This window comes from Talpa occidentalis, unplaced genomic scaffold (genome assembly GCF_014898055.3).
Source record: "Talpa occidentalis isolate TD23 unplaced genomic scaffold, MPIMG_talOcc4v2.1 talOcc4.3, whole genome shotgun sequence".
In the NCBI taxonomy this organism is placed as follows: domain Eukaryota; kingdom Metazoa; phylum Chordata; class Mammalia; order Eulipotyphla; family Talpidae; genus Talpa; species Talpa occidentalis.
In genome coordinates, this window is record NW_023603184.1 from 56,994,597 (window position 1) to 57,138,353 (window position 143,757).

At 44.7% G+C, this 143,757-nt stretch overlaps 3 protein-coding genes and 1 non-coding gene across 10 annotated transcripts; 2 read left to right on the plus strand and 2 right to left on the minus strand.

The window, feature by feature from the left end:
- The first annotated feature begins 4,619 nt into the window (after window positions 1-4,619).
- Window positions 4,620-37,872, plus strand: FAM168B (family with sequence similarity 168 member B). 3 transcript variants are annotated; one of them, XM_037523167.2, is made up of 7 exons: window positions 4,620-4,658; window positions 11,434-11,514; window positions 19,113-19,196; window positions 30,845-30,987; window positions 31,092-31,269; window positions 32,935-33,060; window positions 33,449-37,872. In XM_037523167.2, the coding sequence occupies exons 2-6, from the start codon at window positions 11,445-11,447 to the stop codon at window positions 33,045-33,047; spliced, it is 588 nt and encodes a 195-aa protein (XP_037379064.1). In that variant the 5' UTR covers window positions 4,620-4,658; window positions 11,434-11,444; the 3' UTR covers window positions 33,048-33,060; window positions 33,449-37,872. The 3 variants fall into 3 exon arrangements, with proteins under 3 accessions (XP_037379064.1, XP_037379063.1, XP_054555589.1); XM_037523166.2 differs by lacking the exon at window positions 4,620-4,658 and adding an exon at window positions 4,767-4,811; XM_054699614.1 differs by lacking the exon at window positions 4,620-4,658 and adding an exon at window positions 4,943-4,955.
- A 1,360-nt stretch (window positions 37,873-39,232) lies between these two features.
- ARHGEF4 (Rho guanine nucleotide exchange factor 4) lies at window positions 39,233-114,039 on the minus strand. Of its 3 annotated transcripts, XM_037523165.2 has the most exons (12): window positions 113,767-114,039; window positions 105,680-105,806; window positions 57,206-57,336; window positions 46,443-46,622; window positions 45,465-45,638; window positions 45,216-45,395; window positions 43,474-43,706; window positions 43,041-43,170; window positions 41,450-41,581; window positions 40,548-40,791; window positions 39,917-39,994; window positions 39,233-39,434 (listed from the first exon to the last, which is right to left on the minus strand). In XM_037523165.2, exons 1-12 carry the CDS (start codon window positions 114,031-114,033, stop codon window positions 39,283-39,285), a joined length of 2,028 nt encoding a protein of 675 aa, XP_037379062.1. In that variant the 5' UTR covers window positions 114,034-114,039; the 3' UTR covers window positions 39,233-39,282. The 3 variants fall into 3 exon arrangements, with proteins under 3 accessions (XP_037379062.1, XP_037379058.1, XP_037379059.1); XM_037523161.2 differs by lacking the exons at window positions 105,680-105,806; window positions 113,767-114,039 and adding an exon at window positions 93,659-94,067; XM_037523162.2 differs by lacking the exons at window positions 57,206-57,336; window positions 105,680-105,806; window positions 113,767-114,039 and adding an exon at window positions 49,204-49,349.
- SMIM39 (small integral membrane protein 39) lies at window positions 46,585-50,631 on the minus strand. 3 transcript variants are annotated; one of them, XM_054699617.1, is made up of 2 exons: window positions 50,458-50,631; window positions 46,585-46,622 (listed from the first exon to the last, which is right to left on the minus strand). In XM_054699617.1, exon 1 carries the CDS (start codon window positions 50,629-50,631, stop codon window positions 50,464-50,466), a length of 168 nt encoding a protein of 55 aa, XP_054555592.1. In that variant the 3' UTR covers window positions 46,585-46,622; window positions 50,458-50,463. The 3 variants fall into 3 exon arrangements, with proteins under 3 accessions (XP_054555592.1, XP_054555590.1, XP_054555591.1); XM_054699615.1 differs by lacking the exon at window positions 46,585-46,622 and adding an exon at window positions 49,300-49,338; XM_054699616.1 differs by lacking the exon at window positions 46,585-46,622 and adding an exon at window positions 49,451-49,550.
- On the plus strand, window positions 82,578-82,681 carry LOC119256382 (U6 spliceosomal RNA). Its single transcript, XR_005127723.1, has one exon. It is a non-coding gene; the product is annotated as a U6 spliceosomal RNA (small nuclear RNA).
- Window positions 114,040-143,757: the final 29,718 nt, after the last annotated feature.

Sequence of the window (143,757 nt, forward strand, 5' to 3'; positions counted from 1 at the left end):
TTCTTTTTCTTCTTTCCATAGGTAACCAAGGTCATTTTTGATAGAGGCTTAGAGTAGAAAGTTTGAGATGTAGGCGTCAGAAACTGGAGGAGGTGTGGAAATGATTAACAGTCATTAAACCATCTATAGAAATCAATCTTTATGCACTGGAAACCATTAGTCACAGACTGCTATAGAACAGATCGGTGGGCATGGACCAGAGGTGGGGATGTAGAGATTAAGGGCCATTACAGAGAATCACAGGCCCTTACAAATTAACCCAACAGTCCCTGGAAATGGTTACTTTAACAATAACAATTCCATAAAGGATGAACCCTTCCCCCCTAAAGAACAGTGTCAGAACAATTCCTACCCTGGAAAAAAATGCAGCTATTCTCACAAGACTGCTCACCTGCATCCACACAGGCGTCTCTTTGAACAAATACGTCCCTTTTAAATGTAGCTCTTTCTGCCCTCTCATGCCTGTGCAAGCATTTTCTTCTCTTTTCCTTTTTTTCTAATAAGCCTGCCCTTTTAGATATAACCTCCACCTGCCTGTGTTTGTGAAAATGTCTTTGTCTCCTAGGAAACTTGCTGTGTGCAGCTGAAAGGGGAACTGCTGAAACCTTTCTCAGAGGTAAAACAGGGACCACACTCAATGAACCACAACATCTCAGCAGAACCCCATCAATTTTCACTAAAAGTCAATTAACTGTAAGAAATATAATCTGTCAGTAGTCCTAGTTTTTGCAGTTCTATCCTTCTTCCTCCATCTTTTTTCGTTTAAGAACCCCCCCCTTCAGCAAGTCCAGTGGGACACAACTTGGACTGATATCTGAGTTTCTGTTGCCCAATTTTCAAATCAAAGACCCTTCCCCAAATAAAAATATTATTTTATCTAAACCTTGCTGAGTTTTTTTTTTTTTCCTCAGTGGACAAAAGTTATGTGAACGTGGTCTTTCTCAAAATATCGCAATGTAGGGCCTCCCTGGTGGCGCAAGAGGTTAAGATGCAACCGATGAAGCTATCCGCAGCCACTGCAGCACAAGTTCAATCCCTGGCCAGGGAGCTACCCACATGGCGCAGCAAACCTCTCCTGTCTTGCCTGCTGCTCCCCTCAGTAGTGTATTACAGTCAGTCTGCCTGTTCTGTTCCCCACTCTGTCTCTGGTGAATCCTCTCAACCCCCACACCTCTGGCCTGTACCCCAGTTCTTATATGCATAAATAAATGAATCTTTAAAAAAATCACACAAAAATATCGCAATGTACAATATTTTTGGACTGCAGTTGACTGCTAGTAACTAAAATTGCACAAACTTAAACAAAAAAAAAATAAAATTGCACAAAGCAAAACCATGAATAAAGATGGATTATTATATGAATGAACTAGAGTTTATTCAATTAGACCCCCAGTGATGGGCCTTAGGATTGTTCCCAATATTTTCTATTCTCAACAATGCTGCAATGAATGAGGTTGAACATGTTTCATTTTACACAGCTGCAAGTGTCTCTACTGGCAAACTCAGAATTGCTGGTCAAAGCTTTGTGTATATTTGTATTGATGTTAGCAGCAGAACGAGGGCCACTCCAAGACCCCAAAACCTGCCTGCTCTAAATGGGCTCTGCCACCTGCCACATGAAGATAAAACATACTCTGGTGTGTAAGACCTTCAATGGAAAATAACTTTAATACAATTAGTGTGCAATAGAATTAGTATGCAATAGAGACAAGAGAAAGAATATAGTTAAAATAGTTTCCCCATGAAATATCCAAAGTTACCCTTGTAGGCAAATGTTCAGTCAACCAGGGTTGGCCCAAACAGAGCCACTGATGCCCGAAAGCCTGCCACAAGTCTAAGGCACCTTCTGCTGGGGACCCATAGTAAAGGGGCAGAAGGGCCCAGGCAAGCCTGGAAGGAAAGGTGCAAAATCAAAATGCAAGTTACAGGCCTCTCAACCACATCCTGTCTCTTTCAAGCATCCCTTTCCGTGGCCCCCCGAGTCCCTGGTACAAGTCCAAGGCTGACATGCAGGCATGGCTTGCAGCTTCTTTACATCTCTGCTCCACGCGACTTCTCCAAGTCTCCTTCTATTCTCTTCTCCCAGGTGTTCTAGCTTCTCCTCACTGCTCAGCTCCACCTTTCCTGCACCAGGGAAGCTAGGATCTCCCTTTTCTCTGGATATCACACTGTTACACTGATACACAATACACATTAGCAAAAGAACCACTCTCTAATCCAGCAATAAATTAGCTTCCTCACAATCTCACCAATAGAGTGTACTGTCGATTTTTCTGATGCTTGCCAATCCTCCGTTAAAAAAAGCGTGGGTGAATTGGTGGAGGAAATTCTGTGGGGACTGCATCTGAGGGGGAAAAAAGCAAACATTGTTTGAAAATGAACAATGATGTAAAATGTATAAAATAAATAAATTTCAAAAGCAAAAATAAAAAAGTTAACTCAAAGTGTTTTCACTTGTATTTTATGGGATAAAATCACTAATTTTTCATGTGATTGTGAAACGTTGACAGTGGAGTCATTTTAAAATGGAGTGGAGGCAGCCATGTCAGAGGAACTGTCTTACACAGACAGGGCTAAACTGTTAAGATTACAAGAACATTCCAACATTCTAATGGAAGTGAAGTTTTACCTACTTTCAGTTTGTGAGCCCTCAACTTGATTGTTTGACCTTGTGACTCCTTTACCTGACCATTACCTCATCCTTCTTTCCATCTCCATAAAATTTCTGGTCTTGTGTTCCTTCTTGGAACACAATTTGCTTTTCTACTTGAATCTCTGCTCCCTGAATTGCAATTCTTTGGTTGCAAATAAATGCTTAGATGCATCTCATTTTTTAAAAAAAGACACAACGTTTACTTCCTTTTCTATAAATTCTCATTTTCTTTACTGTGTTGTGAACTTTTTCTAGTTGATCCTGGAAGCTCCTTGAATATTAATGAGACTAATTAGCCCTTGGCTGTGATATGGGCTGAGACTATGTCTTCCTTACTAATTACTTGTCTGTTGACTTTGCTCACAGTACCTTTTGCCAAACTAAAGTTTTTCATAGTCAAAGCATATGAAATTTGAGAGGTGTTGGAGACACATTTCCCCATGTCATCTTCTTGTCCCTTTATGATTCCATTGCACATCTACATATATTATGACTTGTATTTTATTCTGGTAAGATGATGAGGTATAGATACAATTATGTATTTTTTCTGATGGTTCTAACTCTGTCCCAATACCATTTATTAAACCGTCCATCTTTAACCTTAGTGACTTGAGATATTACCTTTATCAGATAACAATTTCCCAAAATTATTTGGGTATATTTTTGGATTTTCTCTTCTGTTTCATTAGTTGATTTATGCATCACTGACACTACTTTATTGATTGAGGCTTTTAAATGTTTCTTAACTGGTTGGTCTAGCAGCTCCCTTCCTATTACTCTTTTTCTGTTTTCCCAGCAGATGCTCTTGTATGTTTCTCCCCATATGCAAATTAGAAACACTTTATGTAGTTCAATATTTAATGGTATTTTATTGGCTTTGTTAAATTTGTAAATTATGGAGCACTAACATTTATGATGCAAAATTTATTTATCCAAGAAATGATATTTTCCCATGTGTTTTTTTTTGTGTCATATGGTATTTCTTTAAAATTTTATTCATGTTTCTACATCTTGCACAATTGTTACCCAAGTTTATTGTTAGGTATTATATGTTCTATTTTATACAAATGTTTCTTTTTTCTAGGAGCCCTATATAAAATGCCTCTTCTTCCATATCTTCTAAGAGTTGTCACTTAGGGAGGGGCCTATTTTTTTTTTTTTTTGATTATTTTTGGTTGCAGAATTCTCTTGTTTCTGTCGTTTGTTACACTCTCCCACCTGCTTTGGACCTGATGTTTGAGAAATAAACTGCGTGAAGGTTCCCTGATTCTGGATGGGCCGTCGCTGCAGCTTTTCCCAACAGCCGCCGCCGGGGTCAGAGGAAGGACGGCCGGGCCCGCGTCCTCGGGGGGGCAGTGGGGCGGCGAGCGGGGGTTCAAGGCGTCCAAGGAACAAGGAGTTTTCACCGCATAGAATTTATTATTTATTTTTCAAAGCAGAAAGTGGTTTAAATCAAATCCCCATGACGTCCACGTTCCCACGGCTGTTTCAGAGTGTGTGCAGCCCACGGCCGGCACCCCCAGAGGGCGGCACCCCGCGAGGGCCGCCCCCGCGCTCCTCACGCCGTCCCGGCCCGCGCTCGGGTCTTGGGGGGACTCCGCGGGCTGCCGGGGCTCCTCCCGCGGGCGCGGGGGGCACTGCGGCGGGGGGCGCTGCTTCGGGGTGCGCGGCGCCCCGGGTGCTCGAGGCCGCGGGGGGGCTGTCCCGGAGCCGCGCGCTCACAGCCTCTCGCGGCAGGGCCGAGCGCCAACGCCGGCGCCGCGCGCTCCCCACAGGGCCTCCGGGCGCCCGGGCGGGCGGGCACCGGGTCCCCGCGCCCTCGGGCCTCCCCGCGGGGATCCGGGCCGGGCCGGGCCGCGCCGCTGCATCCGGGTCCCCCCGCGGGAGCGCGCACGCCGCCGAGGGCGCCGTGGGTCACGTGCGGCGCGTCCCCGCGCGGCGGCCGGAAGTGAGGTCGGGCGCGGCGGCGGCGGGCAGCGCGGCGGCGAGAGGCGGGCAGGGGCCGGTGAGCGGGCGCGGGCCGAGGGCGCGGGCGGCGGAGACCAGGGCCTCGCGGCGCAGCCCCGCCGAGCGCTGACCCCGCGGCGCCCCCCCGGGACCCCCGCCGGGCCTGCCGGCCGGCGCGCCAACCCCGCGGCCCAGGCCGAGCCCGCGGCGGGTGAGTGCGGCGGGCGGGCTCCGCGGGGCGGGGGGCCGGCGCCCCCACCCGAGTCCCGGCGCGGGCCCGGCGGGCGGGGGCGCGGGGGCGGCGGGCCCGGCCGGAAGTGCGGCGCTTTGTGCGGCCGGCGGGGGCGGCGCCAAGGTCGGGCCCGCGGCTCGGGGTCGCCGGGCTCCGGGCCTGGGGCGGCGCGGGGGCCGGGCGGGGGGCGGGGGCTGCCCCCCGGCGTCCCCGCGCGTCTGGGGCCCGGGACGGGTCGGCGGCGGCGACGCGGCGGGGTGCTCGGGTGTGGGGTTCGTGGGGTGCGGGCCCGGGCGCCCACTTGGCCCCCCGAAAAATCAGCGCGCTTTCGGCGCTTGGCGGCGGCCTCCAGCGCGCGGGCGCGGGCGGCGGTTCTTAGTGTTTTCTTCGGAAAGGGCGTTCCGGGCCCGGGTTGGGGGGGCCGCAGAGGGGGGCGCGTCCGAGGAACGGGGTCTCCCCGGCGCGCCCGGAAGGGGGTGCCCGCCAGGGTCCCTGCGGCCGCGCAGCCGGCGCCCGCGGTGTCGGGCGTCCAGGAACGCACCGCAAATGAGGGGGTTGTGTCGGCGCCGCTCCAGCGCCCAGGGCGCCTGTCGGGGAGCCTCTTCCCCTCCGAGGCGGCAGACGCCAGGCTGGAAGTTTCTGCCCGCGGGGTGGCGGGGTCACGTCTGAGAGCGGGGCGAGGGAAGGCGGGGAGCCCTGCTGCTGCGGCGTGGCCGGGCGCGCTGCGCAGAGCCGGTCCCGGGGCCGCGCGCCCGGGCTGGCGTCGCCGCGGCGCGCGCTGCGGCCTCTGCGCTGCGGAGCCGGCCCGGCCAGCCCAGCCCGTGCGGAGCCTCGGGGCCTCCTCGGGCGCCGGCCCGGCCGCCGGGGCGCTCGCGCCTGCCCCGGCCCTTCGCGGGGGTGTGCGGGGCCCGGCTGCGGGTGCGCCAGTGAGGCGGGGGGACCCCGGGAAGGAGCCGCAGGCGCCATCTGCTTGCTCTGCGCTGCTGCTGCTTCTCACCTGACCTGCGTGTTTGCTTGGATTTTTAGTTCTGTTTCTTTGCCAAACTGCCTTTCAGCTCACTTCCACGTTAAGGTCGGACAGAGCTGGAATGTTAGTATTTGAATTTCCAGTCATCAGGGAGAGAGGAGAGTGATACTGCAGAGGGAGAGGATTAGACTGGAACTGAGAATAAAGATCTTTAAGTGCATTTAGAAAGTATTGTTTTGATTTTATAATGGGGGTTTTTGTCTAACAGGTTCGCCCTACATAGCCACCCTTGTCATGTATGACAGCTGCCTTGCCTGCCGCAGTTGAGAGCAATTTTGAAACAATATTAGATTAAGAGAGTAACAGTTTCTTTCCTCTCTGCTGTCTTACGCTGTATACTTTGAAGTGTCTTCAGTTCTGTGTAGAAATACATGTATTTTCCCTAATAGATGTTAAACCTTGGTATTAAAGGTGCAGTTTGGGGGAGTTGAGAACTTTCTGCTGATTCTTTTTTTTTTGGCTCTGTCAGACACTGCCAAAAATTATTGATGTTGATTGTAGTAAAGGGTATTGTCATGTATATTGGTGTCTCTGAGAGAAATAGAATTTAAGCCCCTTGAGCTTAGTTTTGTTGCTGTGAAATACTTATGTACATAGCCTTTAAAATTATATGACTACTGGGTCTCCCTGTTAGTGCAGGGGTTAAGGTCTCGCGCTATCCAGCTATCACAAGCCACTGCAGCGCAAGTTTGATCCCAGGCCAAGGAGCTAACCCACAGCAGACCTCTGCTGTCTCACTCACTGCTCCCCTTAGTAGTGTATTTCAGGGGATCCTCCTGTTCTACTCCCCACTCTGTGGTGAATCCTCTCATCCCCCCTGCACCTCCGGCCTGCATCCCAGTTCTTGCATAAATAAATAAATGCATAAATAAATAAAACCGAAACTTAAAAAAATCACATATTCATAAAACACATTTAAAAAATTTATGACTACTATTTTGTAGGGGAACTTTGTATAGGTCATGTTTTGAAATGAGAGAAAGTATATTGATGGGTATGGAACATCCTTTCATAGGATTTTCAAATTGAGGAGTTTTTGCTGTCATCCTATTTTTAGAGACAAATACGAGATGTATATTCTGATCAAATGTCATGCTACCCATGGGAATTCTGATACTTGAGTCTTTCCAAATAGGAAACTTTAAAAAAAAAATACTGATACTCTTGGTAATCAGTCCAGCCTTGGAACTGGGATCCATGGTCCATACGAAATAGATTGGGAAATTGGTGGTTTCTGGGTTGCCATGGCACTAGAATCCCAGGCAAAGTGGTGATGGGTTTTTTCTTTTACATTATGCAAATTTTAAAAGTATAGCAATACAATAAACAGCCATATACCCAGCATCTTGATGTAACAATTATTAGTATTTTCCCATTTTTGTGCAGGTGTCATGTCATTTTTATTCTTATGCGATTTAGTGTACATTTCTAAAAATTGAGAAGCTTTAAATAATTAAGATACTGTTGTCACACCTAATATAATTAATAGTATTTTAATGCCATCTTAGCGGACCCATATTCAGTTGTCTTCCAAAATCCACCTGTGCCCTTTATGTGTGAATCTATGGTATTCCTCCCCTCTCTGGCACCTTTCTTTTACTGAAGAAACTGGCTCATCTGTTCTCTGTAATACCCTATCTTTTGGCTTTGTCTCATTGCCTTATGGTGGTTAGCATATTCCTCCAATCCCCCTTTTTTTTGGCTGTCTGAAAGTACAGGCTTCGTTAAGTTCAGATGTTAGTATTTAGTAGCGCTGTACCTTAGGTGGTGCAGAGAAATTCATATTTCCATCGCATGAATATGCACATAATGTTAAGCAGTTTGACACTTATTGATGTTAACACTGATTTCATATCCATTGATCTATAAATGGGTGTTTCAGTAGTTATGAATTAGAGTTTCAATATTTCAAAGTTGTATTTATTGCTTTGAAAAGTCCTACATTTTCTGTTGGATAGTTCTTTCCTTGAAGAATATTCAGAAGCTATTTTTGATGTCCTGGTGCCAAGCCCCTAGTGATGCAGGGGGACAGGATTGGATAGGGTATTTTCCCTGCCCTTCAGGCTTGGGGAATTGCTCATCAGTTGAACAAATAACTTAAGGAGCTGTTTGACATTTGTTCACAGATTCGTCGTTTGTATTACCAGTGTAAGTCCTTTTCGCCTTCCTGGAGAGGGAACTGCGGCATTTTCTTCTATCCTGTTAGCATATTTCCTTACCTATAATTTAAATTAATTGAAACTTTTAATCGCTTTAGGAAGTATTATTAGCCTTCGGGGAAATAAAAGTGCTTTCAGGAAATGGAAGTTCTGAGAATTTTGGAACTTAGGCTATTTATTTTTTACGTAGAACTGGGGTGTAGGCCAGACGTGCAGTGGATGAGAAGATTCACCAGATACAGAGTGGGGAGCAGGACAGGTGGATTTACTGAAATACACTGCTAAGAGGAGCAGTGGGCAAGACAGGAAAGGTCTGCTGCACCTTGTAGATTAGCTCCCTGCCTGGAACTCAGGCCCTAGCAGTGATAGCGCTGACATTTAACCTGTAGGTCACCAGGGAGACCGCTTACGGTATTTAGAATTCAGTACAATTCTATACACTTTTTGTGGCGTATGTAAATAGACTGGTATTAACTGGTTTAGACTGTAAGGTCATTATGGATTGGGAGTCTTGCACCAAGCAAACCAATTTTCCAATATTCCTGAACTACACCTTATATTTTTCTCATTTCTATGGCTTTGGGGACCCTGCGTGTTATTTAAGGCTTACAGGAAATGCCACTTCTGTACTCAGGTTTTTCCTGACCCTTCCTCTCCTCTCCCATTGAATCTTTGCTCTCCTTGCTCAGCCTCAGAACCTTTTTCTACACTTTATGGCTGTTAACACTTTCATCACCGTTATTCATGTCTTTTGTCTTGTGGTCTCATTAATATTAAAGTTAAACTAAAATTCAGTTCCTTAGTTGTGCTCCCCAATTTTTTTTTTAGTTTTATTTATTTTTTGTATAGAAGAATTAGGTGCAGGCCAGAGGTACAGGGGGTGAGAGGATTCACCAGAGACAGAATGGAGAGCAGAAATGGCAGATCTGCTGCTAAGGGGAGCAGTGGGCAAAACAGGAGAGGTCTGCTGCGCCATGTAGGTTATAATGCTCCTTTGGCCAGAGATCAAACTCAGGCTGTCCAGGTGGACCTTCATGGTGGTAGCACTGAGATTTAACCCTTAGGTCACCAGGGAGGCTCCTGTGCTTTCCACATTTCACGTGTTCAGTAGCCATTAGCCGTTCCTGTATGTGGACCGAACCGACATACATTTCCATCTTCATAGAAAGTTTTAGTGGGCGGCACTTTTCTAGCTTGTAAACTCAGAGCAGGGACCGTGACTTTTTTATTTTCTCTGTGACCTTTCTGTAGTGTTTGGCCTATCTTGACTTCAATTAAGAAAATAAAATTAGATGGCACAGAATAGAGAAATAGAGGATTGGGCAGTGTTCCCTTCCCCAGGGATTGAGGAGCAATAGGTTCAGAGTGTAGGAGAATAGGAATTGGCAATGCCAACTTGTTTATACTTGAATGTGGGGTAAAATACACATTTGGTTATTCTCTTTGCATCTTAGCCTTGTTTTCTCTCTAGTCACTCCTGTAGACTGGCACTGAGATCTCCAGTGCAGTAATCCCTGGCTGCAGATGACTGTTTAAGTTGGAGTTAAATAAAACTAAAATACCAGGTCCTACACCCCAGCGCTTTTCAGGTGCTCAGTGGTTCCTTTTAGCTCATGACTGAGTATATTGGATGGCACAGAAAGAGAGTATCTTCATTGTGGAAATTCTGGCAGGACTAACCTAGACTTCTTTCTTGGCTGTAGTTGTGAACGTGTGGCACATTTGGTATCTGCCTTTTGGTTTAGAAGGTAAAAAAAAAATAGGTAATCAGTTAATGAATGTCCCAGTCACTGATGTCCCCAGTTTATTTCTAATTAAGACCAGAATGTGTTACAAAGGCCAAGGATGTGATTGAGTCTATTTTTAAGGTGGTTCTTTTTTGCGTGTGTTATCAAATCAGCAAGTAATTGCACCTGTTTTGTGCAGGCAGCGGTGCTGAAGGCACTGTAGTAAATAGGACCACATTCCTGGTCCTTGCCTGCATGAGCTATGTTCTAGTGCGGGCAGTGGTGGGGAAGACAGACGCTGAGTAAATACATGCACATCTTACGTATTTTTATTGTTATAACAGGCTTCATGCTTGAGAGCATTTTTGAACACAGTGGGGAAAATGCAGAGTTCTTCAGTCAGTCACTTACTAGATAAGAAATAATGAGTAGTCTTAATTAAACTCATACATTGGGTGATAAAATGGAAGCTTGCTGGAGATACTGGAAATCTCATTGCTATTGGGGAAGGGGTAAATTCATGGCTGTAGCTTTGCAAGTGCTTGAACATTGCAGGAAGAAAAGATTTATGATTGATAGAATTTTGGATGGGGTTAATGGAGTTGCTGGGCAGTAACTAATTTGCCTTTTTGCCAAAATATGTATATATATATAAGAAATAGAGAAAAGTGTAAAAACACACTAAATGCACCACATCTAAAGACAATCATTGTTTGTATTTTTAATTTCCTATTTTTTTAATATTTATGTATACAAGAACTGGGGTACAGCCCAGAGATGCGGGGGTGAGAGGATTCACCACAGACAGTGGGGAGCAGAACAGGCAGACTGACTGAAATACACTGCTGAGGGGAGCAGCGGGCGAGTCAGGAGAGGTCTGCTGCGCCATGTGGGTAGCTCTCTGGCTGGGGATCGAACTCCTGCTGCAGTGGGTGGGAATAGCTTTATAGATTGCCTCTTAACCCCTTGCGCCACCAGGGCGGCCCTGTATTTATTTATTTATTTTTTGCGGCCCTGTACTTTTAATTTCAGCCAGACCTTATTGTTGAGTGGCACATTCCTATATGTGGATGCATATTGAAGTTCACAGTATTATGCAATTCTGTGTTTTTAAACACTTTATAAAGCGACTGCAGGATATTTCTGCTATGTATAGAACAGATTTACTTAAATATCCTGTGTTATAAAGAAATTTAGACTATTTAGAAACTATTTTTTCTGTTTTAAAAAAGCAGGGACATAGAGAACACCTTTTCCCTTTAGCTTTTTTTTTTTTTTTTTTTAAGATTTATTTATTTATTTATACAAGTACTGGGTACAGTCAGAAGTGTGGGGGGTGAGAGAATGCACCAGAGCAGGGAACAGAACAGGTGGACTGACGAAATACACTGCTGAAGGGAGCAGTGGGCGGCAGGAGAGGTCTGCGCACTATGGGGGGCCCTCGCCGGCTGCTGCTCCCCCTTAGCTTTTGATGGACTGAAGAGAGTTGGAAAGTTTACAGACTCGTTGGCGCTTTTGGTATTCCTTGTCTACGCTGCATTGATTGGCAGCATGAAATGAAATACCTTGTTCTGTAGTAGACTACAGGAAGAACTCTTAATGTCTGTGTTTTTCAGATTAATGCTGAGAGGGAAAACTGAAAACAAAAACAAAAGGGCCTGACTAAATCACTTTTCCTCCCTTTTTAGTTTGTGAAATCATGAATCCTGTCTATAGCCCTGGTTCTTCTGGGGTTCCCTATGCAAATGCCAAAGGAATTGGTTATCCAGGTAAGCAGTTGCAATTTTTTTTTCATTATGGGAACTTTTGAACACTTGGTAAATTTTCATGTCACAGTGAATGATTTCGGTTGATGAAACCAACTCAAAATGGCTTAGACAAGGAAGAAAATATGTTGGCTTATGGAACTAAAAAATCAAAAACTAGGACTGATTTTGGCCAAAGCTTGATCTGGTGGCTTTAACAGTTGGGACAAGAATCTATTTCTCTGCAGCCTGGGCTCAGCCTTCCTTTATGGGCTCAGTTTTGGTCATAGGTCATTCATTCGTCTTCCCCATTCTGTGGTCCCTCTGGTGTTCAGCCCCTCCTGGCAGTCCCTGGCTTTATGCTCAGATCTACTCTGCAGGAAAGCCCCTTTCTCTGTTCAAACCATTCCTGGGGTTTTGTTCTGCTTGAACTCAGCTTCTGTCCCTGGGTGAGGGAGGAGATTCTGCTGATTAATTTAGTCCCCGCCCTTATTGGAGTTAGCTAGTCAAACTTAGCTTGTGTGGGAGGGGGTGGAGCCAAATGATTGTCCTAATTGGTGACTTCAAATAGGGAGTAAATTACTTGGGTGTTTTTTTCCCCACCATTTTCAACGAATGTTTGAGTGCCTGCTGTGTGCCAGGGACTATTACAGTTGTTAACAAAAAAGATAAAAATCTTACCATTCACGGGCGCTTGTCTTCTAGTTAAAAGATAGAAATGGGTGGACAGATGATAGTAAATATGGAAATAAAATGTCAAGTGTCATATAATAAGGGCAAAGAAGGAAAGACAAATGAAAGGGAATGGAGTATTGGGAGTTTAAATTTCCTCCACTAACATCCTGAAGAAACTGACAAAGAGGCCAATGCAAAAGGAGACAGATCAGTTATGCAGGAGAAAATGGACAATGAGAAATTTGAGTAGGGATAGAAGAGGGATCTGTAGATGTTACTGGCTCATATGAGTTTGAATTCGTTGCTATTGGCTGCCATGCTGTTTTGCCCTCCACATCTCTTAGGGTCTGGAACCTAGGTCTGGAGAGTGAGACACTTGCCTGGGGAAGAATGTTTAAGGAGGCATCAAACAAAATGCTCAGTAATGGTGATAAAAGCAGGGGTCAGGGACAGCTCCCTGCCTGGAATTCAAGGCAAAAGGAAGAATCAGTGATTTGATTATATCCCTTTATTATTTGTTTTTGTTTTTTTTTTTAAGATTTATTTTCTTTATGTATACAAGAGCTGGGGTGCAGGCCAGAGGTGGGGGGGGCGAGGGGAGATGTGTGTGAGACAGTTCACCAGAGAGTGGGGAGCAGAACAGGCAGATTGACTTAAACTGCTGAGGGGAGCAGCGGGCAAGACAGGAGAGGTCTGCTGCTCCATGTGGGTTAGCTCTCTGGCTAGGGATTGAACTCCCACTGCAGATAGCTTCAGAGTGCTGAGACTTAACCCCCTTGTGCCACCAGGGAGGCCCTGACTCTATTCTTTTAAATTCTGATGTTTTGTGTATTGTGTTTTTATTTATATATTATTTTTATTATATAATATTACATATAATATATTGAAATAATATTTAAGTATTATTTTCATTAAAATATTACTGAGTTTTTGGTTGCCTTCTCAGATTTTGTGCCTGTGGTGTAGGCCTAGCTTTGTCTTCTGTAAAGATTATACACACAGTAGCTTTCTGTTGGGACTGAAGGAGAATGGGTGGTGCCCCCAATGGAAGCACTGTACTAGGAGAGTGAAGGGGCCCTCCCATGCCCAATAGAAGGAAGCAGGACTTAATTCCTGGGGCAGGACCGTAAAGCAAGTTATTACCAAAAGAATCTAAACACCCCTCTCTTGGCTGGAGGTTTTCTGCAGCGTGAGCAGTCTCCAGTTGTCCTAGTGGGATAGTGAAGGGCAAGGTGACCCTTGTACTTTGGAAGGCTTGGGGACACGAGTGTGGTGCAGTTAGCCGACTGCTTCTCTCCCTACTCTGTTGCCCTTGATAATTAAGCTGGGAAGGTGTTAGAGGTCACTGGGCATTCTAGGAGTGAGACGCTTGGCAGCCCTTGGCCCAGTCAGGAGTACACTGCCTTGAATAGCGCCCTGGCCCTAGTTAGGGAGGGTGGAAGAGTAGGCAAAAAGGTGGTCATCAATTGCCTTCCCTCTGGGAAAGGAGAGGGTAGTGCCCTGTCACTGGTTCTGCTCAAGAGAGTGCAACCCTCAGGAAAAGGGAATAGAAAGGAACAATCACCTGTAATGTTACAATTTCAACCCAGGTTTTGATAATCTGGTGGAACAGTAACTTTAAAAACCTGTTACTGAAAAGAAAATTGAATGACGCATTTTATGAATGTATAATTGAACTTTCGAGAAAGTAATAGAAATACCTGCAGCTGAATATGAAAGTGGTGTAAAATCCAGTACATTTGGCCATTGAGCTGATGTTCAGTAGGACCTTTGTTTGTGCGTGTTAGCAACCCGTATGGGAACAGAAAATGAGACTGTAGGCCCCTGTGGCCGGGAGCTGGCGTGGGAGCTGGTCCTCAACCTGACACTGCCAGGCAGTGCATACAGTGGCCCTAGTAAGTAGTATGTTGCTGCTTGAGGTCTGGGGTGGGAAAATCTTCCCCAAGAATTTGTAACCAGTTAGCAGTGGTTGAACCTCTACATTGTTAGATGTGTTAGGGGGCCCAGAAATTGAGAAACTAACATATAAAATAACACCCAATGTACATCAACGTCGGAGCATCTGAGAGCAGCAGTGAAGCTGCTGTGGAGCCGCATGTTCTCCATCCGGGCTGTGTGGGCTCCCCAAGGACGAAGTTCTGCCAGTTAACAATGGAGAGTTATAAAACGTGGTGCTACTCATCATGGAGGAGCTACCAGTCATGACAGACTGCAGAAATGGAGCATCAGGTAGAGGCTACATCACACAGTTTTAGGATAATTGAAGATTCAAAAACTTAAGAGGGTAACAATACACAGGGTGGGGGGAGGGGGGACCAACTAGAACCTAAAGAAATGGAAAAAAAACAACAGCATTTGCACAAAATTCAGGTTAAGTTGTAGATAGCACACTGCCACAGAAGAGAACTAGACTGCAGCCTAGAGTGGGGAAAACAGACTGGTTAAGAAACAGACATATTACATGAGAGGGCCTGAGGAGAGTGACGAGCTCCAGAGAGGGGCTGAGTAGAAAGACTAGAAAGAAAGGAGTAAAAATATTCCAGAATTAAAAAGATAAATTAGTGGTGAGATCTACTGTCTTTGAAGTGTTAGGCATAGTTAAATAGCTGAAGAGTGCTGAACAGATGAAGAGGATCCTGAGACTGTGTGGAGCCTGGGAAGTAGGCGAAAACCTGTGGTATTAGCATTACCTCTGGTAGTCCGCAGAGCAGTGCAGTGACCTGTTGGACACCAGCTCTGTGGAAGGCTGTGAAGATACATAAATTTTGTTAAGCAGGTATTATGTAAGGTTCAGATTATGTGTGTTTTAGTGTTACTCTCTGTTGGAGCTACCTTTCTGGAATGAAAGCCATAGACTGCCAAGTGAGAGTGTGTTCCAAGAATACTGAAGACAAACAGTAGGCTAAATATGTCCTGTGGACTATAGTTTGTTGACCTCCAGTCAAGAGAACTGGAGTAAAATAAAATGCCTTTTAAGGTTCTTTTTGTTTTATCTTAAAATTACATTTAAAAGAAATTATCTGTGACTTTAAACTGTAAATTTTGTAGTTTCTCCTTATTTCATCTTTCTTTATACCTATCTTGCCAGTTTTCATACTTATGGTATTTTTAGTCTTCCTGACTTTCATAAAACTATCAGGAAGGGCTGTGTAACTTGTTTTTATTTTAAGGTTATACGGCATATTGTGTACACGTTGTGAAATGATTGCCAAGGTGGAGTATCTCCAAATATCATCATACTGGGAATGAGAATTTCAGCACAAGTTTTGGAGGGGAACACAGATAGCTAGTCCCTGTCATGCCTGCAAGCCAGCTACATGCCTATGTCCTGATTTCTCCTTTGTTACACTAAAGGTAATGGGCCCTGAGATGGAGTTAGGAATGCAGACGTTGTTGGGGAAGATAACACTTGTGAGCAGTCTAGTGGAGAGGAAGCAGATTGGACAGGGAAAACCTCAGGACTGGGGGACACTAACTCTGGGGAGCTCTGGGTCAAGCACTGGCAGTTAGAGGCGGCCCTCGTGAGGCAGAGGTGACTCTGTAAGGTGCTGCTGCTGGAGGCCTTCAGGTGGCATATATCTCACAGTAGAACAGCAGGTTCTTTCTGGGTTAGAGATGCAAGTGGTAGCTTTCATTTTGCTTTGCTAATGTTTTTTGGGAGTTATTCCATATCAGTTCACAGAGGTTTCGCTTGCTAGTTTTTCTTTTTTGCATAATACTGCTGCATAATCCTCTGTCTTACAGTGTTTCCATAGGTTTTTTCCAACCAATCTTTGGGTGGATATTTTTGTATTCCCTCTTATGTTGCTTGTGTTTGTGGCAGCTGTCACCTAGGTGGATCCCTAGAGGTGCTGGGTGAGAGTAAATGGGCATGTAACTTTTCTGATAGTGCCAAGTTCTTTCCATAGGATTTTTACTGTCTTGTACCAGGAGCTTATGTGAGAATGTTGTTTCCACACAACCTTGCCAGCAAAGAGTGTGGTTAGCATTTGGATTTTTGCCAGTCTGATGAGAAATATAGCTATAATGGGCAATTCTGTCTCATTGATTTTTGCCTTTATTTTTTTTTTAATTTTAAAAGATATATAAAATGTATTGGCACTTAATTATTATCAATCTCATAAAAGTGATCAGGATATGGGATCACTGCCAATCTTTTGCAAGAGGGGAGCATGAGCTGTGTAATTTCTAGCTTTCTAGCCTCCCCATGCCAGAGGGAGTAGATTGATGTTGGACACAATTCATAGCACTTGCTGTAGGAGACACTTTTAGGAATACTGTGCTGTGGCCAGGAAGACTGACAGGAATGGGCAGGAACAGTGGTTTTCAACCTTCCTGATTGGAACCCTGCAGGTTAGAACTGTCTGGAGGGATTAAGAAACAAAAAATGTTTGTGTGCACCCAAAACCAGTTAAAGCTAGTGTTTGTGGGGATCCTGGGCAGAAATCCATTCCGGAGTTCCATGTGGGGGGTTTGTGAGCCATGGTGGAGGGTAATGGACTAGAATTAGTGATTTGGGATGGTGTGGTGTGAGTAGGGTTTGACTGATTGGGCAGAGGAGGAGTAGAGGGTGGCCTGTATTTGGTATTTATGTGTTTGAAGTACTTGCTCAGTGTTTTGTTCCAGCTTAGAGCATGTTAGCTCATTGTCAGAAGGTGGTTAGGACAGGAAGGGCCAAGGAAACATAATAGTTGTGTTTTATTGACCCTTACATAAGTAAACCTGAGCACAGGATTCCCCCTGACAATGTATTGGTACAGTTAATGGGGAGAGATGAGGAGATTTATGTTTTTGAGAGAATTTTTGCGAGAAGCCTCAAGGATATGTTGTAAGTCAGTGATGTTTCAAAAATTTTTTTTTAAGCAATGAAACTTAAAAAACTCTAAATGGCTCATTGCTCTCTAAGATGTGTGGTAGCAGCTTCTGCGGGTAAATTTTGAGAGCAGGCTCCAGAGCTGACTTGCCTCCTCTGCTCATAGATGAGGCCTCTAAGGAATCTTTCAGTGTTCATAGAGCAGATTGAAAACCTCATCTTGGTCATTAAAAATGTGCACTGTACGTCTGTTTCAAGTTGAATCTGTCCTTGGTGTCCCAAATGAGTGAACCTGATAAACATTTGACCCCACACACTGTTCTCTGACTAATCAGGGCATATGGGAAAGTGATAATCCAGGAAGGAAACACAAAATAGCTTTTGCTGAGGTAGAGGAGGATCAATTTTGAGAGAGAAGAGAACAACTCTGAAGTAAGGGGTTTATTTGTGAGATGAGAACTGGGCACTTGCAAGTAGGGACTCCTGGCAGCAGTGGTACAGAGAACTATTGTTCTTGGTCTTTGAAGAGTCCCATAGAAACCCACAGCTTGAGCAAGGGCATCCAGGCTGCTGTGGAGATGGCAGGGACTTGTGCGAGACACTAAATTCAATTCATTACCCTTAAAAATAAAATCCATCCACTTAAGAAGGATACCCAGAAGGCTAATTGACACATGGAAAAAATTTTTAAAAGCATGAGACAGGCCATTACTTTTGATAAGAAGATGCAGATCAAAACCACACGGAGAATATCATCTCACGGGTGTGAAGACGGCACACCCTGAGAAGACCCTCAGCGGGTGCTGGAGAGGATGGGGGGAAAGACCAGTCCTGTTACACTGTTGGTGGGAACGTCAAGGGGTGCAGCCACTTTGGAAAATGATCTGGATTTATCTAAACTACAGATGGAAATACTGTCCCACTCTTAACATCTGTCCAAAGAATATGACACCATCAGCTCAAAAAATTACATGCTCCATAGTGTTGTTAGCAACATTATAATAGTTAGGACATGAAACTAGCTAGTGCCCACTGATAGAGGGTTGGGGCAAGATGTGGTATATCCACACAATAGAATACTATTCAGCTATAAGAAAAGATGAAATACTGCCCTTTTCAGCAAAACGGAGGGAGTTTGAGAGAATTACTGTGTTCAGTAAAGCAAACCAAAATGACAAAGATAACAAATACTGGATGTTTACCCAGCAGACAGTAGATGATTTGACAAGCAAAATACTTGTAAAACCAGCAGACACTAATAAAATTCGTTTTCCAAGCCTTAGAGGGAGGGGGGAGAAAGGGTCAAAGAACGGAGGGTGGTGGGGAAAAATAAAAAATAAAATCCAAACTCACAAGGGATTTACCTTTGGAATTTTATTACAACCCTCCTTTTAGTCTTACCTTACCTTACTATCCCTACCGCTTCTGTGCTTCGGTTATTGTTAACCATGATGCCTCCTAGGATGTGGTCCTAGGAGACACTATATTCTGAATTTCCTCAGCACTGTCTCTTTTGAAGACTGCTGTTCATTTTCAGCTTATTTACAGGGGAGAGTATAGACAGATAATGCTAGTTTTTCACAAGTAGTGTGTGGCTGTAGTAAGACTAGCAGACCTGGGCCTCATAGGGAGTCCTGAGCCAGGTGACTGAGGCCTCCTCAGCTGGTGGCCAGGGTTTCACTAACACTTTCTGATGTTTCTGTTGTGTCACATAAATTACGAGTTGTGGTTTAGACAAATTGAGGGCTCTTCTGTTAATAAAGGTGAGGTTGCTTGCTGAGTGGGTTATGAGATTAGAGTTTCTCAGTTCTGTGGGTCTGTGGTACTGTCTAGACCCCTTACTAAGTAATATATTCTATGGTTAGAATCTAAAATAAAATTGCCAGAAGTATTGGGAGTTTTGCATTCACTCAGAGGCTTAAAAAGAGATGATTAGGATTGCGACCATCACAATTCTGAGGAAAAGAGACAACTAAAGACAAACTGTCCAACACACATAGTGCTGTTGGGCTCCTTAATTCATTCTGGAGTTCTGATGAAGAAGGTAAGAACCCTGGATCTGTGGGACCCCTGGTTGTAAAATCAAGGAACCCCTTCAGGTGATGACATCAGCTTGTTCTGTGTTTTTCTCCAGCTGGTTTCCCCATGGGCTACGCAGCAGCTGCTCCTGCCTACTCCCCGAGCATGTACCCTGGAGCAAATCCTACCTTCCAAACAGGTATGCAGGCCATATGTGTTGGGGGCAACAATGTTCTGTTTGGGTAGCAGGGGTAGAATGAAAAGTGGGTGTATTATGAGAACAGTGCTATGGAATTAAAATTTGGGGTTGAATTGATTTCATGGTTTGTAAAATTAGCCTTGTTGGTGAATGCAATAAAATCTTAACTCTTAGCACATATAAAGCTTTAGCTAGCGCATTTCTGATGTCCTTCCACAACAAATCTTTAGCCTAACCATAGGTTGTTACAGGTTGTGCCAGAACTACTTATGAAATAGTGCTGATTAGTAGAAATTAAAGGTCATGTACCCATGGATCTGCTGGGGTGCTTTGCCCCTTGGAGATCCTGGCCTCACAGTTTTCATAGAAGAGACAACAATTGTGCTGCTCTTTAGAATTCTTTCTATTTTATTAATCATAAAATGCATCCATCTGTGACTTTTTTTCCATTCCCACTCTGACCACCTTTATTTAGCCTGTAGCCCACAGCCAGAGAAAGACATGGTTTGGTCTTCCTGAGTTCTTGTTCCTCCCCATTTACATCAGAGGATGTTAGCCAGGTGTTTCCTGTGACCGTAAGACAGTGAAGCCACATCTCACTGTACATCCCTACCTCTTTGCCTGCTTGGTCAGCTCTTGCCCAAATAGTTTTTGCTTAGCTTTTGTTACACATTCTTTCTCTCCCATCTGGACTTCAGTAATACCTGCTATTTTGTGCCTGTCTTTTGGAGTATGTTAAGGAACAGCCCTTCTGCAGCGTCAGCAGTATTATTACTCACTGCTGAATGGCACCACCCCTCTCCTTTTTTGTATAACGCCTTAGCATTTTAAAAGCAGCTCTTGAGATATAATGTCATAAGGTAAATTGTACCTAGTTGATGTGTACGCTTTGATAATACTTGATATCATTTATACCACTCACAATGCGGAGCAGAAGCGTTCTCCTTCCTCTGGGTAGTCTCGCCCAGGAGCCAGGAAATCACTGATCTCTTTACTCACTATAAATGGTTTGTATTTTCTAAAATACTGTATAAGTGATTCATAAGAGTGTACTTTTATTTACTAGCTACTTTCAGCACAATTATTTTGACATCCATGTTGTGGTTTGTGACAGCCTTTAAGGGGAGTTCATTCCTTTTTATTGTTGGTAGCATTTCATTGTATGGAAATAACCATAATTTGCTTATATATTCACTTGTTGGATTATCTGCAGTTTGGGTTATTACAAAGGAGATTTTGGGCTATTATAAAAAAGATCGTGTACTAATCTTTTTGTAGAACATGGGCTTTCATTCTCTTGAGTACGTATAAAGGATTGGAGTGGCTGGTTTTTAAGGCAGGTGTATGTTTGACTATGTAAGAAACTGCCAAACTGTCTTCCAAGGTGGTTGTTCCCGGTAGAGTTGCGGTTTCTCTACTTCCTTTTCAACACTTTGTTGACACAGTCATTCTTTTAAATTTTAGCCTTCCCAGTGTGTTGTGTGTAGTGCTGTTCTTAGTTATAATTTGAATTTATTTAATGTCTGAGTATGGTGAACATTTTTTCATGTGCTAATTTGCCATTTGTATATCTTTGGTTAAATGCACATATCTTACTGTGTCGTTTTTTCCCATTTTCTTACTGAGTTTTTTTTTTTTAATTGATCAGATACATATTATCTGGGTCTGTGTCTTTTCATTTGCTTATCAGTTTCTTTAAAAGTGAGAGTTTTTCGGGCCTCCCCTCGTGGCGCAGCGGTTGAGTGCTGGGCTGCGAGGCTGCCCGCCGCCTCTGCAGCGTCGGTTCGTTCCCCGGCCGCTGGTGAGGGTCCCACAAAAAAAAAAGTGAGAGTTTTTCAATTCAATGAAGTTTATACTTTTTTTCTTTTATGCTTATGCTTTTAGTGTCATTTCTAAGAAATATTTGCCTAATACAGTATCACAAAAATTTCCTACTTTTTTTTCCTCTAGATTTTATGGTTTTAAGCTTTACATTCAGGTCTATGACCATGGGTTAACTTTTTATCTAGTGGTAGGTATGCAGTGAAGTTCACTTTTGAATGAGCATTAATTGTTTGTTACAGTGTGTCATAATGCCAGAAACCACCATGTTCTAAGAAGTCACTTTTCTAGAGTGTTCTGGGTTAGCCGCTTGGACTCATTTTCTTCATGGCGTACAAGTTAATGTAAAGATGTACTAGGAATGTCCAACTTTTTAAAATTCTTTTACAAAAACTGCCTCATGTGTGTTTGAAGCTGGCAGAAGTGTTCTTGCCTTGAGTGTGCAGCACTCCCCAGAAGAGGAGAGTTGGTGTTTGGGGGAGGGGGTCTCTTGCTGCTGTCCAACAGCTTCCTCCCGTGGGCGCCTCTGGGCTGAATGGAGAACGGGTATCATCCCTTTTCTTCCACATATTTCCTTTTTCTTGGGAAGAGATGGTTTCTTTCTTGCCAGTTCTCTGAGACTGCTGTCTAGTTGCTCTCCTCACCCAGAAGTTGGGGCAGGCAGTGGGATGAAAGGAATTGGTAGGAATGGTGACAGTGAAGGTCTTTCCATAGTAAAGGGGCATCCACTGCTCATGCCAGAGAAACGGCAACTGTCGCACTGCCCCAGCAGTACTGGATCCTCTGACTTTTAGGAGAAGCTGGGAATAGAGATGTGAAATTTGTGAACAAAGACACTTTGTTGTTGGTTTTCTGTTTTATTTATTTATATGTTTTACATCCTTTTTTTTTTTTTTTTTAAAGTTTGCTTTCTTTTCTCAGGTGTAGTCCCATAGAATTTCCACCACCAGTGCACCCGTGCACCATCACCATAGTCCCTTGTGCTCTTCCCGCCCTCGTTTGATCCCTCTTCCTCTCCCCTGTAGAATGTCTCTGATGTATAGTTGTCCATTTATTATTGTTTTGTTGTGTTTTTTATTTTTTCCTTGATCCCTTGTATGGTTCCCCTATATTCCTCCTATAAGTGAAACCATCCAATATTTCTTTTTCCTTCTGACTTATTTCACTGAGCATAATCTCTTCTAGCTCCATCCATGTTGCTGTGAATGGCATGAGTTTTTCTTTTTTGATCGCTGAATAGTACTCCATCGTGTATGTATGCCACATGTTCTTGATCTAGACATCTATTTTTGGACATTTGGGTTGATTCCAAGTCTTACCTATTATGAATAGTGCTGCAGTAAGCATAGAGGTGCAGGTATCCTTTTGAATTAATGTTTTTGTGCCCAACAAAGGCGCTTGAAGGTCCCTTTCAGCTACCTGACCTGAGACTGGGAGTGTAGCTGTTGCGCCCATCTTTTTCGGGGATCCTTCCAGTGTTTTCATGTCTTCCAATTTTTAAATTCCCTTTTAAATGACTTTCTTCTTAACCTGATGAACAAGCCAGAGTCGTCGTCATAAAACAGGAAGCTTTTTTCCATTTTTGCTGCTTTCTCAGTCTGTCTTCTGTTTCTTCTTATTTCCAGATTTATGGACAGAGCTGATGTGTAGTATGGGTTCTGTGCTTGTGAAGTTTGGCTTTTAAAGTACTTTGCAATCGCTTTATTTCTTAGCTCTTCTTCCGTGTATAGCCTAGAGAGCATTGGAGAACCTTGTGATGAGATACTGTGTCTTTTGCTGAGACTCCTTTACTCAGAATCTGGAAATGAAGAAGGTGGCATTTCATCCTCATGGATAGTTGTAGCGGTTTGAGTACACATGTAGAAGCATGGGCTGTGGAGTTAATTAGCTAGCTCAAGTCCTGACTCTGTCCCTCCTGAGAAAGTGGTTTTATTTCATTTTTGGTCTGTGTCATGAACCAGGCTGTCCCCTTAGTTGTCACCATCAGGCTCCCATGGCACTGCAGTTGCATATTCAGACTTCATGCTCCACTTCTGCCCCCATTTACGGTCATGAATCTTGTAAGATTTGCAGTGATAATTTACAGTTATCAAGAAAATGTTCAGTTCTTTGTAGTAAGCTCTGTTTCAGAGGCCGGCTAGATACTACGTTAGAAAGATGAAAATGTTGCTGTGGTGATAAGAGAGTTTCCGTGACTGCTGCTGTGTATGACTGGATGGGAGATAAATTGAGGAAGACGTTTTGGGAGGACAAGTTGGTAATACATTAGAAAGAAATCTTAAAAATGACTGATGTCTAGGAATTCTTCCTGAAAAAATTAGATATGCAAACATTTATGTATAATTACAAATATATCTAATACCAAAGTAATGGTTTAATTAAACTGTTGGTTTAGTTTATAGTGTTTAACTGGTGTTACTGCTTGTTTATGAAGGATATTAAATAAGTGAAAATGCTTCATGGTGTACATTTTTTACTTTTTATTGAAACAAATGTACTGGCATGTAAGTTCCAGGTGTGCATCATTAAAAGGCAACGTATTTATCTAATACATTAAGTTCATTGCTAAAAGTCTAGTTCTACCCTTCACCATACATGTTTTACCTTTTCAAAATGAAGAATTATATCCATGAAGTAAGATCCCCAGCTCTGTTTGAAAATTAAACTTCATTTATGGCAGTGACACAGGAGACAGAAGTGTTGGGATGTTACCAGGTTATGGAATCATCCGGCCTATGTCTGTCTAATGTAATTTAAAGTTTACAGAATCCAGCAGCTCTGCAGGCACTTTTGTTTTTTTTTTTTTTTTTTTTTCAAAAAAAGAGCTGTAGTAGCAGTTTTTCTCTCAGTTTTTTGGACCCCTCTCTTCCCACTCCTGATAGGCAACTCTTTAAGCTGTTATTTTTGTTTCCACTTCTGTATTTCAACACAGCATCCTTCAGCTGTTACTTCTCCCTTCTTTTCTTGGAGTTATTACTTACTGATGTCCTATTCTGGTCACCAAAATGAATGTTAGCATTTTTATTTCCCTGCCCCTCTCCCATTTCCTCTGTCCCCACCCTGTCACTGTGACCATGGGAGCATTTTTCTTTGTTGTAAATATCCAGCTGTTTCTTCTGTACCTACCTTTTCCTCCCTGCAGCTCTCACTGGGGTGAGATACCTGTAACCACACATAGCATTAATAGAAACCCCCCTCTCTCTTCCAGGTGAGAGATTCCCATGAATCTCTTAAACATTCTATGCCTGGGCTTTATTTTCTTGGTGGCCTCTCTTTGAATCCCTCTCTTCTGCTCCTTGTTTGGGTTGCTTGTCCTCTCCTTGTTCTTACCCTGAGGTCATTCCTCCCGGTCACCCCAAGAAATTTTTTTTTGCCTTTTTCTTTTATCTGAATCTCTTACCTGTTTATTAGTGACATCCAGAGAGAGTAAGAGGAAATGACAGTTTTGAGAGGCGTAGTATCTAGAAACATTGTTTCTTCTTTTTCTTTTTTTTTTTTGACAGTTCTTTTTTATTTTTTTTTAAGATTTATTTATTTATTTATACAAGCAATGGGTACAGTCAGAAGCGCGGGAGGGTGAGAGAATTCACCAGAGCCAGAGCAGGGAGCAGAGCAGGCAGAAGGACCGAAGCACACTGCTGAGGGGAGCAGCGGGCGGCAGGAGAGGTCTGTGCGCCATGGGGGACCCTCCTCCGGTGGCGGGGGAGCAGCCGGGGATCGAACCAGCGTTGCAGAGGTGGTGGGCAGCTTGCAACCCAGCGCTCAACCTTCCCGAAACATTGTTTCTTAAATAGTTTTAATTGGAGGTAGCAGTCTAGACTAGCAGTTATTTCCCCCCCAGCACTTGGAGAACATAGCTTGTTTCCACTTCCCATTGTTGTTGCTGACAGCTATAACACCTTGCTGTTGCCTCGGTGTAACCTGGGTTTCTCTGGTACAGTATAGTATTTTCGCCTCCAGTGTTCTCACATTTCATGATACTGTGCTTTGGTGCATACATATATTTTCTGCATTTCCCAAACTTCCATAATGAAAGTCTTTTGCACTCAGAAAATTATTATATAAAAATCTGTGCAGTATGCAGCACTTTTGGAAAACGTGATCTATTCAAATCTTAAAAAGTTTGGCACCCTACAGTGACCCTGTATGTGACTTCTTCCCTGAGAGCACAAACCAGCAGTAACTAATGTGTTGGTTGAAATAAAAGGAGAAGGATTCTAATCATTTTGCTTATGTGGCATTGATATGAATGGTCATTTTGGGAAAGGTGAATCTAGAAAGCTTTTATTGTTTGTAAGATCTAGTATTGAATGTACTTAGTTTCTTATTGTGAGTGGTTGGCAAGTCTAAATACTATTTTAGAGAGGTAGTCCATTCAGATGCTCTGAGGTGTGTGCACTTATTTTAAGTTTGTAAGGTTCCTGTTGAGTGCTCTGACATGATGTTGCGCACCCAGTGCTCTATAAAGGAAAATGGAAAGTGCCCAGCACACACTCAATTCTTTAATTGACTAGGAGACATGTTTGCTTTTCCTTGAAACTGCTTATACAAAAAAAATACATTTTTCTCATAATAGAACACAGCTCAGTTGTAAGAATAAGCCAGATGATATATGTTCAAAACGATTGCTATAATTAATAGAAATAGTGGCTGTTTTTCAAACATTTTATTGTGAAATCTCAAATGTACAGAGAAACTGAAAAAGATTCAGTGAATATTTACATATGGAATGCTAAGATTCTACAATTAAACTTTTTAAAATAAATTTAAAATTAGCGTTTTGCTTGCATCACGTATATGTCCATTTCTCCTTCCAGTACATCTTCTTCGTTGTGTTTGAAAGTTGTGGACCCCAGCACATGTTGCCCTGTTTCTTTCAGTATGCGTGTGGTTACAGTTGTTACAGTCCCTTTTTTGGTTTTGTTGTTAGGTAAAATTTACATGTATGTTAAGATCCACCATATATAATAACAAGTGTGAAGTGTACCAGTGCGTTTTGAGAGATGACAGCTTCTTGAAGTCATCTCTTCATCTCCAGCAGAGCAGACGTAGGAGGAAGGTGTGGTGAAAGAGGTCTCAGGTGGTGACGACCCTGGGTCAGTGGGAGGGAGTTCTGCAGCAGTAGGCCTCAGGCCAGCCCTGGAGGAAAAGGAAGAGACAGTATATTGGCCTGCCACAGACAGGGCAAAAGAGTCACCTTTGTCTGGCGGATGTGATAGACCCAGAGAATGCTTCTGCGACATAGCCTTTGTCTTTGGGGGTGTCTGCCTAGGTCTTCCTCCCTTTGGTTGACATTCTATAGTCCTGGAAGCTTGTGGAGGTTGGCAACTTCATCTTCTCTTCAGCCCAGGCTCTTTGTGCAGTTTGAACAGTGACCACATGGTGGTGGGTTTTCTTCTTGGGAATACTGAGGGATCTTGTAGAGGCTCTGTTTTCTCTAGCTTTTTTTAGATCACAGATTCATTCCTTGCATGTCTTCACTTCTGTCCTCACACAGCATATTTCTTTTTGTTCTTTTTATGAGTTTATCCTATAGAGCCAAGCCTTTTTTTAGCATGTTGGCTGGGTGTAGTGATTGAACATTGGCATATTTTACCTTTGTTTGTTCTTGCGGCTAATACCTACCTGCAGGTCATCTTTCAGATCAGTTGCTGAAGATGACTTTGTAGTGATGACCATTTTTATTTTTAAAGATTTATTTATTTATTTCTACAAGCGCTGGGTATAGTCAGAAGCACGGGAGGGTGAGAGAATTCACCAGAGCGGGGAACAGAACAGGCAGACCGATGAAATACACTGCTGAGGGGAGCAGTGGGCGCGTCAGGAGTGGTCTGTCATACCATGTGGGACCCTCGCTGCAGGCCGAGGATCAAACCGGAGCTGCAGAGGCTGCGGGCAACTTCGCAGCCCAGCGCTCAACCGCTGCGCCACCAGGGGAGGACCGTGATGATCATTTTTAAGGCTCAGCAAGATTTTACATTCATCTTCTTGAAGCCATCCACGGGCCTCTGTCAGCTTTCATACTTCTCCATACAGCTCATGCCTAAATTGTTTCAAGGATTTTCTGGCCAAGTTAGATTCTCTCTCAGTTGTGTGTTACCATCTGACTCATGTAAATGTGCCCCTTTCCCCACATTATTTACTTTAAAAAAACTTGAAACAGATAAAGTCAGAGAACACTATAGTGCTTACTCTAGTACCTACCACCTAGTTACCATTTCACCTTATTTGCTTTACTTACTATGTGAAGATAAGCGTGTATGTTTGCGTTTCTTTTGAACCAATCCCAAATTGTAGCCTTTGTGTCTCTTTTTCTGTGGATTTTATCATTGCTCTTCTTAACAGGTAGGATGGTGTTGCACTTAGAGACAGTAATTACCCAATTGTATTTAATAGCTCATAATTAAATTTGCTCTGTTGACTTAAAATTGAAGAACAATTTTGGAACCAGGATTAATTCAACATTTATGTGATAAATTTGTTCTAAGTTTGCCTAATCTTTTAAAAAAATACAACTTTTTTTTTAAAATACTTTTTTCAAAAAAGATTTATTGATTTATGCATATAAGAGCTGGGATGTAGGCCAGAGTCGCGGGGTGGGGGGTAATGGGGGGATGTGAGAGGAGTCACTAGGGACAGTGGGGAGCAGAACAGGCGGATCTGCTGAAATACACTGCTGAGGGGAGCAGCAGGGAGACAGGAGAGGTTTGCTGTGCCATGTGGGTAGCTCCCTGGCTGGGGATCAAACTTGTGCCTCAGTAGCTAGTCTTAGCTTGATGTCCTTGATAGCGCAGAGACTTTAACCCCTGTGCCACGAGGGATGCCCCAGCACTTTCTTTTCTTTTAACCCCTCTTAAAGACTAAGGGATGAGAAGCTAGAGAGAGGGACTTTAAATTGTTCTTGTGTTTAAAGTTACTTCTCCAAATCCTAACTGAAAGCCTGTTATTCTGCCCTCCTTCAGCTGATCGCTAATGCAGTTGTTTCCTTTACCCGAGGTTTCACTGTGCTTGGTTTCAGTTACTTGTGTCAACTGCAGTCTGAAATATGCACAATAAAATGTTTTGAGAGGGACACACCCATGTAGCTTTTATTGTAGTATGTCAGTATAACTTCTAGTTTTTATTAGTCATTGTTGTTAGTCTCTTGCTGTGCCTAAGGTATAGATTAAAACTTAGTCACAGGTAGTATATGTAAGAAAAAACATTCTTGGCTTTGGTGCTCTTCCTGGTTATAGGCATCTAGGCCAGATCTTGGGACCCATTCCCTGTGGATAATGGGGCAGGGAGAGGGGAACTGTTGAAATTAGGTGTATTCAGATTTTGGCTTTGTTTTTATTTGAGTTAATATGGTGGTTAATGAATTGCAGAATAAATTAGGGAATCCTGGGAGGATCTTTTCTCTCTTCAGAATCTTGTCTCTCTTCAGAGATGGAGATCAGGAGCTAATTACCTGGTTTGCACACACAGACTACATGACAGACTACAGCTGTCAGCTCTGAAAAGGACCTCCAGGACCGACCCAGTCCCTTGGACTGAGCACTTTCTTTCCATTTTTTAAAAAAGGGCCATTTGACACTAATCCATATCCCGTGAGTTACACATTTTCTCTTAGCTTTACAGTAAGCAAAATATATGTGCACTGCTAACTACACTTCAATCGTGTAATTAAAATTTTAATGCTTATCAGTATTTTTGCTGTGCAGCTAATTTTTTAAACTGGAGATATAATTTATGCACAAACACATTAAATGTTCATTTGGATGAATTTTGACACTTTCCTGGAACAAAATACCAAACACGTTTATCATTCCTGAAGCTCTCCATCCCTCTATTAATCATACCCCTTTTCTGATTTCTGTCACCATAGGGAAATTTTCTTTTTAGGTATCAAAAATGAGATATAGCATGTGTCTGTTGTCTCAGAAGGTCAACATTTTTGGTTTGAGATACCTCCAGTTTTTTCCTTTCAAAACCGACCAGTAAGTTTATGTGCTTGTATTATCCTGGTGATGAACATTTGGATTACTTACCATTTTTTGGCTGTTAGGAACATAAGATTGGTGAATATTTTTTACAGGTCTTAGTGGAGGCATATGTTTGCAGTCTCCTGGGGTGAGTTGCTGGACCCTGTGAGAGATGTATGTGTGAATTACATGAGAGGTTGTTGCCTGATACTTACAGACCGTGTTTGGCACTTCACCATGTTGGCTGTCCTGGTGACAGTGAAATTGTATGTTGGACTGTTGAGAGCTTTTGTGGAGGTAACGTCTGTATATATTAAAGGTCATCCTTTTACACGTACAAGTGATACAGTTTACATGAGTGTATGCAGATGTACTGTTCCACCAGTCAAGTGATGATTACCTTGAAAGTTTCCCTTGTTGGTCTCTGGCCATCACTGATTGGTTTTCTGTCACTGACAGAATAGGTCTTTACTGGAGTTCTCTCTCAGTGGACTCATACAATGTGTATTCTTGTGTCTGGCTGCTGTGCCATGTTGGCATTTTTTTGAGATTTGTCCCATATTGTGTATATGAGTCGTCGCATCCTTTTGGTTGCTAAGTAGTAGTACATTGTGTGGACGCACCATAGTTTGCTGATGGACTTTAGGTCATTATGAATCGAACTGCTTTGAACACTGCAATCCAGAGGTGTGCTCTTACCCTCTCTAGAGAATAAACTTCTACTCTCAATTAGGATGGAGGGTCAGGAAGGCGGGCTGGCCCTATCACTGCTTACTAGATAGACTCTCAGCCACTCTTCCAGATTGTAGTCCACCAGCAACAAGCACTCACTGGTTTCTGAATTTTGGGGAGGTACTTTTTTGTGTTATGAGTTTGTTAACCTTCTTCACTGGCTGGGAGTTCAGTCTTTGAGTCTGCTAAATCATTATCCACTTCTGCTTTTCAGGTTTCAGAAAGCCTTCTATTCTTGATCTGTGTAGCTTTTTGTCTTTTCATTTATTAATCTGCTTTAAAGATTTTTATTTATTTTATACAAGCACTGGGTACAGTCAGAAGTGTGGGAGGGTGAGAGAATTCACCAGAGCCAGAGCAGGGAACAGAACAGGCAGACCGACGAAATACACTGCTGAGGGGAGCAGCGGGCGCGGCAGGAGAGGTCTGCGTGCCATGTGGGACCCTCGCCGGCGGCCAGGGATCGAACCAGCGCTGCAGAGGCTGCAGGCAACTTCGCAGCCCAGCGCTCAACCGCTGTGCCACCAGGGGAGGACCTATTAATCTGCTTTATTGTCATTTTCATGTCATTTTGGTGGGGACAAAGGTGGACTTACGTGTTCAAACCTACTATCTTAACCCAGAAGTCTTTATTGTAGGGTGTTTAGTCAAACCTTGGCCTTTGATAGATCTGCCTCACCTTTTGCAGCATTGCTGAACATGCCTTATGTTGTTTTCATTCAAAACCCTGCTTATTTCATTAAAACTATTTCCTATAAGTGGAATTGTGGCATTGAAATAAATCTTAATGTCTGATTGTGCCCCAGAAAGACTGTGCCCACTTATGTTCTGACTGACAGGTATTTGTTTTCCTGTTCCTGTTTGAGTATAAGTTCAGTGGAACTTTCTCTTGCTTCCCCCCTACTTCCCCCCCCACCCCACACACACACAATTCTTGCCCCCAAAGTATAGGAAATGAAGTCAAAGCATAGTGGAGGATAGACAGGGCCATAGGGCTGTGGGGTCTTGTTTACAGTCAGCACAGGAGACATGGCCCATTCCTCACCTCACACTGGACGCCTTCCCCTGTGCTTGGCCCAGGGTTGGGTGAATGTGGGTTTGAACTAAGGCCATTGGGCTTCTCTGTTTCAGGTTATACTCCTGGCACACCTTACAAAGTGTCCTGTTCCCCCACCAGTGGGACCGTGCCACCCTACTCCTCTTCTCCCAACCCCTACCAGACTGCCGTCTACCCCGTGCGAAGTGCCTACCCCCAGCAGAGCCCGTATGCGCAGGTAGGTGTGTGGGACCCTGACGGTGCCCGGAGGCCACGTGGATGTGGGTCTGTCTGGGCTCCGACTTGCCGGGGGGGTAGCAATTGTTTCTTTTTTCCCCACAGCAAGGCACGTACTACACACAGCCTCTGTATGCTGCGCCCCCCCACGTCATCCACCACACCACAGTGGTGCAGCCCAACGGCATGCCGGCGACGGTGTACCCTGCTCCCATTCCTCCGCCTAGAGGCAGCGGGGTCACCATGGGCATGGTGGCCGGGACCACGATGGCCATGTCTGCAGGTGAGTCTTTGGCCCCAGGGTGCCTGCTCTGTGCTGGCGTGCCAGCAGGGAACGGGGGGGGGTAGGAGGGGGGCGCTCGCTGGCCCTCACCCTGGGCTTTGATTGGTCACAGCAAGTTGTGTGGGAAGCACGTGGTTTCTCTTTCTCTCCACTCCTTTCCTGCCTCTTCTTTTTCCAGTTGAGACTGGAATGTGGAGTTCAGAGCCTCAAACCATGGCCCTGGGCCCTTCCCCTGAGAGCATGACTGGGTCCGAGAGCCAGATCACTTGGCAGCGGGCGTGAGGAGTGGCTGGACCCTGCGAGCGCCTGAAGTTTGAGTAGAAAGGGAGACTTGGTCCCCAGAGGAGCTGGTCCTTGTAACTCCCCTTGTGTGTGGGCTGCCTTTTTGGGCCAGTTTGTCTGAAACCTCCAGGACGTTTTCATACATGTAGGAAAGCTGGTATGTGCGTAGAGACACAAGGTACTTGGAGAACTCCTTTGACCTTCATTAACTTTAGTTCCTGACGCTCCCCTCATGAGAGTAAAGCAAGAGAGGGGAGGACCCTGATGGGGATGGGCGCGGCTCTGGGGACCCGCCCAGGGCTTGAGTGGGTCTCTAGGGATTAGGTTACCTCCTGCGGGCGTGAGTTGTCCTCAGCTGGGCATCAGGTGCATCGAATGCGCTTTGTTGTTCACGACTGGTATGAAAGCGTGTTACCTCTTTGTTTTCCTAGATTTCGCCGCAATGCCGTGGCAAAGAGATGTTTCAGGATTCGGTGTGCATTTGTGCTGAGTATCTGTTTCCTTTGGTTTTCCATACTTGTTGCGGAGGCACAGACAGAAACTGCACATTTGAGACACGTGGAGTGAGGGATGCTGAGTCTTGGGACGGACGGGCAGGGGCTGATGTGGCTAGGTCTGGCTGAGGAAGGAGTTGCTAGATGAGGTTATTATGTTCGAGGTTGTGCCTGTCCATGATTGGGCGCACATGGTCACTGAGTTTTCCACGCTTACGGGGAAAATACATTTCTCTCAAACTGCTTGGAATCTCATATAGTTTAGAATCTTCTCTGTTTTTGAAAAGTGTGTGGCTGAATGGTGTTAAGTACATCCCTGCTATTGTGAAACAGCTCTCCAGAACTTTCTCATCTTGTGAATGGGGATTAAACCAAAACTCCCCCTTTTGCCTCTTCCAGCCCCTGGTTGGTACCCATAATTTTACTTCCTTTCTGAATTTGGCAACTCTAGCTGCCTCAGCTAAGTAGAAGCATACAGTGTGTCTTTTTTGTACCTGGCTTATTTTACTCAGCATCATGTTCTCAAGGTTTATCCCTGTTGCATGTGTCAGAACTTCCTTTCTTTTTAAGGCTGCATAATCATTTCTTGTTCTGTTGTTTCTCTGATCTGCAAAAATCATGCATGTCTGAAGGAGAGGCACAGAGGCTTCCACAAAAAGTACCTGTATGAAGTTGCTGTGTTTCTGAGACATTGAGTTGTACATAATCGGAGTTCCGACAGGACTCTAGGTGAGGTCTGTCTACTACTCTGTCCCTTTCCTTTTGCAAGGAGGGCCAGGCCTGGACTCTTGTCAAAGGTGGCGTGACCCTGGAGCATATGATGATGTAAAGCCGACCTGGTGTGTAGGCCGCGCTGCGTGCCGCTAAGACTCGCTGCTCTTCCTTCCAGGTACCCTGCTGACTGCTCACTCGCCAACTCCTGTCGCCCCACATCCAGTCACTGTGCCCACGTATCGGGCCCCAGGAACACCCACGTACAGCTACGTGCCCCCTCAGTGGTGATCTCCCTGCATAGGTAAGTGCCCAGTCAAGCCTGAGGTGACTCTTTTTTCCAGTGGAAAATGACAGATCTTACCGTGTCCTGAGTGCTCATGAGAAAAGCGCCACCTGTTGACCAAGGGCAGTGCAGTGTCTACATTTTTGTTCTTACTGGGACTACAAAATAGGAGAAGGGTAGAAACCACTGAGTCCTGGGTGTGTGCACTCAACATTTGGTTCCTTCTGTGGACGGGGTTTCATCGCCCCACCTGCAGAAAGAGGTGACATCTGCGGAACCAGCACGGTGGCCCTTCCTCTCCTTCCTTCCTGGTTCTTGTGGTTGCCTCCTGGCTGGGAACACCTCCTCTAGGGATCGTGTAGCAGAGGAGCCCTGTGTAACTGCGTTCTGTCTGTCTTCTCCCTAGGTTTGAGGATGGAGCTGTGCGGTCACATCACGGAGGTTACACAGCTGGTGCTGCAGGCCTCGCGCCTCCAACCAGGACTTTCTTCTTAATGCTCTCAACACTTAGCTAAACACTACTACGCCCGGCCCAGCAGGTCCCAGCGCCATTAGTCTCCAACTAACTCTGTGGGTTGGTCTTAAAGCAAATCCTGTTTTGTGGGTTGCCTGGCAATTTTTTAGCTAACTATAATGATTAAAAAGGGAGTATTAATCTATTCTGAATCATATCTAGTTGAATGCATGTTTAAAAAAACAAACACAAAAAACAAAGCTTGCTCAATCTACCTGCAGTGACTGATGCAAAACCATCATATGCAAAACCCAAAGGAATGGAAAAGTATTTTACAATTTGTATCACTAATGCACTGTTGCAATGTATGCAAAGTCTTAAAGTTATAAGTGTTAACGTGAATTTCTTCATAGAGCATCTGAAATCTCTTAGATGATCCTTCAACCCTTTGGGGTTGATTTGGGTTGCCAGTTGGAGCCACGGACTTTTTGTTTTCTGCCATCTGTTCCTTCTGCACTGACTGGAGGGGGCTCCGGGGCTGGAGTGGAGGTAGGCTGCAGCTGCTGGCGTGCGGCCGGGCATCCCTTCCTTCCCACTTCGACTTGCGGGGTCGCTGTCATGTGGACATACTCACAGAGGATCACGAGAGATTGGAGTTGTGTGGCCAGTACATTTCGGGGTGAGAGGTGGTTTATGTATCAGCAAAGCAATTTTCTCTGTTACTTAAATTTTTGTTACAAATCTCTTACAGGTAGAGGTGATGTTTTCTGTATATGGAAGACGTCCTCTGTAGAGCTAAATTATTTTCCTGGGATGGAAGATACATGAAAGAGAAGCAACCATTCTTGGAGAAGTGTTGGCCTCTCTCTTATTTAGCTTAGAAAGTCATTCCTTTTCTTTTTTCCTGAGAAGTGTTTGAGTCAGCTGAAAACATGGAGGCGTTTCTGGTTTTTCCCCACAAACAAGGGCCAGTTTCAGCTGTGTGTTGTGAAGAAAGTTGTATATTTAAGGACTATTACAAGGGAACAAAATTTTATTTGAATTAGTCATTTCTCCGAGAGAGGCAGTGCAGTTGACTGGCCCTGTCCATGGGATGGGTTTGTCCTGTGAGCCTGTCTGAAGGTCTTGGAGATGGTGTGGGCAGCTGAGGGAAGGGCTGATGCCTGTTGTCGGTGGACCTCTTCTGCCGTCTCTTCTGGCAGCTGAGGGTACTCAGTACCAAGCAAGCATGGATGGCAAGGAGCTGGGCAGTAGAGAATGCATTTGCCTGCCAGAATTTATTATGAAAAGGATTTTGTGTTTAAAATCTGAATTTTGTACATAAGAAATTAAGAGGAATCTTTAGCTTAAATGTGCCCAACTTGTATCGATGGAATTGTGTTACCTGTTCTCAGAGGGGGTGGGGGAAGTGAGGGTTTTCTTCTCTTTCAGCATCTGTCAGGCAGGATGGGTGTGCCCCTGTTCCTCCCCATCTTTGTTTCAAGTGTGGGCTTTGGTTGGGGGGTGGGGGTGGGGGGAATCTGCTCTTCTGTCTCTGGCAGCTAGCTCAGGACTGTGGCGCTGGTTTGGCATTCAGCCCCGATTAGTGAGTGGGGCACCTGACCCCTGAGCCTTTGGTAACCTATTTTATACAGTAACTATTCTTCATAATTTTCATTTTCACATTTTCTTTTACAAGAAATTTAGGGATATTTTTTGCATGGATCATTGTAAACAGAAGATTTCCTTATTCCTAATGCCCATTAGCATAGTGTGTTTACTGGTAAGTACTTTAAATTGCTTCATGAGCACTTAATCCATGTGTGCGCGCGGCTGTGTCTGTGTGAGAGAGAGAGCGTGCATGTGTGAGCAGCCATTTGTCCCAGGTACACAGTTTGTGTCCACGTCTTCAGCTCTGTTGGCATTTCCTTCTGTGTTGTGGATGATCTGTAATACGAGTAGGTTCTAAGGATCCCAGGGGCTGAACTACAGAGAAGTTAGTTGCCCATTTTAGTGATAATAGAATAGGAGAAAATACAGGTTTAATATGTGCTTAAAATAAAAGCCCTGAACAACAGCATGGGAAAAGACACGTGTGCACACGTAGGAGACCGGGTGAAGCGGGTGGGGTCATTGGAATTCAGGAGGAAGGTATAGGAAGTTACATGGGATGGTTCTTCAGTTTCGCACACCCTGGGTGAGTGTCTCCACGGGCACTGACTTTAAAGGATGTTTTCAAGAGAAGGAAGGGTGGGTTGCACCCTCATCCCTCCCTCCCTCCCTCCCGCCCCCCCCCATTTACATCAACTTCATAAACACTTTTCTCCCTATAATTTTTTTCTGACTCTTTTTTACCTTTTGTGAATCTGAGTTGGGAGACTTATCAATACTTTCACATTACAGATGTGGGTATCTCTGCAGCTTTGAAACTTGGGGCATAAGCTATCAAATATGAAAGGTAAGATCTTGTCTGGCAGTTAGAATCTGGACATAAGAATAGTAACGAAACTATCATAGGTTGTAATTTGAGCAACATTTAGTTCCACTAAAATTAAGGAGTAGAACTTCTGTTACAAAGTTGCATAATTTACTATCCCAAGCACAATAGTGGAGCACTCAGAGAAACTTTTGTTCTGTGTGTCATTCCTAATTTCAGTCTTTCAGCTGAATTATGGTTCTTTCAAAAGTTGAGACAGGCAAGCAGGGACCTAATTCTTGTAAACATGGACGTCATCATGGAATCACAAAATTTTGTGCTGCAACCTCTTGTTTAGTTTGGAGGTCTAGTTTTCTCTCTGGGATTCTGCTTGGGTCTGGCAGTGACTGGGTGTCATCGAGGAGCAGTGTCCACGCCGTGAGCTTGCAGCCTCTGAGCAGTGAGGTCAGCATCGGGGCCATTTGTGTTAACAGGCACAGGGCACTTCCAGACATTTCTGTCTCTTGTGTGACCTGTTTCCGGTACATGCTTGTTGGTTTAGTTTTAGGTCCGCCACTTGCTTTTCTCTACTGTTCCTTGAGTGCTATGCAAATGTATTTATAGGAGTGAGAGTTCCTGGGTTGGGCCCCTGTTTGGTGCGTGCCCTGCCCTTCTTCAGCTGGGCAGATAGATGCTGCTTGTTCATCTGGTGGCTCCACTCTTCAGTGAGAGGAAATCTAAGGCACTTTGGTTGCATTAGTATTTGGCAGCATTGTCCCCACGTGGTATCTGTGAGCGCCTGCAGCGGTGGTGAAAGGATGGCATGTACCAGAGGAGCCAGTATTGTGGCCTAGACTCCACCTCTCCTCTGTACATACTTGGAAACAAGTGTTTCCAGTTGGGCCACATCGTCAGGCAGTTAACGGCTGGACATCCCAGTCACTGCCATTGCTTAGGACAGGATGCCTCGCTGACCTTCCAGTGGGCACAAATGCAGGTTTGAGGTTGTGTGGCCCGAAGTGGGAGGCAAGTTCTGGTTCCTCTCTTTAGTGCTTTTTTGGGGGTGGGTGTTCTCTAAAGAGGAGTGTGGTTGGCTGTGGGTGGGCAGGCTGCTTAGCTCACCTCTCTTGCACATCTCAGATGTTTGTGTGTTTGCCCTGAGCTGTTCATTATTCAACGGGCACTTCCTGAAGGAGTAGCGAATTTCTGGCTAGACTGCAGAAGACATGTGGAGGAGGGAGTTGTCTTGTTTGTGAGAACGTTGCAGCGTTGGTCTTACTGTTTTAGAGAATTGGGCTCTTTGGGCTCTTCATTTGAAAAACAAAACCTGTGGGGTCACCTTGAGGCCCCAGGACTAAAGCCAAGTCATGGGGGACAAGGACGCAGGAGAGGCAGGTGTCTGTGTAGGGAGCCCATGGTAAGCTTGAGGAGGGTTCCCCTTGACTGTGTGCTGGAGGACGCTGAACTCTGCTGGAACCCCTTCCTCCTGTGGGCTCAGCCACCGGTCTCCCTGGGCCCAGTGATCCGTAGATTAGTTGGGCTGGATCTGAGCTGGCAGCCCGGTAGGGTTGCTGTGGCAGCCCCAGGAGAAGCCCAGAGGCCCACATGGGTTGTGTGGCTGACCAGGAAATAAGGTTACTTTATTTTCTTTTAATGATTTTTTAAATATTGGTTTTTTTTAGACCTGTCTCTTGGTACTTTTTTTAAGCTTGAGTCAAAATTGTCTTCCAGTGTTACAGGCACCCCTCACCTTTGCATTGAACTTACCATGTCAATCAGTATAAAAGAATGGAACATCCATCCTGAGCCAGTTCCATTACGTGTAAATTCATACTGTTTTAATTTTTTATGCAATCTGATGAATAGATCAGCTCAGATTTAAAATTCTTAAAAGCACGTTTATTGTAACAAGAATTGTTATGTATTAATACTGCAGTTTTCAATAAAGATTGACTTGTGTTGCAGATTGTGGTTTTCATGATTTTTCCTGTAGGTTTTATCTACACGTGGTCTGGCCTGGCTGGAGATATGGTAGCTCTTCTCAAGTTAGGGAAATCCAGGGGGTTCAGGCAGAGCCCTTGTGCTCAGCCCCGGTGGCCTTGGCAGTGAGCTAGCCGGGCAGCGGGAAGCCCTTAGGGAAGGAGCTGGCTTCCAAGCCCGCGGGGGCGGCAGCTGTACCCACGCTTGGAAGGCAGGGGAACCAGGCCCTCCTTCCAGGCCTTGGAAGCCCCAAGCCCCTCCACCAGAGCGCTGAGGGCCTGGCCTGGGGAGGGGGTGCGGTGGGGCTGCTCCTATTTGAGGAGAGGCCTGGGTCTACTGCGCAGAAAAGATAAGCAAGCTGAGGAGAAAACGCTGAAGACGACGACAAAAAAAAAACAGGCTCAGCCAGATTCTTTTTTCACAAGTTTCTTTATGAAATTAAATGTGGTTTCCGGCTTGGAGGCTTGGTGCGAGAGTGACGGACTGTACATGCGCTGAATTCCCGAGGACCAGAGGGTTCGCGCGACACTGCACCCACAGCCGGGCCATCCTCACGGTACCTTTCCTAGCAGGATGTGGGCACCCCTTTAACCCAGGGTCTGCCAGCCTCTGGGTGGTGGGCAACCCTCGAGGCTGAGCCACAGAATTCAGTCCTTATGGCTTCTCACGCTCACTCAGGGTAAGGCAATCTTTCTGTGTCACTAATAACAATGCTCCAATGTTTAGGAAAACAACAAAATGCAAACAAAACCCATACCAGATTCAGGAGTCACCCACAGCTACAGGTGGACTGGTCACAAACCCTGACAAGTGTCGCTGACTAGTGTTTTTCTTTTCACTAGAAATACATGAGTAAAGAGGGTGCAGGGTGTCCGGTGGGTGGGGGGTCAGCTTGGGCAGGCTCCAGGCCCAGCATTGGTGCGATGAAGTGCTTTCCTAACCCTCCAGGGACGCATGCTGCTCTGTCACCGCCTGGCCGGGGCCCTGCAAGGAGCAGAGGGCCCCACAGCCCAGTGTTGGGAGTGGTGAAGGCAGGCAGGCTCTCGGGCCTTCCGCAGAGAACAGAAGGTGGGGTGACCAGATGTCCCAAGAAGAGGGTCCAGAGTGGCCGGTCTTCTCACACGCTAGCCGGCAGGAGGCCCCAAGAGTCTGTGATGTAGGAGCCTTCCATGCTGAAGGGCCCTTCCTCTCCAGCCAGGGTCATCAGTGCACTGGGAGTGGGGCGGAAACCAAGAGCAGGGGCACAGAACTGGCATGTGTTGGTGGCACTGAGCTTTGCCCTCACCCTGCTCACTCCCAGTTTGCGAAATAGCAAAGGAGGGCTGGCTGTGGGGGGCCTTGGGGAGAAAAAGCTGGAGGCCCTCCCAGTGGCAGGCGCAGGTCCACATGGTGCTGGCGGCTGCGGTACAGCTCACTTGCGGAAGGGCGCCAGCCGGCTGATGCTGTGCCAGAAGGTGGACGGCTTCCGCTTGGGCTCTGCCAGCACCAAGACCTGTTTCTGGGGCAGGCTGGTGGGCAGTGCCAGGTGCCTCTGGCGTGTCAGGTAGTAGGGCCGGCCGAGGGCTAGGAAGGAAAGAGTAAGGTCATGGCTGAGGGCCATGACCCTAAGGCTTGGCCTCAGCCCTCCATGGGAGGGCACTTGCGCCCCTGGGGCTGACCACACTGGGGGATGCAATGGGGATGACCAGGGGCCTGGAAGGGCAGGGGCCCTGGCGATCCTCTGTGGCACAGGCCCTGAAAGGCTTGAAGGTGTCTGGAATGAGGATGTTGGCTCCTTGCCAGGTGGCAAGGCTGTTGCCAGAGAGCAGTCTGGCCCCGGGGGACTGTCACTGGTGGCCCACTCTGGGGAGTCTGAGGGTTTGAGGCGAGAACGCCGACTGCATACTGATGGCTCCTTATCACCGACCTTTGAGGACAAACGCCTGCAAAGGGCAGGGGGCAGCTCTGAGGACCCAGATGCCAGCTAGGTGGCTTGGCTTTGGGGGTCAGAGGCAGCTCACACTAGGGCTGGCGCCGTGGTGTAGGTGGGCCTGCCATCCACTCACCTTTGGGCTTCCCAGTGGCCTGCTGCTTGTTGGCGTTCAGCATGGCCTGCTTCCTCTGCAGCTCCGTGATGGAGAAGCCTGAGGGTGGGGTGGGGTGGGGGGGGTGGGAGAGGCGTTTCCTCTGAGCATGTGGCTTGCCTGCTCCTTCCGGCCTCGCTTCCCACCCTGGGCTGTCTTGCGCACCCTGTGCCGACCCGGTGCTCGAGTCCCTCGACAGGGGAGCTGCTTTGGATACCTCGACAGGGGAGCTGCTTTGGATACCTCTGGCATCTTCCACATATCTACTGCCCCACCCCATCTCTCACCCCAACTCCATCCCCGTAGCTGACCCAGGCCTAATGTTCTTTCTCTGCATGGCGGTAGCAGCTCTTCCCCAGACACAGCTGGGCCGGTCACATCAACAGTGACGCCCAGGGATCCGTGGACAGGAGGGGCGCCGTGAGGAGACGCCCTGCTCACTAGGAGGTGCTCTGGAGGCCAGTGCCCACCTTCTCCGGTGTTGCCCACCAGCTGGCAGACCCATGCCCTGGGGCTGACACAGTGGGCAGGTGGGGAGTGCAACGGGCTGTGAGACCGCTCAAGGCTGTGCTGACCTTGCCTGTGGGGTGAGGAAGGCCGAGCAGGGTCTCACCTGTCTCCTTGTCCAGCCGCACCTGCTCCCGCTCCCTGGCCAAGGCCTTCAGCCAGCGCTGCTTCTGCTCAGGCTTCCTGGCACACAGCAGGTGGCTCTCCCCGCTGGGGCTGCAGAGCAGCCGGAAGGCGTTCTTGACGCTCACGTGCAGGTCTCTGTCCTTCCCATCCTCCAGGTCGACCACCTCCAGGCCGTCCATGTCCACCCGGCCCTTATAGTACAGCATGTCTCGGCGGAGAAGGTCCTGCAGGAGGCTTCCCGTGAGTCCCCGTCCTGTCCAAGCCCAGCCCCTCCCTCCCCCGTCGCCCATTGCTAAGGGCTGCACACCCGCCTCCCAGCAGCGGGCGCGCCCCCAGGGGCCGAGCCTTCCGGCGCAGCAGTGACTGCTGCAGCCCCTATGGAAGAGCCTTTTTCAGGGAGCAGGTGCTGGGGGCCGTGGATCGGGAGGCAGCCCTGGAAGCAGAGAGTGGGCGGGCCCACAGTGCAGAGAAGGCCCCTAAGTACCAGTCAAGAGGGTCACGTGGGCTGCAATGGAGAAGCTGGCAGCAAAGAGGAGGCCAGGAGGCAGCTGGGGCAGAGGCCCCCAGGGCTAGGGAGGGGGGCTGAGGTTTGCAGGGAGGGGCTGGCGTTAGAAGCAGCAGGAGCTGGGCCAGGGAATAGGGTGTTCTGAGCAGCAACCAACCTGGTCAGGCAGCAGCATGTGGCCCGAGGCTGCGAGGCTCATTGCAAACCTGACCAGGGAAGGGGCCTGGGAGAGAGTAGCCGCTTGTGGTGGGGAGGGGCGGGAGAGGGAGGGAGGCAGAGAGGGATGGGCGGTTCCAGGCCACCACCCCACCCCTGCTTTACACCTCTACCCTGCTCTGAGCTGCCTGAGGTGAGGCAGAGCAACTCCAACTGGGTACCTTCTTACAGAAGATGAGCTGGTGATCAAACAGGAAGAACATCCTCTGCTGGCTCTTGGCCTGCGGCTGCGTGACACGAGTTAGCTCCCCTGCGTAGATAAGCTCGGAGCTTCGGACCAGGAGGTCCTCCCCCTGGGGGACCCCAAACAGAAGCAAGAGCTGAGAGCACCGGACTATGGTCCAGAAGCCCACCCATCTCTGCTGAGCTCCATGTCTGCCTGGGGGAGGGGGGCAGGTGTCCCCACCGGCCCCGCCTGCTGCATCCCCACCGGCCACACCCCCGAGAGCATCGGGTCACAGGGAAGGGCTCTTCTGGGAGTGGAAGGAAGAACTGGGCGCCCTGGGAAGGGGTTATCAAAGGGTGGTGTGACCTGGGAGCTGTGGTCTCTGCATAATGGTCTGTAGCAGCCAAAGGCCAAGCACCATAAGTGTGGCCAGTCCCCGCTGAAGTGAGTCACACACTGATTTGGGAGACTTGCATGAAACTATGAAATATTTCACTTTGATAGTTTATGTTGAAATGGTATTTTGGAGACATTGTTAAAATGTTATTTTTGTTTCAACTGTTTCTTTTTCAAGATGGCTGCTGCCAGAACATTCCCTGCGTCCCTTCCGTGCTATTTCAATTGTATAGTGCTCCCCTGGACAGTAGACTAGACCTGAGGTCATGTCACCTCCACGGCCTGCCTTTTAGGGGGTCTTAGGAGGTTTTCTTCCCAGTTAAGTGTGTTTAGTGCCTGAAGTCTATCATTAGACTTCGGACCAAGTCCTGCCCCTTCCTGTTCCTGGAAAGCACAAGCCCCAGCCAGGCACTGCGGGCACTCCTTCTGTCTGGGGTGACTCTCGAGGGGTCCTGCGGGCACTCCTTCTGTCTGGGGTGACTCTCGAGGGGTCCTGTGGGCACTCCTTCTGTCTGGGGTGACTCTTGAGGGGTCCTGCTGGCACTCTTTCTGTCTGGGGTGACTCTCTAGGGGTCCTTAGCCCCAACGGCCAGAAAATGAAGGACAAAACCCATCCCAGGGATTCTAATTCCTTCTTCCTCAGGCGACGCCCAGGAAGCTGCATTTGTGTGACATTCGCTCCCTGTGGGGCGGGAATGCCTCAGAAGGGTGGGATGTCATCTTTACTTCAGGCCTCCGCGCTGCCTTAGAAGGCAAGACTGGCACATAGAGGGAGGGGAATGTGCAAGCCAGAAAAACGAACCAGGAGCCCTGGCCGGGAGCCAGCCATGTTTGGTCTGCTGTGGCAGGCTGGGCCTTCTATTGGGAGTAGTGACTAAAACTGGGCGACTTGGCCTGGCCCCAGGGCAGGGAAACAGCTCCTCCCACCAGCGTGGCTGGCTGCAATTTGCAAGGGGCAGTACCTCTCCTGGCCTTGCCCTCTGAGGAGCAGGGGGCCAGGCTGGTCACTCTGGAAGGCAGCTCTATGCCCAGAGCTGGGGCCGAGGAAGGCCTGACTTCCCTACCTCCAGCTCCCATTCTCCAGTTACCAGGAGCATGACTCAGCCCCCTCCTGGAACTTCCAGGGGGATGGATGGTTTTAAATCAAGTGGCCCAGCCCCACCATATTTTTGGGGACATCAGGCCCTCACCTCCCAGTCCTCTACGGAGCTTTGCCACTGAGCAATTTTGTCGATGTTTTCTAGTCTCCGTTTCCGTTCGTTGATGAGCTGGGCCACGTTTTTCATGGCATGTAAGGCAGCTTCCACATCCTTGAAATCCCTGGGGCAGAATAGAGATGAGAGCGGGTTGCCATAGAGAGTAGACGGCCGGCTGGGCCCCAGCGCACCCTGCGGAGCTGCTCCCATCTGGGGCCATTGCTCCACCTCTTGGCCAGCCTCCACCTTTTATCCATCCATGTGGGCACAAAGCGGAACTTCCTATCCTGCCCCTCCCCACTCCCTCCTGTTCTCTGCTCTTCCCTCAGTGCAGTGACAGCTCTGAGCGCTGTGCTGCATCACCCCGTGTCTGCAGTGGTGTCCAGTGCTCACACCCCGGGGGACGCCTCCCCTCCACACCCCTCACCTGTGCTGGGGGGGCGTGTACTTGAGCAGCTCAGCCAGCTGCAGCGGGTACTTGCAGATCTTCTGCACTGGTGTCAGCAGGAAGCCATGCAGGGAGATGTCGATCATCTTTTGCAGCAGCCGGCAGGCCTCGAAGAAGTACACGTAGTTGCTGAGCTTAGTGAGCCGAGAGAGCTCCAGGCAGGCATTGGGGTGGTTGTTGCAGTACTCCGAGTAGATCTGGAAGTCTGCTTGCTGGGGGCACAGCTGGAGGTTAGGACAGCTGTCTCTGGCTCCCCTGGCAACTGGGGTGCAGGTTGGGGAGGGACCCTCTACCCTCTATCACACCCAGGGACATGAAAGGCCCTGGAAAGGGCCCCACCCCGCCCCCTTTCCTCAGCAGGGCCCTCTGCGGCTAGCGTGTCAGCCTGGGGGATGAAGCCTATGCCGCTAGTAAGGAAGGGCTATCAAGGCACAGACAAGAAAGAGGAAGGGACAAGAGACAGACCAAAGATGCCAGGGTCTGTGGCTGCACATTTTGGGTCTTCATTCTCAGCCCAGAGCCTTATTTTTTCCTCACAAAGTTTACACCTGCAGGATGAAAGCCTCTCTCGCTTTAGTCAACACGACGTGACACAGATGTGTCCACACTGTGTATCGGCCTTGAGGCTCGTGGTGCCTCCTATTTTTATCCTCTGTCTCCTCGGACACGCTGAGAGAGCAGGCGGCCCCTCAGCAAGCTCAGGCTTCGTGGACTTGGGTGGTCAGGCGGGGAGAGCAGCTCGCTGCTGGGTTGCTGTGATGCTCCTACCGTGCGCTGCACACCTGGACCCGCATCCTACACCCACGCCGTGTCCAGATCCACCACCTGCTCCCTCAGGTGCCCAGGCCAAGGCCCCCTTCTTACTCTCCTGCCCCGGAAGAGATGTGGTGGCTTCCCAACACCCTGTTGTCCTTCAGAGAAGGGACTTGGTATCCTCTGCTCCAGCCCCCGTGAGGGCGACAGGAGCGCAGTGGAAACACAGGCCTTCTCCCTCAGGCAAGGCCAGGTGTCCATCTAGGCCAGCCCAGGCCACTGCACTGGCACCAGAGCACAAGTACGCCCTGTCAGGTCCACAGCCGGAAGGTTTGCTCACTGTGTGAGAGACCCCAGGAAGCCCTGAGCTTCTACTCTGCCCTAAGCAAATCCTTTCAGACCTGCGCCCCTCTGATCGGGGAGCCTGGTCTCCCACGCTGGGCAGGTAGAAGCAGAGACACTTTTGTAGTGAGGGGGTGATGGGTGAGGGCAGCTGAACAGGGGAGGCCTGGGAACGTGTGGGTTCAGAGCAGGTTACTGGGCTTTTGCCTCCAAAAGGCGCGGGCAGAGGTCCCTGGTGGTGCAAGGGGTGACGTCTCAGCACTGTGAAGCTGGCAGCGCTCTGAAGATGCCCCGCCAGGGAGAAGCCCACGTTAGACAGCAGACCTCTCCTGCCGCCGCTGCTCCCCTCAGCAGTGTGTTTCAGTCAGTCTGCCTGTTCTGCTCCCCACTCTGTCTCTGCTGAATCCTCTCACCTCCCACACCTCCTGCCTGCACCCCAGCTCTTGTAAAAAATTAATCTTTAAAAAAATTATTTAGAGAGAGCTAGAGAGAGCCGGCAGGGAGGTCTGGGCAGGGGGAAGCTGCGGGGCGGGGCCTGGGTCTTGGGGAGCCCCCGGCCAAGGCTGGGGGTGGGGGCTGGGGACGGCCCTGGAGGCCCGGCGGGGGGGGGGGGGGGGGGCGCTCACGTGCTCCAGGAAGCAGGCGCCCAGCTCGCTGAGGTGCGGCCGCTCGCGGTTGAACCTGCGCTCCAGCGCCCGCGCGAAGGCCTTCTGGCAGCGGTAGATGTCCTCGATGTTGCCGAAGATGGTGCGCAGCTGCTCCTCGCTGAACATGTCCGCGCGCCGGCGGCACTGCCGGATGTAGCCCTGGGGGCGGCGGGGGTCAGGTCTCCGAGGGCCGCCGCGCCCCCCTGGCCCGGCCACCGCGCCCCTCACCTCGCAGATGTCGCGCAGGTGCTTGATGTAGTCGCGCTCCGTGCTGAGGATCTCCCTGATCACGTTGGTCCGCATCTGCTCCTTGCTGCCCGGGACCTCCGTCCCCCCATCCTGGGCCTCGGGGGCCACGGGCCGCCAGGCCTCGTCGGGGGGCTCGTCCTGGTTCACCCGCAGCTGCAGGCAACGTGCCGGTCAGCGCCCTGGGCTCCGTAGCTCCCCCACCTCTCCCCCTCCCGGCTCGCTGCCTGTGCCGGCCGCCTGCCTGGCTCACCCGGCGTTCCCGCCCCACCAGGGCAAGCCCCTCTAGGGCCCGGGACAGGCAAAGTGACTTACTGCCTCTGACGTGCAACTAACACAGGCTGTGGGTGCAGGGTGGACACTTTGCGGGGGAAGGTCTAGGGCAGGAGCGGCACTGACCCCCAGGACCTGGGATCTCTGTGCCCCCCCACGCCTTCTGGAGGCTGCACTGCACTTCTTCCTTGCAGACCAAAGGCCTCATTAGGTTGCTTTGGGGCTGGGGGAGCCTTCCCTGGGATCCTTCTGTGTAAGGGTTAACCTGTCCATGCCTCCACTTCTCAGGAGTAACTGGCGGTGCCCAGCTGTGGGCTGTTGTGAAGGAGATGGAGGGGTGATGTGACCCGTGCAATATTTTGCACAGGACTTAGTAAATGCCTAGAAAAGTGAACTGTTTGTAGTGACCTTCTAGCTTGATGCTGCCCCTTGGAGAACCGTTCCTCTCTGCCCTGAGGGCACTGGGGGTGAGGTGGAGCAGAGGTTGGTGGCTCTGCTGGAGCAAGCAGGCTGTGTCACAGCTGCCTGGACCACCTCCCCGAGTGCCCTGCCCAGCCCTCAGTTGGCAGGGCCACCACAGCCCCGAGTCAGGTCCTGCCCAGCACCTTGGGCCTCAGAGGCGTTCAGACTTGCGTCTCTGAGCAGAGCCACGCTCTCCAAGGGCCTGGACAGCGCAAGGCAGCGTACCCGCACGAAGCTGGCTGGAAACCACCCCTCGCCGTCGGCGACACGGCCCCACCACCACTCTCGGTTGGTGGCATCCATTACTTCGATGACATCCCCAGCTTTGAAACCCAGTTCCTGGTCATCCATGGTGACATGGTCCCAGAGTGCTTCAGCACAGACCACACTGCCATCGCTGATGAGCTGTGGAGAGAGCGAGGGACATGCAGGTCAGTGGGGTCAGGATGCCACATGGGTGTTTCCTCTAGGGGCAGGTGCTGCTGTCCTCTGCCCCACACCATCAGCAGCTCTGGGCAAGGATATCCTGACTCCTGGTAGAGGAAATGGATGGAGGTTCCCTCTGAGCCAGCTGCTCTTTGGGGAGTCAGGGTGCTTCCCTGGGCATGTCTGGACTATCAGGGTTCATAGGAAGCCTGAAGCGGCCGTGACCATTAGAATCTGGTGGTCATGTAGCTCCCTGCTTTATTGCGGGGCACACCTCCTACCCCAGGGAGCCAGTGATTCAGCTGTTGCCTCTTAACTCTGCCCAGTCACCCCGCTCCCTGATGCTGGCAGGGCACCGCACGACACAGTACTGCTATGCCAGTGCTTTAGTGAGGGTCTCCACCTCTGGCACTGGAGGGAGGAGCTACCTCCCTTTCACTGGCTTGTAGATTGGGGGTACCTCTGAGGTCACCTGACAAGCAAAAGTGCCACCTCACCCAGGTGCAGTGGTGCCCAGCCATGTTGGTAACGATGTCGTTGGCAGCGGTTTATAAACTCTCAGAACTTGTCACAAAGCACAGGCCCGTCCCCCCAGCACTAGGGGAACCACTGCCCTCCTCAGAGTCCCGGGCCCCAAGTCCACAGGAGGACCGGGTGTCATTATTCTGCCCTTCTTTCAGCTCCTTAGCCCTGGTAGAGGGGTGCCTTGCAGCTGTTGCCTCTGTGCTGGCTCAGGGCTGCTTTTGTGCACGTGGGTTCTGAGTTCTTCACCTTGTAACTTGCTAATATTCCTCATGCGGAGTTCTCTCTGCTGAAACAGCTGGCAAGGTTCCTTTTTCCCATGTGGTCATGGACCTCGTGTTGGGATCCACCCCCCCCCCACCGCCGGCAGGGGGACAGCACCTTCGGGTGGCCCTCGTGCGCAAGCTCCATCTCCTATCTGGCTGACGCCTGCTTTCCTGTAGTGCGGGCTCACTTTTTGCTCCTGGGAGGACGAGTGTCTCGGGGTGGGGGTTGCTGAGGACCTGGGCACTTGGGGCTGCAGGTTCCCTGTTCCTCTCTGCTGGGCCAAGTGTTGGTTCTGGCGGGATCAGCTCCGGCTCTTAAGTCAAGCACTCAAGGCCTTGCAGACAGCCCCTCTGTGCCAACTGTTTCCTCCTCTGAGCTGCCGCCTGCCCCTCCGGGTATGAGACCTCCCTTGGCTTCGGGGCCTGGGTCTTTCCCCGGAGCGTGCTTATCCTCAGAGCACACTGGGAGTGGGCATGGCAGGATGGGCAGGGCGGCCACCTGAGTGGGTTCTGGTTACTGCTTTAAGAGACCTCCACTGTGCCCTGAATAGACAAGGCAAGAGGTGGGGTGGGCTACCAAGCGCCGGAGCCCATTCAGGGTGAGGCCTGCCCTCCAGGGTAAGGCCTGAGCAAGCACATTCAGAAACCACCGGTTCTTCCTGTTTTCTGGGGTAAAACTGCTCTAAGGCCTGATGAAACCATTCCATAGAATAATCCTTGGCCTATGAACACACTCTCTCTCAGGCAGCAGCCAGAGGGGCTGTACATTCCTGGTGCCCACTCTGGGCACAGAGCCCTGGGTCGTTCCTGGGGGCCACGTGTCTCCTCAAGGGACCCCTGTTCTCAGCCAGCCTGAAAGGCCTACTGCCGGCGTGTCACTCTGTCACAGGCCTGGCTCCCTGGATCAGACCTGCTTGATGCAACGTGATTGGATGAGTCAGGAGGATGTGGAGACCACAAGGGAGCAAGGCTGCTGCAGCCAGGGACGGGCGCTAGATGGAGCAGCGCTCGGCTGCACATCTCCCACCTGCAGGATCCCTCCAGGCCCGGGAGGGCGTGGGGTGGACAAGGAAGGCGCAGGATGCTGGAAGGCGGAGTGGGCCAGCCCATGAGAAAGGCTGCAGGGACAAGGGTCGCCACGGGCTGTTCAGGAACATGTCTGTGTTTTGAGACCGCGCAAGGGCTCAGGCTTGGAGCCTCCTCGGCACACTGAGGTTTGGACACAGGGAACAAAACTTCCTGTTTAAGCTTTGTGGCTTTGAGCCCCGAAAAGCGGGTGTTCTGAGTCACTCTCCCTGTGCCCCCAACATGGACCTGCCAGCGCATGGCCACAGGCTGGCTAATGGGCGGGACCCCGCGTCTGCTGAGTGTCCAGAGCGCAGGTGCAGCTGTTCTGCTCGGCTCCAGCAGCTGCACCCCGCGCGGCTCAGGGCAGTCAGGGGCTGCCCAGAGGCTGGAGCCCGGGCCGAAGGGAGTAACGTGAGGCACCCGCACGGCCTCCCTTCCCAGGTGAGAGCGGGTCCGCCAGCCCCTTTCCCTCTGGTGAGTCCGAACAACATTCCCTCCTGTCCTCCTGTCCACCCCAGCGCCCCACCCACCTCTGACTTATCTTCCTGTCCTTGCAGACAGATGGAAGCCCACACGGGAGGCGCCCACGTAAGCACTGGGCAGGCGTGGGGCTCTCCAGAGAGCCAGGGTTCCCACGCGTTCATCGAGGAGACCTGTCTCCAACCTGCCGGGTCACTCTACCCGCGGTGCTGGGGGATGCTCACCTTTGTCATTCCGTGGCCCAGCCCCGTGCTGGACGCCGGAGGCATCCTACACACAGCCGAGAGCGCCTGCTGCTCCCCACGGCGGGCTCCCACTGACGCCACAGGGATACTCTGTCCACGTGGGCCACAGAGCTCCTGCGAAGGCCCACACAGAAGGCTCTGGCGGGCGGGCTGCGACACCCGCTGTCTCACGTGACATCAGCAAGACAGCACCCAGCTCCGAGAGCAGAGACACATGCTGCCTCCACGAAAGGCCAGAGGCCACCGGGGCCCCACTCTGGGCCAGTTCTGGGGAGAGGCCTGACAGCAGAGCCTGTCTTGAGGCGCACCTGGGCAGGTGGAGGGGCCTGACAGCAGAACCAAAGCTGGCTCAGAGACGTGGGGGTCTTGCGGGGGCCAGCGGGGGGCTGTTCAACAGGAGGGGCAAGCTCAAGTGTAACGCGGGCATGGACAGGGGCAGAGCCGCTCTGCGCTGAGGTTTATGGGGAGAGGGAGGTCTAATCTGACAAAGGGCGGTGACTCCTGCCCACCGCCCTCCCACCCGGCCCCTGGCTTCCTCTCCCTCACAGGGAAGGGGTGGTGGGTGAAGGTGTCAGGCGACCCACATGCGGGGGGCCCGGGGGGCTCTGCCTGGGGCAGGGGGTGGGCCGAGAGGGGCCGCTTACAACCTAAAATGGGAAACGCAGCTGCGGGAAAGCGCGGGAGGCGCCCACTCATCTCCCCGAGCTCGCGTCTCACCCCACAGACACGGTGGCCGGGTCCGCCTAGGGGGGTCACCTGCCGGCGGTTTCCGCCCAGCTGCACCCACATTCCCACCCCCCACTCCCCGCCCCCCCCACACTCGGCCATGTTACACACACACACACACACACACACACTCAACCGGAAGGTCCCTGCGGCCCAAGTGACCCCGCCCCAGTCCCCAGATGTTGCCGGCCGCGGTGGGCGCGCAATCGGACCCGGGCCATGGTGGGGGGGGGCGGCGGGGCGCTCTCCGGGGCGCGGCGGGGATCGCGGGGCCCAGGCCCGCCGGGAACACCCGCGATCGCCGAGGGGGCGGGGCCGGGGCCGGGGGGGGGCCGGGGGTCGGGGGGCCGGGGGCCGGGGGCTGGGGGGGCCGTGGGGGGCCGGGAGGCCGGGGGGCCGGGTGTCCGGGGGCCGGGGGCCGGGGGGGCCGGGGGAGCCGGGGGTCGGGGGGGCCGGGGGTGCCGGGAGACCGGGGGGCCGGGGGCCGGGCCCGGGCGGCGCACTCACGCGGGCTCAGCGGAAGGCCAGCAGGAAGATGAGCACGACGTTGATGAGCACGAGCAGCGCCAGCACCGCGAAGACCACCACGCGCTGCGCGCCGGGCGGCAGGTTGCAGCGCAGCACCGCGCGCAGGGCGTTCCCGGCCCCCGGGCGCCGCCGGCTCTGCGCGGCCCTGGCCATGGCGGCGCCGCCCGCTCCCAGCGCCGAGTCCGCGGCCCCTCGGCCCGGAGGGCGCCGGGCGGAGCGCGGAGGGCGGAGCCGCAGCGCGGCGGGGAGACCCGGCCCCGGCGAGGGGGCGCGCGCCGAGGGCGGAGCCGGCGGGGGGGGCGACGTCGGGGGGCGGGGACCTCGCGGCGCTGGACCCTGGGCGGCCCCGACCCGCCCTCCCGGGGAGGGAAGCGGCGCCGGACGCGGCCGGGAGCAGCGGGCGACGGAGCCGGGACGCGAACGCGGGACACACGCCGGCGCGATCCCCGCGGAGGCGCCCGCAGGCCCTGGAAAGCCGCCTGCGGGCCGCGCCCTCGGCGCAGCCCTCCCTTCCCGCGGGCTTGTCAACCCCACCAGCCCCGGCTTCGCCGCGGGGCAGCCGGCGGACCGCGCGTCGGGGGGGCGCGGGGCCCGGGGATCCGCCGCGCGCCCGCCTGTCCTCCCGGCCGCCGCCGCCGCGCGTGCGGTTCAAGTGAAGATCTCAGCAAATCCCGAGAAGCCAGGACAGCGTTGCTCACCCCAGCCCCGTCCCGTACATTAGGTCTCCCGAATTCACTCGCCCTGCACCCCTGAAACGCCGTCCCTTGACCAGCGCCTCCCCGGCCCCCTCCCCAGGGCCCGCGCGGCCCCTCCACTCTCACACGCGAAACCGCGCGGCGCTCGCCTCCGTGCGCCTGGCGCGCGTTCCCCGGCACCACAGCCCCCGCCCCGCCCACGTGTGCGCCAGCGGGAGACCGCCTTCCTTTCCAGAGGCCGAGACCCGCGGCCGCGCCTGCACCCCCGGGCTGCGTCTCTGGACGGACGCGCGCGCAGGGACACGCACCCCTCAGGGCCTCCAGGTCCCCCGTCCCTGGATGACGCGCGCTGCTGGGAACGCCGCGGCCGTGCACGTGGGGTGCTGGCGTTTCTTTGGAGCCCAACGTCCTCTCCTTTGGCTGCACGCCCAGATGTGGGGCTGCCCCACCACGTCAGAGTTGCATCTAGAACACCTTAAGCAGCCCCCCGTGCTCCGTGGTGAAGCCAGTCTCCACGGCGGCCAGTTCCCATCCCCCCACCGCGCGGAGCCGTCTTTCCTCCGCACTCGCTGCCCCGGCTGCCCGCTCAGCCCATCTGAGAGGAGTAGGGCGCCGCCTCACCGTGGGGACTCAGTCCCTTACGAGGACTGATGATCAGCTCTTCATGCACCCGATAGCAATGTGTATCTTTTTTTGAGAAATATCTATTAATGTCTTTTCTCCTTTTTAAATTGGATTTAAAAAATTATTTTTTGCTCCTGGGTTGTAGGAGTTCCTTATGGACTGGATATTAACTGTTGACAGACACATGGTTTACAAATGCTTTCTCTTACCCCGTGGGTTGCCTTTTCACGCGGTGGACCATTGCCTTTGCTGTGCAGAAACTTTTATTTCATGCAACCCACCTGTCTATTTTTGATTCTGCTCTCCTTGTTTTTGGTACCATCCAAAAAGTCACTGGCTAGGTAGGTCAATGTCAAGGAGGCTTCTCCATTTTCTTCTGCAGTTCTATGGTTTCTTATCTTTTATTTAATCATTTTTGCAGTTGATTTCTGTATATGGTGTGAGATCCAGTCCAATTTCATTCTTCTGCATTTGGGTCAGTGGCTTTTAAAAATACCCCATGTCAGGTACCCGGGGTTGCCACTGCCTCTGGCAGAACCTGCAACCTTAACTCTGCACTGTTCAAACTCACATGCAGGTGTCTCTTGTTCCATCAGCAATGGTGGGCTCCATGCAGTCACCCTCTGAGGGATCAGAGGCTGCAGCTGTGGGGCTGAGGAGCCTGAAAGCAGCTCCCTGGTGGGCAGAGCCTTCTAGGCTCCATGCTCAGGGGCATGCAGGAGCAGGGGGAGTCCATGGAGGGAGCATATGCAGAGACGGAGTATTCATGCCTGGAGTGCTCCGTGTCCAGCCTTCTGTGAGTGCGGGCACGGCATGCACGTGAGCAAGCATAGATGCAGACCACCCTGCTGAAGACACCCAAGTGGACGCACTGTGCATTTGCCTGTGTGTGTACCTGTGTGTGGGTATGTGTGGGTGTCCTGTGTGTGTACCTGTGTGTGGGTATGTGTGGGTACCTGTGTGTGGGAATGTGTGGCTTACCTGTGTGAGGACCGGTGTGTGGCAGAGCTGGGTTGGGAGAGAGTCTCCTGCTCCTACCCAACTCATGGGAAAACTAGACTCAGGATGTAATCCCTCAAGCTCTCTGGAGGGATAGGGGCGGGGATCAGAAAGCACTAAAGGCTCCCAGCCACATGAAATCTTAGTGCTTCTCTGGTTAAAGCTGTGACATACCCTCTGGTGGGCTGGGGCTCAGAACTCCTGGCTTGGGTCAGATGTGTCATTGTGTCCCTGTGGTGGCAGAGCCACCGCCCGCCAGGAGAGAGAGTGTAGAGGACTATGTCCTCAGCGCCTGGGCAGGGCAGTCCCGGGAGCCCAGGGGTCAGTGCAGAGCTGAGCACTGCAGCTCTCCAGTCCCGCCTGCTGCAGGGTTGGCCCCAGGGGCACGTGTTGGACTACAGCCGTCGCCCAGCTCCGGATGAGCTGCCACGGCAGTGGAGCAGGCCGCGGAGGAGTTAAGCTGGCAGAAGAACTCGGAAGGCCCTGGGCCAAGGGCCGAGAGGCACTGTCACCGGCTCTGGTCATCCGCCTTTGGAGCCTGCTCACCTGGGTTCAGGGCAGGGGAGATGGGGCGCAACAGCCTTTGTGTGTGTGTGGGGGGGGTTTCATGACCAAAAACAAAGCCCAAAAGGCTGGAAAGCAGAGGCCTAGGCCCTGGAGGGGTTCAAGGCAGATCTCCACACTGGGGAGGCTAAGGAAGAATGCACAGCAGGGAGCCGCCACTCAGCTGAAGGCGGGGTTGGGCATCTGCGGACTGCAAATCTGCTGAGGTGGCTGGAGATGGGAAGACAAGATGGGCGGAATGTTGGTATTTGGGGCAGATGAGGGCTGGGCCCCAGGTGCCCCCGCTTCAGGAGGGCAGGGGAGGCTGCTGTGGGTGTGGATGTGCAGGCAGGGGCTGAAAGATGTCCTTCCTGCTCACGAGACCTAAGTCCAGCTGTTGTCCAATACGGGCCAAGCAGGAAGCACGTATCTGAAGTGCTCGCCTGCAGGGAGTTCTCACTGGGGCTGCGGAGGGGCTGCAAGGGCCGGGTCAGGCTGGAACCCAGATCCGGGGTTGCAGGTTCTGGCGAAGATGGCAGGACCTGCACGAAGGCCAGAATGACTCTGCCAAGGGACTGGTCAGGGTTCGGGACAGCATCCTCCAGGTGTTCCCCACAGACGTGTTGCCGTGTGACACCAGCAGGGCTGTCTACACCCTCTGAGGACCCTGCGGCCTGGCGGCGGGCACAGTCCCGCTCCACCCGCTGGCTGCACATTCCAGCCCCTTCATGCTTCAAAGTCCAGATGAGATGCATTTGATACCTGCCTGCCCTCTAGTTAGGGCTTCACCTGCCCCTCAGCAGGGACATCAGAGCAGCTCTACACAGGTGCCTAGAGGGGACCAGGACACCAAGGCCCTACCACACGCCCTCCTTTAGTGCCCCTGAGGCCTAGCTGCTGTCCAGGGGTGGTGAGCTAGGCAACAGAGGACCCCAGGCTTCCTGCCAAGAGCTGCGCCTCCTGTTCCTTTCCGGCTCACAACCCTGGGGAGGTGTAGTGGAGTGGTTGTGGAAATGAGAACAGAACAAGGTCTTCCAAAGATACTGTCTGCTTTCCACCTTCAACTCCTCAGAAACAATCCTTGGGCTAGGTGAGCACTGGGCCCGACTGCAGTGGGACGCCCACACAGGGGGGTCTGGTCAGCCAGGAGGGTTCCCAAGTGGACAAGGGGCCAGGCACTCGAGGTGGGAAGTCACTGCTTTGGAGGCAGGTGAACAAGCCTGTCACTGAGAATCACCATTTTTTCTCTTCTTGAAGTTTCTGACCAAATGAGTCTATTTAATGCTGCCAGCAAAGAGGAATAGGTATAGCTGTTCCCCAGGACCCAGTACAAGCTGGCACTGGAAACCTCCTGCAGGTGCCACCTCCACTATACAGGGAGCAGACAGGCCTGGGGAGGCAATAATGTGACACAGGTCCTGTCCTGGTCAGTGGCAGGATGGGTCAGACTCAGGGTGCCAGCCTCCTAACCAAGCTTTGCCCCTCATGTTCTGCCACCTTTTGTGGGATTCTCTTTCTGGGAGGCACTGCCCACACTGAGCACCACCTCCAGCCTACACCGGTTTCTGTGTCACTGGAGAGGGCCTCTTCAGTTTGGCCAAACCTTTGGGGATGGGAAAGGGCCCTCATGCCCTCCCCCAGAGCAGCGCAGCTGCATTTCTGCCACCCAACAACCCAGCTGGGGCTACTGCTTTGTTTCAAGGACCAGATAAAGTTTGCAGGTCCTGTAGATCTGGGAATAGTCTTAGCTACAGTTTCTCTGGACTCAAAAAGAGGGAGGGAGAGGTAGTTTTAATTGGTCTAGAATTGGGCAGTGATGGGGGCAAGGTATGCATAATCAAGAGGGACCCCCTCCCACCCAGGTTCTTACCTGGAAAACTCTAATGCTTTACTGCTCAGTGCAGGGCTCCCCCTTTCTGAGACTGCCCCCCTCCCCCCTGCAGTGTTCTGTCCAGTAGCTTCCGAATAAACTTTGTTGCTGGCTTCATTCTGGCACTTTGTGAAATTCTTTTCTACAGAGACCCCAAAGGCCCTAGGGCTCCATGGTCCTCAACAGAACCGTCCTCCCCAGTAAGGTGGCCCCAAGCCTCCCTCCGGGGGCTTAATGGGGTCTAGGGAAGACTAACATCCTGGAAAACACTGAGGTCTCTAAACACAAGGCACACCACTACCACTCTGTCTGCTTAGGAACCTAGATACCAAGAAAAATCTTTGAAGCAAATTCTCTAAGCAGCCAAAATAGGTGCCATACAATTTATAACCCATATTCCCTCTATTTTCCTCAACAAGGTGTCCTTTGTTCTTTTAGAACAGTTTTGGTTCTTGGTTTTTCTCATCCTAAGGATCTCAGCGTGAACAACTTGTCAAGGACTTCAAAAAGCAGCTCCTCCCCTGGCAGTGCGGTGTGACAGCAGACAGCATTTCAGTGTCACTGGCTGGGAGGCAGACAGACGTAATGCACGAGCTCTAACCATGCAGTGCTGAGGGCCAACCTCAAAACCCTACCCTGTAAAGTCCCTAAAAGCTTCCTGTGTGTCTTTCTTTATGATCATCCTTGTCATTGGAGAGTCACTGAGAATCCAAGAAGAATGTCATTTATATTCATTATTTCAGGCAGTCCTCATGCAATCACATGGTCAGCCTATTTCACAGTGATGCACCAAAGACTGAGGAGGGCAGCCTGCATCTTCAAGGAAAAGCAGAATTCATAGCCTGTGAATTCTGTTTAAGATGATAATTTTAGAACACTTTCCATTCAACACAGTTTGTGAGAAGCACTTAAAGAAACTTTATTTATGGGGAAAATCAATGTATCTGAATGTCTATTCCTTATGCATCATGGGTTTTGCACAAAGCATTATTTCACAACTATTTTAACTCTGCTCAGACCCCAGCAGTTTGGACCCATCCATCAAATCAGTAATGAGGACATCACACTCCAGAAGGGCTTCTGAGAAGCCTCCTGGCCCATTCATTCACAGAAATAGTAAAACCTAACTGTTTGTAAACTGATCTTCTCCTGCTGAACATTTTCGGGGGATTGAAGATCCTGCGCAATCCATTCTGGTTTTAAGGAAGCAGAAATACACAGTCTATCATGACCAGGAGGAGAATATGGTGTTGTTGTGGGCACGTACTGATGCCAATTAATACTTCATTCAACATTCACACTATTAACATTATGTTCACCAGACCCCTCTCAATCAAGTTAAAAAGGGGGAAGAAAAAAGGAGCACAGAGGAGAGGTGAGTCAAGGTCTTAAAACTCTTTTCTCCATGGAGAATGTAGAACTTCATTTGGGAGCCATTTTTACTTAAATGAAGTTTCTCACTAATTTCGTTTGCTTAGGTAAGAATAGCAACAACAACAACAAAAAAATAGTAACCTGACATGGTTGTCAAAGCCACAGCGATATTTTTGAGCTCTTGGAGTCAAGAGGAAAGAAATCAACCTTCACAAGCCTTGGCCCTGGTCCTGCCTGGACAGCCTGTTGGCAGGTTGTGGTGGTGGTGATGGTGGTGGTGGTTATTCCAAATGGAGCAGGTTATCCCAATCAGCACTACATTATAGAGAAGGCTCAGTGGACAGACCCACCGTCTTACATATTCCACGTGCTATTATAGCTTCCCTGTAGGGCCCAGGGGGCACAGGGGAGGGTCCTGTGTTTGGACAAGCTCTGTGTGTGGACACCACATCCTAACATGAGAGTGACGGGTTGGATGGTGCTGTGTGCATGCCCGCGCCACTGTCGTCTGCTGGGAGTGCAGAGTGAGGACATGCAGGCCTGCATGAGGATGCTGGAGTTGCCTTGACAGCTAGGCCACTGTTCCCGTCCCGTCCCCCCACCCACGCAGCCCTGACCCTACCTCATTGATGGCCAGCTGCTCGCCGCCCCCTCCAGGGTGGCTGTAGTGGTGGCCGGAGCTGTCATACAAGTCCTCCTCACTCCCCACCTCGTCGGCACAGATGACCGTGTTCAGAGTTCCATCGGGGATGGCTGGAAGGAAAGAGAGCAGCTGGCAGGGAGGAGCTGGGGTGGGGAGGGGAACACAGAAAAGGAGAGGGACCTGTTCAGGATAAATACTCCTTCTTTGGGAGGAGGGAGAAGATCTGGGAACTAGTTTCTAAACCAATTTCGCTGCAAGAAAATGAGGTCTGCTTGAAGGAGTGCAGGGCTATCCCACCAGCCCTGTAATTACCTTCCACTCAGCCCCTGCCAGGCCCACACAGGAAACACTGGCATCTGCCCCAGCACACTCTCAGGAGTGCCCTCCTGTTGAACTCAACTCAAACGCATTTACCAGTGTGGCAGGTACAGTAGAGTACCCTTAAGAAAAATGTTAGAAAGTTATTATGAAATACAGTCCTATGTATATTATACGCATGCAGATATATCTTCAAAGAAATCTCTCTCTCTCTCTCTCTCCAAAGAAATATATGTGCAAATATAGTTTGAAAATTAATAAAATGGAAACCAATGCTTATGGTGCTTAAGAAAAACTCCAGAATCTTGGAATCCAACCTCCAGTACACACCTCTGTCCTCCTCGTCCCCTTTCCAACCTTCAGAGAGAGCCAATAGTGCAAAATTGTATAAACTGTTCCCACGCTTGTCTTTGCTTTAGCATTTATTTTTGCTGAGTTTCTCATGGCTTCACATTATGGAAATGGATCTATTCCAGTTTCTCTTCTCTGGCCAGCTTTTCTCACTCGTCTGCTGCGTTGCTGTGACCGGCTGGCTGTCACGGATGCAGTCTTCCATGTTAGGAACACTTCGAAGTTTGCGTATCAGTTGTGCTGCCGGGAAGAGTGGGTGGTTTCCTGGGTGGCTGCTGGTGTGCATGATGCTGCCTCAGAAAGGTCCACACACCCCTTGGCACAAGCCTCGGAGTTTCTCTCAAACTGGGTTTCTCAATCTCTTTTTCATTATTGCTCCCCTGCTCCCGCCAAATCTTTATATGCTGTTTTGCTAATTCCCCCCAATGAAATTCTAGTATCACAAATAAGTGTATATTGTTCATGTTCTATGGTTCTTTGGAAAAAAAGCATTGTATGGCTGAGGTTTTTCTTCCTTGGGTGAAATCATCGTTCCTGGAGTGAACTCATATTCTAGGACACAGATGCCCTGTGTGGCATCAGGTTCCCGGGAATGCCAAGCTGTTTTCCAGAGCTACTCTACCAACCCCATCACTCTATCCTAACCAGCTCCTGGGGTTGGAACTGTCAGACATTTTAATTTTGGGCAGGCTGATGGGTATGGAATGGTATCTCTGACTGCTAATGAGTTGAACATGTTAGCCAGGCTTACGGGTCACAAAATTAACTATATTACATAGTATGAGCACCTCACAAGTGATATTAAGATTTGTTTGCTGAGGCATTCACGTTAAAGACATCCACCTTGAAACACACTGCCAGTTACAAACCAGATCAGGAGCAAGGCCATCCCATCCATGAAGCTGCCTCTTTTAGAAAATTCTGGTGACTTAGGTAACCGACCATTAAACTGACTACTTGCTCTTTCTTCCCATGTGTTAATTCCCTCTCTTATGCTTTCAGTTCACCAACAAAAAGTGAATCTGTGAAACCCTGGGTAACCCAGCCTCAAGTCCAATAAAGACAGACCCGCTGGTGTTCTCTCTCTCCCTCCTCCCCCCGTTATCTTGACCTTGTTGTATGGTCAGGTATGCTAGGTACCAACCAGGATTCAAGAGTTACAGACCTTGTTTTCACAAAGCTCCCTGATGGTTGTTGCTAAGGTACATTAAGGTGCACAAGGGCAGGACCAGCCACAACATGGACTTAAGATGGGAAATGCCTCAGGGGCTTACCTTGGATGTGGGCCCAGGCAAGCACTCTGAGGCATGTTGAGCTGATAGCAGCTGAGGCTGAGGTTGAGGCTGATTCCAAACAGTTATTAGTATTTCCTTTAATGTAAAATGTCTGTGCCCCTGGAGTTGCTTACCTTTCATGTAATCACTGATCTAAAAATATATTTGCATGTGTATAAAGGTAAGTATATATGAGCACCAGCTCCCCTACTCTGTATACCACATCTTGGCACCCAGTGTCACAACTATCATCTCCCAATTTGTGGCCTGTCTTGTCTCTTTAAGGTACTATTGATGAACAGAAGTTCTTAACAGAAGCAAATTTATAATTTTGTCCTATGTGGTGTATATTTCTTGGGTTTAGGAAATTCTTCTCTACCTCAGAGTAATAAATATATCGTATGTTATCTTTTAATGTTTTATAGTTTTTCTTTTAACATTTAAGTTTTTTATCCACTCGGAAATGACTTTTGTGTATGGTATTAGGTTGGAATCCAAGTTCATTTTTTTCTGTAGGATAATCAGTTGTGTCAGCACCAGTTATGGGACAGGCAATCATTTCTATGGATTCAAAAGTGTGCATTAAATCAGGTTTCGAGGTGGACAGGTCTGCATCTGCATTCTACTTTTATGGGAGGCAAAGATGTCAAAATCCTCATACCCAGCACCTGTGAATATGCTGTTTCACATGACAAAGAAGAATTTAGGTTGCAGATGGAATTAAGGCTGCAAATCTGCTTACCTCAAAAATAGAGAGAGTTTATTCCAGATTATCTGAGTGAGATCAACATAGGCAAGAACATTACTTTTTAAGACTCACCTCAAGTGTGACCTCCTCTGTGTGAACCTTGTCTGACACTCACATACCAAGAACTGACACCACTTCTATATTTTACAGATAAGGCATTCCGCATGTAACCCCCATGGGGCAGATGACAACAAGTATCTAGAACACATTCCGTGAAGCCTGGAAGAGACCATGCCAGGATATAGTGGAGGCTTCCCACAAACGATCCAAATGGATACAAAATATGTACATTATGAGAGATACCTCCTAGTAGTTCTTCATTTTTGGTCTATTTTTTATTTGGATTTCAGCTGTCTTGATGTTGAGATTTGAAAGTTCTTTATATATTCCAGATATGAGTCCCCTGACAGACATGTAGCTTGGTCCCAGTCTGTAGCTTATCTTTTCATCCTTTTAACCAAGGTTTTCCTAGAGCAGAAGTTCTTAATTTTGATTCAGTTCAATTTATCACTTTTTCCTTTCAGAGGTTATGCTTTTTATAAAATTTTTGTTTTTTCTATATTTTTATATTTTATTTTATATAATTCTTACATCATTTTCCATTTTTGCACAATGTATGCATTTTCATTTTGGTTATATTCCCCATACAATTCCCACCCTCCTTATTTTGACCCTAATCCCTCCTTTCCTCCCCCTCCCCGTAGTGTGTCTCTGGTTTATAATAGCTTGTTGATTTTTTCTTTATTATAATTAGTCTTTTTCCTGACCCCTTATTTAGGTTTTCTAAATTCCTGCTATGAGGTGAGACCATCTGGTATTTTTCTTTTTCTTTCTGGCTTATTTCACTAAGCATGATCCCTTCCAGCTCCATCCATGTTGCTGCAAATTGCATGAGTTTATCTTTTTGATTGCTGAGTAATATTCCATTGTGTATATGTACCACATCTTCTTGATCAAGTCATCTATTTTTGGGCATCTGGGTTGTTTGCAAAGCTAAGCTATTGTAAATAGTGCTGCTATAAACACAGGGGTGCAGGTGCCCTTTTGAAATAATGCTTCTGTGTCCTTTGGGTAAATACCTAGGAGTGGAATTGCTGGATCATATGGAAGCTCTATTTTTAGTACCATGCACAAAAACTAACTCAAAATGGATTAAAGAACTTGACATAAGACCTGAAACTATAAAATATATAGAAGGAAATATAGGCGAAACACTACATGACATGCACCTCAAAAATGTCTTTACAGGGCCTCCCCTGGTGGCGCAGCGGTTGAGTGCTGGGCTGCGAAGCTGCCCACAGCCTCTGCAGCACCCGCTCGATCCCTGGCTGCTGGCAAGGGTCCCACATTGCGCAACAGACCTCTCCTGTCTTGCCCGCTGCTCCCCTCAGCAGTGTATTTCATCAGTCTGCCTGTTCTGTTCTTCGCTCGGGCTCTGGCGAATTCTCTCACCCTCACCCTCTTCTGAGTGTACCCAGTTGCTTGTATAAATAAATAAATAAATCTTTTAAAAAAAAATCTTTACAGACAAATCATCCAAATCAGTGATAGTGAAAGCAAAGATAAACAGCTGGGACTACATCAAATTAAAGAGCTTCTGCACAGCAAAAGAGACAATAACCGAAACAAAGAGAAACCTCACCAACTGGGAGAACATTTTTGCACCCAACACTAATGATAAAGGACTGATCACAAAAATCTGCAAAGAGCTGATGAGACTCAACAAAAACAAAGGAAATAATCCAGTCAAAAAATGGGCAGAAGAACTAAAAAGACATTTCTCCAAAGAGGAAATGCAAATGGCCAACAGGCATATGAAAAAATGTTCAACATCACTTGTAATCAGGGAAATGCAAATCAGAGGTCATGCTTTTGAAGTCATGTCAATAAATTCATCAAACCCTCATTCTGTAAGATTTTCACTTATGTTTGCATTTTAAAAATATTTGTAGTTTTAACTTTTATATTTAAATCTATGATTCATTTAGTTTTTTCCCTTGTATAATGTGTCAGATTTAGTTTAACATTCATTTTATTTATTTATTTTTAAAGATTTATTTATTTATTATACAAGCACTGGGTACAGTCAGAAGTGCAGGAGGGTGAGAGAATTCACCAGAGCCAGAGCGGGGAGCAGAGCAGGCAGAAGGACCGAGGTACACTGCTGAGGGGAGCAGTGGGCGGCAGGAGAGGTCTGCGCGCCATGTGGGACCCTCCTCCGGTGGCCGGGGAGCAGCCAGGGATAGAACCAGCACTGCAGAGGCTGCGGGCAGCTTCACAACCCAGCGCTCAACCGCTGCGCCGCCGGGGAGGCCCAACATTCATTTTAATTACCTATGAATGTCCAATTGTTCCAGCACTATTTGTGAAAAGGCATTATTTCCTCTCTGAGTTGCTTTGGTACCTCTGTTAACAATCTGTTGGCCAAGTGGAGACATTAGTAACAATTTTGCAGGAATAAAAAGGATTAGAAGAAAATACTAGATGAACTGTTGTACACTAAATAAGTTAGAACAAACTGGACGAAATGGACAAATTCTTATAAACACTGATCTAACTGAACTGATACAAAAGGAAAGAGAAAATCTGAATACATCTTCAATTAGTAAGTACACTGAATCTCACCCGAAAGAAAACTGCAAGATGAGATGGCTTCACTAGTGAATTCTGCCATTTTGATAATAATTGGCATTTTTCTTTCCCAAACTCCTCCCAAAAACTGAAGAAGAGGAAATTCTGCATAACTCACTAAAGCGAGTCAAGACACCACAGAAAGCTACAGACAAATATCCCTTATGGATACAGATGCAAAAAAATCTCTAACAAAGTATCAGTAAGCTGACTTCAACTAGCAAACTTCCAGTAAAGTGAAGCTTTTTTCAACATATGAAAATCATCCAATATAATTACAACTTTAACAGAAAAGGAGGGGGAAAACTAATGATAGGAAAAAAACTGACAAGATTCATGGTAAAAATACTCAATAAACTGGGAATAAAAGGAAATGTTCTCAGCATGACAAAAGTTGTATATGACAGATCCACAACTAATATCACATACAATGGTGAGAGACCCAATGCCTTCCCCTTAAGATAAGAAATAAGACCAGGAGAATGTTTCACCACTTCCATTCAAAATAGTATTGGAAGTACTAGACGGAGTGATTAAATAAGAAAAAGACAGACAGAAAAAGGTATCTCATATGTAGACGATCACAGAGACAGTCACAATAAATTGTTAGGGCTAATAAATTAAGTAAAATTGCAGAATATAAATCAATACACTTAAGTCAGTTTCATTTCTATGTACTTACACCGAACAATTTGAAAAGGAAAAAAAATTTAAATTTCATTATAGTAGCATAAAAATAATTAGGAATAAATTTAATCTAGGGGACAAAAGATTTACACACTGAAAATTATGAAACATTGGTTGAAGAAATTGAAAACCTAAACAAATGGAAAGACACAGTCATGGATTGAAAGACCTACTATTGTTAAGATGACAATACTACTCAAAACAATCTAAGGATTCAAAACAATCCCTATAAAAATCTCAATGCAATTTTTACATTAATAGAAACATTCATATGCAAAACTGAATGGATCCTGAAGAGTCAAAATTATCTTGTAAAAAACAAAAACAAAGTTCCTGATTTCAAAACTTACTACAAAGTCACAGTATTCAAAACAGTATTGTACTAGAATAAGGTCAGAGACAATAGATCAATAGAATAGAATAGACAACACAGAAATAAATCCTCACTTTTATGTTGAATTGATTTTTTACAAAGGTGACAAGATAGTCAATGGGAGAAAAGAGAGTCTTTTCAACAAACAGTGCTGGGAAACTGGATATCCAAATATAAAAGAATAAAGTTCAACTCCTAGCTAACACACCATGTAAGAAATTTAACTCAAAAGGGATCAAATACTTAAACATAAGGAGAAACATATAATTCTTAGAAAAAAGCAGGGAAAGGATTTGTGATATTGTGATATTTGTGATATTGATATACAAGCTGATTTCTTGTATATGACACCAAAAGCACAGGCAAGAAAAAAAAAATTGACTATGTCAAATTTACAAGTTTTGTGCATCAAAGGACATTATCAATGCAGTGAAAAGGCAGTCCATAGGATGGGAGAAAACATTTGCAAAACCATGTATTTCATAAAGGATAAATATTCAGAATATACAAAGAACTCCTATACCTCAATAACAACAAACTGACTTAAAAATGGGCAAACCTAGACATTTCTTTGAAGATACACAAGTGGCCAATAAACACACAGAAGGATGCTCAACATCACTGATTATTAAGGATATATAAATTAAAATTATAATGATACATACTTTGTACCCTTTATGATGGCTATTATTAAAAAGCAACAGAAAGTAACAAGTGTTGAGGATGTCCAGAAATTGGTGATGAAGCTGCTGTGGAAAACAGTTTAACAATTCCTTAAAAAGCAAAACACAGATGTATCACACCATTTATACACACACACACACACACACACACACGCGCGCGCGCGCGCGCGCTAAAATAATTGAAATCAGGGACTTAAATACATCGATGTTCATAGCAGCAGTATTTACAATAGCCAGGAGGTGCAAACAAGCCAAATGTCCATCAACAGATGAACGGGTAAACAAAATGTGGTGTGTGCATCCAAGGGAATATTATTGTCATAAAAGAAATTCTGACCCATAAAAAGTTCTGACCCACACATGGGTTAGCTTTGGAAAACAAGTGAAATTAAGTCAAAGACAAAATGACTGTGTCATATGATTCCATTTATATGTTTCCTAGAATAGGCAAGTTCTTAGCAACAGAAAATGGATTACAGGTTACTAGGAACTGCAGGAGAGGCATAGAGAGTTATTGCTCAAAATGAAACAGAGGTTTCATTTTAGGTGATGAAAAAAATCGACAGTATATTCTGGTGATGGCCGTACACACTGAAAAAAACTGATGCCAGTGGATTGTGCACGTAAAATGGTTACAATGGCAACTTAAAATATATGTCTTACCACAATTAAAAAAAATGCCTTACCACAATTAAAAAATATATGTCTTACCACAATTAATAATATATACCCAAATCATTGAATTTTGTACTTTGAATGGGTATGTTTTATTGAGACAGGAAGGGTTGTGGGATAGGGATGGACAAGATGGGAATCAAGGACAAAAAGTTTGCAAGAACTTTACTGTTCCCACAGGCTGGGAAAAGAGAGGTTAAAGACCTGATGACTTTAGGCCTGGGCACCTGCTGCCAAGTTTCCTTGGCTGTTTTTTTTTTTTTCCCTCCTCACTAATTTACCCCAGCCTGGGCATTTCTGAGCCATCTTTCCACAAGTAATCAAGCTGGCTGTGTGGGAAAAAGGGAGTCACAGATCTTGAGATCTGAGCGCTTCCACCTGGAGCTGCGGGCACACAGCCTCCAGGAGATGCCACCTGGTCATGGTCACGTCCGGCATGCCCCCCACCCCCCGAGCTACAGCTGATGGGTGCCCACCATCAGCGACAATAATGGACTTTAGCCAAGTCCCCTCGCCTTGCTTTCTCAGTCAGTAACGTTTAATTCCTTTGTTTTTAAACGCTATTCTTTTTTTTTTTTAATAGAGTCATGTTTTATTTATTTATTTACTTGTTTGTTTTGTTTATACAAGCACTGGGTACAGTCAGAAGCGCGGGAGGGTGAGAGAATTCACCAGAGCCAGAGCGGGGAGCAGAGCAGGCAGAAAGACCGAAGTACACTGCTGAGGGGAGCAGCGGGCGGCAGGAGAGGTCTGCGCGCCATGTGGGACCCTCCTCCGGTGGCCGGGGAGCAGCCGGGGATCGAACCGGCGCCGCAGAGGCTGCGGGCAGCTTCGCAACCCAGTGCTCAACCGCTGCGCCACCGGGGAGGCCCTAAACGCTATTCTTAAAACATTTACCGACCTCAGTCCCAACACCTCCCCAGGCCCAGCGATGTCTTCGGGAGCTCTTTCCTAGCTTTTTAGCTGATCCACAAAGCCTGGCTCCTTGCCTGTACTCACCAGTGTGTGTCAAGTCCTCTCTTCAGTCTTGACCAGGAGGGCTCAAGAGCCCTCTCCCGGGCCTGAAAGAAGAGCCTCTCAGTCCATCCCTCTGATCTCGCGGGTCAAGCAGTAGACAGCAGTTAGTTTGCTCCCAGCTCATGTGCCTGTGTTGCTAGAGGGTGGGCTCAGATTGAGGGGCCCCAGACCCATTCCCTTGTCCAGTGACCGCATAATATGTAGTTTGTATCTGTTTTAAAGATTGGTTGGCTATTCTTGTTTGGCATTATTTCTAGATTCTCTAATCTGTCCCATTGATCACTTTGTTTATTCTCCTTCAATACCATACATGCTTGTTTTCTGTAGCTGCAAAATAATTCTTGAAATTTGGTAGAGTAGCTTCTTCCATTTAATTTCTCTCTTTCAAAACTGTTTTAGGTATTCTTGTTTCTTTGCCTTTCTTTTTTTTTTTTTTTTTCCTTTGCCTTTCTATATACATTGTAGAACAATTCTGTCTATGGTTATGAGAACCTTTTTTTTTTAAAGATTTATTTATTTATGCATACAAGAACTGGGGTACAGGCCAGAGGTGTGGGGGGTGAGAAGACTCACCAGAGACAGAGTGGGGAACAGAACAGGCAGACTGACTGAAATACACTGCTGAGGGGAGCAGCGGGCGAGTCAGGAGAAGTCTGCTGCGCCATGTGGGTCAACTTCTTGGCCGGGGATGGAACTCATGCTGCAGTGGTTGCGGATAGCTTCATAGTGCTGACGCTTAATGCCTTTCGCCATCAGGGAAGCCAATTATAAGAGAATCTTGCTGGATTTTTTATGTGAATTGTGCTACACCTGTATATCAAATTGGAGGTAACTGACATCTCTATTCTGTTGAGTCCTCCAATTCATGAATGCAGAATCTTTCTCCTTAGTTTAGATCTTTTTTTGATCTCTTTCAGTGCTACACCATTTTCTACCAAATCCTAGAATCCTATAATTTAATCTATAAATACCATATTATGTGTCTTAAAAGAGATAGTCTCTCTCTGTGTACAACATCTTTTCTGGGAATTTAAAAATCACTGATCTCTTTAGGAAATAAAATAGATTTCTTTTAACAGTCACTACTTTTCTTGACTATTTTCTTAGCGAGTGTCAGACAGGATTTCTGCAACTCACACAACTTAGATTTGTTCATTTAGCAAATCTGAGCCTGTCAAAAAGGAAATGCCAGATTCAACGTAAGCCTCCTAATACTTTTATTTATCATCTAGTTTTCATGTTCAGTTTATAGCACAGGATCTGAAGCAAGAAGAGGTGTTTGCATAAAGGAAGGAAGATAGTCAGGTCATGGGAGTGTGAGTGGAGGTGGTGGTGGTGGGGGGACAATGTCCCAGAACTGAAACCAAAAGCTCAGGCCCTGTGCAGGTCTGTGCTGACACCCGGGCTTATAGCCAGCTCCTGCCTCAGGCCCAAGGACTCCTTATCAAGCAAGTCCCATGGGGAAGGCTCAGTAGTTCGCAAAGTGTGGTCCCTAGGCCAATATTATCGAGAACTTGTTAGCAACAAAATTCCCAATAACCCTCCCAAGGCCTGACGAGTCAGGAATTCTATTGTGAGATCCAGCTGGCTGTTTGCACAAGCCTCTCGGTGACCCTGGCACCTGGCTGAAATCCTACCATCACTCTCAGCTGAGTCCTTAACAAAATGACTTTATCTCCACATCCTTGCCAGCACTTGTGGTTTGCGGCCTCCTTTCCTCTTCTCCTTCCTTCCCTTATTGAGGTAACACCGGTACAACACTGTGTCTCAGGTACACGGGCTCACACCTCTACAACTGCTCACATCTCTACACCACGCCTACCACCAGAGAGCCAATAACCTCCACCAGAGTCCACTAGTCTCCTTCCTCCTTGCTCCCTGCCCCAACCCTCCCATTATGGTAGCCTCGGTTTTATAGTCAGATTTCAAGGGTTTGCTTTTGTTCGTTTCTTTTTATAGTTTACATATGAGTGAAATCATCCAGTATTCGCCTTTTTCTTCCTGACTTATTTTACTTAACATAATCTCATTTAGTTCCATGTTTTGCTAATGACAAGATTTCATCTTTTTTTTCTTTTTTTTTTTTTTGTACTAGCTGAGTAGTACTCCATGGTGTATTTATATATCACATCTTCTTGATCCACTCATCTGTCTTTGGGCACTTTGCCCAACTGTCTGTTGTGGGTGCTTTCAATAGGTTGGCTATTATAAACAGTGCTACAATGAACACAGAAGAGCACAAAACTCTTCAAAATAGTGCTTCTGAATTTTTTTTTAAAGATTTATTTTATTTATTTATACAAGCACTGGGTACATTCAGAAGCGTGGGAGGGCGAGAGAATTCACCAGAACCAGAGCGGGGAGCAGAGCAGGCAGAAGGACCGAAGCACACTGCTGAGGGCAGCAGCGGGCGGCAGGAGAGGTCTGTGCGCCATGTGGGACCCTCCTCCGGTGGCCGGGGAGCAGCCGGGGATCGAACCGGCGCTGCAGAGGCTGTGGGCAGCTTTGCAACCCAGCACTCAACCGCTGCGCCACCAGAGAGGCCCTGAATTTTTTTTTTTAAAGATTTATTTATTTATTTTTTTACACAAGCACTGGGTAACAGTCAGAAGCGCGGGAGGGTGAGAGAATTCACCAGAGCCGGAGGGGGAACAGAACAGGCAGACTGAGATACACTGCTGAGGGGAGCAGCGGGTGCGGCAGGAGAGATCTGCGCGCCATGTGGGACCCTCGTCCGGTGGCCAAACCAGTGCTGCAGAGGCTGTGGGCAGCTTCGCAACCCAGCGCTCAATCACTGTGCCACCCGGGAGGCCCGAGAATTAAGATTTAATCTCTTAGTAACTCTGAGGTTGATAATCACTATTGTTGACTATAATTACTACACCATGCAACAGATCTCCAGAAGTTATTTTACCTACTAGATGCAAATTTGCACTCTTAAACATGACTTTAGTTCTTTTCCTTTCTCTGTATAACACTCTCTCCCCCCATGTGTGATACGAGTCACACACTGTTTGGTGTTGAACCATTAAGACGGTTGCAGCCGTGTCACCCCTCTCCACCACAGCACAAGTCTCCCAAGAATGACATTCTACTGTGTGAGCACAATACCATTATCAAACATAAGAAAATTAACACTAGTTCAACACTATCATCTAGCCTATAGCTCACATCAAAGTCCTCCCCACCCCCAGTCCCCAAGTGTTTATAACTAGTTTCTGTTTCATTGTGCCTCAGTAACAATGTGATGAGTGAATGAACCTAACACCTGGGGTTAGGTGGGTTTCAGGTATCCTGGAAAAGGTGACATGTTTATACCCTGAATTTGTTAAAAAAGAAATGGCAGGCCCCAAACAGAGCTAGGTAAGCCCACCAAGACCAAACACCTTATCAATGACCATTCACCCTGCCCCAAGAATGTAGTCTGAAATGGTCAATGTGAAATTTTCTGGTCAGCACCCCTGAGGTCATTCTTTCCATTTTCCAAAGGAGGTTGAAGTAGTCAGCACACAGAACTCCTTTCCTTCCCCATCAGTAGGTTACCTAAAATAGTTCTCTCATGTCTGACTTCCTTCCACTGCTTTGAAAATCCTTTCCCTTCCACTCTTTTGCTTGCTTGATGGGACACTGCCCCATTCAGGAATGGTTCTGTAAAGCCAAGTAGAGCTTTAAATGTAATATATGTGGTGAGGTTTCTGCTATTTAACAGTTTCTTTTAACTCTTTAAACTCTGTGGCAGGTCCACAGAGTTTGGAATACCCACTCATGTGTTAACTGGCTTCATAATATCCTAAACTCTTTCTTTATTCCATGTATCTCAAACACCAGAACCTGGAGACCTGAAGGTTTCCGGATATTTGGTTGCAGTCTTCACCAGAAACACACTGTACTGTTTGTTGTTATAGCCTCACTTCTAGCACAGTTTCTAGTGTACAGAAAACGCTCAGTATTTACTGAATAAATGAATGAATTGAACAAACTGATTTTTAGATAGATTTAGAGAAGAGATAACATTTTACTTTATGATATCTACAAGTTTCCTAAATTTCAAATTCTGCTTCAGTAAAATTTTAAGTTTCTTGAAGATGTGTATATCTACACAATGGATTACCCAGCAATCAAAAAAGATAAACTCATGCCATTTGCAGCAATATGGATGGAGCTGTAAGGGATCATGCTCAGCGAAATAAGCAAAAAAAAAAAAAAAAAAGGAAAAATACCAGATGGTGTCACTCATAGCAGGAATCTAGAAAACCTAAATTAGGGACCAGGAAAAAGACTAATTAATACAAAGTAAAAATCAAAATCAACAAGCAAGTATAAACCAGAGACACACTATGGTGGGGGGAGGGGCGGGGAGAGGAAGGACTAGGGTCAAAATAAGGGGGGGGTGCAATTGTATGGGGAATATAACCAAAATGAAAATGCATACATTGTGCAAAAATGAAAAATGATGTAAGAATTATATAAAATAAAATATTAAAAAAATTTTAAGTTACTTCATTAGCTCCTTCATATTTCTTTTCAATATACAAAGGTATCTTCTAATTTTGCTTAGAGATATACTTGACATCTTTTCTTGTATTATTTTTGCTTATATATATGAACTATTGATTTTTATATATTACTTAGTTTTATATATGGAAAATTTTAATTTAATTTTGCCTTGAATTTCTAGGTGAGGTTGTCAGATGTTTTCTCCTTGATGTTTCTGCATTTTAGCAGCATCTTAGCAACTCCTGTCACATGGTACCCAAAGTAAAGTGGGATGCTGAGGTAGGCAGACTCTCTAGGGTGCTGAGCTGCCATCTTTCTCACTGAGCTAGCAGGTCTGGACAGTGTCTTCTATATATTTTCCAGGCAATTCATCTACATGCTTCTGGGAACTCAGTGACCATACATTCCTATCAAAATCAATGTTATGTCTCTGCTTTAGAACCCTGCTTCGAGAGGCTGCAGAGAATACTGGGAGAATGGTTGCAATGGTTCTTAAGCAAAAGAAGGAAGAAAAGAAACTAAAATTTACTGAGAGGATACGACTCAACATCCATTTTCACATAAATTATTTCACTTAATAAAAAGGGAGGGCCTTCCTTGGTAGCGCAGCGGTTGCGCGCTGGGCTGTGAAGCTGCCCGCAGCCTCTGCAGTGCCGGTTCGTTCCCCGGCCACCAGCGAGGGTCCCACAAAAAATAAAAAATAAAAAAAAATAAAGAGTGAGAAACAGAAATCACACGGTTCTAAAAATAAAGAATGAGAGAGTCTCAGAGAGTAGTGTTGTCTTAGTGAGTGGGAGGTGCTAGAGGTGAAGTCCAGCTGCATCCAGAGCAGGCTCTTCACCCTATGATGATGCTCAAGATGGTAAACAACCCAATGTCAGAGAACTCTACAGAAACAAAGGGGGTGGTTCTGTGGGCTAGAGGATTTCCAAATATGAGAGAGAGACCCTGGGATTGGATCTTAAACACAATGGGAATTTGGAAGGCAGAGCAACAGGAAAGGCACTTCAGACAGGGAAAAGTCAAGAGTGACAGGAAAAAGTGCCCCTCAATCTTGTTTACCTCATGGCACCGAGAGATTGAGACAGAACTACATACAGAACATAGAACTCCAAGGAGGCAGAGACCCCACAAGGCGTACCTGGTCATCCTTCTGAACACACTCCAGACGGCTATGCCCTTTCCTCTGCTATATGGACACATCTGAAATGTCCCATCTATTCTGTACCAGGCATGTCAAGATTAGACATCAAAGGAGACCTGGGAAGAGAGTCTCAATTTGTTTGGACCCTCCATCCTAGTCCTAATGCCTTCAGCTGTCAAGTAAATCCCACCGGCAACTTTTCTCCTGTATTGTGGATGAGGAGTTACGTCTCCTGCATGTTCCCTGGGTAGTAAGGGTTTTAATATTTTCACTCTTATATTATATTTAGGTCTATGATGTATTTTGAATTAATTTTTAAATATGGTGTGAGTAGGGGTCCAACAATATTCCTTTGCAGGTGGACAGCCATTGTCTCGGCACCATTTATTGAAAGGCTATTCTTTCATCTATTGAATGGTTCTAGTATTCTTGACAATTAATTGGGCAAAGGTGTATGGGTCTTTTTCTGGATGCCCAGCTTGATTCCATTGATCTACATGTCTACCCCGTGCCAGCACTATAGCTTTGCAGGAAACTTTAAAACTGAGAAGTATGAGTATTCCAATTTTGTTCTTTTTAAAGATTGTTTGGTATTCTAACACCCTTGAAATTCCACATGAATTAATTACAGAATAAGCTTGTTGGTTTCCACAAAAAAGTTAGGCGGGATTTTGACAGCAGTTGTACAGAATCTGTTGATCAGATTCTTTCTGTTTAGTTAGGTCTTCTTCTTCTTTTTTTTTTTTTTAAAGATTTATTTATTTATTTTATACCAGAACCGGGGTACAGACCAGATGTGTGGGAGGGTGAGAGGATTCACCAGAGACAGAGCAGGGAACAGACCAGGCAGACTGATGAAATACACGGCTGAGGGGAACAGCGGGCGAGACAGGAGAGGTCTGCTTTGTCATGTGGGACCCTTGCCGGCCGGCCGGGATTCGAACTGGCGCTGCAGAGGCTGCGGACAGCCTCACAGCGCAGTGCTCAACCGCCTGCGCCACCAGGGGAGGCCCTAGTTAGGTCTTCTTTAATTTATTTCAATGATGTTTTATAATAAGCTTTCAGTGCTATGTCTTTATCTTTTACTAAATTTGTTTCTAAAATTTTTATTCTTCTTGATGCTATTATAAATTGAATTACTTTTTAAATTTCATTTGTAGATGTGCAGTGCTAGATAGAAAAATACCACTCATTCTTTGTGTTGCTCTTACATATCGGAATTCATTTATTAGCTCTAATTTTGTGTGTATTCTTTAAGCTTTCAACACATGATGGCATCTATGAGTGGATAATGTAACTTTATCCTTTCCAAGCTAGATGACTTTCATTTCATTTTCTTGCCTAACTTCCCTGGCTAGAACTTCCAGCAAGATACTGAACAGACAGCACTGCTAACATCCCTGAGCTTAGGGAAAGCTTTCAGTCTTTCACCACGCTTTGCGTTAGCTGTGAGCTTGTCACATGTCCTCTGGGATGTGATCTGGGACTCCCCAGACTGGTTAGATTCCCTCTTCGATCTCCAGAGCACCCTGTATTTCTTTCCACAGAAGCAACAGCAATCTCCCTCTGCAATCACTCTCGGTGTCATGTTTTTACCATCCCTTTAGTGATTTGGGTCCCCCACTTTCTTTGAAGTCCAGGAATAGCTCCTTGTTTCCAACTGTACTGTACCACCTAGCCCCAAGTCTGAGACACACTAAGCACTCATGCCTTTTGCAAATGTCCAACTCTGCTCTAGCTGTCAGACATGGATCCTAGAAAGCCTCCTGCAGGTTGTGGTTTCATGGAGGTTCAGAACAGCCCACTGTTCTGTTACACAGTTTCTACCAGTGGCCTCCCCCTTTGAACTAGGCCATTCTCAGACAAAGACCTCAGAAGCAGATGAGTGCACTAGGTACTGGTAAATGAGCCCTCTTTCCAAGAGAAGGCCAGAACTCAGCGTGTATCCAAGGATAACATCTGGAGAGGCTGGGGAAGGGTGCATGGCAGGAGGTCCTTGCTAATTTGGGAACATGACCTGTGGTCAGTTCTCCAGAGCCGTCAGAAGACTGACCTGGTATGTGCCACAGCACCTCTGCTCAGATGGCCACAGGCTGACTGGCCAGGATGCTGCCAGTCCCTGGTCCCGGTGGCACAGGACAACTGGGTCAACTCCTTCTCCACCTCCTCTCACTCTGCCCACACCCCAACACGTGGGTACTAGGGTTCTGTTTCAGCTTCCTCCTCTTCTCTCTTCCTTGTCTCTTTATTTCCCCATTTGATAAATTCACTCACATTTTGTGGTTTAAAATCTCCTCTGATTCACAACTTGCTCCACACTGGCCCTCTTTTGAGCACCTCTGTGCTCTGACATGCCCCTGTAAGGCCCTGTAAGGTGTCTGCTCAGGTTATTCCTTCTGGTGAAAAGCCTGTTAGCACCTGCCTGCTTCTTTTTCAGTGGCCTCCTTCATGACACTCTTTCTCATACTTCATCCCCTGCGTACTTGGCCTCTGTTATCTTCCTGGCTCTCTCTACACCCAGGGTGCTGTGCATGGCTGTCCCGGAGGGCCTCAGTTCTTCTGATTCCAGGTAGGACAGGCAGCTATGGTAGTGCTGAGTATTCTACCAATATAGAGACCTCTGTGAGGTTTCAATTCTCTCCATATAATGATCAATACATTATACAAAAGTAGACTCCAAAGAATTAAAATATTTATAGATGAATGGTAAACATATAAAAATAAAAGCTTCTCACAGGAAAAATAAGGCAGTGAATGACTTCTTAAGTAAGCTCAAGAAGTATATGCCATATGGCAACAATATTGATCAATTAAGGCATTTTGAATAAAATGACAGATGACAGATTTTGGGAATATACTTGTAATATTTATATCCAACAAGTATTTAAACACAAAAGGAACTCTTGCAAGTTAAGATAGAAACACAAACAGAAAAACTGAAATTAGAGAACTACAAATTAAAATTATGATATCACTTTATTTCCATTAGACTTAAAGAAAATTGGAAAGCTGGAACACTCCAAGTCTGTGTGATGGCGTGGGGATACAGAAACTCCTACCCAGATGGAGCACATATTGGCGCATCCATCCCAAAAGAAGTCACTTGGAAGCACTTGATTAAGATAGATATAGACATCCCCAGTGTGCTGACAATCTCTTCCTGAATACACATCCCTAAAAATTCCTATACAGATTCTAAGAAACATTTACGATGCTATTTTCTGTAGTACTGACTGTGGCAGTAGCCAGCTAAAGGCAATTTAGGTGTTTATTACTGGAATGATAGATAAGATGCAACAAATGTACATCATAGATTACAATGAGACTCAAAGGAGTAAAATCATACACAGCAACATAGGCAGATCTTAAAAACATGATAGAAGACTTCTGCTTCTGTTAGTGCAGACTATATTTCAAACAATCCACTCATGAGGAACAATGAGAAAAATTAGACAAAATGTATAACATGTACTTTAAGACACACGAGAGCGATCAAGACATGAAAAACAGCCAGGTTGGGACCCAGGGAGAAAGCAAGTAAGCCAAGTGTTGCAGCTGCCTTTCCGTGGGGCAATGGATGCTGATTCCTGGTAAAACAGGAGGAATGGCTGAGAGGTTGAATAATACTTCTGACAACCTCCAAGGAACCAGAGGAAGAGGAAATTGTTGCAGGAGTTCATAAAGGGAGTGAGGGGGTCTCTCTTCGTGTTGGGACTCCAAAGGCTTACATGTGAGAAATGTGCACAAATCATGAACAGACAGATCCTTGCCAGACCTGGCTCAGCCCTGAATAATTTAGAACTGGGCTAAGGTAATACTAATGCTAGTGCCCAGAGTTACTTGGCAGAAGCCAATGTAAATCCACTCTTGGGTGAGATAATATCCTAAGCCAAAAATTATTTCTACAAACAATGGGACAAATACTCTTGTTCATCATCAAATGTAACAAGGGACATGTGGAGGAGAGGCACCGTGAACAAAAGAAACAAGTTCAATAGATACAGATTCACAGGCAATTCAGGTAAGTGAGGTGTTAGACACAGATCGTAAAATTAATATACTTACAGCGTCAAGGAGGTAAAGGCGAGATTGACTATTTTCCCAGGGAAGTGAAAACTATATAAAAAAGAAACAAATGGAAGTTCTAAAGTGAAAAAAATTAATAATGGAAATAGGGAGCTCAGTGAATGGGTTTAACAGAAAGTAGATACTGTCGAATAGAGAAGACAGATCCAACAAAAATATTCAGAACAAAGCAGATTCAAAAAGATGGGAAGCACAGAAGAGGTAAAAGAAATTGCAGATTCAGTGAGAAGCTCTACATGTGACTGTAGTCCAGGGAATGAGAGACAGAGAGAACAGTATCTGAAAAGAATGAGAATTTCTTCAAACAGGTGACAGACATCAAAAGCCACACATTCAAGATGCTGCATGAATCCTGAGTTAAAAAACAAAAAACCAAGCTGCTTCTGGTACATAACACTGTTGAAACTAAAAGCAAAGAATACAAGGAACCTGGGGGAAAGTGACTTCAAGGTACAAAAATTAGACCAGCAGCTGATTTTTTCAATGGAAACTGGAATACAATGCAATAATGTGTCAATTTCTCTATTCAGAAAGTGAAGCAATAAGGGGCCTCCCTGGTGACCTAGGGTTTAAGTCTCAGTGCTGTCACCACACAGCCTGAGTTCCATTCCCGGTCAGGGAGCAACCCACAGGGCGCAACAGACCTCTCCTCTCTCACCTGCTGCTCCCCTCAGCAGTGTATTTCAGTCAGGTCTGCCTGTTCTGTTCCCCGCTCTGTCTCTGGTGAATCCTCCCACTCCCCAACCAATGGCTTACACCCCAGTTCTTCTATGAAAAAATAAATAAACCCTTTAAAAAAAAAAGTGAAGCAATTACAGTAAAAGGAAAGCATTTTCAGACAGAAAAACTGGAAGAGTTCATCATTAGCACATATACTTTAAAGAAGATACTAAGCATATTTATCGGGGTGGAAAGGACAGGACCCCATATAGGAAATTGGAGATTCAGAAAAACTGAAGAGCAATGAAAATGTAAATATATGGGAAACTATAAATAAACATCAACTCTACAAAAACAATGTCTTGTTGAGTTAAAAATACTAGAGAAAAAATGTATAAATAATTAAAATATATGACAACAATGGCCTTTAAGTTGGGAGAGGAGTGAGTGTCCTAAGGTCTCTGCATTACCTGGGGAGATGTTCAAATTTCTCATTTATATTAGGTTGTTATAAGGCGGGGGGGTGTTGTGCAATGTAATCTCTAGGATAACCACTAACATATAATAAAGTTTATAACTTTAGGCTAACAAAAGATAAAAAAAAGAAAAACAGCCAATGTGAAAAAGGAGTGAAAAGCAACCCAAAATAACTGAGATAAATGAAAAACACTTATTGAGATGATAGTTTTAAAACCAAACACATTACTAATTACATTCCCGTTAAAAGACAGAGGTTTTCATACAGGATTTAAAAATTCACTTACTGGTATTTATAAGGGAGAGATTGTGAAGTCACAGAAAGGTTAAAAGTAAAATAATATGTAAGGAAACACTAAACCACAGAAAGTAAAGAAGCTGCATAATATATCAAGGTAAACCTTAAGACAAAATACGTTATTAGAAATAAAGAACATTAAATAATGACGAAAGATCAATATTTAAGGAAGCTATAACTAAATTTTTATGCTCTTTATAACATATAGCCTTTAAATATATAAAGCAAATAGAGAAACTAAAAATCCTAGTGGAAGATTCAGTCATACATTTCTGATAAGTGTAGGACAAGCAAATATGGCAAGAAGATTTGACTGAAATGACATCTCCTGCATCTGACAAAGACAGAATGCACATTCTTCTCTAGTATATATGAAAGACTCCAAATCAACCAAGCTTCAAAATGTTGAAATCATGCAGACATTTTTTTCAATGTTCTAATACAAATCAGAAACTAAAGACAAAAACCAGGTATTTAAAAATCAATAAAACACTTCTAATTAACTTATGGGCCAAAGCAGACATTCAATAGAAATAAGAAAAATAGGGCCTCTCCTGGCGGCGCAGGCTGTTGAGTGCAGCGCTGTGAAGCTGTCCGCAGCCTCTACAGCACCGGTTCGATCCCGGCCGGCCGGCGTGGGTCCCATATGGCGCAGCAGACCTCTCTTGCCTCGCCCACTGCTCCCCTCAGCAGTGTATTTCATCAGTCTGCCTGTTCTGTTCCCCGGTCTGACTCTCTCACCCTCCCACGAATCTGGCCTGTACACCGGTGCTTGTGTAAATAAATAAGTAAATCTTAAAAAAAAAAAAAGAATACAAAATAACCTGTTTAGAGGGAAGTATATTGCTTTAAATTTAACAGAAGGGCCTCAGTATCTTTAACTTCACTGTTAAATGATACTCTATTTGGGCAAAGCATTTTAAAGTTATTATTGAAGTTATTATTTGCAGGGTAAATGGAACTGATCAGGTTTTTCCGCCCTCCCGCCATTGGCATCTATGATGGACACCTGTGGTCTTATATGTATGACTGATGGTGGCACCTGGAGTAGGGTGTGGGTGTGCGTGAGTCGGTACACTGAGCCAAGAGACTGAGCACATAAGGGTGTCATCACAGAGAGTGGTGGGGGGCGGCAGAGAACAGCTAGGAGAGGAAGCAGTGTACAAGGATTCGCAGGGGGACCCAAGTTGCTGTCTCCCTGCTGGCTTGTGTCCTCTAACCTGTGGGGATGATGCCAAGGGCTCCAAGGTTCTCTTTGAAACTACTTGAACTGAGCATGAACCTACCCAGTCTGGGATGGCTGCAAAACCTTATTCTTCTGGCTTCCATTGTTACTGCTAATAAGTAGGTATTCAATCTACCAAGCAAGGTGGGTAATCTGACCTCTCCCTATCTGGTTGCCTTTATTACCGGCTTGTTCTTGGGGTCTCTGCACTTTCACTATGATGACTTGCATGCTGTGATGGTTGAGTTAAAGATTGGAAAATTTGCAGCCACGCATCCTTTAAATTAAATTGTCCCTTCTTCTACTCCTTTTTTTTTTTTTTTCTTAAAGATTATTTATTTATTTATACAAGAACCGGGGCACAGGCCAGATGCGTGGGAGGGTGAGAGGATTCACCGGAACCAGAGTGGGGAACAGAACAGGCAGACTGACCAAAAGCACTGCTGAGGGGAGCAGCGGGAGCAACAGGAGAGGTCTGCAGTGCCACGTGGGACCCTCGCTGGCCGGCTGGGATCAAACCAGGGCTGCAGAGGCTGTGGACAGCTTCACAGCATGGCGCCCAACCCCTGCACCACCAGGAGAGGCCCTCTACTCCTTTTTGAACGACTAGACATGTGGCTATTTCTCAAATGCACTGGGTGATCACCAAATGGGGACATTTTTAGGTAACTTCTCCATTTGTAATTCTCAGACTAAACGGGCCAATGCGAATTTGAACTTACATCAGGTAAGGTCCAAGATTTCAAGTTCTCAAAGTTCTCAAGGAGAGGGTTTTTTTTTTTTTTTTTTTTTTTTTTTACCCAGAACCCAAATAAGAGACAGCAGGAACTGAGTGGAATAAAAAACAAAACAGAGCAACACATCCGTTCCTCCATGGATGGCAGTTTTTAGAGGGTGTCAGTTTTGAGTAAGGATTTTCGTTCCATCTCCTAGCTTTGCAGAGGCCCAGGCCTGACCTCCTGTTGCCATGTGGATGTTTTCAGGCTGACTACCCCTCCTCCCCATCAGCAGCAAAGAAGCATGTGTGATTAACAATTTTTTCCTCAGCACCTCCAAGCACCGGCACCTGGGCCTTCTCTTCATTCCTATGAGTTGAGCAGTGCAATTAAGGTAATTTTTGCTGCATTTCTTCTAGCATATTGAGGAGTTAATAAAGGAAGTTTTTTCAAGTTATCTGAGCTCAACATCCTGCTAAACCAGAAGCTGTAATCTTAATCTTTACCAACATACAAAATGCTAACTGAATTGTAGCTCACAGGCTGTAAACTCATCAAGAAGCTATGAAATTAAATTTCTTGGGCCTCCTTGGTGGTCAGGGATTAAAGACACAGTGCTATCAAGCTTTCACCAGCCACTGAGGCATGAGTTTGATCTCTGGCCAGGGAGCTAACTCACATGGTGCAGTAGACCTCTCCTGTCTGCTCCCCTCAGCAGTGTGTCTCAGTAGATCTGCCTGTTCTGCTCCCCACTCTGTCTCTGGTGAATCCTCTCACCCACCCCCCACCCCATGCCTCTGGCTTATACCCCAGTTCTTGTATACATAAAACTTTAAAAAAAATTAAATTTCTTTTAACAGAAAAATCATGGAAAGTTGTTCAGTAAAATGTCAACTTGGTGAATTTTTTCTTAGTCTACACTCCACCCAAAACACTACATGTATAAAACATACTCTCTTCCAAGTCAGAGAAAAGAAATGAAACAGAACGAGCTAATCAGAAGGAAGCTTACATAGTAGATATGGTCAATTTTAGTTAGAAAATAAAGATAAAAAACTAATTGCTTTATTAAGGATCTGTTCTCTTTGTGCTATTAAGTCTCTTTTAAAAAAAAAAAAAAAACTTAACCTCTAGAGAGCAGTGTTTGTGTGGACCTTAGCCTTCACTTCCCACAGCTCTGGTCACAGTATTGACACCTGGCATAATGACGTAGCTCAGAACAGCCAATAATGGTCCTGAGAAGCAGAGAAGATTCAGCACAGATTGAGCATCTGCTAAGTGCCAAATACAATGTTAGGAACTTTACATCACAATTTCAGTTAAGTAAGTATCATTAGTCTCATTTTAGAGATGAGAAAATTCAGGTCCCAGATTGAACAACATAACCAAGTTCAAACAGTTAACAAGAACTGGACTTGAACTCAGTGGGTCTGCTCTTTAAGTAGGTTTATTCTACTGCCAGACTTTCTTTGGTGTCTGCTGATACTTAATCAGTACACAGAAAAAAAAGTTTTTAGATTATACTAAATCAGGGGAAGAAATGGATTCTAAGCATTTAGGGTAAAAATGTAAAAAAGTGTTAAAGCAGAGTTTGTTGTTTAATCCTTAGCTATTCAGAATGTTTTTCTCAAGATTGAGTAATTCTTTCACTGTAGAAGGCTGAAGGGCGTAAATCCGGGGAGTGCAGGTCTGTGTCCTGGCGCCTGGAGAGTCTTAACCGTGAGGTGCCATGTAGCGCTACAGTGACTGCAACTTAGCTCTTCCTGACTCTCTGAGTCCTTCAGACAAGGTCTACCCAGAGCATCTGCTTGATGTTCATGCCAGTGCTGTGGTATTGGGACGCAGGAGGGACATGTGCCCTGTCAGCCAAAAGCTGATGGAGATGAGTCCAATACATTTCACCATCCACACATCACACCCGCAGAACTACCACATGAAAGTTACAGAATGATCTCGGTTGTGTTAATTGCACATTAAAAAATGCAAAGGAAAAATATCAAAATGTTAAGAATGAATCTATTGGTAAGATGGGTTATGCATATTTTAGTCTATTCCTTTAAATTTATTCTTCCCACTTTTTTTAATCATAGTTATGCTTAATATTAAAAATGTAAAGTGCTTCTGTTAAGTATTTCATAAGACATTTTGAGTTTATTTTCTTAACATAAGTGCATCAACTTTAAATATTATCAAAATTATAGAGGATAACCTCTACAATTCCAGGGATCTGTAGTAAATGGTAAATAAAACTGCAATCTAAATCTAATTCAAAATTATCAGAAACCTTCAAATTTTACATATTTTCTCCCAACAAATAAACTTTCTTGAAGTTTATCTTAAGAAAATATTCATGGATAAATACAAAAGATAAGTGGAAAAGGTTATCCAATAAGGCTCAAAAAGCTTAAAAAGTATAAATAGCAACTTAAATGCTCAGCAATAAATTATTAACTAAAAATATCACAACATACCCATAAAATGGACGGATATGTGGTCATGAAAATAGTATTGCTGAGGAACTTTTAATGCCATCAGAGAAGCCCACAATAAATTATTTAGTGGGTAAAGAAAAAGATCATGAAACAAATATCCCATATAAGCTCATTTTGTTAATAATAAAAGATATACACCAAGATATTAAGAGCCATGATTTCTGGGTTGGGAAATTTCAAGGAATTTTTTCCTAAGTTTTCCGTAATGACAGTACCTTTCTGTTGTATTAGTGCATGCGCAGGGCACACGGCGCACCCTCACGGCCGGACCACGCACTGTGGTGCTCGCACCACTCATCACTGGGTCTCGGGAAACCGGGGTGGAAACATCAAAGAAAGGCACACAGGACATACAGAAAAGCTGGGCCTGCTCCCTATCTGGGGAGAGGACTGAGGGCACAGTGAAAGGGTCTCATTCCCCCAGCTTTGTTGTAGGGACCAACTTAACCTCCCCCTCAAGGCAGCCCACTGAGGCAGTAGAGGAGAGGAGACTGCTTCAAAGCCTGCAGATCGCCAAGAGCAATCAGGAGGAAGGGGGAGAGCAGATGAGCAGGAACTTCCACACATTTATTAAGCACCTTTTGCCAAATATTTTCCCCAAATTTCACCTGTCTCACATGAGGCCTCTTTAAACTCCTGTGTTCTTGGGGGAGACGGCAGCAACCTGAAAATGACTGATGGAATGAAGCATGTCCCCAGTGAGAACTCTCAGTTCTGTTCCTGGGTGTCCAAGCCAGCCTGCCCCTGAGGTTGTCAATGGAGGGTTTGAACTTGGTCCTGCAGTCCCACTTCAGCCCCTTTCTGCCTCCTGAGCACAGAACAGCTGCACTTCCAAATCCACCCAAGGCAAACCCAGAGTCAACTTCACCAGCCTTCACCGGCGCCTTGGCCCTCAGCTGTCTTACCAAGTGTCTGAGCTCTGTTTTCTAGCAATCAGTGTCTTCACAGCTTCTTGTGTATAAATAGCTTTTTTTTAATGAGTCTTAAAAACTCTCTGCAGTGCTCGCTTCGGCAGCACATATACTAAAATTGGAACGATACAGAGATTAGCATGGCCCCTGCGCAAGGATGACACGCAAATTCGTGAAGAGTTCCATATTTTTAAAGAAAAAGAAAAACACCGATGGTCTCACTCATAGCAGGACTCTAGAAAACTTAAATAAGGGACCAGGAAAATGAATAACTATAAGAAAGAAAATATCAAAATCAACAAACAACTATGAACCAGAGACACTCTATGGGGGGTGGGGGGCGGGGAAAGGAGGGCTTGGGGTCAAAATAAGGGGGTTGTAATTGTATGGGGAATATAAAAATAAAATTTAAATTTAAAAAAAACCTCTCTGCAGTAGATACCTCTTGGAACGTGTCTGGAAAATCAAGTACGACTGTGCTGACCTCAAATGATCACAGATGTTAAGGCCATCAGGACCCCTCCCCCTTTTTCCCTCACCCCCATCCCACAAGAATCTGGAATTGGGAATGGGAGATGCGGTTTCTCTCTAGGACAGACTACAACATTTGACCTTGACCTGTCAGCTGCTCCAGGCAACCTGGGACATGGCTTTCTGTAGCAAAGAAGGAAGCTGATCAAAGAAAAGCATCAATAAAACAAGCACCCAAGGCTTGTACCCCCCACCCCCGCACGCGCGCGCGCGCGCACACACACACACACACACACACACTCTCTGCCTGATCCCTAGGCTCTCAGTGACACCACATTGTTATCTCTTCTTTTGCTTAAGCAACTCTCTCGTTTTACATCCGCATCCCATCTTTTCCCTCGTCAGTATATTTTACGCATGTTGGATTTTCATTTAAGACTTCAAATCACAGAGTTGTGTCTGAAACTCTATGAAACTTTCTGAAGGTTTCCACCTTGGCCTTCATATGCCCCCCTCTTAACGTGAATTATTCGCTGACATCATTATTGCCTGGCATTAGTGAGCGCAGTTAGAAGCTTCCTTTCTAACGTCTCCCCTGTCCGGCCATCCCTGTCCTTGAACTCAGAGCCCAGGCAAGGCAGGAGCATTCCATGCAGGCAAGAAACTGAACCATGTGTTCAGCTAAGTGTGTTCCTCATATGTACATACACACACACACACACACACGCACGAGTCACATAAATTTTGCAAGTGCTATCATGCAGATAAGAAAATTAAAAAGCTCTGCAATTTAACCTGCATGCTCCAATCACTTGATCCAAGGATCCCTTTATCCATGTAGCCTCCCTCAAGACTAGTGCCCTAAGTCACACACTCCGGGATACATGTTTCTAGTTTTACTTTCATGCTAATTGCCTTGGACAACTTCCCCATGTGTCAATTTCTTCATTTGGTCAATGGAAACCAAACAAGAATGCAGATGAGAGGCAGATAGGATGGAGCCGACAATGGAAATCGGATAGACCTAGGTCAGCTCAGCTAGCTGCTCAATCAGCTGTACGATGTGATCCCCATGAGTCAGCTATTTACACGCTGAGTTCCCATCATTCTTATTTATTCAGTGGAACTGCTGTGAGGACCAGACACAACAATCCGTAGTGAGGATGGTGTGTCTTCTTTCTCTTCCTTAGCTGCATCCTCTCAGCGCATGTTCTTTCAGCTACCCACTACAGAGGCAAGTGATGGGCAGAAAGATGCCAAAAAGACCAGACAAGAAGCAGAGGTCATCTAAATGATCATTTCCGGGGTAATTAGTGTTTTAAAATGTACCCAGGATTTGGTAAGACATACAGCCATGGAAATGACTGTCATTAAAGTGTAAGTTCATACTCAGTTTTCTAGAAATCAGAGGCATGGCATGGTGTGCACGGCACATATGGGACAGTATCAGGGTGGGTCAGGAGGCACAGGGAGTGGGAGAAATCTGAGAGCCTTTATTGTAGTTTCAGTGGGGAGGGGAAGGCAAGGCAAGGCAGGCTCATCAGGCTTAGGATTGGATAGCTGGAATCATTTCCGGGACACAGAGGCTGTCACCAGCTCTTTGGTCTCTGACGTTGGGGTCAGAGTAGGGGCTCAGTGGTACTGAGTGTAGGAGGCAGGAGAGGGTGTGGGCTCTGGATTGGTTACTATGCATTTGGAGAGCACATTTTTAGATGAGTGTTTGTTATCTTGAGGAATTAGCTAGCCCTGGACAGGGAATTCTCCTCAGGGTTAAGGAATTCTCCCTAGCCCCACAATGTCAAAGCACTAGGTAGTGCAGAAAATAAAAACATGATCTATAGAAAATAAAATCATGATCAAAGTAACTGTCTCCTTGTATACTTGGAAGAAGGGGACCCAGTTATCATTGTTTATTGATTCCCAAGTTGTCGATACGTCCAGATAATATTCAGCATCTTCCACCTCTAAATCTTTTCACTCCTGAACTACGTGAGAGCATCTCCACTTATCCAGGCATCCGAGTCAAAGACTTGGGAGCTACAGACTCCTCTCTCTTGTTCTCTGAACCATCACCATAGCTGCCATGCTGCAATGATGCTGACAGGTAAGTCTTTGGGGATAGTCCTGCAGGGACAGCCACAGCTTCAAAGACCTACCACACTCAAGGTGCTAACCCTCAGTGGAGTGGCTCCAGTCAACCTACGTGGAAGATAAAGTTCCAGCCCCCTCAGCCCAAGCCAAGACAACTCTGAAGAAACATCCTACCTCTCGTGGACTCTGGGGAAGAGTCCATGGCTGTTACTGCATCAGCATCATAGCTGGCCTTCTCCCTCCATCCACTTGCCGCTCCTTCCCTCCTTTCATGAGTGCCGCCCCCAAAGACTCTTTCATAAACATCCTGGACTTGAAATTCTTTGAGTGTGTTTCCCAGGAAATCTAACTTACGATACCAATCTATTTTGTTAATACTGCTTCTTCAACATCTTTGCAGTCTATGTTCAAGTTGGATTTCAAAATTAGCATTTTAGTTCCTGGTCACCACCATATCTTGCTTAGATAACCACAAAAGACTATGGAGTCCAGCTCCTGGCCACACTCCTATGTGTGCTCTTTCAGCTCCGATCACAACCGTTTACAAAAAACTGCTGCTGCAGAAGCTGCCCCTGCCAGGCAGACGGGTGAGCACGCGCAGCCCCTCAAGGGCACTGCAGTCAAGGGCGCTGGTCACTGACAGCCAGGTTCCTACACGGATTTGCATTCCGAGCCCAGGTGCCTCTTCCAGAGACCTCTTGAGTGGTCTTCAGCAGATGCCTTTTCCAGGTGCTTCTGCTAAACCTTGGGCTAGGGAGTGGAGAGGACACACCTTGAGATACTCTTCTCACTCTGACTCAGTAACCTGTACTCCTTCCTTGCCCTTTCCCCCAGGGGGCTTCTCCCCATCGTGGACAAAACAGCAGGAATCTTTTTGTTCTGGGCAAGCTTAGCAAAGTATAGTCCCCTCATATGCACTGATTCCAGGGGAAAATGGAACTCTGGTGTCAGCATGTTCTTTTCTGTCTTATACTATTCCAGTGAGTGATTAAAGGCTTGGCAGTTACTTTCTTTTTGGCTTATTCGATTACTCCAACCCTTGGCAACTCAATTTTCTCTAGCTCAGCTTAGTTCTTGATGTATTCCTAATTGGTATCCTTATATAAAAATAAAAATGACCTTTCAAAATGGAACTGACACCCAACATTTACTGATAGAATATAGTCTGGCCATACAATAAAACTTTAAACATTGTAAAGGAACTAATCGTACAAAATGTATCCTCTGACCATAACTTAGGTAAGCTAGAAGTCAGTAAAGGGTATTTGGAAAAATCCCCCAAAATTTGGAAATTAAAACATTCTAGATAATATATAGGTGAAAGAGGAAGTATCAGGGAAACTAGAAAGTTTTAACTGAATGAAAATAAAAACATAACATCAAAACTTAGGAGATACAGAAAAAGAGGGGCTTACTGGAAGATCTGTAGGTTTAAATGCTTCCTTTGAAAAGAAGGTAGGTCTCAAATCAATTGTCTACACTTTCACTATTAGAAACTAGAAAAAAGAACAGACTAAGCCCAAAGAAATCAGAAATTAGGAAGTAATAAAGAGAATAAACCAGTGAAGTTAAAAACAGAAAAATAAACATTAATGAAACCAAAAGCTGGTTGTTTTTGCAAAGTCAGTAAAACTGATAAACCTGTAGCGAGACTGACTAAAAAATAAAAGGATAAAAATTACCAATAATAATAATAAAACAGAACAGACTCCAAATATATTAAAGGCACAGTAAGGAACCATTGTGAATATATATGCCCATATACTCAACAGCTGAGTTGAAATGGACCGTTTCCTTTGAAGACGTAAAACAGTAAAAGTACATAAGCATGAACAATCTCATATCTGTCCAGTGAAGTGAATTCCTAGTAAAAATAAATAAATATACCTTCTAAGAACAAAATTCTCAAGTTCCAGGAATTGTCACTTTGAATTACACCAAACATTTTAGAAAAAAAAATTCCAAATTTATACAATCTTTTTCCAAAATTAGGAGGGAACAGTTCCGACAATGTTGAACTTCAGTTGAACCCTGTGCTCCCAGAAAATGGAGACGCCACCTCCTTTCACGCTGAGAGAAAGGTCTAGCACAAAGGACAACCCTGCTCTCCCGAGTCTTGAAACCACCTCTCCCTCCTCTTCAACAACTCCCTGGTTTCTCTCTCTTAAGCCCCCACTTTCTCTCTCTTCTTTGAAACCATTCTCATTACAAAACATTTTCCCTCTTGCAACAGCCTGAATAAAACCATCTCCTGGACTGCCCAGTGCATTTTGTCTGCAGTTCCTACGTGACTTGCATGGGGCCAGACCAACCTTCAGGCACCTGTTTCTTCCACCCAGGTGACTAGTGATGGGGAAGCAACTGTGTCCAACTCCCCGTCCTGTGCTCTGGACTCGTGCTCAGCAGCAGCGTGGCCAGGGCTTAATGTTGCCCTCAATCTCTGACTCTGGCTGCATTCAGTGTCATGGTCTGACCATCTGGCGATCTCGGTAAACTGATTAATGTTTTCTAGGGCTCTGCTGCTGTGGAGGGGAAGATGACAGACTCTGTTTTGTTAGTCTCCTCTTTCTGTCTAGCTGAAGCTCAAACAAATTCAGAGCTCCATGCCCACTGGGAAGTGGCTCTCCAGCCTGGTGAGTTTTAGATTTCTATGTTATTGCTTGGCACAGCTGACATTTTATATTTGAAGCTATAAGCTTTCTGCATGCTCATGTTTGTGATTTAGAAAGGCCTTTCCCTCTCACTATTTGTGTAACATTTTGCTAACTCCAGATAGTATTACCAAATTAGAATTCAGGTTCACAAAATTTAAGTAAATCTTCGACATGGCTAGTTTAATAAATAATGTCTTCTCTGTTAAATAATTATTGGCGTTAAATAATATATGAAATTTTTATTCTATGTGGTTATGCTCTTTCTAAACTCATGAGGGCTTACTGATTGTGTAACATTACTTTCACTAAAGGTTTAAAATTATGAAAAATGTACTAAATTGAATCATTCTGGCATTCTTTCAACAGTATGTCAGCTTGATAATTTCCAAGATTTTCAGGTAACTTAACCTTGGTGTTCATGAATGAATATTCAATAAAGACCTGTATCTTTTCAGTCAGACAGGATAGCACTGATTACTAAATATAATTTGAGTTTACATATTCATTGTTTTTTATATTTATATTCTATAGAAAGACTATATATAGTTGGGTCTTAATGAATGTGTTTGCTTTTTTCATTTTGATAAGTCATACTTAAGGGTTGCAGATAAACAATAGAAAATTGTAGGGGAATTCTACTTGTCATGGTCAGAGCTAAGGATTGGTGCATCTTTAAGTCAGATTCTCAGAGAAGCCTTAGTATCAAATATTATACTGATGCAAAAGAAAAAAATGTGGTTTTCTCTCCAAAAATGGAAAAATTTTCTTGGATTACTGGTATGCTCTTAATAAAAGAATGCAGAAAGTTATTTGTTGCTTTCTGTGGAATCTCAGAGATAGCGGAGATTGTGTATATTATCAAAACCATCCCTTGTGCTTTAGGTTGACTAAGACACATCATTGATTATTTAACATGAAACTTTCTTCATTAAGAGTTAGCCTTTAAATCATTTTTATTTTAGCAATATCTCACTGCTAATTTGGCTCAACAGCTACCAAAGTCATGTTCTTAGTAACCCACAATATTGTCTCAGTATTTTAAATCTGGCAACTTTTGATATTTTGCCTTTCAAAATTAAATCCTAAAAGATAACACTGGCGCCTAAAACTGTCATTACCATTTCCCAGAAGACAGTGAAAAATCAAAAAGTGTTTCCTTTTTCCCCCTTGAAAAACAGACAAGTGGTAGAAATAGTCAGGTTTATTTGATTACATGACTACTGCAGAGCTGAACGGGAAGAGGTGTCAAGTGAGAGGAGAGCCCTCCCTAGGTGAAATCTGAAGGGTGAACTATTACTAAGAATACTTTGGGAGTGGTAGGATGTATGGGAAGTTCTTAGAGAATTGCTAATGCCCTTCCTTTGACCATGTGCCTGACATCATACAAAAGTGTTATTAGTCATAAATTCACTTATTTTTTTCTTTTTTAAATATTTATTTTATAGTCCCCATACAATAAATTCACTTATTTTTTGAAAGCTAACTTTCTTGCAGTTTCACTTCTTGAATCTAGCAATTAAGAGGCCTGAGGTTTTTAACTGGGGATTCATATCACTTATCTGTGGAGTTTAATTTATACACAGAAGCTTGGGACTGAATCTCTTTATAGATATTCTTTGTCTATTCTAGCTGTATGCACAGTCTATTCCTAATATAATTTTGTCAGGATTATTGTCTATCAGGAGGATTTTTTATTTGTAAAGATTATGTTCATCCACTTTAACAAGTTAGATGTAATGCTATCTTCTTGGAAAATAGGGCTAGTCATTATGTTTACAACTATGAGGTCTAAATTTTTGGGATTGACTTTATTATTTTGTTTTGCATGCTGCAGAAGTAACCAAACGTCCTAGTCCATTGCACTGTTCTTATTATGAGCTCCCATCACATCTTTCACCTTAAAAATTATCAGTAATAAGTTAACCACAGCCACTTTCTGTCTTTTACAGGTAGTTTTTAATTTTATTCTGATGCTTTCGCTACCTGCCTGAAACCTGGAAGCTTGTGCCTGGTTTCTCCTGGACTCTGCCCTATGCAACTTCTGCCGTATTGGATTTTAATCAATATGCTTTTGCTGTAACAAACTGTAAGCACAATAGCTCTTCTCAGCTCTGTAAGTCCTTCTAGAGAATCTTCCACCAAGAGTGGCTTAGTCCCCTTCCCCACACACACACATCACCCCACTGGGCTGACCTCTATCAGAGCACTGTCATAATCTGTGCTTTCCTTACGGGCAGGGCCCTTGTATGATGTCTACCTCCAGTACTGAATGCTGTGCCGGGAAAAGGGTAAGTTTTATAATGGTGATGGCAAAAGAGGTCTAACCTCCTCCTAGGTCTGGTTCCCACATAAGCCATGCGGGAAAGACATGCGGGAGCTTTCAGAGGAAAGTGGGAGTAGGGTGGTCCTCTCCCAAGAGGAACTCATACATTGCTGACCATGAAAAGAACAGTTAGCAGAGCTGTCAGCCCCCAGCGCCGGAATCAAGACTAAGTCAATCAGACAACGGATTCAGAACAAGAATTTAGAAATCCAAGTGTCAGCAGTGTGAAAGCCAAGCTGAGGGCGGGTGGGGCGCGGGCAATGAGAATAGTGGGGCAGAAGGGAGAGCCATGGCAGGTCGCCTGTCAGCTACATCTTATGCTGCCTCTAGGGAACACCCTCACCACACCAGGATCTATGTGAGATTTCAGTGGGAAGTGACAACCTGAGACAGTCACAATTCAAGAAGTCGTTCAGAAACAAGGAGAGTCTACAGTTCTCTGCTAGAATTCCCGGCTAACTCTGTCTACGGGTAAGCAGCCATCCACTCTCAACTAGCCTCTCTAGTTTTGACAACCTCAGAAATGTCCAGCAACATATTCCCTCACAAACATGACAACTAAAAATAAGTTGTACTAAGGATCTTTTACTGGTAATGCTTAAACTCTCTTAAGATATCAATATAGGGCCTCCCCTGTGGTGCAGCGGTTGAGCGCTGGGCTGCGAAGCTGCCTGCAGCCTCTGCAGCACCAGTTCGATCCCCAGTCCCACATGGTGCTCAGACCTCTCCTGCCACCTGCTGCTCCCCTCAGCAGTGTGTTCCGTCAGTCTGCCTGTTCTGCTCCCTGATCTGGCTCTGGTGAATTCTCTCACCCTCCCGCGCTTCTGACTGTACCCAGTGCTTGTATAAATAAATAAATAAAATCTAAAAAAAAAAATTAAAAAAAAGAGATCAATACAGTTCAATTAAATGCACATGTCCTTTGTCTTAAGTTTCAAAAAACTGGTCACACAGAAGCACACCAGTTCTCCGCCGAGTTCCCGCCACAATGTCTCTGACTGGAATCATGGACCCTTAGAGTTGGTAAGAAAAGAGGCAAGATCTTGATTTCAATGTCCTCATTTTGACAATAGGGTGGCCGGGAACCCCCGCCCCTCCGAAACTGTGATTATTGAATAAAGACAACAGTGAGCGTGCAAGTAGCCAAGACATTACCTCAACGCGCCAACCTCCTGACACGCTGCCCTCCCTCATCAGGCCCAGCACAAGCTCCACTTCAGACCCAGCCCAGGGCCCCACCATATCACACAGGCCCTGGTCTGAAGGGCCGGAGAGGCATGGCCTAGCAGGATCTCTCTGAGATTACTTTACTATCTAGATTGTAAGATAACAATAATTATTTACCTCATTGGATTTTTCATGGCTCCTGAGGTAAGCTGGGGATCCTTCCTGGCTGACAGAAGATGCTCAGCAAGTTAATTTCCCTTTCCTATTCCCATTAAGTTATCCGTCATTGCAACCTTCCCAACCAGATTTCCTCACCTCAATCACACATGTAAAGACAATCTGTATCTGGTGCTCATTTTCTGAATTCCTCCCAAGAATGGCAAATAGCTAGCACCATTCTAGAAAAGAGTGGCATACGTTGGGTGTCTTAGGACATCAGGGCTCAATTCTCTCCAGGAATCCTACTGAGAGATCACGTCACAGACTCACACAGCTTTACAGGGTTCATGGAAGTCCTTTTCACACTACAAAACAGGGTCTCCCAACACGAGGCAGGAACTAGAGGGTGGAGGGATGGGAACAGGTAAAGGATGAAGAGGTCATTTAAAATGCCTCCCCTGTGACTCTATGATACAGCTGCCCAAAATGGTTTTCCTTCCATTTTCAGAGCTGGAAAGCATACCTGCCCCCACTGGGACTGGGAATAGTCCCACGGAGGCTTAGGGCAGTCCTTAGGGTGCCTCCATGGACTCCCTCTCCATATTCTACTTCTGCCCCCGGTGAACAGAGCAGAGATTCAGGCACTCCCTAGATCAGTTCAACTTTGCTAAGATTTGGAAATAACAGCTACAAGTGCATGAAATCTGGGGCTGAGGGAGGGATGTTGGGGGGCTGGTAGCAAAGGTAAAAGTCATGGCCCAGAAGACTGCTCCATAAGGGACTCAGCTGCCCCTGTAATGGAAGGTCTGGGTTTTAAGCAACATAAGGTGGGAAGAGCTGATGCAAGGCCAACAGCGAATGGTGTGCACCCCTCACAGGGCTACACCCCTGGAAGGATGGGGCTCTGCTCGGTGCACAGGCAGCACCCCACCAGTGCAGCTTGCTTAAAATCCCATGTAAAGTATTATCTACTTTGCTTTTCTCAAGGTGGGTTCTATCAATATTTAATCCCCGAGAGAGGTGACAGTTTCAGTGGAATTCGGATGGGAGGGAATCAGTGCAGAATTCTGGAAAACGTTTGGCTGGAGGCGGTACCAACAGCTGTATCATTCTCTGTTTCATGCTGGCTGGGGAGTGGAGCAGATGAGAGTCACCGAGGCCTGAATGCAGAGGCCCAGGCATCCTCTCCATCCCTTTCCTAAACCTAGTGGCTCTTCCCAGAGTTGGAAGCCCTTCAGGGTACTCTCACAACCGGCTGGGCTGGGGGCCATCTTTAACATCAGCCTCCCCAGCAGGGCCTGGGCTCGTCCTGGGGGAGGGGACGGCCCTGTGACTGCCTGGATCCCTGCTCTGCTCACGCCGCTGGGCTCTGCTGCTTTGACCCAGTTTCTGGAATATCACCTCCGCGCCCCCTCAGGGGGCCTGGGCTTTCACAGGCTGCATCCCTCGCCATCCCAGAAGCATAAAGGTGCACTACCTCCTGCGCTTCTATCCCCGGGAAGCACCTATTTTCCTCACAGCTCCCTCTGAAGGGGGCCCCCAGAAAACTAGCGGAGTGTTTGTATGAGGTAAACATCAGGGATCCGGCGCAGCAACCAGCCAGGGGTAGGCGGCACCATTCATAAAACCACTCTGGGCTGCCTTGCTTAATCAGGAATCCGGGTTTCCTCCCCTGCGTGCGGACTTCAGCCCTCCAGGCAGAGGCACGGCCGAAGGGAGGCGCCCGGGGCGGGGGCCCCAGCGCCAGCACGCCTCGGGGCACAGTGCTCTGGACGCCGAGAGTCAGGCCCTCGCGGGGCTGGGAGCCTCGCTCCTGATATCTGACCAGACACCCTGACTCGGGGACCCCTTATCCAGGGAGTCCACCCGGCTCTGCGCGGCGGTCCAGCCCCGGGGGCGGTTCCGAAAGCCGGACTCGGGCCGCACGGCAGGCGGGGCCGGATCCAGCCTCACCTTCACGCGCGGGGTCCGGGCTTAACGCGCCCGGCTCCGGGCCCCCGGGGGCGGCGGTCGCGGGGAGCCCGCGCAGCCCAGAGGCAGCAGTGGCCAAGGACGGCGGGAGAGGGTGGGGGAGTCCGGGGGAGCCTCCTAAAACAGAAGAGCAGTCAGCGGGGAGAAGCCGAGGAGAAGGGCACCGGGAGGGGGAGCGAGAACGAACTGGCACGGAGAGGCCACGGCCGCGGGGCGCGCGGCTCGGGGGAGGGCGGGGGGCGCCGGGGGTTGCGGAGGGCGCGGGGGCCGCCGAGGGGCGCGGGGGGTACAGGGGGCGCGGGGGGGCGCGGGGGGCGCGGGGGGCGCCCTTACCGGCGGTGGCCGAGTGCAGGCTCTCCAGGCTCCAGGAGCGGGACCGGGCGCCGCGCATGCCCCCGCGGCCCCCGCACACCACGCCGCTGCTGTCCGAGTCGGAGCCGGGGGACAGCCCCCTGCTGCTGCCCGCGCCGCCGCTGCTGCTGCTGCTGCCCAGGTCGCCGCTCGTCGGCCCGCTCGACTCGCTGGGGCAGGGCGGCGCGCTCCGGCCGGCGGCCCCCAGCTCCAGCCACAGGCTCGGGGGCGGCGCGGCCCGGGGCTCGGGGGTAGCGGCGGGGGGCGCGCCCGGCGACTGGGGGCGCGAGCCGGGGCCGCCGTCGGCGGGCGAGGGGCGGGCGGGCGGCGGCCGCCCCGCGTCCGCCGACATTCTGGGGCTCCGCGGAGGAGGCTCCCGGCCGCCCGCCGCCCGCCGCGCGCGGCCCAACCCCGGCCAGGCGCCCCCGGGAGGGGCGCGGCGCCCGCTCGCCCCCAGCGCCGGCTGCCGGGCGGCCCGAACCCCGCTGGCCGGCGGGCGGCGCGTCCGGGGGGGGGCGGGGGACGCTGACGCAGGCGCGCGGCCCCGGCGGCGGGGCGGGGACGCGGCGCGGGGACCCCGGGCTGCCCTGGGCCGCTCGCGCCCGGCGCAGCGTCGGACCCAAAGGGAACGCGGCCGGCGCACCCCGCGACAGCGCCGGGAGCAGAGCCGGGGCGCGCGCTCCTCCGCCCCGCGCGCCCTCAGAGGCCGGGGCGCGCCCTGGCGCTTCCTGGCGGGGAGGCGGCGGCCGGGGGACCCCGCGAGCAGCCCGGCATCCCGCGAGCAGCCCGGCACCCCGTGAGCAGCCTGGGGCCCCGCGAGCAGCCCGGGGCCCCGCGAGCAGCCCGGGACCCCGCGAGCAGCCCCGCACCCCGCGAGCAGCCCGGCACCCCGCGAGCAGCCTGGGGATCCCGCGAGCAGCCCCGCACCCCGGCCGGGGAGGCGCTCGGCCCGCTGCGCGCGGGGATCTCTTGCCGCGACTCCCGAGACTCGCGCACCCACGTCCCGGCGTCCGCGCCCCCCGCGGGCAGGGGCTCTGCGGGACGAGGGGCCAAGGGCTGAGTCAGGGACCAGGCCAAAGGCTTTAGAAAGTGTCTGGAAAAGTCCAGTAGCAGGCACGAACAAAATTGGGGGCAACCGAGCACACAGGATCCGCGGACTTCATTGGTTGCTTCTGGGGTTCAGTGGGGCTAGGGAAGGGAGCCGCTGCCGCCTCCGAGCCGTTTCAGACGCCCGCGAGCGCTCCCGAGGTTCCCGGGGCGCGTCCTGCAAACTGCCCGACACTTGGCCTCACCTTAGGGGATAAATGTGTGAGGGAAAGCCTTAGTGCTGCCCCCTCCCACCCTGGCATTATCATCCCGAAGCTGATTCTAGTGCAGAGTGGCAGAAGTATAGAAATACTGAGGATGGCGAGGAGTGAAGGAGAGGCGCTTGCCACCCCCAGCACACCAGTCTGTCCTGGGTAGCTGCTGGAAAAGTCATTCCCTCCGTGAAGGATTTCCTGTAGGCACCCTCCTTCCCTAAGCCCCATGTACCCCTCACTCTGTACTATCAGGAACCGGCATTGTCTGCTGTCCTGTGGGCAGCCCCTGTTGCCCATCAGATAAGTATGTTAGTAACAGCAGGTGCAAGTGCAATACATTCAGTTTATATTTATATCACTACTGTAATGTACTATATGTATTATATATGGTATATATAATATATACTGCTGTTATACTATTAATTATACTGCTGGCATTCCATTGATGGGCATGGAGGGAGGTGACTCAGCCAAATCTACTCCTTAAAGGCCCTCCCTTCAGTTTACTTTCTCGTCTGGGGACCCTGCGTGCCTTTCCCTGACCACTCCAGACTTGGCACATACACATCTACCAGTGCCTTCAGTCTTTCCTTGGGTAAAACAGCTCCTCCCTCCTCTCCTCCAGGAGTGCAGGCTTCTCAGGAAGAGGGTACGGGGGAAGGTGGTCATCCTCTGTGTTCTCCATGGTTGTCCTGTTGAGATCTGTGAGCTACACACTAGTGGGCAGGATGAACTGTTGAGGAAGGAGAGGGCCACTGGCCACATGAATCACAGGCAGGACACACCCCTCCTACTGCATCAGCAAGTCTGCATTTTACCTCTAAAATAAGTGTCAGAGTTCTTCATGTCTTTTACTGCTCCCATACCATGCTGTCTTTTGGAAAATAGCTTCAGTGACTAATCTTATGCCACCCAGCAGCCAGAGGGAGCACTAACATGTAACTCATACCACATCACACTCCAGCCTCAAATCCAACAGATGCTTCTCTTCACAGTGAGCAAGACCCTGGGACTCTGTGTGTTCTAATTTGACCTGTCTCTCTACATCCTGCCATCTTTCCTGGAGTATAGAACTCTCTGCACTCCAGCCACCATGGCCTTCTTGCTATTTCTCTTTCTTGCCTCAGGGACTTTCCCCCTGGAATGAATTTCTCGCTGCTTTTCATGGTAAAGGCTCCTTCTCAACCTCCAGATCTCAGAGAATGTTTCCTTCTCAGTGATACTTCATTGTTTCCTTCTCAGTGATTCTTCATTAATTCCTTCCCAGCACCTATTGCCATCTGTCAGCAGTTAAGTGTATCTGTTGCCTGCCCTAAAGACCATGCACCATGAGGGCAGCCTCCTTAGCCACCACGTGTTCCTGTCCCAGTGTGCCCGAGTGCTGGCCTTAGGCTCTGATGCCAGGTGAATGCTGATGGGGCAATGAGTCAGGCCTGGAATCCAGCAGAAGGCCAACTTGGCAAAACTTGCTCATTGGCTCAGGACTTTGAGATGCTGTGTGGTCCTCAGGAGAGAGAGCAACAGTTGTGCAGCTCTGGGAAGATCTAGTCTGTGTAAGGCACTGTCAGCCAAATTCTCAAATGCCAGGTTTTTCCTGAGCCAAGACTTTTAAATCTGCCCACAACTTCAGCAAAACCCTATTTGAATCAGCTATCCTGGTCTTTGTGAGAAACCGAACTCTGGTATGAAAAAAGGATTTATATTCCTTAAGACCACAGTGGTAATGGTAGCTAAAATGCATACGTTCAAAGCTCAGAGAACCTCAGGGAAACCTCAGTGACTCAGCTGTCAACCCACCACATGAAAAGTCTTTTCTCATAAGTTCCTTTTCTTCTTTTCCCAACAGTTAAGAGATTTTGATTGGGGTTGTAATTATAAGAAATTTCTGTTTCTTCTTTTTTTAATCTATGCCTATGAATCTATGTATGTCTGTGTACATATCTATGTATGTATGATCATCTGAGTTAACAATGATACAATATATAAGAAAAGAGCACAGAGGCTTAGGCATGTGAATGCAGTGTAGGGTAAATGAAGCTGGTCAGGCTTTTACACCATTGGACTCTGCTATCACCTGCAGCCTTGATCTTGTTACTGTAGAGGGTGCACGGGTGTGGGGCCAGCATGCCTGATTAGGGACACCTGCGCTTGGGTGTGTGCCCATGTGCAAGTGTGCACACCTCAGCCTAGAGGTCAGGGATATAAGGGCGGTATTCCTCAGAGAAGGCACGCGGCTACAAGAGGAAGAGACCACAAGAGAATGACAGAGAAAGCCCAGAGAAAAGAGCATATATTCACAGGGGACTCAGGCTGCTGTCTCCCTGATGGCTTGTTTCCCCTGCTTGCCACTAAAACCTGTGAAAATGATGCCAAGGGCTCCATAATTCACCTTTGAATTTCTAGAACCAACGGTGAATCTACCCGGCTTGGGATGGCTGCAAAATATGTAGGAACTGCAATTCATCTGTACAGATAGCTAGCTCTATGTGACTGAAAAGTGTTTAAGGCTGGTGATTACTCTCTCTTATCTCTCCTAATTAACCCTATTCTAGTTTCTACAAGCCAGAGAGATTTAGGTCCAATCCCAGTTTTGTCTCTTAATGGTGACCTTAGGTAAATTACTTCAACTTCTTAAGTCTTTCCTAATTGTAGGGAAAATGGAGTAGCTCAGCCCCCCTGCCCCAACCCCTGCCTTCTTACCGCTAGCCTCTATGGCCAGCACCTGTGGTCTCTCACTCCTCCTAGGTTGCAGATACCCTGGGCCGAGAGGTGTGGGCTCAGGGCAGGTGCACCTTTGATTATGGACACCTGGGCCCACAGAGCATGGGGTACATGCATACGCAAATACAGACATATGCCCAGAAGTGAGGGCTTAAAGGGGCTCTTCAGTTTTGGCGATCACAGCAGCATCTATCTGATGCTAGTCGGCTCAATTGCTATCTCTTCACTGCTGGCCTGTCCCCTGATTCAGCATTAAAGACCTGTAAAATGATACCAAGGGCTCCAGAATTCTCTTTTAATCTGTGAGAATCGACAACGAACCTACCCGGTCTTGCACAACACTCACGCATCAAATAATGATACTAACAACTATTTCTGCAGGATTGTGAGGTGGAAATGAAATGATATGGGAATATGCAACAGTGCTTAGCAATGTCTTAAATATTAACTGGTATTTATTATGCATACTAAATGCTTTGCATGTTATTTAACTTTCACAACTTTATCTGATTAGTCACATTTTTTTCAGTTGAAAAGTCACTTGGAAAGTGATGGAATTGGTTCCAGCGCTCACCACTTGTGCTTTACTAGTGTGTAGCTGTTAATGCCCTTCCTCCCTATTTTAAGGATTCTCAAGACAGTTCTTGCTGGGACATCAGTATCAGTGGCAAGAGACACTATGAGCACTTTGTGTAAAGCAGCATGCCTACCAGCAGGGATTTAATGAGGAAATTTAAGCAATGGCTCTTGATACTGAGTTGTTATGGCACGAGTACACAACTTACTTCCTGTAAGACCCTCACCTATATTGGGTTATAAAAACAGGGAAAATTGAGATCAAATTCACAGGACAATGTGACATGCTCCACTAACCCATTCCTCAGTGAATCTGGTGAAAATTATTTTAAAATAACCACTTAAAACCCCTGGGAATGGTCCTAATGACAGATAGCAAATAAAGAAACATCTGCACAACATTTCATTTAAATTAAAAATTCGGTAAGAAAGGTATGAATCTGTGGTATTTAAAGAAATGCCCTTTCTCTACCCTTTCCCAGATTGATAAGGCAGAAAAATTGAAGCAGGAAGTTGCTAAGTCTGCTGCTTGCTGGAGCGGAAAGTTCCTGCAGTGTGCTGCTGCTGCTTGCCCATAGTAGTAGCCACGGCTACCTTGATCCCCTTCCCAAACAATAAAGAAAGTCTATGATGGGTGGGGTGACAAGCTTCCTCTTACAAACTGTGTAAAACCTTACCATTCCTGCAATTTGGGGATCAGACTTTTGGGAGCTATCCCACTGATCCTGCCAATGGGACAATTAAATCTCTCCACCTCTCTGAGTGCCGCCTGATTTCTCTGGGAAATTGCCATAACAAAACCACACCAGAAGACTGAAGCCAAGAACACAGGGTTCCTTTTCTGCTCATCTCACAGCTCAGGAGCTTTTGTCCTTGGGGTAGCAGCATTTCTCATCCTATTACATGTATCTATTGCTGAGGCTAAGTGCAGGGTGAAAGTGGTGGTGGTGGGGGCTTCTTTTTTTGGCATGCTGAAAATATTGGGGTTCTAGTAGAGCTTCCCCTTGTTGAGAGGTTATGATTCCATGTCAGGAGAAGCAAGTTGAGGAAACCATAGGGAACTGTATCCTTCACTGAGTGACACACAGACAGAAGCCTGCCATCACTACACACCCATGCTCCAGAGGTTTTGCTCAAAGATTTTGCCTGGGGAAGAATTTCACTTCTGCACAGGCTGCAAAACAGGTAACTGATAATCTCTTGCCAAAGAAATTGACTTCATTGTTAACAGAACATGGAGAAGTTTAAACCTAAAGGTATTCCTAAGAACAGTGGAGGTTGTGGTAAAATGCGTTTGGGAAGAGATTCATGGATCTAATGAAGACATAGCCTAGAATATAACTCTATTAGTTTGCAGGCAAGAACAGGCAATAAAACATTTGCTAGGAGGCCTTCTAGGGTCAGAATAAATGCCAAACACAGACTTTAGAAACTATTCCTTCAAAGAGGTCAGAACTTGATTGGATTAACCCTTTGCACTCCGCTGTCCCCTCTCAGGGGACATCGTAATTCTAGCATATCACTCGGATGTCCCCTCTCAGGGGACATTGCAATTTATTAGTGATTACGGGGAATTGAGGTTATTTCAACACAACTTTTTGAGACATGCATGTTTCCCTGAAGTGCCTTGAAATGGCACAAGTAATTAAATCAAAATATCATAAAATGGTTCGGAGTGCAAAGGGTTAATTTGCAGAGTAATTTATGCCACAGGGCACTGTTGAAAAAAAAAAAAAGAGCAATTGGCTTCCAAGTTGTGGGGTTTAATTGTGGCTATAGTCAGGGAAAGAGAAGACAGAGCCCTACCAAAACTGCAGTTGACCCTTGAGCAGTTGGTGAGGAGAACAGTGGATGTCAACTCCCTGCACAGTTAAAGACCTCTATATAACTTTTGATGACCAGAAACTTAACTACTAATATCCTACTGTTGACTGGGAGTCTTACAGAGGACATAAACTGTCAATTAACATACATTTTGAATATTTATGTATTCTATACTGTTTGCTTACAATATAGTAAGTTAGGGAAAAAGAATTTTATTAAGAAAATAATAAGGAAGACAAAAGATATCTACAGTATTATACTGTATCAATACTATCGGTTTACATTGTTTAGAAGAAAATTTGTGTAAAGGTGGACCTGTGCAGTTCAAACCTGGGTTGTTCAAAGGTCAAATCTACTGTCATCCATGGGTGGTTGTGGGCAAAAAAGGGATAAAGTTATCCCTGAAGAGAAAGATGGGAGGCTTATCACTGGGGGTGGGAGTGGGGATGGAAACAGACTTCACTAAAACAATTCACTGCATCACTAAACAAATAAGCAAATGATAACAACAAGTTCCCAGTGGGGGCAGTATTCTATTGCTATAAAATATTATATATAATATCTAGTCTCCCCTAAAAAAGTATGATACGCAAAGACACAGGGAGGTATGATCCATATGCTTGGAAAAAGCAAGCAACAGAAACTGAGAGTGAATGGATGTCAGATTTATCAAAAAAGCGAATTCAAAGTAGCTATTATAAACTGAAGTAAAGGAATCCAAATAAAGAAGTGAAGAAATGTTTGATGATAATGTTGCATCAAGTAGAGACTATTAATAAATAGAAATTATCTTTAAAAAAATCAAATGGGGCCTCCCTGGTGGCACAAGGGGTTAAGATGCAACCAATGAAGCCTCTGCAGCATGAGTTTGATCCCCAGCCAGCCAGGGAGCAACCCACATGGCACAGCAGACCTCTCCTGACTCACCCGCTGCTCCCCTCAGCAGTGTATTTCGGTCAGTCAGCCTGTTCTGTTCCCCACTCTGTCTCTGGTGAATCCTCTCACCTCCCACATCTCTAGCCTGGGGTCAGTTCTTTTATGCATAAATAAATAAAATCTTAAGAAAATCAAATGGAAATTCTGGTGTTGAAAAATACAAAAACTGATGTAAAAATTCTTCATAGGGGCTCAACAGAAAATTTGAACTGGCAGAAAAAAGAACTGGCATACTTGCAGAGAGATTAGCAGAGATTATGCAAGGTAAATAACAGAAAAAAGAAGAAAAATGAACAAAGCCTTTGAGAAATATGAGACACCATGAACTGCATCAACATAGATCGAAGGATATACCAGAGAGGAAAAGATATTCAGCACCAACATACATGTGAGTGTGTAATAGGGATTCATTCAGCCATTCAAGAAATGATGGCTGAAATTTTCTAAAATTTATCCAAAAAATCAATCTACACATCCAGGAAGCTCACTGAATTCCAAATAAGATACATAGAAAGAGACATACAAACACATATGTCACAGTAAAAACATTGAAAGTAAATGACCAGGAAAAGCACTTGAAAGCAGCAAGAGAAAAGCTGCACAACTACAATGGAGCGCCAATAAGAGTAACAACTATCTACCCAGCAGAAACTACGTAGGTGAGAGGCAGTGGGACTACTTAATAAAAGTACTAATTAAAAAAAAAAACCTTGCCAATCAAGAATTCTATATCCAGCAAAGCTTTTCAAAAATGAATGACTAGTTCAAGCATTTAGAATAAACTTAAAATATAAAATAAAGTATTTCTTAAAATACTCATATAAATTCTGAATTTGTTGCTTCTAGACCAATTTATAGGAAATACTAAAGGAAGCTCTTCAGACTGAAAGCAAGTGACCACAGATGGTAGTCTGAATCCACATGAATAAAAATAGAGCACTGATAATGGTAATTATGTAATTAGAAAAGACACCATAAATTCCAATTTTATCCTTTTTTTGAGTTGATATAGAAATTAGCTGTATAAAATAATAAGTATATGGGTGTGTTGTTTGGTTTGTAATCTATAGAAATATACGTGGAATATATATGCCAATAATAGCACAAAGGAAATGGGTTGAGCAAAGCCATAATGGTAAGGAAATGCTGACAGATGGTAAAGTATTCTTTTTAATAATGCACTGCTAGGTTTATAACTTTAATAGATATAATATCTGTAACAATAATATCACAAAAGGGGGAAAGGAATAGAGGCATATAGGAATTATTTTCCTACATTTCATTAGAATTAAGTGAATATAGATCTGAAGTTGATTCTAGTAAGTTAAGCCATATACATTAAACCCTAGAGCAACCACTGAAACATACTAAAATATATAGAGTGGAAGAATCATCAATGAAATTAAAATGTTATGTTGAAAACATTCACTTGATGCAAAAGTAAGGAGGAATAGAGGAACAACAAAAAATGAGACAGAAAACAAAAAGTAGAAGATGTAAATCCAATTATATCAAAAATGACACCAACTTAAATGAATAAGCAATCTAATCAAAAGGCAGAGAATGTTAGACTGAATAAAAAACATGATCCACCTGTATATTGTCTACTGGAGACGCATTTTAGATTCAAAGACACAAATAGGTTGAAAGAAAAAGGATATAAAGAGATATGTCATACAATCACAAGAAAGTTGGAATGTCTACATTGATACCAGATAAAATAGCCTTTAAAACAAAAAATCACTAGAAATAAAGGGGTCATTTTATAACAATAAAAGAGTTAATCCATGAGGAAGATTTAACAAATGCACCTTATACCAGAGCAATAAAATACATAAAGCAAAAACAGAAATGAAGGAAGAAATAGATAATTGAGCAATAGCAGTTAGAGGTTTCAACACCCAACTTTCAATAATGGATAGAACAATTAGATGATCAAGGAAACAGAAGACTTGAGCAACATTATAGACCAACTACACCTAGTAGACAGCTACAGAACACATCACCCAACAACACAAGAGCATATATTCTTCTCAAGGGTACATGGAAAATTCTCAAAGTTTAGATCATGTTTAGCCCACAAAACGAACATCAATAAATTTGAAAGAATAGAAATTATACAAAGCGTATTCTTTGAGCATAATAAAATGAAATTAGAAATTAATAATGAGAAATATGGGAACTCACAAGTAGAAAGAACACGCTCCTAAAAAACCATTGGGTCAAATAAGAAATCAAAATGATGATCAGAAAATACTTTGAGATAAATGAAAATGAAGAAAAAAATAGGGCAATACTTAAGGGACACAGTTAAAACAGTGCTTGGAGAGAAGCTTATAGATGTAAATTCCTCTATTAAGAACAAAGAACGGGGCCTCCCTGGTGGCACAGTGGTTAAGCACTGGGCTGCGAAGCTGCCCTCAGCTTCTGTGGCACCAGTTTGATCCCTGGCCACTGGTGAGGGTCCCCCATTGTACGCAGACCTCTCCTGCCACCCGCTGCTCCCCTCAGCAGTGTACTTCGTCAGTCTGTCTGTTCTGCTACCCTCATTGGCTCTGGTGAATTCTCTCTCACCCTCCTGCATTTCTGACTGTACCCAGTGCTTGTATAAATAAATAAATAGATAAATCTTAAAAAAAGAACAAAGATCTCAAATTAACAACTATATCTATACCTTATAGCAATGGAGAAAGAAAAATAAAACTGAACATAAAGAGAGCCAAAGGAAGGAAATAGTAAAGATTAGAGCAGGAATTAATAGAGAAACAATAGAGAAGGGAAATATCAAGAAATAGAGAAAGAATAAAGAAAATAAAAGAAAGCAAACATTGGTTTTTGAGAAGATCAATAAAATTGGCAGACTTTTTTGTGGTTTGATCAAGAATAAAAAAGAGGACTCAAATTTTTACAATCAGAAATTAAAAAGGGAACATTACTGCTGACCTTACAGAAATAAAAATAATTTTAAAGAAATACTGTAAACAATTGTGTACTAACAAACTATATACTTAAATGAAATGGACAAAGTCCTAGAAAGACATAAACTACCAAAATTCAAGAAGAAATAAACAATATGAATAGACCTATAACAAGTGATTGATGAGTAATCACAAAAACCTACAATGGAAAGTCTAGGTCTGAATGGTTTCCCCTCTGAATTACCAGATGTGGATATGGAAAACAGAATAAATATTAACTATTCACAAACTATTTCAAAATGCAGAGGCGGAACTAACATTTCCCAACTTGTTACTTGTGAGACCAGTTGTACCCTGATACCAAAACCAGACAAAGGCATTACAAGTTGAGAAGACCAATATATCTTAAGAATATGGATGTAAAAATAAATTCTCAACAAAAGATCAGCAAACCAAATTCAGCAAAGTATAAAAAGAAGTATATATCGACCAAGTGGGATATATCCATTGCAGAAATGCAAGGATGGTTTAATATCAGAAAATGAATTAACACAATGGATAATGTATATCCATCCAACAAAACAAAAATTGCATGACTATCTCACTAAACTAACAAGGATATCTGATTATTAAGCTTGACTTTGCAAGAAGTTTCTAACTTTAAAGGCCAAAGTCAGTCTTGAGAATTATCTCTGAAAAAATGTTACTCTAACCTATTCTTGTGTCTTCCACAAGCCTCTAAATAATTCCATCACTTAATAAAAAACTTACGTTAGAAATAGGTTTTCCCTTGAAAAAATATCTTTCAAGTTGTCTAGCACCTTTTCATGACTCTGCTTACTGTGAATTTAAGATGACAACCATTTTATGTGGGAAAGAACAAAAGCCACTGCACGATGCAGGTAAGCACACACCTTTGCTAGTGGAAAACCACCATGTCCTTCAACTGATATGAGTGGCCAGCGCCTCAAGGATCAGCAGCGGTATGCACTGAGCCAGGGTCAGAGATTAGGAGTCAGGCCTTCAGGCATATGTTACTCTCTCCGACCGTGGTCAGTGCTAATCTCACTGGCTTTCTCCAGGTCTACAGTTCCAACAGGATCCGATTCTGGGCAGCCTTAAAGGTCAGCTCCCTTCACTCCCCGTCTGGCTAAAGAACATGTTTGACAGGTGTAGCTCTTTTGTTTTTTCAACCCTATCCAGGTTTTACCCTTCTTCAATAGCAGACTTGGCCTGTCCCTCCAGCCAGCTGGAATCTTTTAGACTGTAAAGTTGCCATCTAACATAATTTGTACCTGCTTGAGACCTGTGACCCAATTCTGGGAAAGGGACTCAGAGAGGCTGCCATGCAACTCAAGTAAGAGCTCTGCCCCTCAGAAGGGAGAATACCCAAGTCCCATCACTAAATCAGAGGCAATGCTCTGTGTGGTGATTTCTTCTGCAGGTCACATCCTAGTAAAAGACCCCTGTGGTGTTCAGCAGTTGTGCAAAAAACAAGCCAATGGATCCAGGTTTGGGGATTCAACAAATGAATCTTTCTCAAGCCAAGAATTGTTTTTCTCTAGATGGCAGTGACCTTTTTTCCAATTGAAGGGATAAGAGACAATAGATTATCTTTCTCATCTTCAAACTACTTCTACCAGACAAATGAAGACAGCAGGCAACAATTCTCAAGTCCTTCTCAGGACATGAGAGTATAAACCAAAAGAGAGAGGCACTTAACTCACCGGGGTCAGGGGTGTGCTCAGGCCAGCTCACGCCATTCAGTCCTGTGGGGGTACTCTGGGAGAAAGGGTGGTTTCTTCTCAGGAGAGTCAGAGATTCTGGAGAAGTAATGGTCATCTTCCTCCAACACTGAGAGAGGAGGAAAAAGACAGAGAGTAGGTGAAGAAAGCAGCACAAGTCATCACTGCCGCACTTTAACTTTTCTAACTGCCTGGGACTTTTACTGTGAGCAAGGCACACAGACAGAATGTACAGTTTCAGGAGATGCCAGTCACACAAAAATCCATGAGAGAAAGGATTCAGCAGTTGGAAGCCCCTGCAGCTCTATGTGGCACTGGGACAGGACAGGTTACCATTGTCTTCCATGGGTTCATTTGTCAATATGCTTGTAAATAAGCTGTGCGGTTGGCTCTTGGCTGGCATCAGAAATGTGGCGTTCCAACTGTTTCCTAACTGGTTGATGCCTAGAGCATCAATCAAATTTTTACTTATCAGTTAATTAACTTAAAAACTTACAGTTCTTAATTTACCATGTGATTCATGGTAAACCCCTGTTTTCTTCTCAGAGGCTGAATAGGTAAGAACTAGGCAGAGGGTGCTTTCATAACCAGCTTGCAATACAAATCTCAGGCTCTGAGTCAGTAATGGGTTTCCCTGGACAGAAACTTCGGGCACATGTTACCGCATTTTATTTTTTCTACTGGAGGAAGAAGCATACCCTTCAGAGTGAGAGAGATGAGGAAGACTACTCAGGCTGCTTCTCCAAACTCCACCTGAGTCTTTTCTCTTGCAGATCCTCTTATATGTCCTTTCTGTAATAAGTCTTTTCTATGATTATGATTATATGCTGATTTCCCATTAGTTCTTCCAGAAACTAACATTGAGTGTATAGGTGGTCTTGGGTTACCCTCAAACAACTTAATTCTTAAAAACTGAATTTTGGTGAGTTCTGATTTAGGATGGTGTAGGGAAAATGAGTTAAAATCAGGTTTTTTTATACCCTCTTGCCGTTAGCCTCTAGGGCCAGCACCTGTGGTCTTGGAGGCCGAGAATTATAGACACCTGTGCCCAAAGAACATGGGGCACGAACATATGAAAATATGCACACTTGGGCCTAGAAAGGAGGGGAGTGTAAAGGTGGCATCACTCTAAGACAGGGAGACAGACAGAGAAATGCTGAGGAGAAAGCTGGCCTGTTCCCTGATTCAGCATGGAAGGCCTGTAAAAATCTAGACGAAAATTATCTTTTTGTCTGTGAGAAGTGATAATGAACCTACATGGTCTGGGGTGGTTGCAGAACAGATGGAGTGGCCCCATCTTCCAAGTTCCTTCCTCTGTTGACTGCAAACCCTAGCGGTCACACACAAGCAGGTACAGGACAACTCTAATGGGCAGAAGGGAAGCTGACAAGCTGCCCAGTGACTTCAAGACATGAGAAACCACCAAATGCAGACTGGGTGGGTTTCCTTACTGCTTCTCATCTATGCCAGAAAAGGCACCACAGAAGCCCCAACCCACAACACTAACAGGTACAAGCAAAAGAATCTCCAAGAAAAGCTTTACCTCAGGAAAAAAAAACATTGGGCAAAGGTGGCTGTGGCAGGCCACCTGCCTGAGTCTTACATGGCTTGCCAATGTGATTAAGGTTAAGGAGTCTGAGGTAGGAAGATTGTCCAGGTGGGACCCATCTAATCATGAGGTTTCAGAAGAACGTCTCCATCTGAGATAAGGATCAAAGGGGATGTGACTGCAGAGAAATGGCTGGGGCAATGCCATGTTATTGACATTGAAGATGCAGGAACGATCAGGAGCTAAAGAATGTGGGTAGTCTGCAGAAGTTGGAAAAGACAAGGAAGGCACACAGCCTGACTGGTACCCTGATTTTTAACTCAGTGAGGGTCACATCAGACTTCTACCTAGAGAACTGTAAGGTGATACTGCAACAGGAGCCCCTGGGTTTTAGGTGTCGCAGGGTGTGAGTGGCTTTGCTGAGGTCTACCTCAGCAGTCAGGCTTGACTGTCAGCTCCAGCATGAGCCTCTGGGAGAGAGAACTTTGACGTGCCAGGGTCCTCAAGCTCAGTACATAGCCTGTGGGCCAGCAGCTGGTGCACCTATGGTGTCAGTGCCCATGCTATGGCAGCTCATGCTCTGGCTACTTGGGTGAGAGTCTGGCCCCACTGATGCCTACCTCAGTGGCAGGGGTCTCTGTACAACTGGCTCTGCTGTGAGGGCTAGACAGCCTGACTTCAACACAGGTCAGGTTTCACTTGCTGGCCTGGGTTTCAGTTTTGAATACCATGGCAGAATTGAAAAATGGACCAATCAGATTCCAGTTCCCAATGGACCAATCAGATCCACTGTGCCATTCAAGAAACTTCAGAAAAGCAAAAACTAAAAGAAATTATTAACATCAAGCAGCACATGAAAGAAGTCTTAAAGGAATGATTATAAAACAACAGAAGAATAAATATAGCAGTAACAGACATCTAAATCATATAACATGGAGGAGGAAGAAAGTAACAAAGTGGCCCATCAGAATGAGTCAGAGACCAGACTGTCCAATGAATCATATAAATCGTCCATCTTATACTAACCTCAGTAGAACCTTTAAACGAAAACCAATAGAAATAATACATAACACATGGAAATTGAATTTAAATGAAATATAAGAGGAAGACCTCAAAATATGAAAAACAACAACAAAACAAACAAACAAAAACCCCAAATGCATGCCAAACAGCAATGAGTGTGTCTCAATAATCACCTTAAGGTAAAGTAGTCTGAATTCATTAGGGAACAGGTGTAGATTGGCTAAATGGGTTTCAAAACAAAGTTCAACCTTCTGATGCTTACAAGAAACCCATATTACCAATGAAGACAAGCAGACAAAATACATACATATCAGGAACAGCTATGCTTATATCAGATAAAGTAGACATCCAGTTTACAAAGTTGATAAGAGACAGAGCCAGGCACTATATTATGATTAAGGACTAGTACCAGAAGTGACAACACTGATAAATAGATGTGCACTAAATAATGGGGCACTTAGATACATAAGACAATAACATAACTAAAGAGAGATAACTGATAACACAATAATACTAAGGGATTTTAATGCACTACTTACAACCATGGGAAGATCAATAAAATAAAGAATAGGGCCTCCCTGGTGGTGCAGGCAGTTGAGCGCAGCGCTGTGAAGATGTCCGGCGCAGCCTCTGCAGCACCGGTTCAATTCCCGGCCGGCCAGGGAGATTCCCACATGGCAAGGCAGACCTCTCCTGTCTTGCCCGCTGCTCCCCTCAGCAGTGCTTTCAGTCCATCTGTCTGTTCTGCTCCCCACTCTGTCTCTGGTGAATCCTCTCACCCTCCCGTGACTCTGGCCTATACCCCAGCTCTTGTATAAATAAAAATAAAATCTTTAAAAAAAGAGGAAATTAAAACAAATGAAAAAATACCTTTAGACAAATGCAAATAAGACTACAAGTTACCAGAAGCTATGGAACACAGCAAAAGCAGTTTTAAAGTTTTAATTGTTTTAAAGTTTTAATTGCAATACAGACGCACATTAAGAAACAACAAAAGGGCCTCCATTCTACCTAGGGGTTAAGTCTCAGCACTATCACCACTGTGGCCTGAGTTCAATCCCTGGCCATGAAGCTACCTCATAAGGCACAGCAGACCTCTCCTATCATGACCGCTGCTCCCCTTAGCAGTGTATTTCAGTAAATACACTGCTCCCCACTCTGTCTCTGGTGAATCCTCTCACCCCCCCGCTCCCCCCACCTCTGGCCTACATGCCAGTTCCTCTACGCAAACATTAAAAAAAAAAGAAACAACCCCCCCAAATGAACAGTCTAAAGCTGAACCTAGAGGAACTTGAAAAAGAGGAACAAACAAGACCCATAGTTAATAGAAGAAAGGAAATTGTAAAAATTAGAGCAGCAATAAATGAAATAGAGATCAAATAGACTATACAAAAAAAAAAAAATGAAAGTAAAAGTCCTTCAAGAAGATAAGCAAAACAGACAACCCTCTAGTTGGATAACAAAGAAAAGAAGAGAGAAAACAGAAATGAAAATGGAGAAATTACCACAGCTGGCACAAAACAAAAGGGACCATAAAAAGTCACTAAGAACAAATATATGCCAATAAATTTGAATACCTTGAAAATGGACAAATTTCCAGATCAATGTAGTCTACCAACACTAACTCAGCAAGAAATAGAGGAGCTGAACAAATGCATCACAAGCATGGAAATTGAAACAACAATAAAAAAATCTTTCCCAAAATCCCAGGACCAGATCACTTTACAAATGAATTTTATCAAATCTTTATTTATTTTATATTTTAAAGGCTTATTTATTTATGCATACAAGAACTGGCCAGAGGTGTGTGTGGGGGTGAGAGGATTCACCAAAGACAGAGTGGGGAGCAGAACAGGCAGACTGACTGAAATACACTGCTGAGGGGAGACAGGAGAGGTCTGCTGTGCCATGTGGGTAGCTCCCTGGCCAGGGATCAAACTTGTGCTGCAGAGGCTGTGGATAGCTTCATAGTGCTGTGCTTAAAGCCTTATGCCACCAGGGAGGCCCTTATCAAACCTTTAAACAAGAACTAATGCCCATCTTGTTCAAATTGTTTTTAAAAATACACTTTAAACAACAGAGGGGGATGATCATAATACATGTATGAGGCCAACACTACCCTAATACCAAAACTAGATAAAGACAGCACAAGAAATTATAAACCAATATCCATGATGAACATGTATACAAAAAATTTCAACAAAATACTAGCAAATTGAATTCAATATTATTTCACAAGGACTATGCACCACAATCAAGTGGGATTTATCGCAGCGATGCAAGGATGGTTTAACATATGCAAATCAATCAATGTAATACATCAGATCAATAAATGTAAAAATAAAAAATCATGTCAATAGATGCAGGGAGGACATTTGATAAGATTCAGCACCCATTCAGGATAAAAACTAAATAAGATGGGAATAGAAGAAGCTTACTTCAATATAATAAAATCCATATATACAAACCAACAGTCAATATAATACTTAATTGTGAAAAATTGAAAGCTTTCACCTTAAGATCAGGATCAAGACAATGATGCCCATTGTCACCACTTCAGTTTAACTTAGTATCAGAAGTTTTGGCCAGAGCTAGCAGATTAAAATAGGAAATAAAGAAAATACAAGTCAGAAAAGAAGAAGTAAAACTATTGCTATTTGCAAATGATATGCTATTACACAGAGGACATCCTAAAGGTTCCACCAAAACATTACTAGAAATGGTAGATACATACAACAAAGTATCTGGCTGCAAATTTATACAAAAATCTGTTGCTCTTTTTTTAACAAATAATGAACAAGAAGCAAAACAAATCAAGAAAATGGGCCTCCTTGGTGACTCAGGAGTTAAAGTCTCAGCGCTATCAAGCTATCACCAGCCACCGTGGCATGAGTCTGATCCCTAGTCAGGGAGTTACCCACATGGCATAGCAGACCTCTCCTGTCTTACCTGCTGTTCCTTTCACCAGTGTATTTCAGTAGATCTGCCTGTTCTGCTCCCCACTCTGTCTCTGGTGAGTCCTCTCACCCTTTGCACCTTGAACCTATACTCCAGTTCTCGTATACATAAATAAATAAAGCTAATCTTTAAAAAATCAAGAAAATAACTCCATTTATAATTGCTTCAAAAAGAATTAAATACCTCAATTAATCTAACTAGGTAAAGAACCTACACAATAAGAACTACAAGAAGTTACTAAAGATCTCCAACAAAAAATGATGGAGGGCCTCCCTGATGGCACAGTGGTTGAGCGCTGGGCTGCGAAGCTGCCTGCAGCCTCTGCAGCGCCGGTTCAATCCCTGCCCACCGGCGTGGGTCCCACATGGCATGCAGATCTTTCCTGCCTCTCCCACTGCTCCCCTCAGCAGTGTATTTCATCACTCTGCCTGTTCTGCTCTCCGCTCTGGCTCTGGTGAATTCTTCACCCTCCCGCGCTTCTGACTGTACCCAGCGCTTGTAAAAATAAATAAATAAATCTTAAAAAATATGATGGAAAGACTGCAGACATAGAAGAACCCTATTACACTGCTGGTGGGAATGTAAATTGCTAAAACCATTATGGAAAGCTATCTGTATTTACCTTAAAAAACTAAAGATGCAAATACTATTTCTATAATCCACAATGTTCACAGAAAAATTATTTATAATAACTAGGACATGGAATTCACCTAAATGTCAGTCAGTCAATGACTGGATCAAGATGATGTGGTATATCCACACTATTTAGCCATAAAGAAAGGTTAAATGCAGCTATTTTCAGCAAAATGGAGGGAGTTTATGAGAATTATTTGTAGTAAAGCAAGTCATAATGATTAAAAATGCTAATTATTTACACAGAAGATTTGATAAAAGTATGTAGAAAAACCAGTAAACAAGTAACATTGCAAGGGCTCTGAGGTTCAAGGGAAGGGGGAAGGGAAAGAGACAAGTGGATATAGAAGAGGATAGAATACTTTAACACTCATTTTAAAAAGTATTTTCCTGTTAGTACTTTATGATAACATAGTTAGTACCTTATATTACAAAGGGAATTATGTTTAATACTTTGGCAATGGAAATTACTTTTATCTTTTAATATGTATTTTTCTTTTGTCTGTTCCCTTCAGTTGAACATTTTTTCCTCCCATGAAAGAAAATACTGTGTTTTCTGCATCACTTCAGTGTACCCCATTGATCATTGCTAATATATTTTTGGGATAATACATTTTTAATGAATATTTTGCAGGTATCCTTTAAAATTAAAACACTGACTTTAGTAGGGAAAACTACAAATCCAAATTTTTTTTTTGAGTCCTGGAAGATATTTTGGATGTAAATTATTTTATTGATACCTGTATTTTATTTGTGTCACTGGGGCCTCTATTTTATCTATTTTTGCATTCCCTGTGTCTGGAACTATGCTTGCTATATGGCAATTGGCACATGGCAATCTCGGGAAAATAAAGAAAGGTAGCACATATCACTGGCTTGGCTTAATTTCCATTTATAGACAAATATTATTCTACTATATGGATATATTTTTTCCCCCAGAAATGGAATAGCTGATCCTAAGATTCATTTGGAATTACAAAGGACAGCAAGTACCCCTCAAATACTGAAAAAGAATAACAAAGAGGACTCACACATTCCAATTTCAAAACTGAATACGAAGCCACAGTAACTAAAACAGACACAGAAAGTCCACCTATTATGTGAATAGTTAAGTCAGTGGGGACAGGAAGCAGAGTAGTGCTAGTTAGGGCCTGGGGAGGAGAAATGGGTAGTGACTGCTTAATGGGTAAGGGGTTTCCTTTTGAGATTATGAAAATATCTTAAAAAGAGACAGGTGATATATTCAAAGCCCTGTGAATATACTAACTGCTAGTGAATTGTACACTTTAACATGGCTAATTTTATGTTATGTGCATTTTGCCTCCACAATGGAAAAGTGAGTATTCAGTGATGAGACTCAGGAATGTGTACTTTACAAACACGTAATAATAAGAAATATTGCTATTTCATGAAGGGAAAGGAGAAGAAAGAGTCAGGAATTAAGTAAAAGTTCAGCTGTATACACTATTAGGTCATTTTTTGATGGACTGACAGTTGCATGTAAAAATAATGGCATTGGACTGTCCTCCAGAGACAAAATTTAATTGACTTAATGTAATTTTGTTTAATTAATTTAAGATTATTATATCAGAATGTCATGTACCTTTATGAATGTTAGAGCTAATGCTGTGCAGCATCTAACACAGTGTTCAGCTTAAAGTAGATCTTTACTAAATGTTGATTGATACACTAAGAGGGCAGGGTGCAACCTTCTTCAATTCTGCTACATTGCCTTTCACAGGTCTGGAAATAGATACAATGCAGAGAGGGAAGAGTGAGCCATGTCCTCTGTGGCTCTGGACACTCCACTACGAAATGTTTCTCTTGAAAGGGGTACTGGCAGGTGGTCAGGGTAGGGGATGTCAGGGAAAGTTCGTGATATGCAGGTGGAGTGTGACTGGCTTACTTGGGCTCCATCTTTGTGTGCTATGCCTAGGCTGACCGTCCTTTCAGTCTGGGCCAGCTTTTCCAGCCTCCTCCTCTGTGTCGTCTCCAGCCACAGGTCATCTAAACTGGTGTGTGAGTGTGGAGGGACATGCTTGGGCTGGTGAGGAACTTCACCGGGGACATCCTCTATAGAGACGGAGGGCAACAGCTGCGTCGCCATGTTGGTGTGAAAAGCCTTCTGACTGTGGGAGCAGCTGGGCTTCTTGCCTGGTTCTTCCCATGACATGTGGTTCTGGAACAGAGAGAACATTAAACTGGGCAAACATGTCTTATTTCTGTCCAGTTTCTTTTGGGTATAACCCCATGTTTTGTTTAAAACCCCAAATACAGATTCTAGTGAAATACTTTGTTCACAGTAATTTTGGAAACTGTAAAGATTAGGAACAGAACAAATCTTGTTTCTGTTGAAATTTTTACTTCAAAAATATTTAAACAGATCAAGTCTTCTACCTTGATCAAAATCAGATCTGGAAAGTAATTACTGAACTTGAAAATATCATTAGAAATGCTTTTTAAGATTCAGTAGTTGGGGCAAAGCTCTCTCTTAATTTCTCTCTCTCTCAAATTCTGACAACAGAATTTGAATACTTGAAGCACTTATTACTTCTTCCTTGGTACAAACATTAACTTTATATATATATATTTTAAAGATTTATTTATTTATTTATACAAGCACTGGGTACAGTACAGCATGAGAGGGCGAGAGACCAGAGTCAGAGCGGAGAACAGAGCAGGCATGAACTACACTGCTGAGGGGAGCAGCGGGCGGCAGGAGAGGTCTGCGCGCCATGTGGGACCCTTGCCCGGTGGGTCCCAGTGGCCGGGGATGGAACCGGCGCTGCAGAGGTTGCGGGCAGCCTTGCAAGCAGGCGCTCAACAGCTGCGCCACTGGGGAGGCCCCAAACATTAACTTTAAAAGCATAAACATACTGCTTTTACTCTGTCAGGTTATAGCTATACTCTCAGGTACACTAGCTGACTACAAAATAAAATTTGCCCACTCTAACAGAATATCTGGCTCTGTGTTGACATAAACATCCTCTCTGTTCTCTTGAATAAATCAATACATGGCCACTTGGAGAAGCCCTTTTCTTCTCATGTATTCTTCAAGTCTCACAGTTCCCCACAATCACCCCAGTGAACACCTCCTTCACAGTAATGACTCTTTGGAATGTCATCCCCAAACTCTTTGTATACTATTCTGAGGAAACAAAGGCAAAATTTCTTTTAACTATTTTAAGAGTCTAGTTTAAAATGGATATGTAGATATGGTTATGCATATACACAAATATGGATAGCAGGAGCAAGGGAGGGAGAGAGAAAGAGAGAGCAGGAGAAGAGGAGTGGATATTTGTTACAAAATGGTTTTGGGAAATAGCCTGGAAACTGGGACTTTTCAAAGCTCTCCAGGCAATTCTAATATGCAGCCAAGGCTAATAACCACTGATCCCAGGTAGGGAATCCAGAGAGCAAGACAGGACATACTACTGAGTTTCCTGTTTTTAATTTTTTTTTTTTGCACCATGTATTCCTTTTATGTACATATGGGTGGACACTAGAGAATCTTCCAACCTGGAAATGCTACAAGGCACAGAGAAGTGCCCCTCAGTGCTTCTTTTTGTAGCCAAAGGCCCAGATAGCAAGAGAGAAAACTTTTAGAAAGTAACTGCCCTTACCCTTGCATGTTAAAACTATGCAGCATTGCCCCCATTCCCTGACTTCCTCAGCAAAACATGAGTGAGGAAAACTCTGAGCCTCACCTAGCTATAATGCGACACAATTCTCCCCGCAGCCAAATGGTATTGAGAAGGCCCAGAAAGCTGGGATTTGATCCTCTGCCAGTGGCAATGAAGCTCTCTCCCAGGATGTCTTCCATCCCATAGCTAGTGATAATGAGGTATCCCTCTCCTGCCCTATTGGGTGACACACAGGAAGGAAGAATAGACCGCCAGAATGTCAGCCACCATACGGCATTTGTAAAGTCTCCTGACCCCACGGGAATGCAGAACAAGAGTTCTGCAACTATGGGGGTGCCAGTATACATCTAGTGGAGAACCCTAACTCCCAATCCCACCTATCAGTAGTGAGACACCAGCTCTGTATAAGCTTATCGATATAGGTCGAATTAGGAGCCTGGGATTTCACCCACACCCGGCAGTACTTAGATAGTGCTTACTTTCCCACGCTGGAGTGTGTCAAAGCAGGATTTAAATAAGACACAGAGACTGAAAACATAACTATTTATAAAGCCTGGAATACAATAAAAACTCATTCATCATGCAAAGAATGGAGAAAATCTTAACCTGAATAAAAAAAAATTAACAGATGCAAATACCAACAAGACACAGATATTGGAATTATCTGACAATGATTTGAAGCAACTTCCATAAAAATGCTTCAGCATGTGATACAAATATTCTTGAAAGAAATGAAAAAAATAAGATATCTTGAAAAGGTAAAATCACATCAAAGAACAAAAGGTATAAAAATACTAAATGGAAATTATAGAACTGAAACATGTAACCAAAATAAAAAAATCAATGGCGAATGGAGAGGACAAAGGATCACTGAATTTGAAGATAAAGCAATTAAAATTATACAATCAGAATGACAAAGAGAGGGCCTCCCTGGTGGCGCAGGGGTTAAATTCTCAGCGCTATCAAACTATCTCTAGTCACTGCAGCATGAGTTTAATTCCTAGCCAGTGAGCTAACCCACATGGCACAGCAGACTCCTGTCTCGCCCACTGCTGCCCTCAGCAGTGTATTTCAGTAGACCCTCCTTTTCTGCTCCCCACTGTGTGTTCAGTGAATCCTCGCACCCCCTGCACCTGTAGCCCACACCCCAGCTCTTGTATGCATAAATAAAAATGAATCTTAAAAAAAGAATGGCAAAGAGAAAACAAACTGAAAAAAAAAAAGAACAGAAACTTAAGGAAAAGTGATCAAGGAAGATCAAACACTAGAGTAATTGGGTTCTAAAAAAGAGAGAGTAAAGTGGGTATAGGTGAAAAAGTATTCAAAGAAATAATGACTAACAATTTCCCAAATTTGGCAAAATATATAAATCTACAGATTTAATTTGAGCAAATCCAAAATAGGATAAATACAATAAATTCACATGAATAAATAAAACTGAACCTCTGAAATCTAAGGACAAAGATAAATCCTTGAAAGAAATAAGAGAGAAAAGACAACTTCCTTGTAAGAGTAAAGAAACTTATTTATTTAAAACTTTTTTTAAAGATTTATTTATTTATACAAGAACTGGGGTACCAGCCAGAGGCTCCGGAGGTTGAGCAGATTCACCAGAGCCAGAACAGGGAACAGAACAGGCAGACTGACGAAATACACTGCTGAGGGGAGCAGTGGGTGAGACAGGAGAGGTCTGCCGCACCATGTGAGATTCTTGCCGGCTGGCCTGGATCGAACCCGTGCCGCAGAGGCTGCGGACAGTCCCACAGGGCAGCGCTCAACCACCTGCACCACCAGGGAGGCCCAAGAATGAAGAAATTTAAATGATATTATCAGAAGCCTGGAGGCCAGTAGGAAGTAGCACAACATATTTTTTTTAAGTGTCATTTTTCTTTTCTTTTTTTTTTTTAAAGATTTATTCATTTATATATACAAGGACTGGGTTACAGGCCAGAGGTGTGGGGGGTGAGAGGATTCACCAGAAACAGAGTGGAGAACAGAACAAGCAGATTGACTGAAATACACTGCTGAGGGGAGCAGTAGGCAAGTCAGGAGAGGTCTGCTGCGCCATGTGGGTAGCTCCCTGGCCGGGGATCAAACTCTTGCTGCAATGGCTGCGGCAAGCTTCATAGGTTGTGTCTTACCCCCTTGCACCACCAGGGAGGCTCTCAAGTGCCATTTTTCAAGAAAATAATTGTTAATGTAGAATCCAATATCCAGTGAAAATAATCCTCGGGAATGAAGGAAAAATGAGCATAATCTCAGAGGAAGGAAAACTAGAAATTTTGTTGGCATCAGATGTACTTTTTAAAATGACTAAAGAAAGTAGTAAAAGAACCTTGCAATGAACATAAAGAAATAAAGAACAATTTAAAAGAATGAAAATATAGGTAAATACAAGAGACATTCTTATTTCTCTTGAGATTTTTAAATTGTACATATGGTTATGTATGTATGCATTTTCTGAGTAGTTCCTCAATGCATTTTAGAGGAAATATTTAATAAATTATAAATATGTCAGGATAAAAATATTTAAAGGATGGTAAGGATTCTATCCTTCATTTGAACCATTAAAATGTCCATACTAGTAGACTATGATAAGTTGTGTACACACAATGTAATACTTAGAGCAGTCACTAAAAAACCCACAAGAGATTCGAATAATCTATAGATGCTAAAAATGGAAACCTGAAACAATTTTCAAGAAAGACCAGAACAATTATAATTACTAAGCAAAAAGTAAAAAAGCAGACTTAGTCTTCCAATCATTTTAAATATAAATGGTAACAAATAAAAGATAAATGCACCAGTTAAAAACAGGTCAGAGTGAATTAAAAAGCTCAACCAACTATATGCTGACTGTGAAAATCTAATTTCAAATATTATAACATAGTTAGGTTAAAAGTTAAATGATTAAGAAAGTGATGCCTGTGAATATTAGTCAAGTGAAAACAAGAGTGGCTATTTTATATTCAAATAAAGTATAATTGATAGAAAAGAAAACTGAGAGACAAAGAGGGGAGGGCCATTTATAATTATAAAAAAAAATCCATCCTCCAAGGAGATATCAATCCTATATGTGCACACACCAAACACCAACAACATATATTTTTTTGTAATATATGTGGCAAAAATTGGTAAAATTGAAAGGATAAATAGACAAATTCACAATTAGAGTCAAAGACTTTAACATCCCTTTCTCAACAATTAATAGAAAAACTAGATAGGAAACTGACAAAGATAGGGAAAAACTCAAGCACACAATGAACTCAAAGGATCGTAACAATATTTACAGATAACTCCACCTCAAACAGTAGAAACACTTTTTTTTTTTCATATACAGAACAGTGTATATGATTTAGGATATACTATTGCAGGATATATTATATTATATTATATTATATTATATTATATATATTATATATATTATATTATATTATATTTTCATATACAGAACAGTGTATATGATTTAGGATATACTATTGCAGGATATACTATGCAGGATATATTATTCTTCACTGGCAGTTTTTATCTTTGATTATTTTGAATACATCATTCATTCTCTTCTTGCCTGTATAGTTTTCTGCTGAGAAGGCTGACAGAAATACCTTTATAAGTTACTTGCTTTCCCTCACTAGATGGCTTCAGTATTCTTTCTTTGCCTTTAAGCCTTGCTAGTTTCAACTACTATGTGTCTTGGGTAGGTATTGTAGCATTTAGGTAACCAGGTGTTCTTTTAGCTTTATGGACTTGTTATATTTAATTCCTTCCCCAGTTGGTAGAAGTTTTCCTTATTATTTCATTTATTAGGCTCTCTGGGCTCCCCATTATTCTTATATTGGTTTTCTTAATGACACAAGATAGTTCTCAAATTGCTTCTACATTTATTTTATATGTCATTTCTCTCTCTCTTCCACCTGGATCCTTAGTGCATTATTATCTTTGAGTACACTGACTCATTCCTTCATTTAATCTATTCAGCTGCCATACTTTCTGTAGAGTTCTTGATCTAGTTTATTTAGGTCTTTAACTCCCGAATTTCTGTCATTTTCTTTTATAAGACTTCAATTTCTACCTTCTGCCATTGATTTTATTTCAGGGCTCATTATTTTTTTAATGAAATTTGTTATATTACTTTGATGTCTTTCCTGTGTTCTCTTATTCTCTTTGACTTGCCTTTCTGAGTTCTGTTAAATTACTTTGACTTGACTTTATGAGTTGTCTTCTATCTCTTTGAGTTTCTTTATTATAGCAGTTCTGAACTCTGATAGGAAGATATAATCTTCCATCACTTTTATGTTTGGTTTCTGGAGTGTTAGTCACACCTTGTGATGTCATAGTCTCTTAAGGTCTTGTATTTCCATGTGTTATATATTTTTGGTCTGACCATTTTGCTGCTTGAGGTCTCCCTACTTTATTATTAATTTTAATATCTTTAGCAGTAACTTGGGGGCAGTATTAAATTATTTTACATTTTCCACAGGTAGTAGTGTGGTTTTGTTTGATTTTTTAAATTAATTAACTAAATTCATTTATTTTTGTCTTTACTGGCTTCTGTATGTACTCAGATTTGTTTTGTTGTTGCTGAGTCAGCATAGTGGATAGGAGTTTGGAGGGATCCAGATGTTGGTGTGGATGAGTTGGGGCAGGTGTGAATAGCTCACACTTGTGGCACCCCAAATATCCTTCCTCTCTGGGATTTTGGATGAGCAACTTGGCAGTCCCTTTGCTACCAATGTGCTCACAATGCAAGCACAGTCCCTGAGTATGGGAAGGGGAAGTTCAGATCAGAATGCCTGCTCAGCTATTATCTCTACTGGGTACCCAGCATGTGTGGAGCAGTCCAACTCCTCCTTAAGGTTTTTCCCTCTTCAAGGGAGTGTTCCTCCATCAACCTGTGCTCCCTCCTCCCCAGGAATCCTGGCTGAGCTGACAGCCCTATCACCAATGCCCTCTACTCCAGACCACGTGTACCAAGTTCCTTTCCCCACTTATCTCCTATTCAATGTGACATGAATCTCCTCAGTGTCAACCCTGTTGAAGTCTGTGGGGGGCTACTATGAGTCCTTTCCTGTAGTCTGCTCTGGGTCCCCTTCTGGGGCTCAGAAGGGTCTTCTAGGGCATACCATGGTGGGGTTATTTTCAGGATCCAGAGTGGGGCTTACTTGGCTCTGTGGGGCTCTAGCATATTGGATCTACTTTCAGGTCACAGAAACACATTTTTAAAAAGAACATATAACAGAACATATAACAAAATAGACCATATTCTGTGTCATAAGATAAATCTCAACAAAATAAAGACTTGAATCATACAGATCATGCAACTTAAAATCAGTGAAATCAAACTAGAAATTATTAAAGACAACAGGAAAATTTCCAGACACTGGGAAACTCAATGACACATTTCTAAATAACCTATGACACAAAGCGTAAGTTCTCAAGGGAAACAAACAATACTTCCAATTGGATGAAAACCAAGATATATAAATATTTCTGGTATTCAGCTTAAGCAGTGATGAGAGAATTTATAAAGCTAATTGCTTACCTTAGAGAAGAGAAGTGAAATCATCATCATGGTAGATTAAGATTGCACATGTTTTAGTCCTTCCATCAACAACAATAATTTATCATCCATGTGCAAGCAGAAGTGCCTTTATGGGAGCTGTGGAATCTAGCATCACATGTCAGGGACCCAGAAGGAGCTTACCCATCTATATTTTAGATAATAGGTATTCAGACATTGGTATCAACTACGAGCCCTGCAGTGGCCCGTGAACCAACTTCACTCCTTCTTGGCCAAGGTGGAAGCCCTTGAAATACATTGTCTCAGACAGTCACCCACAGGCAAAAGACCCTGTGTAGAAGTCTAGATTTTCAGAGGAAACGAACCAGCACGTCACTGGGACAAAAAGAAATACTAGTTTGTATGCATTGGACAAGAATACTGAATTGTGAACTGCAAGACTTGGAGACAGTAAAAGACTGGGAGAGCAGCAGATAGAACTCACAGAGAGAATTAAAGAGACATGGATCCTATGAACTGCATCATGAACTCCATATAGAAGTCTACCCATAAGCCACTCAGAATTCTTTGCATGACCAGCTTCCTGTGGGCAGTGGTTTTGGAGCTCTGGAAGATGGTTAGTGAGTACATGCAGATATCAGCCTGAATCTGTGGAACAGGGAGAGAAGACAAACTCGAGCTTTGGTGCCACCTTTTGGAAAATAAATGGGAGCACCCATCCCGGTGCGCTGCAGGTTCGAAAGAAGGCATACAAGCTTTAGAAATCTGCCACAAGAGGGAGTGAGATCATTAAAAAGTCTAAGAAACTGTAGGGCTGATGGCAAGTATTTCTTTTCCAGAGAGCATTTAGTAAAGACTGGAGGAGGTGACTGTTATTTCAATGTAAAGAGAGTCAACACAAAACTTGAAGGAAGTGAAAAAATCAAGGAAGCATGATACTATCAAAAAAATAATAATAACATTCTAGTTAGCTACTCCAAAGACATGGAAATCTTCAATTTATCAGATAAGGATTCAAAAATAGCTGTTTTAAGGAAATTCAATGAGCTATTAATAAAAAAGTAGGATAATCTGGCAAAATCAAGAAAACATAACCAAGTAAAAGAAGTTCAACAGAGATAAAAAGTCACGAAAAGGAAGCAAATTCTGGAATGGAAGATACAATGAGTGGAATGCAAGAAAAAAAAGCATCAGTAGCAGACTGGATCAAGGAGAAGAAAGAATCTGTGAGATAGAAGTAAGAAAGTTTGAAATCACCCAGCTGTAGAAGAATAATGAAAAGTGAAAAAGAGAGAGAAAAGCCTATGTGATTTAAGCAACAACATAAAAAAAGCTTGAAAATTATTGACATTCCAGAAGAGGAGTAGAGGAAAAAGAGAACAGAATGTTTAAGGAAATAATGTCTGAGAATGTCCAAAATCTGGGGTGATATGTACACATCCAAGTTCATGAAGTTCATAGATCACCAAACAAAATCTACTTAAATAGATCCTCTCCAAGGCATGGCACAATAAAACTATCAAAATTCAAAGACAAAGAGATAATCTTAAAGGAAAAGAAAAAATAAGTTTATAACTTACCAGGGAACTCTGATAAGAATACCAGCAGATTTTTCTGCAGAAAATTTATAGGCTAGAAGAGAATGGTATAATATATTCACAGTGTAGAGATTGAAAAAAAGGCCAACCAAAGAAAATTTGAAGGACTTTATCACAACTAGCCTTGCCTTATAATAGATATAGAAAGGAATTCCTCAAGATGAAACAAAAAGACACTAATCAGTAAACAAAAATATATGGAAAAGTATAATATGCCAGCAAATATGAAGATATTGTCAAGCGCAGAATATCCTAATACTTTAATATTAGTATTATACTATTCTAGCAACTCCAGTATGGAGGTTAAAGGCAACAGTATTAAAAATAACTACAGCTACAATAATTTGCTAACATATACATAATACAAAACGACAAATCATGTCATCAAAAACATAAAAGGGATAAATAAAAGGGTAGAGCTTTTGTATATGAGTGAAGTTAACTTGCTATGAGTATAAAATAGAATGTTATATTTATATCATGTTTTATGTAAGCCTATGGTAACCAGTAAGCAAAAACCTACAGTAGAGCTACAAAAGATAAAGACAAATGAATCAAAGTATGCAACTATAGAAAATTATCCACTTTTTAAGAGAGCAAGAGAGGAAGGAAGGAAAAAGGGAACTATAAAACATCCAGAAAGCAATGAATTAGATGAAATTATGAAGTCATTTCCTATTAGTAACTACTCTAAAAGTAAATGGATTAAATTATTTAATCAAAAGGCATAGAGGGACTGGTTAGAATTTAAAAAAAAGCAACACACAGATATATGCTGTCAAGAAGAGACACACTTTAGCTTTCAGGTCGTACATAGGATCACAGTGAAGGGATGGGAAAAAAAGATATTGCTCGGATTGTAAATCAAAAGAGAGCAGGGATAGTCACACTTACATAAGGTAAAATTTAAGCCAAAATCATAATGAGAGACAAAGAAGGTCATTGTATAATGATAAAACATCATTTCCTGAAGAAGATATGACAGTCACATGTGAACATTAGAACACCTAAAATATTAAGCAAATAATACATATACAAAGGGAGAAATGTACAATAACACATAATGTTAGGGAATCTTAATGCCCCACTTTCAATAATGGATAGGTCATTCAGACAGAAATATTGGACTTGAACCAACATGTGGCACTAAATGTACCAAATGTACCAAATAGGAAACAGGCATATCCAAACATTCCAACCAACAGGAACAGGATATTCATTTTCTCTCAAGCCCACATAGAACACTCTCCAGGAGACGACATATGGTAAGTAAAAAAAAAAAAAAAAAGGCTTTAGAAAATTTACGTTAGTATAATTAGAAATCAATAAAATAAGAAATCTGGAAAATTCACAAATATGTGGAAATTAAATAACACACTTCTGAACAACCTACAGGTCAAAGAAGAAACCAAAAGGGAAATTAAAAAAATGAAAGTGTAAATACAGCACACCAACAACTATGGTATGCAACAAAAGTAGTTTTTAGAGGGATGTTTACAGCAATAAATGCCATATTAAGAAAAAAATAAAGATCTTAAGTAAGAAATCTAACTGTACATCTCAAGGAACTAGAAAAAGAAAAACAAACTAAGCTTAAAATTAGCAAAGAGAAAAAACAATAAAGATCAGTGTAGAAATACATTAAACAGAGGCTCAAACACCAATAAAAACATTAACAGAGCTAAAAAATTTTTAAAAATATCAAAAGGATAAACTTTAGCTCTATTACTGAGAACAGTTATATGTCAACAAATTTGATAACATAGAAGAAATGTAGAAACATATGACCCACCAACACTAAATAATGAAAAAATGGAAAATGTGAACAGACCAAAATGAGAAGGGAAAGTGAATCTGTAATTAAAAAAAAACCCCAATACAAGAAAACCTAGGACCTGATGGTTTTACTGGGGAATTCTGCCAAACATTTAAAGAAGAACTAATGTTAATCCTTTTCAAATTCTTCCAAAATACTGAAAAGGAAGGTTCACTCCCAAACTCATTTTATGAGGCCATCATTACTCAATACCAAAATCAGATAAGGACACTACAATAAAAGAAAACTGCATATTATGGATGAACATAAATGCAAACGTTCTCAACCAAATCCTCCCAAAGTACCATCTGAGGAGGTGTGAACTGACACCACTGAATCATATACAGTGACATAAACCAATGTTATCTCAAATAAATAAGTAAATAAAATTAAAAGAAAGAAATTCAGGTGTCCTGTAAAACTGACTTGGATGATGCCTATTACTTCAATATCCCATCTGGATACCGCTTATTTCCGATTTTTTTCTTTTTCAGAAACAAATTGGTTCTACATCTTACTTTTGTAAATACAATTTTATTGAACCACAAAAAATAAATAGGAAGTCCTGTATATGTAGTAATTTGCCCTCATTATTCAAAAGAGTCATTATTTAAAAATTTTGCTCAAAATAACCTACTCTGAATAGCAATGGAGTCAAAGTCAATTTGGAAATACTCATGAATAAAGAATACAAGATCTTGAACAAAATATTTAGTTGAATACTGTAGTAAACTCTGAACTGGGTATGGCAAATAATCTCATTTTGCCAAGTGGCATGTCTGTGGCCCACCATGCACAAATAAGAATATCATTTATATAGAGAGTTTTATTTGTGGGGGAAAAAATTCACAAACCAAATTCAACAACACACTGAAAGTATCATACACTATGTCAAATAGGACTTTTCCCTGGGATGCAAGAATGATTCAACATATGCAAATTAATAAAAGTGATATACCACATTAATAGAAAGATAAAATTCATGATTATCTCAATACATGTTTATTTGACAAATTGTAAAGTAGTTTCATGATAAATACCCTCAATAAGTTGATTATAGAAGGAAAATACCTCAAAATAAGGCTAAAGATATAGAAAGAACCTAAGTGTCCAATGACTGATGATTCAATAAAAATGTGGTGTGTGCAACTCAACAAAAACAAAGTAAACAATCCAGTCAAAAAATGGGCAGAAGTGCTAAAAAGACACTTCTCCAAAGAGGAAATGCAAATGGCTAACAGGTATTTGAAAAAGCGTTCAACATCTTATAATCAGGGAAATGTAAATCAAAACCACAATGAGATACTACCTTACACCAGTGAGAATGGCACATATTAAAAAACTAACAACAACAAATGTTGGCAAGGATGTGGGAAAAAAGGAACTCTCCTGCACTGCTGGTGGGAATGAAAACTGGCCCAACCACTATGGTAAGCTGTGTAGAGGTTCCTTAAACTACTAAAAATGGATCTAGATCTAGGAATCTACCCAAAGGACACAAACACATAAGTTTGAAAGGAAACTTGAATGCCTATGTTTATTGTAGCACTATTTACAATAGGTAAGCTATGGAAACAATCCAAATGCCCAAAAATAGATGACTGGATCAAGAAGATGTGGTATATACACACAATAGAGTACTACCCAGCAATAAAAAAGATAAATTCATGCCATTAGCAGCAACGTGGATAGAGCTGGAAGGGATTATGCTCAGTGAAATAAGCCAGAAGGAAAAAGAAAAATATCGGATGGTTTCACTTATAGGAGGAATATAAGGGAACCAAATAAGAGACCAGGAAAAAATATATAATAATAACAATTATAAATAAACAAAATTAACAGGCAACTATAAATCAGAGACATTCTGCAGGGGAGAGGGAAGGAGAGAAATCAAAACGGGAAGGAAGCACACAGGGGACTAGGGTGATGGTGCACAGGTGAACTGGTAGTGGGAATTTTATGGGAACTACACCTGAGAGGAGAGAGCATACATTGTACAAAAATGAACAATGATGTAAAATATATATAAATAAATAAATTTTAAAAAGTTGTGGGGTGTGTATATACACACACAAGGGTACTCTACCCAGTCATAAAAAAGATAAAATCCTGCCATTTGTAACCATGTGAACAGACCTTGAGGGACTTATACTAAGTGAAATAAAAGGGAGAAAGACAAATATGGTATGATTTCACTTATTTGGGCAATAGAGAGAAGCAAAACAAATGAACAAACAAACCCAAACCACAAACAACCCCCTAGGCTCTAACAACAGAATGGTGGTTACCAAAGAGAAAGTGGGAGTGGAAGAGGTAGAGGAGATCAGTTGGTTGGTGGTAGATGGTGACTGGACTTTTGGTGATGGGTCTGGTATGATAAATAGAGTTGCCAGGGTAAGAAATGATACAACTGAAACCTATATATTATTATAAACCAGTAATACCTCAATAAAAACAAAAACTCTTTTAGTTATCAAAATAATAATAATAATAATAATAATAATAAGGCTAAATTACAAATCTACAATTAATATCATGATTATGAAAGATTAAAAATTTTAAAGTTTTTTGTCCAGGTCAGAAACAAGACAAGGGTTCTTATTCTTTCCACTCTTATTCAACATAGTACTGGCAGACCTTAATAGAGAAATTAGGCAAGATAAAGAATTAAAGGCATTCAAATTGGAAAGGAAAAAGTAAATTTGTTATCTACAGATGATATGATTTTTACATATAGAAAAATTTAAAGACTCCACTAAAAAACTGTTAATAAACTTCACTAATAAACAGTTCAGTAAGATTGCATTATATTAAATGAACAAAATATCTGAAAAATAAGTACAGAAAACAATACCACAATAGCATTAAAAACAATAAAATACGTAGGAATACATTTAACCAAGGTAGTAAATGATCTGTACAATGAAAACTACAAGACATTGATGAAGGAAATTAAAGAAGACACAGACAAATGGAAAGGTATTCCATGTTCATGGGTTGGAATAATTAATATTGTTAAAATATCCATACCACCTATGTATAGATTCAGTATAATCCCTTTCAAAATTTTAGTTCTGTTTCTTCACAAATATAGATAAAACAGCCCTATAACCTGTTGAACCATGAAAGACCCCAAGCAGCCAAAACCATCCTGAGGAAGAAAAACAAAGTGGGAGATATCACAATTCCTGATATCAAACTACATTAAATTATCATCATCAAAACAGTGTGGTGCAGGCAGAAAAACAGACACGGGTACTAGTGGAAGAAAATAGAGGCCCCACAATAAACCCCCACATAAGGTCAATTAGTAATTGGCAAGAGAGCCAAGAACACTCATTGGGGAAAGGATAGTCTCTTTAACAAATGGTTCAGAGAAAACTGAAACAGGACATACAGAAAAGAGAAATTGAACTCCTATCATACATCACTCACAAAAATTAACTTAAGGTGGACTAAAAATGTAAACACAAGACCTTAAGCCATAAAACTCCTAGAAGAAAACATAAGGAAGGAGTTCCTTGATATTGGTTTTGTCAATGTCTTTTGGACATGATACAAAAATCATAAACAATAAAAGCAAAAATCAACAAGTGAGACTATATCCAACTAAGAAGCTACTGCACAGTAAGCAAAATAAACAACTATCAAAATGAAAAGGCAACCTACAAAATGAGAGAAAATATTTGTAAATCATGTCTCTGATGAGACATTAATATTCAAAACATAAAAATCTCACACAACTCAATAATGAGAGACAAATAAACTGAGTAAAAATGGACAGAAAAATGGATAGACAATTTTTTCCAAAGTAGACATCCAAATGGCCAACAGGTACATGAACATCACTAATCGTTCAGAAAATGTAAATCAAAGCCACCATAATGACATACCACCTCACACCTCTTGGAACTGCCCTTGTCCAGAAGACAAGAGGTAACAAATGTTTGTGAGGATATGGAGGAAAGGGAAACCCTGTGCACTGTTGGTGGGAATGTAATCTATTTAGCCACTACCTAAGAGATAGGGAGGTTCCTCAAAATTAAAAATAGAACAACCACAGGATCTAGCAATTCCACTTTTGAGTAGCTACCCAAAGGAAGCACACAGTATTATTAATATTAAAAGGTGACCTTTCTGAAATGATAAGATCAGAGAAATGAAGAAAGAATTAGTAGTTGAAAGTCGCTAGGGAAGGGGAGGGAGGGTGTGACAAGGAGCAGAGTGTGAGAATGATGTAATAGTGATGCTGCAGTGATGTCACATGAATCTACACTGTGATAAATCATAGCAAAGGGTGTCCATGGGCTCTATCAATGACAGTTTCCTGGCTTTCCTACTGGTCTACAGTTTTGTAATGTTATCTGTGAGGGAGCTGGGTAAAGAGCACTCTGGAACTCTGTATTATTTTTCCACCTCCTGTGAATCTATAATTATTTTTTTTAAGATTTATTTATGTATTTATTTATGTATGTATTTATTTATTTATATAAGAACCGGGGTACAGGCCAGATGCACAGGAGGGTGAGAGGATTCACCAGAGACAGAGCTGGGAACAGAACAGGCAGACTGACAAAATACACTGCTGAGGGGAGCAGCGGGCGAGGCAGGAGGGATCTGCAGTGCCATGTGGTACCCTCGCCGGCCTGCCGGGATCGAACCGGTGCTGCAGAGGCTGCAGACAGCTTCACAGTGCAGCGCTCAAACACCAGCGCCACCAAGGGAGGCCTTGAATCTATAATGATTTTAAAATAAAAAGTTTTATAAAGAGGAATAAGGAACAAGAAAAAGCAACTCAGGTAAATATGTGCTAACAAAAATTAATATAACAAAAAATGAAAAGCAACAGCAACAACATAAAACCCAAGCCAAAAATTTTAATGTTCATTACTGTGGAGATATGGAGAAATATAAATTTTACTGGAAATATGATCTACCATAGCATTTTGCAAACTGGAATCTATAAAAAATATAACAATACTTATAATCTTTGACTACAGTTCCACCCCTGAGGCTATATCTACTAAAAGCACCAATCTGTAAGATTATATATAAAGTGGCACTTACTAGTCAATACTTTTAGGTGTCAGGAGCAAGAAACTATTGACAGTGGCCGTCAATAGTTGAAACGAGGAGAAAACTTTGATACACTCCCACCAGGGGATTTATGCAAGCCATTACTTAGAAATACAAGTAGTTGGAGCTATTTCTATGAATACTGTTTACAGGAAAGGATGTTTATGGTACCTGTCTCTATGTGTATGCATGTAGGCAAACCCATCTGAAAGCATCTATTCATATTATAAGAGTATGGAGAACGTACAGAATGCCTCACACTAGCTTGTGGGCACAGGTGAAGGAGGGCCACCGTGAGGGTAAAAGGTACAAGTGCTAGGGAGAAAAGGATGTCCTAAAGCTAATTCCATACAGGCTTTGTAGACTCCACCCCCACCCCAGGCCAAAGCCAAAGACACTGGGAACTCCAAATCCCATCACCACCAAAGGGAAGGTGGCTGGGACCTGAGGGTGGGGTTAAGCAGTCAGGTTGGTATAAAGGCAGACACGTGGGCTTTGGAGGGGGTCCCCCATTTTGGCTCTCCAGCAGCGTCCGGCCAGCTCTGAGAGTGACTTTGGGTTTCCAGGTGGGCAGATCGGGTAGGACGCGTTAAAGACTTTATTTCCCTATTTTCTCCCTGAGTTGTACATTTTCCTTATTTCCTTTTCCCTTGTAAATAAACCTTTTATTAACCTTTTGTGTGTGCCTGTAGTGGAGTATTAATAAGTCCCTTTTAAGCGCGCAGGTGAGGACCCACAGCCAGGCAACCCGTTCAATATCGGGACTGCCCTATAACACAAGGATAGACTGAATTATAAAAATGACCTGAATGATACCATGCGTATATCAAATTGAATGGTTTTGTTTGCATGTATTTGCACAAAAAAATAAAGTGATGGTTACCAAATCTAAATACCTGAAAATGGTGTGATCCAGGGAACTTTATTCTATATTTTTACGTATTGTTGGAATTTTTTATAATAAACAACCTGCTATCACTTATTATGATCAGAGAAGCTGACCATAATTTTATCAGAAAATAAAATTAGGGGAACATGAACAATAGAAAATTTCAGTAGGAGGGTTGGAAATAAGTTTGAGAAAAATCTCCTGAAGAAAAATAAAACAAAGATGAAGCGATAGAACATAGAATTGGTAAGATATTGTTGAAGAATTAAAACTTACTAACAGGAGTTCCAGGAGAAAAGGAAGGGAAAGTTATCAAATAAGTCACATGTACTTTTCTCCCTGAGAAGGATATACTGGAAATCACCAAGCTGAAAGGCCATGCTGAATGTTAAACACAATGAATAAAAAAACCTCACATCCAGAATTATAGTTAAGAAAGTTCAGATCAGCAGGAATACAAGAGAGGCCCCTCAAAGCTTGAAAAATAAAACAAATCCAGACCATGCACAAATAGCTGGGAACACCAATGTCACCATGTGCTCAGTGGAGAAATGCCTTTAAGGTTTTGAAGGGTAATTTCAACCTGCAATTCTAAACAAAGTTCAATTACCCATAAAGTATTGATTGCTTTAAAGATGGTGTTTTTCTTTAGACATGCAAAACTGTAACTCTTACATACCTTTCCTTAGGAAGTCACTGGGGGATGTCCTTGAACACAATAAAGGAGTAAGTGGAGACAAAGGAAGAGGTAGGATCCAAGAAACAGGAAATCAGAGAAGAAAGTTATGCAGACTTCCTGAAGAAGGACTAGTCCAATTACAGCAGGAGTCAAAGGGTTCTGGAAAAAGGTGTAAACAAAAAGCAAAGATGATAAAATATTGACAAGTATGAACCTTTGGGAGGGAAATGGTTTACAGATGATTTGACACAAATCAAATTTAAGGACCAAATTAGTTAACTATAGATTTATAGAAGAAGCACAGTATGAAAAATGCAACATTAACTTCAGGGGAAAAAAAGCAATGTCATTATAGTCCACAACTTGGCTTTACATTGGATAGTATTTTCATAACTATAATGATATAAATATTTGCGAACTTAAGATATTAGGAGGCTGGGAATGGAGAGAGAAAGTTCATGGGGGAATACTTTAAAATAATAAATCCAAACAGCATTTGAAAATTATTGAGAGCTGACCTGGGTGTGTGTGCAGGGAAGGGGTTGCGAAGGCAGAGGCCAGGTGGATATCATGTTTTCAATGTCAGGCTTCTAACTAACCCTCACTACTGGCAGGAGAGCTGGGGAGGGAGGCCATCAGCAGCATCACATCCCCTGGAGCTTGTTGGGACAGCAGAACCTCAGGTCCAGCCCACACCACTGATGGGGAACCAGCATGTCCACAGATCCCAGGTGATCTATATGTATTTTAGAGTTGAGAAGCACCACTTGAGTACCATGTGTTTATAAGTATGTGTATACATAATTTTGAGATATATATTTTTTAAATTAATGGGGAAAAAGAGAAAATTAGGCATTGTAGGGTAAATGGAAATTATCAGGTTTTTTCCCAGTCCTCCCGCTGTGAGCATCAATGATGGGCAACTGCAGTCTTACACTCATGCCTGATGGACACCTGGAGTGTGGTGAGGGTGTACATGGGTGGGCGCACCTGAGCTGAGAGACTGAGGATATAAGGGCGGCAGCAGCGTAGGACGGGAGGCAGCAGAGTGCAGTAGAGATCAGCAAAGCAACCATAAGAGAAAGCCAGAGAGCCCAGAAAGAGTGAAGATTGGCCAGGGGCTGGGAGGCCTGCCAGCCTCCTGCTCTGCACCTGGTTCCCTCACTACAAATGGTGTAGAAAGATCATAAAAGTCTGAACAAAGTCACTGAGGGCTTCAGGACTCCTTTACCTGTCTGCCCGGATCCATAGAGAACCTGCTCCATTCAGGCATTCACAGAAATTTATCTATAAAACTGTTCAGTGCAGTATTATTTACTTTTTTTAATGTTCCTTGGCTTAGGGCCACCTTTTTTTGAGTTTTTATTTTGTATTTTATTTTTTTCCTCCACCAAACCACCTGTGCCCATACACCATCTGCAGCATTATTTAGGATGTTAAAAATCTATAAACAACCTAAATGTTCCAAACAATAGAGAATTAGTTATTATAATGTGTACATAGAAACAAATGCCATGTGACAGATACTTCTTCTCATTAAATTGTGTGATATAATTGTGATACACATGAAGGTGTAGGAACTAATTTAACTTTGTACTCAGATTCTCACAGTGAGTACACTTGGAAAAACTAGAGTACACTAGCAGAACCAGGACATGATATTGATACAAGCCAAGGAGCTTATTCAGATCTCCCAGTTTTCCCTGTGCGCGCGCGCGCGCGTGTGTGTGTGTGTGTGTGTGTGTGTGTGTTCTGTGCAGTTTTATCACACAGATAGCTCCATGTATTCACCACCAGAGTCAAGGTACAGAGCAGAATCATCACCTCAGGAGCCCTGTATTACCTTTTTATAACCTCGCTCCCTTTCTTCCCCCCAACCTCTGGAAATGACTCATCTGGTCTGTAGGGTAAGTGATTATCAGGCTCTTCTGCCCTCCCACCATGAGGATAATGATGGATCCCTGAGGTCCTGCATGCATGCCTGATGGCGGGCACCTGGAGTGGGGTGTGGGCATGTGTAGGTGGGTGCACCTGGGCTGAGATGGGGCCTATAAGGGTGGCATCACAGGACACCAGAGGAATGGAACTACCAGGAGAACAAGGGAGAGAGAGGAACCAGCAGGAGAGAGAACAAGACCACTAGAGAATGCCGGAGAGCCCAGGAAGGGTGAAGATTCGCTGGGAGCTGGGAGGCCTGCCAACTTCCTGCCCCCCGCCCCAACCCGGCACCTCTACCTGCTGTGTACCTGGTAAAATCCCAAAAAAAGCCTGAAAAAGCACTAAGAGCTCCAGGACTCTCCTTTACCCGTCTGCTTGGATCATAGTGATCCTGCTCTGTGCCTTCTTTCTGCTACATGGTCTTCATACATTTTTCATTTTGTGGATGTTATATAAATGGATTCCTACATTATATAACCTTTTATATTGACTTTTTGCTCAGTATAAATCCCTTAAGATGCATTGAAGTTGTGTATATCGATAGTTCATTTCTTTTCATACCATGGGACAACACTATCCCACAGTGTGGATGTGCCAGTTTGATGTTATTCACCCACAAATGCCAGAAGGACACTTCTGACAATCTAGCTTGTTTGGGGTTATAATAATTAAGCTGCTATGAACATGTATGTGTATAGTTTTATATAAAAACTAAGTTCATTTCTCTGAGATAAATTTATGCCTGAGAGTACAATTGCTGGGCCATCCTGAAGAAGCAGGGGTCTGGTGGGCAAAGGCTGACAGCCACAGAGCTGGCAGGCATGAGCTGGCAACCACGGAAGTGTGGGGAAAGTACAGCGCTTGTGGTCGCTTCACACCTCTGGGTGACAAAAGGGGGCGATAAGGCAGTGTAGTGCAGTGGAAAAATACCCCAAAGTAGAAAAAAGCCCCTGCGGGATTTTGACAGTAGTGGAGAGTCCCCAAAAGGAACTGTAAAAATGAAACCAACACCTCAGCAACAGGCTCCTCCATAGGACTCTCTCCTGCTGTCAGGAGTCCTTCTCGCAATAAACCTGAGTTTGCTAATCTTCAGTCTGGTAAATTGGTGATTATTTCTCAGCCGCTTGAACACAGCCTATTGGCAACAATACAGTCCACCCAGGTTTACTTTCAGGAGAACCTGCCAGGCCTTTCCCCAGAGAAGCTGTACTTTTTTACATTCTCAGCAGAATTAGACAAGGCATCCAGTTTCTCCACAGCTTTGCAAGCATTTGCTTGGGATTATCATTTTAAAATGTAGTCATTCTGATTGTTTTTGATCTGCATTTCTTTAATGGTTAATGATGTTAAACCCCTTTTCATTTGCCAGCTGTATATCCTCCTTGGTGAAATGTCTTTTCTTGTTTTCTGATTGGGTTGTTTGTATTTTAACTGTGGAGTTTTGAGAATTCTTTATATATTCTAGAAATAGTCTTTCGCTGAGTATGTGGTAATTTTCCCAATGTGTGGTAGTCTTTGCAGGACCGAAGTTCAGTGATTTTGATGAAGTTCAATTGATCAACTTTTCAATTATGGATGTGCTTTTGATGTCATGATTATTGACCCTCTAGACCCCCAACAATTTTTCTCTAAAATTCTGTTCAACATTTCAGTGTGCGTTTAATTTTGAGTTGACTTTTGGATAATGTATGAGGTTTAGATTAAGATTTTTTTCCACTAATGATGTCCAAATACCTCAGCATTGTTTGTTGAAGACTGGTGTTTCCTCCACTGAATTGCTTTTGAACCTAAAAATGAGTTGAGTATATTTGTGTGGGTCTGTTTTGAGTTCACTAGTTTTTTCAGCAACGTACATATCTATCACTCCCCAACACCACATTGTCTTGATTATTTTACATTGTAAGTTTTAATTATTTTCTTAATTCTCTGGTAGAGGGATTCTTCCTACTTATTTTTTGTCGCTGTTAAAAATTGTCTTAGTTATTCTAGGGACTATGCCGCTCCATATAAACTTTAGAATACACCACAAATTTTGACAGTTAGAAAATGTTCACAATGGGGCCTCCCTGGTGGTGCAGGCGTTTGAGTGCCGCAGGCGTTTGAGTGCAGCACTGTGAGGCTGTCCGAAGGCCCTGCAGCGCGGGTTCTATCCCGACTGGCCAGTGAGAATCCCACATGGCGCAGCAGACCTCTCCTGTCTTGCCCACTGCTCCCCTCAGCAGTGTATTTTGTCAGTTTGCCTGTTTTGTTCCCCGCTCTGTCTCTGGGGAATACACACACACACACACACACACACACACACACACACACACACACACACACACACACCCCACCCTCCGCCCCGTTCACCTGGCTTGTACCCCGGTTCTTGCATAAATAAATAAATCTTTTTTTTTTTTAAAGATTTACGTATTTATTTATACAAGCACTGGGTACAGTCAGAAGCACGGGAGGGTGAGAGAATCCACCAAAGCCAGAGCGGGGAACAGAACAGACAGACTGACGAAACACACTGCTGAGGGGAGCAGCGGGCTGCAGGAGAGGTCTGAGCACCATGTGGGACCCTCGCCCGGCTGCCGGGGATCAAAACGGTGCTGCAGAGGCTGCGGGCAGCAGAATACAATGTTCACAATGTATTCCCTCCAACCACTGAAAATCTCTAAGTAGAAACAGTAAAATCTCTAAGTAGCTCCTGGTCCTTGGCTGTCAGAGTCACAGAAAGCTACAGGGCGAGGCAAGGAAAACTACCTAGCATTCATTCAGAAAGCTGATATTATATTTAGCAGACACTCAAAAGTTCACCTAGTCTAACCTTCAAGGTAAAAAAAAATCTGAGTCCCAGTTTGGCCCTCTGCTCAGGTGCAGACCGTTAAGCAGCAGCGTGGGGGGAGCAGCACGCACAAGTATTCTAAACTTCTAGTTTTCCTCATTCTCCCACCTGCCTGCAGTTATTTCTAATCTTGTTCCATTTTGATCTTGGTCCCTCCCTAAGCTCTCTTAGCCCAGTGGGGCAGATTGTGGAGGCTGCTTCCTCTGGCATCCTGAGTTCTCTTCTTCTAAACCTGAAATCAAAAGGGAAAATGCCCCATGTAAACATTGCCTGAGGACTGCCTCCTCCTGCATCCATCATACACACACGCACAAGTGTGCTCTGGACTCCCAGGGGTAATTTTCCTACTTAATTTTGTATCCCAAACACTGTAGCTTTTTAGTACCTATTTTTCAGCTTTATATAAGTAAAGCCTTATGTATTCCTTTAAACCTTACCCATGCTATTGGGTAAGGAGGAGGGTAAGGTCACCCTCCAGGTGACCTCCTGGAAGGTTAAATTACACGGCAGTCTGTAGGTGAGGGCATTCTTCCACATCACTGAAAAGTTGGACCTGAGAGGGTCACCTCTATAAGCTCCTTATCACTCAAGGTTTGGCTGAAATGTTAGACCCCAAACTTTCAAAATAAGGGAGCCTCACCCTCACAGTCCTTAACTCTCCATGCATTAACCTTTTCAACTTCTTTTCAATTTTCTTACAGTCTTAATATCTGAAATCATCGTTGCTCATTTATTTACTTAGTTGCTACTCCCAACCCCGCTTTAAGGACATTATTAGATACTGTATCCACAGCACCTGGGATATTGCTTGCCCCCTAGATGCACTCGATAAATATTTATTGAATTAAAGAAGAACAAGGTGAGAAGACCTGATCAACCAGACAACTATTCAGCTATAGTGATGGAAACACTGAATCAGTACGTGGATGGACAAATAGACCGAAGGGACACAGAAGTCAGTTTTAGGCATCATGGAAACCTGAATGTAAAAAATAATACTGTGAAAGCTTTAAAAAGGGAATTTAAGGATTCAGGGATTCCACCCACAACTTTGGAGTAGAGAAGAGATGGACTCATTTGATAACATCAAAAGGAAGAACATTAAAAGGAAGAACTTCTGTTCATTGAAAGATATTGTTAACAAAGTCAAGCCAGGAGTTGGAAATGATATTTGTGCCCTGTGTGGCCAACAATAGAATTGTACCCAGAATATATATGACAAGAAAAAGGTAATCCCATAGGCAAATGGAGAAAAGCTTAGGTCAGGGATGTCCCAAAAGAGGATATCCAATTTGTCAACAAGTAGGTGAATGGATGGATGCTCTGCCTCTGCAGACATCAGAGAAATGCAAATGAAGACCACAGTGAAGCACCTCCACCCACACAGCAGACTGGCTAGCATGGAAAAGACTGACAACATCACCCAAATGTTAATGAGAATACGGGGCAAAGGAAGCTGTTAAGGATGAAGTGTAAATTGGCACGATCACTTTGGAAAAATATCTGACAGTATCTAGTCAAGCTGAAACTATGCATCTCCCAGACACCCAGACATTCCACTCCTGGGAATGCACCCACAGGAAGGCATGCACATGCGCAAACAGCACCCGCCGCCCAACAGCCCTGTCTCCAGGAAACCCAGGTGGGAGAAATCCCCAGAGTCCAGCAGCATCAACTGCTGAACACGTTGGAGTCTGCTGGTTCAAATGAACTCTAGGTACAATGAAAGGAATGGACTTTCATACACAGATCTAGGATGAGTCTGATGTAACTAGAGCAAAAGAAGCAGACAATAGCATGGGTAAGGTTTAAAGGAATACATAAGGCTTTACTTATATAAAGCTGAAAAATAGATAATAAAAAGCTACAATGTTTGGGATACAAAATTAAGTAGGAAAATTAGAATGAAAGGCAAGAAAGTGAATACCATGGAAGTGTGCACAGTGGTGGGGGTCAGTGAGGAGAAGGGTGCTCAGAGCAGAAGGGTGGGGGGCGAGGGCAGAGTAGCATTTCTGGACTTGGGTGGAGGTTACTCAGTGCTTTGCAATAATATATTATCTACACACTTGTGCATCATGCTTGTCTGTATGACCTCTGTGCTTCTCAACTTCAAAGAACTTCAAAGAAACAAACTTCAGCATGTAAAATCACAAAATTAAAGCCTCATTTGATGGCATGATCATATAACCAGGTTAAAAATAGCAAACATTTTGTAGGGAAAAAGCTGAAAGATTGTTTAACAAAATATTAAGAATGGTTGTTTTAGTGTATAGAATAGAGAGTTATTGTTACTCTTTGAAAGTCTCTGGAAACAGACAGGAAAGCTGATCTGACTTCCCTGCGCAGCACCCCCACAGTCACAGCCTGCTCTCCGTCAGCTCCAGCTACTCCACCACTACCGCCCAGGGCTTCACTGGAGAGAACAGACTCCCCAGAGCTTTTCTTCCCTTTCCTTTCCCCGTGCTGTCTCTGTCCATGTCCTGCTGCGCATGCACCCTAAGTCTTCCCTCATCCCCATGAAGATTTAAAACACAGAAAGGAATAGAAGCGAGCATTTATGGAACCTTAGCTTCATGCCTGGCCCTTTGCTGCCCACTTGACACTCCTCTCCCTTACAGCTTGCTGAATCCTATGCAGGCTGTGGCGGGTGTGCCCGAGGCCTGCTTCACCTGCTCAGGCCCTCCTGATCACACCCAGGGACAATCTCCAAGGAATGTTTTCTCCCCTGTGCATGTGTGCACATGCGTGTGTATATACATATACATGCACACACATATATTTATAATGATATTAAATAAGTCTTGTTAATTACATATTGGTCTTTTCTACATTAGGTAATTTACTCTGAGTTAAGTAACATTACAATGTCTTCATTGCAAATAAAGTTCTCTGTGTAGTTCAGTCAAAGTTAAAAGAAGCAGTAAGCATGTAAGCTGAAAGGATATCAAGAATTAGGCCCTCTCACGTACTGCTGCCGAGAGTGTTAATTTCCACAGTCACCTCTAAAAGTAATCTGAAATCTATTGAAATTAAAAATACATATAGCCTACAATTGCACAATCCTGGTTTATATCCCACAGAAACATAAATATCAATGCTGAAGAACTGTGTTCAAGGAGACTGTGGATGCATTATTTATAATGGCTCCCAACTGGGAATCAATATTAATCAATAGAAGAATCAGTAACTACAATATAGGCCAGACACACAGTGGAACCGCACACAACTTGGAAGTAGGGGATGCTCTGAATGACACTGCTGGGGACTGTACATCTGGATTATCAAGTAGAAAGGTGCAGAGTAAAATGTATGTCTGAGCCACCACATAACCCCGCTCCCCAAAACTCTCCCTTCAGATGCCTGTGTCTGTGGGAAGAGAACACACATTAGACAGCTGACGTCGTTGGCCTCAGTGGGATGGGACTGGGGGATCTTGGAGGGGAATGGTTACCTTTTCCTCTCTACAGTCTACTGACTTATAAAAACTTTGGTGACAACAACAACAAAAGAAGCAAAAGGGAACAGAAATTTGAATCTAATGTTTACCTCCTCAAGATGAAGAAGTATGTTAAGTAAAGTGAGGTAATTTTCAGTTGGTAGTGATCATATTTGCATACCTAATGTCTAAGTCCAGAGGGGGAATAGAGTCCTGTGAGACCCTCCTCCCAGGTCCCTTTCCCCATAAGCAGCCCACAGTACCCAGAGGCCTCAGGAGGCTGCAGGTCTGTTGCTTTTCACCAAGGGTGCCCCCCTACCCCTAGGAGTGTCTGGTCAGTTATGGCTTCGATGGGCCAGCACAGAACAGCCTGCTTGGGTTTAATGAGCTGTAAGGGAGAGAAGTGTCAAATGGCCAGCAAAGGTCAGGCATGAAACCGGGCCTCCATAAATGCTTGCTCCTGTTGCTTATTGTGTTTTTTTTTTTTTTAAAGATTTATTTATTTATATAAGCACTGGGTACAGTCAGAAGCACGGGAGGGTGAGAGAATTCACCAGAGCCAGAGCGGGGAGCAGAACAGGCAGACTGATGAAATACACTGCTGAGGGGAGCAGCGGGCGCGGCAGGAGAGATCTGCACCATGTGGGACCCCCACTGGCGGCGGGAATCAAACCAGCGCTGCAGAGGCTGCGGGCAACTTCGCAGCCCAGCACTCAACCACTGCGCCACCGGGAAGGCCCGCTTTTTGTGTTTTAAATCTTCCCAGGGGAGAGGGAAGATTTAGGGTGCTTTTGCAGCATAACATGGTCAGAGATGAGAGCAGTGGATGTGTCAGCACAGTGAAAGTGCTCGTGCTTTGAGATAGGAGAGCCCCCTGCAACACCTGGGTGTCACCTGGGGATGGAGCTAGTTGTCACACTCCACCCTGCACTGCTGGCAGTGCCTCTGGCTCCAGCTCACCCACAGGCAGGCCTCGTGGGGTGAGTGGGACCTAAGCTCTGCCACCAGCTTGGGGCTCACATCAGTCTAGAGGTCCACCCATGGCAGCACTGTGCTGGGCTCACTGAGATGCCATGTCCACTTGTCTAAATAAGCCAAGGAGTGGGCACAACCAAGGGAGGCTCATTTGCACTGTCCCAAGAGTATTCTTTTTTTTTTTAATTTTTTTTTTTAATATTTCAGTTTTTTTTTTTTAAAGATTTATTTATTTATACAAGAACCAGGGTACAGGCCAGATGTGCGGGAGGGTGAGAGGATTCACCAGAGACAGAGTGGGGAACAGAACAGGCAGACTGACTGTAATACACTGCTGAGGGGAACAGCGGGCGAGACAGGAGAGGTCTGCCGTGCCATGTGGGACTCCCGCCAGCTGGCGGGGACCAAACCCATGCTGCAGAGGCTGTGGACAGCTTCACAGTGTGGCGCTCAAACACCTGCGCCACAAGGGAGGACCCCCAAGAGTATTCTTTCTGGACTTTCCAAGCTGTCTTCTTCCCAGGGTCGCCTTATTTGTGAGAAGTCCCAACCTTTTGTGCTCTGCCTGCCATGTGCTCACCCACCACCCCAGGCCACCTTATCCTGAGTGGATGCCTTTGCTGGGAGCAAGATATTTTTATTTTATTAGTAATTGCAGAAGCATCAACAACTCCTACCTTACTCCTCACGCTGAAAAAAGTTCCACTGGATCAGATATAAATTAAAAAAAAAAATAAGTCCTTAAAAACGCTAGAAGACCAGGGGGATTTCTTTGTAAAATTTTCACATGGAAGCAAAGAAAGTCAAGGAAAAGACAAACAGCTGGGATTACATCAAACTAAAAAGCTTTTGTACAGCAAAGGAGACAATAACCAAAACAAAGAGACACTCTACTGATTGGGAGAAAATATTTGCACAGTACAACTGATAAGGGACAGATACCAAAGATCTACAAAGAGCTCACACAACTCAACAAAAACAAAACAAACAATCCAGTCAAAAAATGGGCCAAAGAGCTAAAAAGACACTTCTCCAAAGAGGAAATGCAAATGGCCAAGAGGAATATGAAAAAATGTTCAACATACTTGTCATCAGGGAAATGCAAATCAAACCCACAATGAGATACCATCTCACACCCATGAGAATGGCACATATTAAAAAAAAAAAACTGACAATAATAAATGCTAGCAAGGTTGTGGTGAAAAAGGAACCCTCTTACACTGCTGGTGGGAGTGCAAACTGGTCCAACCACTATGGAGAGCTGTGTAGAGATTCCTCTAATTACTAAAAATGGACCTACCACATGATCCAGCAATTCCATTCCTATGAATCTATGCAAAGGACACAAAAGCATTAATTTGAAAGGAAACCTGAATACCTATGTTTATTGCAGCACTATTTACAATAGCAAAGACATGGAAACAATAAATGTACAAAAACAGATGAATGAATCAAGAAGATGTGGTGTGTATATATATATATATATATATATATATATATATACACACAAACACAATGGAATACTACTCACCAATCAAAAAAAAGGATAAACTCATGCCTTTCGCAGCAACGTGGATGGAGCTGGAAGGAATGATGCTCAGTGAAATAAGTCAGAGGGAAATAGAAAAATATCGGATGGCTTTCTCAGCATCTATTGATATTATCATATGGTTTTTATATTTCTTTTTGTTGATGTGTTGGATAACGTTGATTGATTTTCGGATATTAAACCATCCTTGTGTCCCTGGAATGAATCCTACTTGGTCGTGGTGAATTATCTTATGGATACATTGTTGGATTCTGATAGCTAAAATTTTGTTGAGGATTTTTGCATCAGTGTTCATTAGGGAGGTTGGCCTGTAGTTTTCCTTTTTTGTGTTGTCCTTATTCGGTTTTGGTATTAGTGTAATGTTGGCTTCATAGAACGTGTTTGGTATTGTCTCTTCCTTCTCAATTTTTGGGAAGAGTTTGTGAAGGATAGGCACCAATTCATCTCTGAATGTTTGGTAGAATTCGTTTGTAAATCCATCAGGTCCTGGGCTTTTGTTTTTGGGGAGGTTTTTCGACAAAGTGCAACACCCATTCATGATAAAAGCCCTTGAAATTCTTGGGATACAAGGAACATACCTCAACATCATAAAGGCCATCTATGACAAGCCAACAGCCAGTATCATTCTCAATGGTGAAAAGCTGAAAGCAATTCCATTAAGATCTGGAACAAGACAAGGATGCCCACTCTCACCACTGCTTTTCAGTATAATACTGGAAGTCCTAGCCAGAGCAATAAGACAAGAGAAAGACATCCAAGGAATCCAAATAGGAAAAGAAGTCAAACTATCACTATTTGCAGATGATATGATAATATACATAGAGAACCCCAAAAACTCCACAGAAAAACTAATTCAACTCATCAATCAGTTCAGTAAAGTGGCAGGATACAAAATCAACACACAAAAGTCAGTAGCCTTCCTATACACAAACAATAAATCTGAAGAAGAAGAAATAAAAAAAACCATCTCTTTTATTATTGAAACAAAAAAAATCAAATATTTGGGAATAAATCTAACAAAAGAGGTAAAGGACCTATACAAAGAAAACTATAAAACACTGTTAAAAGAAATAGAAGAAGACACAAAGAAATGGAAAGACATCCCCTGCTCATGGGTTGGAAGAATAAACATTATTAATATGGCCATCCTTCCAAAAGCAATATACAGATTCAATGCTATTCCAATCAAAATTTCAATGTCATTCTTCAAAGAAATAGAACAATTATTGATGAAATTCATATGGAATCACAAAAAACCCGGAATAGCCAAAGCTCTCCTGAAAAAAAAAAGAAGGGAATGGAGGCTTCACACTCCCAGACTTCAAACTCTACTACAAAGCCATAATCATCAAAACTGCATGGTATTGGAACAAGAACAGACACGCAGACCAATGGAATCGAATAGAAAATCCAGAAATAAACCCACAGATTTATGGTCAACTAATCTTTGACAAAGGAGCAAAGACTATGCATTGGAGCAAAGAAAGTTTGTTCAATAAATGGTGCTGGGAAAACTGGGTTGCTACATGCAAAAGAATGAAGCTTGACCACTACCTCACACCATACACAAAAATCAACTCAAAATGGATTAAAGAACTAGACATAAGACCTGAAACCATAAAATATATAGAAGGAAATATAGGTGAAACACTACGTGATTTGCACATCAAAGACATCTTTACAGATACATCACCCAAAGCAGTGATAGTGAAGGCAAAGATAAACAGCTGGGACTACATCAAATTAAAGAGCTTCTGCACAGCAAAAGAGATAATAACAAAAACAAAGAGAAACCCCACTGACTGGGAGAACATTTTTGCACCCAACACTAATGATAAAGGACTGATCACAAAAATCTGCAAAGAGCTGATGAGACTCAACAACAACAAAGAAAATAACCCAGTCAAAAAATGGGCAGAAGAACTAAAAAGAAACTTCTCTGAAGA

Excerpts from the sequence above, each read along its gene's own strand:
- FAM168B (XM_037523167.2), top strand. The coding sequence starts at position 11,445 with ATGAATCCTGTCTATAGCCCTGGTTCTTCTGGGGTTCCCTATGCAAAT. Across the intron at positions 11,515-19,112 it reads CAAAGGAATTGGTTATCCAG|CTGGTTTCCCCATGGGCTAC; the intron begins GTAAGCAGTTGC and ends GTTTTTCTCCAG. Across the intron at positions 19,197-30,844 it reads AAATCCTACCTTCCAAACAG|GTTATACTCCTGGCACACCT; the intron begins GTATGCAGGCCA and ends TCTCTGTTTCAG.
- SMIM39 (XM_054699617.1), bottom strand. The coding sequence starts at position 50,631 with ATGGCCAGGGCCGCGCAGAGCCGGCGGCGCCCGGGGGCCGGGAACGCC.
- ARHGEF4 (XM_037523165.2), bottom strand. The coding sequence starts at position 114,033 with ATGTCATGGGAAGAACCAGGCAAGAAGCCCAGCTGCTCCCACAGTCAG. Across the intron at positions 57,337-105,679 it reads TGAGCACACCCCTGACCCCG|CCATCCCCGATGGAACTCTG; the intron begins GTGAGTTAAGTG and ends CTTTCCTTCCAG. Across the intron at positions 45,639-46,442 it reads TTCCAGCCAGCTTCGTGCGG|CTGCGGGTGAACCAGGACGA; the intron begins GTACGCTGCCTT and ends CGTTGCCTGCAG.